Raw genomic sequence first — 142,968 nt, forward strand, 5'->3', positions numbered from 1 at the left:
ATCAATAGAGTGTAAGAAATGATGGATCCAGATGCATCACCAACATGACTGTTGAAGTTTTCCAGAATGATTATAATAGCTAGGGTGGAAAGAAATTGACAGTTGCCAAAGTCTTCACTGAAGATTATGTGGTTATAGGGGAAGGAGATCAGTCAAGGAAAAAGTAAGGATGGAAAGAGGGTGGAATGTATGTGCATCAGTGAAGGAATGTTTATTGAAAGAAGCCACAGTGGTGAGCAACAAAATCATGTTCAGCGCACCTCTAGCCACAACACAACAGAGGGAGAATGTGTAACCTGTACTTGGAACTGCTGAAAAGTAGTATCATTCAGGAAAAGTCTAGTTTCGGTTAAGGTGAGGAGGTAGTTACTTCAAAAATCCTACTGAAACTCTAACTTTGTAATTCATTGACCCAAAGCTATGGGTTCAATCAGAAAGGAGCAGTAGATTTTACCAATAAGCCAAAAGAACAAGAAGGAGGAGGAGGATCATGAGGAGGAGGAGGGAGAAAGAAAAGAGGAAGGAAGGAAGGGAGAAAGAAAACAACAAATGAAAGAAAAGAGAGAGAAAAAAGAAAGAGAGAGAAAGAAAGAACAAATGAATGAAAGACAAAAGAAAGAAAGAGAGACAGAGAGGAAGAAAGAACAAATGGAAGAAAGAAAAAGAAAGAAGAAAAGAGGAGAAAGGAGGAGGAGGAGAAGGAGGAGGAGGAAATAAAGGAAAGAAAGAAAAAGAAAGAAAGAGGAGGAGGAGAAGGAGAAGAAAGAAAGGAGGAGGGGGGAGGAGAAGAAGATGAGGAGGAGGAGGAAGAGAAGAAAGGGAGAAGAAAGGAGGGGAAGGAGGAGGAGAAGAGGGAGAAAGGAGAGAGAAGGAAGGAGGAAGGGGGAAGGGGAAAAAGGAAGGGGGAAGGGAGAAAAAAGAAGAAGAAAGAAGAAGGAAGAAGAGGAAAGAAAGAAGAAAGAAGGAGGAGAAGGGGAAGGAGGAGGAGGGGGAGGAGGAAGAGGAGAAGAAGAAAGAAGAAGAAAGAAAGAGAGGAAAGAGAGAGGGGAAAGAAAGAAGGAAGGAAAGAAAGAAGGGAGGAAGGAAAGAGAAAGAGAAAGAAAGAAAGAAAGAAAGAAAGAGAAAAGAAGCTCTCGCTCTCGCTCTCCCTCTCCCTCTCCCCACAGTCTCCCTCTCCCTCTCTTTCCACGGTCTCCCTCTGATGCCGAGCAGAAGCTGGACTGTACTGCTGCCATCTCGGCTCACTGCAACCTCCCTGCCGATTCTCCTGCCTCAGCCTGCCGAGTGCCTGCGATTGCAGGCGCGTGCCGCCACGCCTGACTGGTTTTCATATGTTTTTGGTGGAGACGGGGTTTCCCTGTGTTGGCCGGGCTGGTCTCCAGCTCCTAACCGCAAGTGATCCAGCAGCCTCAGCCTCCTGAGGTGCCGGGATTGCAGACGGAGTCTCGTTCACTCAGTGCTCAATGTTGCCCAGGCTGGAGTGCAGTGGCGTGATCTCGGCTAGCTACAACCTCCACCTCCCAGCCGCCTGCCTTGGCCTCCCAAAGTGCCAAGACTGTAGCCTCAGCCCGACCACCACCCCGTCTGGGAAGTGAGAAGCATCTCTGCCTGGCTGCCCATCGTCTGGGATGTGAGGAGCCCCTCTGCCCGGCTGCCATCCCGTCTAGGAAGTGAGGAGCGTCTCTGCCCAGCCGCCCATCGTCTGAGATGTGGGGAGCGCCTCTGCCCCGCCGCGACCCCGTCTGGGAGGTGAGGAGCGTCTCTGCCCAGCCACCCCGTCTGAGAAGTGAGGAGACCCTCCGTCTGGCAGCCGCCCCACCTGAGAAGTGAGGAGCCCCTCCGCCCGGCAGCCGCACCATCTGAGAAGCGAGGAGCCCCTCCGCCCGGCAGCCACCCCGTCTGGGAAGTGAGGAGCGTCTCCACCCGGCAGCCACCCCGTCTGAGAAGTGAGGAGCCCCTCCGCCCGGCAGCCACCCCGTCTGAGAAGTGAGGAGCCCCTCCACCCGGCAGCCGCCCCATCTGAGAAGTGAGGAGCCCCTCCGCCCGGCAGCCGCCCCGTCTGGGAAGTGAGGAGCATCTCCGCCCGGCAGCCACCCCGTCTGGGAGGGAGGTGGGGGTTCAGCCCTCGCCCAGCCAGCCGCCCCGTCCGGGAGGGAGGTGGGGGGTCAGCCCCCGCCCGGCCAGCCACCCCGTCCAGGAGGGAGGTGGGGGGTCAGCCCCCGCCTGGCCAGCCGCCCCGTCCGGGAGGGAGGTGGGGGTTCAGCCCCCGCCCGGCCAGCCGCCCCGTCCGGGAGGGAGGTGGCGGGTCAGCCCCCGCCCAGCCAGCCGCCCTGTCTGGGAGGGAGGTGGCGGTTCAGCCCCCGCCCGGCCAGCCGCCCCGTCCGGGAGGGAGGTGGGGGGTCAGCCCCCGCCCGGCCAGCCGCCCCGTCCGGGAGGGAGGTGGGGGTTCAGCCCCCGCCCGGCCAGCCGCCCCGTCCAAGAGGGAGGTGGGGGGCGCCTCTGCCCGGCCGCCCCTTCTGGGAAGTGAGGAGCCCCTCTGCCCGGCCACCACCCCGTCTGGGAGGTGTACCCAACAGCTCATTGAGAATGGGCCATGATGACGATGGCGGTTTTGTGGAATAGAAAAGTGGGAAAGGTGGGGAAAAGATAGAGAGATCAGATTGTTGCTGTGTCTGTGTAGAAAGAAGTGGACATGGGAGACTTCATTTTGTTCTGTACTGGGAGGGGTTCTTCTGCCTTGGGATGCTGTTGATCTGTGACCTTGCCCCCAGCCCTGTGCTTGCTGGGGCATGTGCGGTGTCCACTCAGGGTTAAATGGATTAAGGGCGGTGCAAGATGTGCTTTGTTAAACAGATGCTTGAAGGCAGCATGCTCATTAAGAGTCATCACCACTCCCTAATCTCAAGTACCCAGGGACACAAACACAGCGGAAGGCCGCAGGGTCCTCTGCCTAGGAAAACCAGAGACCTTTGTTCACTTGTTTATCTGCTGACCTTCCCTCCACTATTGTCCTATGACCCTGCCAAATCCCCCTCTGCGAGAAACACCCAAGAATGATCAATAAAAAAAAAAAAAAGAAATCTAAAGATCGATTTGGGCAGAATTGACATCTTCCCAATATTAATCCAATAATATAGTATATCTCTCTATTAAGTATTCTTTAATTTCTCTCTTCAGGGTTTTGTAATTTTCATTATACAAATCTTGCACAGATTCAGTTAGATTTATTTCTATGTATTTGATGGTTTTGGAAGCTATTGTAAATAGCATTTAAAAACTTTTAAACTTTCTGATTGTTCACTGTTAGTATGTAGAAGTATAATTGATTTTGGTATATTGAGCTTGTATCCTCAAATTATCCTAAACTCACTTATTATTTCTAGTAGCATTTTAAATAGTTTTTTTTATTTTGTATATAGGTGATTATAAATCTTCTAGCAAAGAGAGATTTATTTTTTCCTTTCCAAAAAAATAAAAAATAAAAAAATAAATAAAAATGGGCAAACACCTTGAACAGGCACTTCACAAAAAAGATATCCAAATGGATAAGAAGCATGTGAAATGTGGTCCATTTCACTTGTCAATTGAGAACAGGAAATTAACACCACGATAGTATACCAATACACATCCATTGAAATGGCTAAAATAAAAAAGACAAACATCATGAATGTAGATCAACTGGAACATTCATACACTGCTCTTGGGAACATAAACTGTTACCATCAATTTGGAAAAGTGTTTGACTCTATCTTTTAAACCTGAACATATACAATTGTTATATTGTATGATTGCCAATTTCATTCCAAATTAAATATTCAAAAGAGGAAAAAAAAAGAAAGAAAGAAAAGAAAAGAAAAGAAGAAAGGGGGGGTGGGGAGGGGAGAGGGGGATGCGGAGGGGTGAGGAGGGGGGATGGGGGAGGGCAGGGTAAGGAAAGGAAAAGAAAGGGAAAAGAGAAGAGAAGAGAAAAGAAAAGAATGACAGTGATGACTGGGGCCCTAATATATTGGACATGAAACTGCCAACTGCACCAAAGAGGAAGGAATGCTGAAGGACATTATCACAAAGCTAAGGGCCAATCAGTAAAATCTTGGAAAATCAAATTGGCTCAGAAAGAGTGAAATGACTTAAGGGAGTAGAAAAAGAAATTTCAGAATATTTTAAATGAAGAGATGGTTTTGGCTCTGGAAACAGGTCTGGGAAAGTATCAAGGAATAAATGTAAAGAGGGAACCACATAAAAGGAAACTTGAGGTTTAGAGTCCAAAATGGACCCATATTGAAGGGAAAACCCAATATATTGAGACCTAAAACCTCTTAAAGATAGAATTTGAAAAGTGACCTCTCTTAAAGATAGATCAGAATGGTGAAAAGGAAGACAAGCAAGAATCTAAGAAGGGAACAAGAATAATTGATAATTTCAGATGTCCTCTCATGCCATTTTAGGGCTAAGAGAAACTCAGGGGTCTGAATTTCTCCAACAAGCAAGGCCAAACATGTGAAACCAAGTTTTCCACTCCACAGCACTGAAGGGCCTCTCTACAGGGTTTGCAGTCATCTTGGTGACACTAAGAAAAGGAGACACGTGTCCTCTCAGCTCTGGGATTCCCATACGTACAGACAGGTTTGTGGTGTTCTTATTCACCACTCCTCACACTCAGTCTGGGGCAAGGGAAGAGCACGGGCCCAGCCCATACACTCCAACCTACTCTACTTTTTCTCCAAACTCCTCTCCACTCTTGTTTAGATGGTCTTTTTTCTATTCTGGATAGGGGTGGAGTAGAAGGAAAAAAATGTTCCCAGTAGCGTCTTCTTTCAAACTTTAATGTCTCATACCTGCACCTTGCCTTTTGAATTTAGAAGAGAAAAATATTGATCTCTTTGTCTGCAGATCCCCCAGTTTGGACTAAGGGACCCTCAGAATAAATCTGTGCAAAACCCAGAGGGGGACTAGGAAAGACCTCGTTCATACTTGACATATCTGGCCATGGTTGTTTTTGTAGCTCTAAAATATTTCATTTGCATGTATTTACGAATTCAGCAAAATAAAATTACTTTAAAGTATATAATAAATGACATCAAATCCACCTTTTCTCTGTTGATGGGGGTGAGGCAGTAAAAATACCAAGTGCCTGAAATGGTGGGGCACAGGAACACAGGGATGAAAAACGTTTTATGGTTAAACAGTCTGATAAAACCACCAAACCCTTCTGCCCCACCTCAACAAGACACACTCTTGAAATGAAATGTCCCATTGTGTTTACAGAGAGGGAGAAACAGACAGTGAGTAAGGAGAGGATGGGAAAGTAGAGGAAGAAGGCTTTTTCTGCCTTAATAACAATGTTCAAAGGTTTGCCTGGCTTCACACTTGATTGTCTTCTCCCTCAAAAAAGCAAAAACAAGGTAGCAACAGAGTTCTTTCAGTTTTCTGTGCAGATTCACATATAGATAACTAAGTAGTAATACTTCCTTAGTTGTGTCAAAGAATTTGTGTGCACATTCCACTGGAAATAATTCCATCTGGACCTGGTAACTCCCTTTGGGGTGACTATATCTCCTGCAGGAACTCAGTCCTCACTCAAAAAATCCCAAATTTCCTTCAATCCCATACCCTCAATCACACCTTGCAAAGGTCATCCCTCAGTGAAGTCTGGCCACCTGTTTCAGATCAGCAGCCCAAATGGCAATAGAGCCTATGTTGTTTCAATGGCCCACTAAATATTAACAGCTAATAATAGCTAATATAGCTAATAATAACATTTGATGAGCATTTACTATATGCTAGCTCTGCTCTAAGAACTTCCCACATATTAATCCTCACAATAACTCTGTAAGTATTATTCTTACCCATATATTATAGATGAGAAAACCGAGAAACAGAGAAGTTAAGCAGCTTTCCCAAGGGTACACTGCTAGTAAGTGGCTGAGCCAGAATTTGAGCCCAGGCAGCCTAACTCCAGGGACCATGTTCTTAACCATTACATGATTCTTCCCCTTGGAAGAGGACAGAACAGATAATATGATGGTTACATTTAGATACACACAATTTACAATTTGCCCATGGCCCTGGCTCCCAATAACTTCTCATTCCTTTAGCCTCACTGTTCATGTTTGATGTTTTCTGTCTTCATATTGAAAATGCAACACGTTGCATTGTGTTAACTTGGCATAATGGAGTAAAAAACAAGGCTTCAGTGGGAATACAATCCTCATGTAAAGTTTAAGAATGGTCAAGACCTATACCCATGTCTTCATCAAAATTGACTCCAAGTATCCAACTTAGCAGACCAAATGGATGGTGTTAGCACTAACAGAATTCAAGAATTCAGAAGGTAGAATAGATCAGGTTTAAAGAAATAAACTTAGCTCAGGGCATTCATTCATTCAACAAATATTTTTAAAGCATTGAATGTGTATCTGAAACTGTTGTACATTCTGGGCATTCAACAAGGAGGCAGAACAAGTCCTTGCCTCCTGGCAACATTCATTCTAGGGCACACTAGAAAAAACTGAAAAAGTAAATAAGTAAGGAACACAATGCTGTGAAAAAATAACCAAGGGAACCTCTTTCATATGGGGCATTCAGGGACAAAGCAAATTTGAGATGATCAAAGATAGGCAGGTAGATATACAGATCTTAGTGACACATTGTCATTGTGCCTTCATGCCAGCTTCCCAAGAACCATAAAATATTTAAAAATAATTTATGATGTTGTAATGCAAACTTCTCAAGCTGATGCTCCAGGCTCTGCTCCAATCCAGTCCTGCCTATCTATCCTCTTCCCACCACCACTCCCAAACACATCTTCTCCATTCCACTTAGGCTAATCTCCTTACTGGCTCACAACATAACAAGTTCACCCCCAACCCTGTTCTCTCCCCTACACCTGTTAGTTCTGCCCATCCCTCAAGACCAGGCTCGAGTTCCACCTTCCTCATTCTTACCCACTCAGGCTTACCGAACACCTTTCTCCTTTAAACAACTAGTTCCCAGGCAATTAATTACGTAAAAATAGTCTTCTGTCTTTCGCGGCTGTTTCACATATGCCATAACCCAGGACTTTTAACACAAGGCACCACAATATCCTCCCAGCAAGTGTAGGCATGAAGGGAAAGGGGTGTGGCACATGTCCAGAGTTCCCTGGGCCAGAGGTGAAGAGAACTGACTCAGGCTCAGAGAGGCAGCTCAAGGGGAGCAAGCACAGCGAACAAGGGGCACAACTCCCAAATAGGAGCAATGCAAAGTCTCCACTCAAGTGGAAAGATCAACAACTGAGACTACAAGAGACAAGGAGGCAGTTCTAGAGGGGAACTAAGGATCCAGATGGGATATCTAATTGAGGAGTGAAAAGCATAGCATAAGCTCAGTCTCATAGACAAGTTCAACACAGGATAAAGGGAGTAGAGACTTGGGGGATAACCAGAGGCACAACAACTGTCAGCAAAAGGAATCCAGTGAAATTCTGGAACCTACAAACCAAGAATGGGTGACCAAGTTTAAGGACCTGACCTAATTCTAAGCTGTAGGTACAGATTATCAGTGGGCTTGTCTTGGGGAAAATGGGGAAAGTAGATGAAAAAGAGATGAAGGCCAAAATGGTTATGTATAGATTATTTGTCCCTTACGGGCAGGAGACAGGCTTTATGCCTCATTTCTATCCTCCACACCAGTTAGCAAAATAAATATTTACTGATTATGTAAAAAAAGAAAGATCACAGAGAATTTGGTATTACCCAATGATGGGAAGTATGCCAAGATAACCTGAGTCATGATTTAAGCAAGTTATGTATTGTGAAGTCTCCATCACCCTAAAAACACCAAGTGGTAATGTGATCTGGTGAATGAACACGACTGGAAATGAGGACATGAAACCAGACCAGTTTTGTTAGAAACCTCTTATAAGACCCTAAACAAGTTACTTTACTTATCTGAACCTCAATTACCTCATCTTTAAAGGAGTAAATGTAATAACTCCAATTTTTTCATATCTAGAACACACTTCCCGCCAGATCTAATTTCCTCACACACTTCCCGCCAGATCTAATTTCCTCACATCTTTTGAATCTTTGCTCAATCTTGCCTTCCTAATGAAGCCTATTTAATACTAACCACTCTATTTCATACTGCAACCTGCCCATCCCACCAACCCGCCCATCCCACCAACCCTACCCACACACACAAACACTGGTCTACATTTTTTCTTTTTCATAACACTTCTAACATTTTACATAATTTATTATCTTTATTGTTGTGTGCTAGAATGTGATCTCTATGAAGGCAAAGATCTTTGTCTATTCTATTCATTGATATACTTCACATCTCTGAGTGGAAACTGGAACAGAGTAAACATCCAATAAATATTTGTTGAATGAATACATGAATGAATCTTTAAAAAGGCCAAAATCTTGTGAAAGACCAGAATAATAAATCATTTATATTCTCCCTGAGACCAGGGTCGGCCTCCCACACCCTCAGGCATCCCTATATCCCCTGGTACAGTGTACCATAGTGTGGAATAAGTGTTCAATACGTCCCTACTAAATTACTAATTAAACATGGGACCCAAAAAGACAAACACAACCGCGTGCTCTGGGGCCACCTGCTGGCAACTCTTAGTAGGTACCTAAGCAACCAAACTGACAAGAATTTTCAGTGATGAATGGAGTGGCAGGGATTATCTCCTTTCAGCCAGTGAGAACAATCAGGCAACAGACGGCAACAGGAGGAAGGAGGGTAGGCTGGAAATCAGACGTTTCCAAAATCTGCTGTGAAGGACCATACACCCACTGTTTCCCAGAACTCACTTTCTACTTAACAATAATAACGGTAAGTACCCTGTACTGTTTTAAGCACTTTCATGTATCATCTCATTTAATCCTCACATTAATCCGCTGTACCATCTTTACCACCATTTTATAAATGACCAACATTTCCTTTTGAAATAATTACTTTACTTACGTGAAGCAGTGAAGCGGTAAAACAGTGTAAACTATTATTAGTAAGAAAAATCAAGGCATGACTTTTGGGGAGTACCAAGGCACCATGTGCGGGCAGAATGTGACACGCCTGGAGAGGACCAACGATGCCCCAAGGGGGCTGACCTACCAGCCCGCCCCTCAAGCCAAGCACAACCTCAGTCCGGGGTTCTGGATCCCAAAGTCCGCTCCGTTACATTCGGATCACACCAGAACAAGGAGGCAGCCCGCGCCCCGGCTAGCGAGCTCTGCGCCAGGGGAACGCGTGCCGGGGCCCTTAAGCTCCCAGAGGCCCTTCTCGCCGGAGCCTCCGGGGGACGCGGGCCCCGGAAGTGCAGCCCCTCCGCCCGGAAGCAGCTTTTCCTACTTCCCTCGGCGCGACGGGAGCCTGTGTTCACCAGTGCTTCGGCTGAGGCCAGATTCCTGAGGCCGTTCCTTTCGCTGTTTCCGAACGCACAGCCCCGAGCGGCCGGAGGGGATACGAAAGACCTAGGCCGATGGCCCTTCCACACTGCCGCCCCTCGGCTCCCCACCTCTACCAAGGGAGGCCACTGATGTCAGATTCCTCTGTGTTCTGGGAGGATGTTCTGGCCGAGGTCCGCGACCGGGCTCAGCAGCTGCCTGGGGCAGTCCCCGTGATCCTAACAGAACGGGGCCTCGGCTCGCAGGATCCCGCTCTGGGCTCCAAGGGCTCCTCGTATTGTAGGAGCTTTCCGCAGCCCCTCTAGGCGCTGGGACCCTTTGGTGGGATAACGGCTGGGGTTCCCTACTCCGTCCGGTGCCAGCGCCCGGCCTCTGAAAGACTTTCCTCAGCCTCCACGTTATCCCGTAAATAAGGACTTCAGGTGACCTGCAAGTGCGCCCCCTGCTGGCCCGTCGGAGCCCCACCACCTTGGTTCGCCCCAACAGCCTTGGCTACATGGTTTCCCAAATGGAGTACCATGATAGTCTTAAGTGCTACATGCACTTTTTAAGAATGTTTGAGTATTTATTCTTATTTGTGTTAGAAAATACTAAAACCAGCCCAACAAACCGGTTATCTCAAATATTAGTGTAAGGCTAAATTCTTAAGTGAGTAGTTAACATTGGTTCAAAAATATTAGGCCGGGCATTGTGGCTCATGCCTCTAATCCCAGCACTTTGGGAGGCCGAGGTGGGCGGATCACATGAGGTCAGCAGTTCAAGACCAGCCTGGCCAACATGGTGAAACCCCGTCTCTACTAAAAATACAAAAATTAGCCGGGCATAGTGGCACGCGCCTGTAATCCCAGCTACTAAGGAGGCTGAGGCAGGAGAATCTCCTGAACCTTGGAGGCAGAGGTTGCAGTGAGCCGAGATCGCGCCACTGCACTCTAGCCTGGGCAACAGAGCGAGACTCTGTCTCTAAATAAATAAATAAGAATATTATTATTATATATACACAGATATTGCAAAAATCTTGAAGGTGGTACTCAGATGACTAAAGGAGAAAACTCAGTCTCACAGAGTCAATCAAGGGAAAAAACGGGTGTGGTAGTTAATTTTATGTGTGAATTTTGTAAACCAAAAATTATCTGAGACGGGTCTCAAATCAACTTAGAAGTTTATTTTGCCAAGGTTAAGGACCACTCCAGAAACAGGTCTGTGCTTTCCCCAATGATAATTTTTTAGGACTTCAATATTTAAAGGGTGAAAGCAGGGTGGAGAAGAAATAGGGAGGGTAGGGTCACATTACTAAATCCACATATTGCAAGATAAAAGGAGAAGAAGGTAAGGGAATAGTCAATTATGTTTCCGTCTCATGCTCAGTAAATCGGTGCTTTACACAAGGTAGGGCGAACATAGAGTGGAGATATTTAACCTTTTATCAGTAGCTATGGGCCTAGGAACAAAAGGAAAGGCCGTTGCTTGCATGACTTACCTTCTGCTTAATTTTTTTCTTTTGGCATAGTGAACTTCCCTTTCACATTTCAGAGGATATTTTTAGATGGGATTAACATTTAAATCAGTAAACTTTGGGTAAAGCAGATTGCCCTCCCTAATGTGGGTGGGCCTCATCCAATCAGTTCAAGGCCTGAATAGAACAAAAAGACTAGCATCCCTGAGCAAGAGAAAATTCTCCAGCAGACTGCCTTAGGATTGTGTATAATCAGCTCTCCCAAGTTTCTAGCCTGCTGGCCTACACTGCAGATTTTAGACTCTCCAGCTTCCATATTCACATCAGCCAATTCCTTGTAGTAAATCTCTTTCTATAAATACACATGCTGTTGGTTCTGTTTCTGAGAAATCCTACTAATATAGTGGGTGATCTTAAATAGTCTTCCCTCTCTGACACTGAGTGGAGCTTCAAGGAGGACAGCAAAAGAAAGAGGGCTTGACTCCAGTATCCAAAGTGCTGAGGGCTCACCCTAGGACCTATTCACTGGGCATATTGCTGTAGCTTTACTTCTTCACTCCCCCTTCCCACCAGGTCCCTTGGATGCCAGGTTCTAAAGTACTCCCACTGCTCACTCTTCCTGGAAAAGGGCATTGTGGTGGAATGTTGAAGGAGCTTGGCAGCCAAATCAGCATATCCAGTGTCGTGACTCAGCCCCTTCACAGCTCGCAACCTTAGTTTATCAAAGTCCCTTCCCTTCTCTGGAATTCCATTGTATCTGTATGATGAGAAGGCTTGATTAGGTGATGTCTAAGGTCTCTACTAGAGGTGAGCGCCTTTTCCCCACTCCTGGCCTCTTTTCACTCCTTTCTTCTCCTTGCCCCTGAGATGGTAGAAGGACTTAACTGGTTGGTAAATTTTGTAAGAATAATTGGCTTAGCTCTACTCTGCTTCTACTTGGGAACTGCAGAGATCCCTATGGCATAATAGGGACTTACTCTTAGGCAAGGATGCCCAGGCCTGTCATGATTAGGTGGGTAAGTTAGCCTAATTCTCAGGTCTAGTATGAGCAAACCCCAGCTAGCAGACCTAGCGCTACTATGTCTTACTTAATCACTATCAATAAAAAAGATGACATTTTGTGCACCACATTTTCTTTCTATTTTTCAGTACAGTTCAGAACAAGGGCAAAGAAATAAAACAGTTCCATTTACTGAGATCCCTTTGCAGAACACAGTAATTCCTTCTAGCCCTTTCTAGCACTTATTAAACAAGACAATATAAAACATCTAATGAATAAATTCACACTAAAGGGCTAATATAACCCTTCATAGGCTATTTATACTTTAAAAAGCACTATAAGAAACAGAAAAAGGGCAGTGCTTTATGGTAAACATTATATAACTATACTACCTCAGTGGAAAGTATATTTTGGAGTAAGACCTTTTTCAGGGCCTCTCAAATTACACCCGTCTGTTCATCCGTCAACAGTTGTTAAGAAAGTTAAAAGTAGAGATTATGGAGTTAAATTGTCTGGGTGCAAATCCTGCTGATGTCCCTGACTAGCTGTGTGGCCTTGGGTAGGTTGTTTAACCTCTCTGTGCCCTAATTTTTCCATCTACAAGATGGGGATAATAGTAAGAACTTGAAAGACACTTGGTAAGCACCATAAAACTTCTATTGTGTGTAAGACACTGTGTTACTCCTAAATCTCCCAGGACTTTGCCTCTAGAATAAAATCTATAGAACCAAGAAAGGAAATTGATTGCAGAGGCCGTGGGAATGGTAAAATTAAATCAAATGTAAACATTTGGGCCAGTAACAAGGACGAACTTCTGGACAAACATGACTTTAAAAACAGGACTCTTTTCCCAGGATGAGCTCCTCAAACTGATGTCAGATTGACTAGTTCAGCTTCCAAACCCAGGAAGCTCTTTTGGGCACTTGGGACACACCTGAACAGCATGCACAGGGATTTGCTCCCTAATGATACTGAACGTAATTCCTCCAAACTGCCACCAGGTGTCTACAGACACTCACACACCCTCTGGCTCCTAAGTCAACAAATGGGTACTTTAACTGAGAAAGAAGTTACCAGCCCAAGGGCACGCGGTTTGCTAACGATGAACTCTGTGGTAGAACCCAGGTTTGTGTGGCTGGTTATTATTCAGTCTCAACTCCAAAGTGCCTCAGGGATAGAAGAAGCAAATTTCAAAGAAAGAATCAGGCCCAGGAGGAACCTGACATACCATCATACCTCTGCCTCCTTGAAGGATAACACGAGCCATCCCAACCATAAAAGGATCCTCTACTCCACCAGAAAAGAGATTTAAATTGCCCCTCAGTCTCCCTGAAGCTCAAGCCCAGGGTCTGGCGTTTTTCACTGCTTAGAAGTTATTCTTGGCTCTGCCTTCAGATGTCAGCCCTGAAATTCTCAGCTTAGACCAGCAAGCCCAGATGTATTTCCTCCCTTTGCCTTTAATGGTCCTCTCCTGGTGAGCACAGTAGTTTGGGCAGCATTCAGTGCAGAGCAGGGATCCCAAATGCAAACATCCTCTCTTCCCTGTCTTAGATCTAGCTGTTAACAAACCTAGAGGTAACTATATGCATCTTTCTTCTTGGTAAACACTGAGTACTTATAGCATGGAGTCCATCATTAGCCACAAAGAATGTTCACACTTGCACTACACCTATGTATTTCTCTTGCTTACACAAGGGCACACCACCCCACCACCACTAAATCATAAGTTCCTTGAGGGAGGAACTCTGGCTTTCCTCCCAGCACTACACATGGCGGCTTACACAGTGAATGCTTGTTGAATTTGCCCCAGTGGTGACAAATTTGAGAGGCTTGTGTGGATTCTGTATGTGGGATTTTATGTTCATGTTAGATCATTGCCCCCTACCCTAAGGAGCTCCTACTTTGAAAAATGGCATATGTCTGTCTCCTCAGTGGCAATACTGGCTCTGGGTGTAGACACACATGGGTGGTATAATCCATGGCACAGGACCCTGGATCTTGGGATGAGGCTCAGGCTGAACAAAGCTAAGAAAGCAAAGGGAGACATGGGTACAGAAACCTCCATAGCCTGGACCTCCCCTGACTCTATAGCTGCCCTAGGGTGTCATCAGATCCCCTTCTCATCTCTTCTCTTCCCCTTGCTTTCCCTCCACCTTTCTCTCTCTCTCCCCATCTCTCTGCTCCCCTCTTTGCCCCTTTTGCTCTCTCCTCTTACTTCCCCTTTCCCTCCCATCTCCATCGTTCCCATGTTTCCTCTTTTTTTCCATCTCCCTGCATTGAATGAACAAAAACAGAGCTTCATACCTAAGACTCAGAGTCCTCCTAAAGGAGTTCCCGAGATGAGCTCAAGGACAGCTCAAAGGCAATGGCATCTGGAGTCATCTGTGCTAAAGGACTCTGCACCAGTGAGGACTCTTGGAGAAGATTCTTCCTGTACCTCTGTCTGGTCTTATTGGTGTACATCATTCAATAAGTCACTGGCCTCCCAGACGCTGGCTTCCATTGTCCTTTGCACCAAGCCACCCAGGACAGGACCAGTCCCATCTTGTTCCATAGGAGCCTGCCTCCCACCTTGCCACTTTCAGCCCAGTCCAGTCAAAAAGCCTAGGAGCCTACACTTCCTATAGAAGGCAGTCAGAACACCATCAGGCCCCAGGCCCACTTTAGAAGCCATTAAGTTCCTACTGCATACACAGTTCAATGACAGTACAGCAGCTTCACCACCACTGGGGGAGACACAAACATACAACCCTGAAGTAGGTTTATGCCCTGGGAGCACATGATCTTGCCAATTCTGCTGCCCTGGTCTCAGTTCAACACATCTTCACTGAGTAACAGCTCTGAGCAAGGTGCTGAACTGCCTTCTATGCCAGGTCACAACTAAAAAGCAACCAAACACAAATCCACCCAGTCTGCGGGTCCAATTACTCTGGTAATAGCTTCGCCAGCTATTTTGTCACCTTGTCTCTAACATAGGGGCTCTTCCCACTCACTTCCTTCATAGCTCAGGCCCTGATCTGAGAAATAAAAATCTCAGACACCTCTGCAAAGGGGTCTCTTTAGGAACTGGTGAGCAACTATACGTTTCTATTTACACTTTTGGTCATAATGGTAGGAGATGAAACTTGGCATAAAATGAAGACCACAGGGGAAGGACCTAGAGCAAAACACACTGGAAATGCCAAATTCCAGAGCAACTCCATGAGCCTGTGATTAGTATGGAGAAATGGGTAATCTCCTTTGACTCCCAAGGCACTGCCAAGACCATGCCCAAGGCACCTTAGTGCCAAGATTGTTAGACTTGAAAGGGAACGATGTCCTCTTTTTTTCTTCCCACCCCTAGCTGTTTTGTATTTGAGAAAACTAGAAAATATAGAGGTAAAGTGATCTGCCCAACAAAATATGGCTGATCAGTGAAAGGACTGGGATGTGAGCCCAGTTTTTCTGACGCTTATTACAACATTCCTCTTACAAGTACTCAGTGGTGCCTGATTCCTTAACACAATGCCAAATGTAACAGTGAACTTGTAGCAACTTGAAACTAGAGTTGGTTCACCCAGAAAGCTGCAAAGCTAGCATACAAACTAGCTGCCATTTCAGTGGAATAATCTGACCTGAGTTTATTCCACTGGTAAGCTGATTGCTGAGGAGCCAGCCCATGGGTTCACCCAGGGGGACTCAGGGCTCCAGGATGCTGACTCACACTAGCCACACTCAGCATCCCCTGGCAAGCCAGACACCAATATTCACATGTAATAGACACTGGGCCTCATCATCCTTCCAGGACACTGTGATGTGCCTGTCATAGTGCACAAGATCACGCAGATGTCTACACCATGTGTCAGAAGTTTACAGGGGAACAGAGGGTCAGGACAGAGAATTTTTCACTTTCAGAGATATTTTAAATTAAAGAACCAGAATGTCCTTTCCCTGAATACTGCTAAGGGAAATAAACATGTTTCACTCTCCTTTTTGAAAAACAGCATGGTGACTTTTTTGTTAGTCCTTGTTACCCCAACATCCCCCAACAACATGTTAACAAGTGCTTATCACATACTATAATTTCCAAGCCTACAGATGAATCTACACTGATTTCATTTCAGGGTGGTTGTTTCCAGGTGCTTCCTCAAGGACGCACTATAGACTCATTCAACTGTCCACAAAGCATAGCTGGAGAAATTACTTCTTGGAAGGTTTTCGGTAAAGCAAGCAGGGAAAACAAGTCACCTTCATAATGTGTGGCTTCAGATTAGCCTCAAAGAGGACTCCTATTCTTGTGTTCTCTTCCAGACTTTTTGCCTCTTTTTTTGTTGGCCCAGATCTCAAGTTCTTTGGGCCTTATATACTCCTTGCCTTTTAATAATGAGGGCACACTCCAAATCCTGGTCTTTAGTGCCTAGAGCAAAAGAGAATATTGGGAGTGGGCCCCTTCCTCCCTGGTCCACCACATGGATGGGGATTAAACTCCATTTAAGTCTATGATGGAGACCATTCAGCCTTATCATCCCAATGTGCCTCATTTTCTAGAAGGTCAGAACCCTGTCACTGGCTCTGGCTGTGTCACTCGAGGGGTCCTTAGTCTTCAGGACAATCCCTTGTTTGTTTCTTGTTTTTTAAAAGTGAACACAAGTTCTTTAGGAAAGTAAAGGAATAAAACGATGACTACTCCACAGGCAGAGCAATCAGGACAAGCCCTTTTATAATGCCTCTGACTATTTCTGACCTGGGTAAGCTATCAGGCTACTGGGTAAAATAAAACTCCTCTTATTAGTGATTAGAATAGTCAGTGTGCAGTAATGACAGCAATGATGTTAATAGAGAAACAAGAGTAGCAACAATAGCAGCTATTGAATGGTCTCTTGTCACTTATGAGACAAGGGAAGGAGGCTAGATTTCTACAGAGCAGGGCCTCACTTCACTGTGGTATGTGCCATCCAGCCTGTACCCAGGACAGTTGCTGCACCAGGGCCAGCAGGAAGAGCCACACTGACCTTTGCCATTCACCCAGCCAGAGGGGACATCCAGAGCTTGGAGGCATAGCCAGAAGGCCAGCCTGGGATGACTGAGCCAGCCTTTGCCCATCCTGGCAAAGGAAAGACATTAGAGGGGATGTAGCCCTGCCTCTGCTGAGAATCAGCACTTGATGTCTACAAAAACAAAGGCTTTCCGAAACATAGCATTCCCCAGAACTGGCTGAACCTAGGGAGCCATGGCTCAAAACTCTTCCAAAACCTTTCCCAAGACTTCTTGTGCAACTTTGGCCTGTCTCTCCCTGTGTCTTTCCCAACAGATAAGAAGAAAAGGAGGTGAGACAGAGAGACCACAGGTGAGAGAATGACTCTGGTATAATCCACCAGATCTGAAAATACCTGGAACTCCTCACTTTTTGGAAGTGAGTTGTCAAAAAGTGTGCTTAGGTCCCTCTTGAAAGCCCAGGACTTGCCATCCTAAATCTCCTCTAGGGCTTCTGCAGCTCTGGGTTCTGTCTCCATAGGCCAGAAGCACTAGGTTCTCCTTTAATGCTGACTTCTAATGTTAAGAAGCTCCCAAAAAAAATGTGCTGCATTTCTTCTTCACAGGATCTATCACAGTTTGTAATTATTTTTGCATGTGATGATTTGATTCTTAAATTAAGCACCACAGTCGGGAATTGAATCTGATCTTATCTAGAAATTGGCCCAGGGTTTGGGATGCAGTAAGCTCCATAAATATATGTTGAATAAATGAACATATGAACAAATGAGTACCAGTCAGTTCTGAGTACCATGTTTTATGAGAGGATTTGAGAAACTATAGCATATACAGAGATGGCAGCCAGGATTGGGAATGTTCTTGAGATCTTATGTGAGAAAGGATTGAAATGACAGAGGCTATAGAGACTGAGATGAGGATGTGTAAGAAAGAGACTGGCCTATTGTTTCCTGATGTCACACGGAGAAAGCATTCATGAGACTTGATTTACATTGTTCTAGAAGGCAGAATGGGAACCAAGAAGCAAAAGTCCCAGGCAGATTGTAGCTCCAAGCAGATGAATATACCCCATGGCTAGAATTGTCCCAGGGTGGGACAGTTTATTCAGTCTCCCATCAGACTGAATGGTCATGCAGAGGCCGGATGCCACCCTGCAGGAGCAGGACAAGGTGGGCCTGCATCTTGCAAGAGGTTCAGCCAGCAGACCGGTTACTGAGATTACCTGGAAGATTCCAAGTTCGTTTCTCCCATGCTCCAGGAGAACGAAAGGACAAGTTTTCATGTGATATAAGTCTTGCAAGACCCCAGGAAAAACTGTGAAAGAGGAAAAATCTGACAGCCAACCTTGTTAACCTTTTCAGAAGCCTTATTCTCTCTACTAGCAAAACTCCTAAAGTTCACATTCTTGTTCTGGGTGCAAGCAAGCAAAGAAAAGAACTCACTTTAAAAGTGTTAATGCCTTAATATGTCAATCCATATTTTGAAAGAGGGTGCCTCAACAAAGCAATGCGCAGATATAATGGTAGGGCTTTTGGCACAATAGCATTTGAGCAGTAAAGTCTTAGATGTCCTCCAATCAATCAACCAACAAGGGCTCAGAAGCTATCTATGTCCAGCATAGTGCTAGGCAGGGGGAATGGGCACCAGATTTGGAGGTAGAAGTTTTGGATTCAAGTCCTAGCTCTGCATTATACTGACTATGCAATCTTGATTAATTACTTAGCTTCTCTGAACTTCATCTATAAAACTCACATGTACCTCACAGGGTCAAATGAAATACTAAATATGAGAGTGTTTTGTAAAATGTAAAGTACTATGGATGTAGCATATTGTGATTATTATCTTTAGACATAAGTGGGAATACAAAGCAATGTAAGGTCAAGTCTCTGTCTTCAGATAGCTCACCATTTAGTCACACCATATGGCAGGCCTAAACTGAGCTACTCTTCTTTATTCTCCCCTTCCTGAACACAAACTTGCAAAAGAACATAGGAAGAGGAGGGAGTGGAATGCAGAGAGAGAGAGAGAGAGAGAGAGAGAGAGAGAGACTGGCAGCTCTGGCCCAGGAAGAGGACTGAGCCAAGTCCTGGCCATGCGTGATCCCTGCACAGAGCCCTGTCTTCCTTCCTGGCACTGGGAGGCTTCCCTCTTGTTCTCTTGACTCCATTGCTCCCAGTAGCTCAAGGGACTCTGAACTCACTACCATCCACAACCACTTCAAGCACAATGGATATCCTCAACCTCCACCCTTCCCATCCCTACTTTAGAGGAGATGGTTCCCATAAATCAAGAACCAGCTTGACCCATTCAGGAAACTAAATCTTTATTGCAAATAAAGGGTTTCATTATTTCATTATTATGTTACATAGAACTGACTCAGAGCAAATTAAAACTGATTTCCACAATGGCATAATGACCTTGCTTTTCACGGATGGCATGGCAGTACAAAAAGAAATCACTAAAACCACAAGACTAAGGATTTAACTGGGATTCAAGGATATATTTCCTGACAAGAAGTGAACTATAAAAAAATGGAATCTTTGAGTTATTGTCTGTCTGCTTGTTTGTTGTTCTGATAAATCAGAGCAGGCAAACTTTTTCTGTAAAGAGCCAGATAGTAAAGATTTTAAGTATTTGTGAACCAAAGATATTACAAAAGTACTTATATATGATGAGAGAAAACAAATTTCCACAATTTTTATTGGCAAAATCCAAAATATAATAATAATTGAATACAATGTTTTTGTAATACAGGTCTACCAATGAGAAAAATTGAATTCTGTTTTTGGGGGGGGTGGGAGGGTAACATATCATCTAATTGGGGTTCAAAGCCATTGTCCCTATTATCTTTTTTTTTTTTTTTTTTTTGAGACAGAGATTTGCTCTTGTTGCCCAGGCTGGAGTGCAGTGGCGCCATCTCAGCTCACTGCAGCCTAATTTTTTGTATTTTTAGTAGAGACAGGGTTTCACCACATTGTCCAGGCTGGTCTCAAACTCCTATTATCAAAATCTATTGCAAATGTTCATCTGCTAATGTTGATATGTAACGCATAGTCCATTTTTTTAAATGTCTTTTCACACAGATAGATACTGCCAAATACTGATATCCACAAACATTTGATTTTAGTTGAGCATATTTATCACTTTGAAGGTCTTTCTAGAACTCTACAAGATTCATCACTTGATATTTGCCTTACAACATGTCATTACACTAAAGACAAATCACTTCCAATTGAAGGTTGGGGGAAAGCTCTTTAATTACAATGCAATGAATTTTGAAATATGGAAATTTGCTTTGCATTTGCATTGATGTCCAAGAAACACTGCTGGAACTATAATTTGAGCTCAAAAAATATATTAGCTAAAATTTCTGTGGAATAAAAATTTCACTTTTTTTTTTTTTTTTTTTTTAGTAGAGACGGGGTTTCACCATGTTAGCCAGGATGGTCTCGATCTCCTGACCTTGTGATCCACCCACCTCGGCCTCCCAAAGTGCTGGGATTACAGGTGTGAGCCACCGCGCCTAGCCTTAAAGATTCTACTTTTTATTGTTAATTTTTTTATTGTTTTTTAATTTAATTTAATTTAATTTTTGAGATGGAGTCTCACTCTATCACCAGGCTGGAGTGCAGTGGCACAATCTCGGCTCACTGCAACCTCCACCTCCCAGGTTCAAGCGACTCTTCTGCCTCAGCCTCCCAAGTAGCTGAGACTACAGGCACGCGCTACCAGACCCAGCTAATTTTTGTATTTTTACTAGAGATGGGGTTTCACCATGTTGGCCAGGATGGTCTTGATCTCTTGACTTCAAGATCCACCCACCTCAGCCTCCCAAAGTGCTGGGATTACAGGCGTGAGCCACCGTGCCCGGCCCCACTTTTTATTTTAACTTTTGACAGCACAAGAAATATATAAAACACTCTAACATTGCTTGTTACTCAACCAATGTTAGTTGTCTTTGAAATAACTTTACCACTGTATAAGTTTCACATTTAAGCACTGTTCTGCCTTGCAATTTTAGATTGAATTTATTAAGAAATACTATTAAGTCTGCCACATAAGCTAACTTCCAAAGTGATTTAGTGTGCAAAAATAGTGAATGAATGTAGCCAAGAAACATATGAAAAAAAACTCAACATCACTATCATTAGAGAAATGTAAGTCAGAACCACAATGAGATACTATCTCATGCCAGTCAGAATGGCGATTATTAAAAAGTCCAGAAACAACAGATGCTGGTGAGGTTGCAGAAAAAAAGGAACACTTTTACACTGTTGGTGGAAGTGTAAATTAGTTCAAGCATTGTGGAAGACAGTGTGGCAATTCCTCAAAGATCTAGAGGCAGGAATACCATTTGACTCAGCAATCTCATTATTAGGTATATACCCAAAGGAATATAATCATTCTATTATAAAGATACTTGCACACATGTGTTCATCAGACACTATTCACAATAGCAAAGACATGTAATCAACCCAAATGCCCATCAGTGATAGATTGGATAAAGAAAATGTGGTGCATATATACCATGGAGTACTATGCAGCCAGAAAAAGGAATGACATCATGTCCTTTGCAGGGACATAGATAGGGCTGGAAGCTGTTATCCTTAGCAAACTAATGCAGGAACAGAAAACCAAACATCACATGTTCTCACTTATAAGTGGGAGCTGAACAATGAGAACACATGGACACATGGCAGGGAGCACCACACACACTGGCGCCTTGTGGGTGGGGGAAGGGAGAGCATAAAGAAGAATAGCTAATGGATGCTGGGCTTAATACCTAGGTGATGGGTTGATCTGTGCAGCAAACCACCATGGCACAGGTTTACCTGTGTCACAAACCTGCACATCCTACACATGTACCCCAGAACTTAAAATGAAAGTTTAAGAAAAAAAAAAAATGGTGAATGAGGGTGATTCTTCTCATTCAAAACAAAAAACAAATCCAATCTTAGCCTTGAGCTCAAAACATCACAGTAAAACTTTACAACTGCTAAGCTATCAAACTGCTGCACTGTACAACAAGTAAGGATATTCAGCTTCTAGATCTGATTAAGAAAATCACAAAACTGGCCATAGTTAAGTCACAAGAGTGAATGAAGTTCTCCATTGACACCACTGGTTCAATGCATATGAAAGATTCAACTATTTTCTGCAAAGTACCTGCTGAAGGATAGTACAATGAACAATCACAGGCTTTAAACACTGCATGTTCACAAGCTTTGAACATTTTCCAAAAGCCTTTTTCTTCTCCACATGTATTTTAGCATCAGTTGTAACATTTCTTAGATTTCACTTCAGGAAATTAGTATTTTCCGTACTTTGAAAACATCTCTGCACATAATTGTTCCACATGAACGTTTTATGGAAGCTAATTATTTAGTCATCTCAAACTCAGCATTAATTCCTAAAAAAAACAACTAAACAGTGTCAAAAACATCCTGTAAATTCATCAGGAACCAGGGAAAATCACTCAAAATCATGTGCCTTATTTTTTAATTGACTATTGATGTTGAGCCCAATGTCCTCCCTCACTCTTCACCCAAAAGCTGGTTGTCTTAAGCAAGTTTATTTTCTCTAGACACATTTCTTCAGCTGCTGCAATTGAACGTGATTTAATTAATGCACCATTGATTAACTTGTTTGGCTAACAAATGAGCCACTCAGAAACTTACTTTAGTTGCAGTCTCATTTTCATTTTTTTAATAAAGAAATTCTGCTATGATGACATATTTTATTTTAAATTTCCTAATTTTTCTAACTGTTGCTTCCTGTGAGTTGGAAATATTGTGATTAGTGCTTAGTCTGATCATTTCAACATATAGTCTATTAACACAGCTATAGTGTCATTGCATGATAAACATAATGCTTTGCCATCTAATTCATTACAAACAAAAGAATCCTGCCTTGAAAGTGTGACATTTGAAGTCCATTTCTGTCTTCTTTTTTTGTTTTGACATGATGGGCATGCACTAGTAATTAAAAAGTAAAATAAAACATTATGGTACAACTATAAAGTGGCACTCCCAATGGTGTCAAATTACAATAGCAGTACTGCAATTTTCAGCCCACCCAGAAACATTGAGCAGGTGTTGTCCCATGAAAGCAGCCATATACAATATTATGTAATGAATAAGCAAAGCTGTGTTTCAATACAACTTTATTTATAGACACTAAGATTTGAATTTCATATAATTTTTAGTGTCACAAAGTAGTATTCTTCTTTTGATTTTTTTCAATCAGTGAAAAATGTGAAACCATTCTTAGCTCATGGGCCTTACAAAAACAGGAGGCTTGATTGGTCCCATGGGCCATCATTTGCCAACCCCTGAATTAAATTATTGTGTTGCCTTAAATGGTTTATTTGTAGCTGTAGTTGGGGCTACTTGGAATCAGGGAAGTTCACCAGAAGACTTCTAACTTCTCCCTCAATTTGAGAATCTGTTGCACATGTCACAGACTATAGGTGCTATAATCCAATCAAGACCATCAGTTGGGTGAGCATCTACATCCAGCATACTGGGACAGGATAAAAGGGCAGAGGGTAAAAGAGAGATAGGAATAAAGAAGCTACCCTCAAGGAGCTTGCAGTCAAGTTGACAAGATTAGATTTCCACACAGGGACACTAGGAAGATGGGGCAATTTTAACATAAACTTTTAACACTGTTTAAGGTATTTTGAATATAGTCAGTATCTAGGAAATATTGGGTGAAGGAATCTGTGGGTAAATGATACAAAGTGTGGCTGTCTCTATACCAAATAGGAGCTCTGTATGGTTGCAACTGTTAGGCCCATAAGTTCTGGGATCTGACTGCCTGGATATAAATCTCACCACTGCTATTTTCTACCTCTATGACCTTGGACAAATAATTTAATCTCTTTTAGCCTTAATTTCCTCATGTATAAAATGAGAGTGATAATATTATCTATCTCATAAGCTTGTTGTAAGCATCAAATGAGATGATGGATGTAAAGTACATAGCATAGTTTAAAGAGCTCGATAAATATTTGGTAAAAGTGTGATTAATAGAGACACGAAGATAAATAGGAGCCTGAGGAATTACAGAAAGCTTCATGAAGGAGGTGGATCATAAAAGAACATGTATAGGCCAGGCATTGTAGCACATGCCTATAATCCCACTACTTTGGGAAGCCAAGGTGGGAGAGTCACCTGAGCCCAGGAGTTCAAGATCAGCCTGAGCAACATGGCAAAATCCCATGTCTACAAAAAATACAAAAATTAATTGGGTGTGGTGGAGCATGCCTGTAGTTCCAGCTACTCATGGGAGGCTGAAGTGGGAGGATCACTTGAGCTTGGAAGGTTGAGGCTTCAGTGAGCCGTGATGGCGCCACTGCACTCCAGCCTGGAGGAGAGAGCAAACCCTGTCTCAAAAAACTAAACTAAACTAAACTAAAAACATGTGTAGACAGAGTAGAAAGAGGAGTTCAGGCAAGGGAGCCAGACACAAGCTTGGACACTTTGTTTGTTAGGGAGTATTCCAGTTTCCTGGTGAAGCAGCTTTAAGGCCAGTGGTGAAAGGATGAGGAATAAAGGCAGAGTTGGTTCCTGTTGACCTTGCAGATAACTAAAAGCACAGTTAGGATCCCCATGAGGTTCCTTGCCTGAACTGAGGGCCCAGCCACTGCCATAAGCACATCAGTGGAAGGGCCAAAGCCAAGAAAGCCACCCAGGGTACTCTCAGGGGGCTTGCTAGATGTGTGTCACCCTTGTCATCACCATCAGCAGTGGCAGCTGATATTTGTTAAGCATCTATGAGCAAGGCATTGTGCCAAAGAACGAGGATATATAAGACATTTTATGATTTCAAGGAGATTCTAATTCACTCTAGATAGTACAACAGAGCACATCACAACTCCACTGATACTTTCTGTTAATAGGAAGCATAGGTCTTGGGATCCTGGGGTGCTGATTCCAGCACTGCCTAGCGATGTGCCATTGTGTACATGGGCCTCTATTTCCATGTTACAAACAAATCAAATTTGATATTATAGTTTTCAAACTCTTTGACTGCAGAATCCTTTCCTCAGGGAAAAGCTTCAGATGTTTTAAAGATAAAAGCAGTGAGTTGAATGGGGTTAAACAGCAGAATCCTGTCTGCTCAGCTCAGCCCCTGACAGGTGCCAAGGAACACAGTTTGAAAAATACTGGATTAGAGCTAAGCAGTGCTGGTCTGTTCCAGCTTGAGGACTCTATGGAGGTAGATGTTGATCTGAACCAAAGAAGCTCTATGAAAGATAAGATGTGATCCCCAAGTGCAGGTTGGAGAGAGATTAAAGGACTCGAGTGGTTTTGTTGGGAGTGGACATTGAAGGATGGGTAGATTTAAAGAGATTGAGGGGAGAATGAAACCTACTTCAGAGGACTTACCACCTAACTGGAGATGTGGAAATGCACCCAAGGCTAGGCAAAGAGATTATTTTAAGTAGAGCAAGGGAGTTTTGAAGGGGAGATGGAGTCAGAAATAGAAGACAGGACAGATTATGAAGACCCAGATAGAGAAAGGTGTCCTGCTTCTAAGGCCTCTGGTGCCCCCCCCCAGATCAGTGGGGTCTGTGACACAAGAACAAGAGAACTACTGAGGAGTCTGCATCAGTTCCCACTGTGGCTGTGGCTGACAATCATCAAGCTTCCCTGACACCTGTCACATCCCTTGTAAGTTCATCAAGTGCCACATTACTAAGCTCTCTTATCACAAAGTCCTATAAGGGAAAGAGGTGGGGTCCAAAGGACAAGGACTTAACACCCAAGACAATTGTGCCCAAATTTTCCAAACAGTAGCTAGTGTGAGCCTAAGGAGAAACAGAACTATTGCCACAGCGAAATCTGAGAGGCTTAGCAATGTCAGGTAGATCTCCTAATTTAGGAGGCGCTAAAAGCTTTTAAACTACCATCATGTCCTTAATCCTAAAATGCCATTAATCCCCTGTAACACTTCTGCATTCTTATGAGTATGTGGGTGGCAATAGCTATTATCTTCATTAAACTGGGAAGTAGAGGCCAAGGAAGAATCAGTCATGATGTCTAACACAACAAGAAATGTGAGATGGGACTTGAAATCTGAGGAAATATTCAGCAAAGAAAGGAGTGGACAGAAGACAAGGACAAAGGACTGGAAATGAAGAAAAGACAAACTCCAACTGAAGATTCCATCTCAGCTGGGAAGCCTTTCCTAATCCCCCTCTAGTAAGAACAATGCCCTGCTCTGAGCTGGAAATGTCCTAATGCAGCATCCCTCACACTGTTGGGTAATAACCATTTACCTATTTCCTTTTTTTGGACTGAAAGGTCCACAAAGTCATGGAGCCTCTCTGTCTTGTTCATGGTGTGTCCCCAGCACCTAATATTTACTGGGTAAAGGAAACTAGACAGCCTGGGCCAGGGAAGGAAATGAGACTCAGGAGCACACAGTTAAACATAAATAACCCAGCTGCCCAGGACCAAGGAGGCCTCTGGTTGAAGCCAGAGAGAAAACTTCACCTCCTTCAGGCCATTATCAAATGTCACCTTCTCAGAGGGGCCTTCGCTGGTCACCTGCCCAGTTACAAATCACAACCTGTCCCTGCCCCCCATTCCACCCACCATCCAGCACTTCCTGTCCCCTTCCCTGTTTCTTTCTCACCATAGCACTTGGCACTGACATACACACGTTACTTCTTTGTTTATTGTATGTATCCCCAGCCTAGAATGTAAAAGCTGTATGAGGGCAGGGTTTCACTGCTGCAACCTCCATCTCTAGAAGAGTGTCTGATACATAGTCGGTTATCAATAAACATTTGTTAAATGAAGAAACCATAGAATGCATGAACCTTTCTAACCCAAGGTCTATGGTAGTCCTCTAAACTTTTCAAATGTAAACACTTCTGCCAGGGTTTCTTCCCTGTGTCTCCCACTTGTGAAGACCCAGGGGAAATACCAATCCCTTATTCTCCACTCGGTCTCTTTCCAACCCTCCATCCCTCCTCTTTGCTCTTAACAACCTCTATTCTTTGCCCTCTCACTTCTCTCTCTCATTATGTTGGTTCATAGAAACATCCAAAATGGCCAATTTGACACCAGCCCCATGTGTCTTCAGACAAGAGCCTGCCTCTAACTGAGGCCCCAGGAGCAGAATGCAAGAAAGCTAACGAAACCCCCAAGGCTAAATGGCTAGAAAGGTACCCAGATGTTCCAGAAATCTATGAACAGATTCTTACTTTCCACAAGGCACCACTTCTTGGATCGAGGAATTCCCCTAAACTATGCCCTGTTGTGTAAAATAAAACTTCCTTCCCTTTGTCTTAATCTTACCTTTCTCAAGCCTTAAAAAGATGGGACTTCCTTATTCTAGTGTTTTAGGTAATTGTGATTATAACTATATTCATATAATACAGGCCTTTCTTGATCTTATAGTCTTCCACTTAACCTTTTCTCTGCTGTCATCCTCTCTAAATGAAGAGACTTACTTTTACCACTCAATCCTATCAACAAACATTTACCCACCATGCCAGGCACTCTCCTAGGCACTGAGGCTACAAGGTGCTTACTTTCTAGTGGGGGAGAGAGATAATAAATGAACAAATATGTACTAATTCAAGTGACGGTAATAAGTGCCAAGAAGAAAAATAAAGCAGAGTAGTAGAATGGAGAATTAGTGGGAAAAGTTTGCTATTTACAGGATGGCCAGAAATTTTTCTGATAAGGTGACACTTGAGTAAATACTTGAATTAAATTAGGAATTAAATCATGTGACTGAGGGAACAGTATTTCTGTGGAAACAGCAACTACAGAGGCCTTGAAGTAGGAGATTCTTTGTCATCACCTTCTAGTTAACTTTTTCTAACATTTCAAAATTACTTCTTACTTAAGGGTTTTGGAGGCCAAAACTGCACTCAGTATTTAAGAAGCCAGTCCACTAAAGACTTTTTATAATGATGATAATAAAAAATGATCATAGTTTACATTCACTGAGGGCTTACTATGTGCCAGTCACTGTATAAGCTCATCCAGCTCATAAGCACCAGAGCCAGCATTCAAACCCAGGCAGTCTGGCTCTACAGCCAAGTTAGCTAAGAGTATTTCTGTTTCATTTTCTGTACACAGTTCAGTGGCATCCATCATTTGGTTCTCCTTTTTAAGTTATTCACCCGAAGGCATTTCCCAGAGCATGCTGTACGTTAGGAGCTGAGCTGTGAGCTGGGCAAACAAAGATGAATAAACCATCAATGGAGCCCTTAGGAATGCCACAGCTCTGCATGGAGGACAGGCAAGCCAGGAGAGCAGCACAGAGGATGAGTGCTGCACAGGAGGTGGCAACACAGTGCCGGCAGACACAGCCAAGAGGTTAGCAGACAGATGGACACACTAAGGCACGTGCTCAACAGGCAATACAGTAATTCCTGGGCCCCCCTTTCCTGGGTCAGAGCCCACTGTTCCATATGGATAATTTGGGTGGGTTTCAGTAAAAATAATAATCATGCTAAGACATCTACGAACAGAAAAATAATATTGAAAGCAGCTAACCTGTCCTGAGTGCCTACTATGTGCCAGCAGAGTTCTCAGCCCCTTGTTTTCATGAAAACTCCATGCTGTGACAGAGATAAGAGGCCCTATAAAGGCCAGAGTCTTGTATGTTCACAATCTAAAGATGGACGCTTACTGAGTAATAGGAAGAGAAAAGGTGGATATCAGGTCTATTGAGATAAGCCTAGAACAAAAGTACTGGCCTAATATTATGGGCAAGAATTCCTACATTCTGGGAAGACTGAGGTAGAGAGACACTAACATGAGACCAAGATCCTATAATAAAATCAAGCAAAAGCTGGTTTTTCAAAGGAAGGACTCTGCATGAAGCTGAAGCTGCTGATCTAGTATCAGAGACTGGGCCACCCATACAAGGAGGCACAAGGACTACTTACTGGTGAAAATGTAAGAGTGTAACAAGTGAGCGACTGGATTACAGCTGGATCAGCATATACAGATTGCAGCGCAGGTTAACATCTACTTTAGTATACAGTGTTAAGTATGCAAGTGTTGCAGTGTCTGCAACACTTCTGTCAGCCTCCCTTCTCACTTTTTCTCCCCTATCCTCCCCTAAGCCCTGAAACGTGCCATCCTCCCCTTCCCTCTTCTCCTGGGACAGGAAAGTGCTGCTGATTCTGATGCTTCACAAAGGTAATGATTTATTCATTCTCTGCCTCAGAATGAGTCCTTCAAGTTTGATGGCAGTTTGCAGAACCAGGAATGGAAACCAGTTCTTCTGACCCCAGATTCAACTTCTCTTCCTGACAGTGCAGTTTCATGTGCTTCACACTACATTCCTCACTAAATATATTATTTCGCATTTGCCAACAATTACAATTCATATCATTTTCCTGCCCATTCTGGACTAAAGAGAGATGTTCACCCAAAATCACCACTGAACAAATAATGGAAATGATCTTCCCCTGCTTCCCTGTCTTTCTCCCACCCCATTCATAGTCATTCCCTTGTGGAAATTTCCCACCTCCTCTTCTGCAAGATGCATTGCTCGCCAAGAAGCATTTGATGAGAGCCTTACCCATGATGCTAGGTGGCCACGGGAATGTATTATGAAAGGCCAGGTTATGGCAAAGATGAGAGTGTAGCTTTAAACAAATTCTATAAAATGTTATACTCTCTGTAGTCCACATCCTCAAGACTTAAATTAACAGCACAAATCTTATTAGCCTCACAAAGTTCCTTCATTGTTTCTCAAATAGCATAGTTCAGGGAGCATCTCACCACTGTGGGTGGCCAATGCATTAAATCATAAGAGCAATTAATCTCTGTTCATAAAGTACTTGAGCTCCTGACACATCCTATAAATTTAGGCCTAAATAAACTCAGGAGTGTGCCCAAGGAGGTCAAGATCTCTGATGCTCAATGAGTTTCCAGAAAGGAGATAACAGCCAGGCTACCTTGGAAGGGAAGGAGAGCAACACACTGAATGCATAACCCCCCATGCCAGGTACTAGGCTAGGCACTCACATACTCGAGCTCATTTAATTTCTTCAACAATCCTGAGCAGAACTGCTACTCCCATGCAGATCTGCCTGACCTCAGAGTCATGTTCTCTCTGCCTTGGACTGGATCCATAAATGTGACAAGAGGAAAACATAGAACATAGAGTCCTGGGACAAGTATACATGTCATATGCTTGTGTTAGAAAGTTTGAATTCTGACTATAGTTTTGCTATTAATTTGTGTGACCCTGCCTGACCTTGCAAAAATCACACTGTCTCTCCTGAGACAATTTTTTGCTTTTCAAAGGCAGGAAAGCTCTGGATACTTGAAACAGTACTGTGGAGCCTGAGAGGTTTGAGATGACAGGGAACCTCCCTGCACTCACCTTCAGCAGCCCAACTCCTCGTGGCACAGAGATGGGGCATGAACACCCTGCAGAGGGGACTCCCAGCCTCTTCTCTTGCATACAGCAGGTGCAGCCCAGGTAACATGTCGCAACAAAATCCTTCCTGGGCCTCTCCCTTTGCTTCCACTTTTTCTCCCCTATCCTCCCCTAAGCCCTGAACCATGCCATCCTCCCGTCCCCTCTTCTCTTGGGACAGGAAGATGCTGCTAATTCTGATGCTGCAGAAAGCTGATGATTTCTTTTCTGCAGGGTGACTGGGGCCATGTGGAGCATTTGTGACCACAATAAAGAGATTGAAGATTAAAGGAGAATGATTAGGCAGAATTCCCATGGCAAAGTGGTGTGGTAATTTAGCCAAGTCATGGCTCAGGCATGCAGAAGGGTGTGAAGCCACTGTGGTGTAAGCATCAGGGGCAAGAGCAGCAGAAGAGAGAGCACTTGTCTGGGCTAGTCCCACTGTGTGAGAAGAATTGATGATGATGAAATTTTGTTCTTACTCCAAGGTGGCTGCAGCTCTGCCATAAGCTCTTCCCAGAATCCTTTTGACTGTTAACAGTTCTATCTTCCTCACTAAGCATTCGTCAAGAAGATAAATGAATAAGTGAATCAATGAACTAGGCAACCAGTGGAGAAAACTCTTACTTGATTTCCAACCCCTCGATCATATCTCCTTGTTTCTTGACTACACCAAGATTTTGCTAGGTGGACATGACAAGTAGGTGTATTATGCAAGCATCAACTGCCCCCACTTATGGGACCAGGCAATAAACCACAGAGGACTGGGGACACCACCCCTCCCCAGTCCCAGATAATCTCCACCAAAGCCCTTACACCATCCCCTAGTAGCCTCTACTACTCTTGCTGTGCTTTACTGGCAAAGACCTCAGAAGGATTACTTTCCTTACTCAATCCCTCATGAAAGCTCCCTGGCATTACCTGATTTTCTCTCCCTGCTCTCTCAGGACCCTGGATCTGGCATCCTACTATGCCTGACAGCTAAGGGAATAAGACACAGGCATGAGCTTCTTGGGGACAGTGGGCCATCTGCTCCTCTGGGGAGTCTTTGAATTGACACCTACAAAGAATGGACTGGGCACTGACCTACCTGGGTCAGAAGCAGGGCAAGATGATCTTTAGAAGCCCTGATGAATCTGCTTCTGACCAATCACTGCTTTCAACTTGCCTGCTGCTCCCGGTACACATGACCACATTCAGCTTCCCTGCTGGTGACAGCTGGGGCTCTTGGGCTGTGCCTCAAGTCCCACCTCTCAGTTTGGCCTGGAAACTTTAGCATCCAGATATTTCTGGAGAAACTAAAGCAGTTCCTCTGTTATTTCTGTATGTAAACTCTTCAAGATACCAGCAGCCATCTCCCAAACCTCCTGAAATTATCACAGCCCACCACTGGTTCATCTACCAACACCATCTTCCTGCCCCATACTCTGTAAGGCTCTAGAATTTTCACACATTATTCTTTTTTATTTCCAAGAGCCAACAAGTTGCAAATAAGTTCTAAATCCCGAAGGAATACTGCTAAGGGGGCACGGACTTGTGGAGGTGAAACATCATCCAGTTCAGTCACCTACTGGGGTCCCAGCACTATGGCAGGGCTCATGGGAGAATCAGAAGGAGAAATCAAGGACTCTTCCCTCAGAGAATTCGTCATCTAATTCAGAGGCAAGAATTATACATGGGCAACAACAGAGAGTGCTAAAGAGCCACAAGAAATAAAAGCCTAGTTATATGTTTTAGAATCTCAGTCTACCACAGGCATTGGAGCTAGAGAGAGCCAGTCAGTCTCACATTTAAAGAACACCTACCTTGAGGACGACAAAGAGAGCTTATAGGAGACAGAGAGAGAAAGGAGGAGAAATCTTTCCTTCATAGTGAGGAAGAAAAATGTGGTCTGGAGGCAGGGAACATAAGGCCGATTCCCACTTCAGCTATGAGAGGAAATATTCTCTCCATAGTGCATACACCAAGTAAATGACTTTGTAACTTTACTTCATCCTCTTCATTTACATAGGGTGTACCCCAAGTAGAGGTTATTAAACTCCCAAAAAATCTGTAACAGGGCCCTTGAGCCCCTATGTTCAGGCCCGCTCCCACACTATGGAGTGTTCTTTCATTTTCAATAAATCCCTTTGTTCCTTCCTTGCTTTGTTTGTGCATTTTGTCCAATTCTTTGTTCAAGATGACAAGAACCTGGGCACCCTCCACTGTTAACAATAGAGCTCAAGTCCAGTGAGATGGACAGGCAGAGACCCAGCCATCTATAAGAATACAAAATAGAGCATTATAAACACCATGAAATGACTGCAGAGGATGCAGGAAGAAAGAGGAGAGTCTGACTAGGAAGACTCAGAAGTGTTTTCATAGAAAAGGTAAGTATTTAGATGTGTTTACATGGCTAGAATTTAGATAGAAGATAGGGAGAGTAGGATCCAGGAAGAAGAAGCCAAGTGAATAAAAACAGAAACAGGAAGTGGAGGGTTGACTTAGAGAACATCAAGAAGTCCAGTGTGGTTGGAAAGAAGAATACATCACTGAAAAAAATCTGCTTGCCATGGAAGGCCTTGAACAGCATGTTAAAGTTTTGGGGCTTGATTCTTATGGAAAATTATAACCCTTTATTCTTAAAGGACACGATAACCCTTCTTGAGAAGAGAGAATTCCTCTGAGAATAGTGTGGAAAATAAATTAGAAAGGAAGATTAGAGGCAGGAAGATCTATTGATACTTACACAAAAGTCCAAGCAAATAGTAACCAGGACCTCTCCTGAGAGATGGCAGGAATAAAGATGACGAGGGGAGAGAGAAATGAAACAAGTTTTTACAGAATCTCAGAGCACGAGAGACCTCTGGAGACAAAGACTTTCAGAGGCGGAAGTCATCCAGTTCATCCAGCTGTCACTTCAAACCTCTTCCTCATTTTATAGATAAGGGGGGAAATAAAGTCACAATGTGGAAGTGTCTTTCCCAAGTTCACTTGAAAGTGAATTCAGGGCCCTGGAGAGAAGCCAGGGCTTCCAAGTCTCAATTCAAGGGATCTCTGGTGCACCAGGGTGAGGAAAGGCCAGGAAGGGCTACAAAGAAAATCAGGAGGAGACCTGAATGTTCTCGAAAGGGGAACAGGCAAATGCCTGAACATTGGCTTCCACATACCATCATCCCTAAATTCACCTCTTCCCTTCCTGATGGAATTGACCAGGGGAGGGGTGGCAGTGAGAGAACTGAAAACACTGATGGCACCCCAAAGGAATTGCTAAGAATCCCTAAAATACAATGGGAACATCACAGATTACAAAGCTATTTACCTATCTTCCCTACCCCATTTCCTCCACTCCCACTTTACCTCAAGACATATGCATTCCTTTAGTCAACAAACCTTTATCAGGTGCCTACTACTGTGGGTTTTCTGGCAGCTGCTGGATCATAAGGTTGTGCAAGACCTTTGGGAGATTCAGAGCCACAGTTCAACTCCACAGCCCTTGCCTCTGCCCAGCTGTGTCTTGGCCAGGCAGGTTTAGCTTGTTGGTATCCTCAAGTCAAGGCTTTTAAACCAACCACCCTGCTCCAGAAATTTCTTTTAAAAAAACTCAAAACAGTTTGGCAGTTCCTCAAAAAGTTAAACACAGAGTTACCATGTGACCCAACTCCACCCCTAGGTGCATGGCCTAGTTGCAGAGGACTAAAAACATACATCCGCACAAAAATTTGTCCATGAATGTTCACAGCAGCATTATTCAAATAGCCAAAAGGAGGAAACAGCCCAAATGGCCACCAATGGATGAATGGATAAGCAAAATGTGACACATTGTCTATTCATATAATGGACTATTATTCAGACTTAAAGGAAAAGAAGTGCTAAAACCTGCTTCAACATATATGAACCTTAAAAATATTATGTTATGTGAAATAAGCTAGTCCAAAAAAAGGCCACATATTATATGATTTCATTTGCATGAAATATCCAGAATAGGTAAATCCATAGAGACAGAAAACAGATTAGTGGCTGCCAGGGGCTGGAAGAGGGCAGAATGGCAGATTAGTGCTAATGGGGACAGAATTTCTTACAGGGGGATCTTGGCAATGGCTGAACAATACTAGATAACATTGAATCGTACACTTTAAATGGGTGAATTGCATGGTATGTGAATTATATCTCAATAAAGCTCTTTAACAAAAAGTAAAAGAAGAAACTCAGAAACCTGACCTGAATGATCCAAATTCTGCTATGGTCAGCCACTTTGAAGATCTCAGATTTGGTCTGTAGCCTTATTAACCATGTGCTAGGAATTACCTAAAATTCTATGGGCTGTGTTAGCAGTGATTTCTGACATTTTCTAGTTCATTTCATCGTGGGGAAGATAGGGCCTATGATGTTGGGGAGAGGAGCAATGCTGGCTCTTGTATCCAAAAACAAAAGCCTACAGTAGAAGAAAAGGCTGGGCTGCAAGCTGGGGAGGGGGAGCACAGCTCCACGCTGAAACCTGTGCACTCAATCCCCAGGAAACCTAGGCTTCCTCCCTTCAGCTCAGAACGCATTTTCTGACAGAGTAAAAATATCGCTGATATCAGCATCACCTTCAGAAACCACTGACTCCCACAGATGTTATTAAAAGCGAAATGGCCTATAATTAACAGGGCAGTAATTCACCTACAAGAAAAGATTTTTAAATGGGAACTTATTTGTGCAGTTGATAATAAATGACCTTTCAATATCAAGAGATCTCAAAGAGTTTTATGTCTATTAATTAGTTGTGCTCCTCTCCAGGGGAAGGTGTTCATTTGCCCCATCTGCAGTTTATCCACCTGCTTAATGCCAAAGGGCTAATCAAGAAAAAAGTGCCTGCCCCAGCGTTACACAGGGGTCTTCCCTTATAATAAAATAGCCATCCTCTGGATCCTGTAGGATTCATCTCAATAGAAACCCAACATCTCAAAAGAAGGAAAAAGGAAGTCTGAGAGTTCCATGATAATTATCCTTAATGATTTGGCCAAAATATGACAAGGAGACTCCCTGAAAACTCCATTAGCTCAAAATAGTACCTGTCACACCCACTAGGCACATCTGCATCCCAAGAGAAATGGACAGCAAAGGCTTACAGTAGGATCAAGAACTGCAGGGAATGTGCAACAAGTGGAACTTCTTCAGTCTCATGTCAAACCAGTGCCCAGAGCTGTCAATTGTAAAGAGAGAAGGGAATTTTTTTCCTCCGTGGGTTTTGTTTCTGTAAATAGAAGCATCTGTCTTATCTCCCCAAATAGATTACAAGGTCCTTTAGTGTTGAAATCATCTAAGTTCTGGAGAAGCATAAGAAAATAATAAATGTTTGACCGGTTAAGGGTCAGGAGATTCTCATTTCAAGGTCAGATTCCTTCACAGTATGTCATAAGGAAGTTACCCTGGTCTTACTCACTTCAGTCTATGTGGAAAGTTATTTCTCTCATTGGGGAGGGAGTAATCACCAGTCCTGTTCCAAAAGAGGCAACATAACATAGGGATTGCAAACAAGGACTTTGGAATCAGGAAGACATGGGTTCAAGCCTCAGCTCAGCCAGTTGCAAGTTGTGTGACCTTGAGCAAGTTACTTATCCTTTTCTGAGCCCCAGTATCCTTGTTTGAAAAATGAGGACAATATTCTCTGCCTCATGGAGTTTTTGTGGGAATTAAACAAGATAATAAGTTTATAGATTTGGAATATTAGACCTTTGTCAGGTGCATAAGATGCAGCTGGAGGCCATTATCCTAGCAAATCAGTGCAGGAGCAGAAAACCAAATACCACATATTCTCACATATAAGTGGGAGCTAAACATTGGGTACTCTGGAACATAATGATGACAACAATAGACACTGGGGACTACTAGAAGGGGGAAGAAGGGGAGAAACGATTGAAAAACTATTGGGTGCTATGCTCACTATCTGGGCAATGGGATTATTCATATCCCAAAGCTCAATGACAAGCAGTATACCCATGTAATAAACCTTCACATATACCCATGGAATATGAAATTAAAATTAAAATTATTTTTAAGGAGATAATATATATAAAATGCTTAATGCAGAGCCTAGCACACAATAAGATTTCAATAAATTGTAGCTTAAAAACATCTTGCCTTTGAGACCAAAGGTCACACTACAACATGACTGCATTTAAGCTGCAAAACACACTGAAAAATAATTTTTTAAAATAGTGTAGGTCCTCATGAAATTTATAAATGTTAATGAAGAAACAGGACACCCATAATTGACTTCTCCATTTTCCACAGAGAAAGACTGAGAAGCACAAATTCTGAGGCCTTTATCGAATATCTGAATAGAGCAATGTTTAAATATTACCTCTAAAGCCACTGTTAACCTTAAGATTGGCATGACAGAATCTCAGAATGCCAATACCAAAATAAAGTTCCAACCCTCTCCTTTTACAGATAAAGAAACAAAGGTCACATTTCATGATTCCTTCAAAGGTGTTTTATTTCAATCCCAGTGGCATTGAAAGTTCTTTAAGGACAAAGACTACATTTTATCTCAGTGCCCACAAAAGGGCGCCCTCTGTATGGTCACAAATACTAATTGATTAACTGATTGGCTGATCAACATAGTTCTCTGCCTATTCTATCGGAGTGTATTAAGTGTTAAATGAATGCACACATAGCGGATCCTACTCTTAAGAACATAATCTTTCTCTCACTGCAACATCAAACAAACAGAACTGCCCGTCTAACCAAAAGAAACAGTTGCTAGAGAGCCATGGAACACGCCAAGAGAAACGGGACACAGCATTGTTGTTCTGTTTCCTGATGGCTATTGTCTTCAACCCCTGCCCATCCCACCCCTACTCCTCTTATTTGCCTCTGGGGACAACCAAATCTTCTCTAGGTCTTTTATTCTAACAGGTGAGAAGAGACATAACTGAAGAGCACTAAGTAGAGATGCAAAAGTATAAGGAGAACCTTAATGTGACCCAGCCCTCAGAATTTATGAATAGACTTAAGAAAGTCCTGACTTGTGCTGGGAGACCCCAAACAGCCAAGGATGCAAGCTGGAGGGATGATAACAAGACTACAAAAGGCAGAGACCCTGGGAAATGCCAATAGAAGCACTAGATCTTAGACCCAGCAGTCCCCCTTCAGAAGTTACATTTCTTCAGTGTACCATAGTTCTACTAGTTATCTAGACTTAAAGACTTGGAATCTCACCTAATGTTCCCACTTTCCCTGCCCCTCTTCTAATCTGTCCCCAGACCTCATCCCTTTATTCCTGCTATTATCCATCTACCTTCCTATAGTTTTGAACTACGCATCCAGGTCGAAGTCCTTGTCACTTCTCACCCGTGCCATATAATAGACTCCTAACTGGTCTCACTGCCCAGTACTCCTCTTTCCAATTTATCTTGTACACCACAGTTTAGGGTGACCAACTCGGTCCAGATTGCCCAGAATTATCCCACTGAAAGTCTCATGTCCTGGGAAACTCCTTAGTGCCAGACAAACTGAGACATCTGACTATCTACAACAGAGCCATTCGATTCTTCCTCTAAACAATGCTTTGATTATGTCGCTTTTCCTAACCAAAACCCTACTTCTGCTTTCTCATTAAAATAAACCCTAAAGTAGGCCCCAAATCTGCCTCAGAGAATGTCTCAGAAAGCATATCGGTCTGGAGTGAGGAAACAAGTAAACCAGGCCTGGCTTTAGTCATAGCCCGTGAAACCCTTGGCAAATACAGTCAATCTAGCTGAACCTCAGTTTCCTCATCTGTAAAATTAAGAGGCTAGATTTCCCTTTCAGTTCCAAAATTTTCTAAGTCTACTCTTTTAAATCCCTCTGCTCTTTTAAATCCCTCTGCTCAACCCAGACTTACCAGCTCACTCGAATCCAAACTCTCACCTTAGTACCTTCGATTCTTCCCTTCTCCCCACTCAGAAGTTCTTTGCTTTCTTCTCTGCCCACCTGAATCCTTTCAGGAACAACATGAAGCTCACCTCCTAAGGGACGTCCAGGCCCAGCCATGAGGACTCCACATGCGCCTAGGTTTCTAATACTCAGCACTTAGCATGTCCTATCCCTGGAGTTCAAAATATTTTTCTATGTGAAGCTTCTTTATTCCAACTAAACTAAAATCTTTCTGCACTGTTGTGATTCTCTTGTAGAATCCTGAACACATAGTAAGTAATAGCTAGTGTTATTAATAATAATGGATTGGCTGATGGATACATAGGAAAAAGTCCAAACAGGGATCTAGATGTGAGACAAACGTAGAAATACAGGTGAGTCTACAGCTTTTTGCACCTTACATACGATTCTTCAATGCTTGCATAATCCAATAATTCCTTTACCCCAAAAATATTCACTAAGAATTTCCCATGCTCAAGACACTGTGCTGGCATCCAAGGGTACGGAGATGGGAAATGAACAGAAGCTGGGGTCTCTAGCAGCATTTCTCTCTCACAGATATCATAAACTTCCATGATGTCCCTCAACTCAAACTTTTTAGTAGTAAGTCTTAGAAGGCTTAAGTGGTAGAAGTTCCACCATTGGTGCCCCTCATCCCCAAAACTGACCATGTATCTACTTCTCCCAACTAGCCTGTGGAGCTGTTAAATGAAAAAATAATAGTAATTCAAAATAAGTTAATAGGTTAATATCCAAATATCTACCAGCACAAGAAAAAGGTTAGTCTAAAAGAAACCTCTTCCAGGAACTATATTCTGGCCAAATAAATAGAATCTCTAGTTCCAACTTTGACATATGTTTGTAAGTGACCACGTAGATAGCCTTCTTCAGTATGAGCTGACTGTTGCCCTCTATTAGTATTGGCAAGTGACATATATTAAGGATGAACTCAGCCAACACCTCTGTCTTTTGGGACCCTCACAGCACAAATACATACACATACACACACATTCTCTTAATTAAATGGGACTGGGACTTAAACAGTGTCACCTACTGTAGTGACAAACAGGTTCATGAGCAAGTGGGGGAAGTAAATAAACCAAACGGTTTGCAGAGGGAGAGGTCAAGCTGGGCTGAGCTGGGCTGGGACCAGAGTGATTCAGGCTTTGCCACAGAATGGGTGTCTCCTGGGATGGCCTGGTAGGATAATTAAAACCCCTATAAATAGGATGAGTTTTTAGGTCCCCAGTATCCTCTCTGACTCCTGAATCTTCTGCTCCTTCCTCCTCAAGCAGGTAAGACATGCATAGGGGAGCATTGGTAGTATCTACAAGGCTCTCAAGAGCCCTATAATGCACCAGGCTGGGGAGGTCTGAGACTTAATTCCTGTGGGTAATAGCCTTGGTTACCTTCTGCTTCCTTTTTCTGGCTCTATCTGAGAATATGACAATAGCTGGGGTGGACTACTTCTGTGTCTGTAAAATGCAAATGCCTTCACTTCAATGTGTCCTAGGCATCCCAAAACTTAGGGCTAGAACAATTGATGAATAGTTTAGTCTCCCATAGTGGAGCATTTACTTTTTGTGCAAGTTAAGAAAGACCGAATAGTTTAGGGCCAAGGCTCTGGACCATGGGCCCAGCAATGCTCAAGTCTCATTGCATTGAATTACAACAAGGGACTCAGCTTGTCCCATGTGATCCATTATTTGTCACTTATTTTCTTATAGACATCACTGTTTGTATGCTTTTGGCAATTCAACATGCTCTGCAGATAGGGCTTCAGTTTGGAGGCCTATAAACCCACTAACTGGAATTTTCATTCCACAAGAAAAAAATGTAATTGAGATTTAGATCCCAAAAGACCCAAGTCTCCCAGCATGGCCAATGTGGACCTAACTGATTATATATACCTCCTATAATCTGTGCCCTTAATTTGGCTATGTACCCACTTGCTATTTTTATCTGTAACAGCTTTTATATTCATTGATTTCATTTTATAAGCATGTCCCAAAACCATCCAGGCCAGAAGCATTTGCTGGAATTTAGCCTCCCAGAAAGCTTCCTTAGACCGTGAAGAGAGACTTTCAGCCTTCTTCCTTGCTTAAGAAAGGCTCGTTACAAGACTGAAACCTGTTCAGTGGGATCTATTTAGTGCCCCCTCCAGTTTGCTAGTTGTTAGTCGAAAATTATGCCCTACTATGCTGGCTTCTATTCCTGCCTCTATTGGGCTTCCTGGCCTCCCCTCCTTTTGTTCTAATATGAGATTTTCAATCAGGTGAATCCTGTCTGGAGTAGAGGATGGGATATGTAAAACACCTGCAATGCATTTTTTGTTTTTTAAGAAATTGTCTCTTTTTATAGCAAGGGAACCAAGTTTGCACCATCTCCCACTATAGCAATGAGATTTGGTCCCCGACTGTGAGTCAGGGCAAGGGAGGGGTACAGCTAAGAAGGGGCTCTCTCACTTCTTAAACTTTCTCCCAGATCCAGAGGGGTCACTTTCCCTCTGGAAATGCTGTCTCATGGTCATTATCCTAACGGCAGGAGAAATCTTGTTTCTTCTTTTAGGTTCACCTGTACTTGTCAAAATGGCTCAACTCCTGAATAGCATACTCAGTGTGATTGACATATTCCACAAATATGCCAAAGGGAATGGGGACTGTGCCTTACTATGCAAGGAAGAGTTGAAACAACTGCTCTTGGCTGAGTTTGGAGACATCCTCCAGGTAAGATACACAGACACACAGCCCCATGAGATCAAGTGTGAATGACTCTGACACCTGCACCAGGGTTGGATGCCTTGTTTTATTTGGGCTTGCTCTGCCTTGTAACAAAAGGAATTTCAGGCAGCTCCTTAGTAGTTCTCTCCCAGCATACACACACACACACACACACACACACACACACACACACACACACCTCCTTGTATCTGAATTTGACCAGGAGAGAGTATAACTTCAAGGTAACAGGGAATAATTTCTCAGAAGAAAACCTAAGATTCATACTTTGATTTCTATATTTAGTGCTATCCACACATCTTTTAATGTATTCATTTAGTGCTATCCACACATCTTTTCATGTATTCATTCATTCAACCAATAAAGAGTCACTGAGCACCTGCTCTATGCCCCTAGGCACAAGGGATACAAACATGAATAAAATCAGCTCCCCCTCCCTCTAGGATCTCACAGTGCAGTGAAAAACAAAAGGGGCTAAACAACTAGGTTATAGCCTGTGATGGAATGGGATAACTTTGAAATGAATCAAATTAATTACTAATGGAGCTGATTTTAAATAAATGTATCTACTCCCTATGGTCATGCTCCCATTGATCCAGCAAGGTTCTGAGAACCAGCTGATCAAAGACTAGTGCCAAGTCCACACCACTTCATATTAATGGTTTTTCAACCTAGGAAGGTCCATGCAGCACCAAATGGATTGGGGCATGAACACTGATACACATCTTAGTATGCACAGGACAGCATCTGATTTTGCTGTTTGTTTTATCTCCTAACAGAGACCAAATGACCCAGAGACTGTGGAAACCATCTTGAACCTCTTAGATCAAGACCGAGATGGACATATTGATTTTCATGAGTACCTCTTGTTGGTGTTCCAGTTGGTCCAAGCCTGCTATCATAAGCTAGACAATAAGTCACATGGAGGCAGGACCTCACAGCAAGAAAGGGGGCAGGAAGGAGCACAAGACCGTAAGTTCCCAGGAAACACAGGCAGACAACACAGACAGAGGCACGAGGAAGAAAGGCAGAACTCCCACCACAGTCAGCCTGAGAGACAAGACAGAGATTCCCACCATGGTCAGCCTGAGAGACAAGACAGAGATTCCCACCATGGTCAGTCTGAGAAACAAGACAGAGATTCCCACCACAGTCAGCCTGAGAGACAAGACAGAGATTCTCACCAAAATCAGTCTGAGAGACAAGACAAGGATTTCAGCTTTGATCAGTCAGAGAGACAAAGTCAAGACTCCAGCTCTGGTAAAAAAGTGAGTCACAAATCTACCAGTGGCCAGGCTAAATGGCAGGGACATATCTTTGCCTTAAATCGGTGTGAAAAACCAATTCAGGATTCTCATTATGGTCAGTCTGAAAGACTTACACAACAATCTGAAACACTTGGGCAAGCCTCTCACTTTAACCAGACAAATCAACAGAAATCAGGCTCTTATTGTGGACAGTCTGAGAGGCTAGGTCAGGAATTAGGCTGTGGTCAGACAGACAGACAAGGCCAGAGTTCCCACTACGGTCAGACGGACAGACAAGACCAGAGTTATCATTATGGTCAGACAGACAGACAAGGCCAGAGTTCCCACTACAGTCAGATGGACAGACAAGGCCAGAGTTCCCACTACAGTCAGCCAGACAGACAAGGTCAGAGTTCCCACTATGGTCAAATGGACAGAAAAGGCCAGTGTTATCATTATGATCAGACAAACAGACAAGGCCAGGGTTCCCACTACAGTCAACCAAACAGACAAGGTCAGAGTTCCCACTATGGTCAGCCAGACACACAAGGTCAGAGTTCTCACTATGGTCAGACAGACAGACAAGACCAAAGTTCTCACTATGGTCAGACAGAGAGACAAGGCCAGAGTTCCCACTACAGTCAGATGGACAGACAAGGCCAGGGTTCTCACTACGGTCAGACAGACAGACAAGGCCAGAGTTCCCACTATGGTCAGCCAGACAGACAAGGCCAGAATTCCCACTATGGTCAGACAGACAGACAAGGCCAGAGTTCCCACTATGGTCAGACAGACAGACAAGGCCAGAGTTCCCACTACAGTCAGCCAGACAGACAAGGCCAGAGTTCCCACTATGGTAAGATAGACAGACAAGACCAGAGTTATCATTATGGTCAGCCAGACGGACAAGGCCAAAGTTCCCACTATGGTCAGACAGACAGACAAGGCCAGAGTTTCCACTATGGTCAGCCAGACAGACAAGGCCAGAGTTCCCACTACGGTCAGATGGACAGACAAGGCCAGAGTTCCCACTATGGTCAGACAGACAGACAAGGCCAGAGTTCCCACTACGGTCAGACAGACAGACAAGGCCAGAGCTATCATTATGGTCAGACAGACAGACAAGGCCAGAGTTCCCACTATATTCAATCACAGACTGGGGAAATACAAGGGCAAAATAAGTACTTCCAAGGGACTGAAGGAACAAGAAAAGCCTCTTATGTTGAACAATCAGGAAGATCAGGGAGGCTAAGTCAACAGACTCCAGGACAGGAAGGGTACCAAAACCAGGGACAGAGATTCCAGTCTAGGGACTCACAGCAGAACGGCCACCAGGTATGGGAGCCTGAAGAGGATAGCCAACATCACCAACACAAACTCTTAGCACAAATCCAACAAGAAAGACCCCTTTGTCACAAAGGGAGAGACTGGCAATCATGCAGTAGTGAGCAGGGCCACAGACAGGCCCAGACCAGGCAGAGTCATGGTGAGGGGCTGAGCCACTGGGCAGAGGAAGAGCAGGGCCATCAAACTTGGGATAGACACAGCCATGAGAGTCAGGAAGGTCCATGTGGGACACAGGACAGGCGAACCCATGAAGATGAGCAGAACCATCAGAGACGAGACAGACAAACCCATGAACATGAGCAGAGCCATCAGAGACGAGACAGGCAAACCCATGAAGACAAGCAGAACCGTCAGAGACGAGACAGGCAAACCCATGAAAACGAGCAGAACTGTCAGAGACGAGACAGGCAAACCCATGAAGATGAGCAGAACCATCAGAGACGAGACAGGCAAACCCATGAAGACGAGCAGAACCGTCAGAGACGAGACAGGCAAACCCATGAAGACGAGCAGAACCATCAGAGACGAGACAGGCAAACCCATGAAGAGGATCAAAACCATCAGCAACAACATAATAGACAAAACTATGAGGAGAAAGAGAGGTATCAAGGATCTCAGAATCAAAAATCCCAAGTGACCCACAGAAGCTGTCCTAACAGAGAAAAATTCCACATGAAAGAGGATGACCAGAGCCAAGGCTCACAGAAAAGACACACTGAACCATCCTTCTATCCAACCCAGAGCAGTGGGAGGCCCCAAAGCAGAGAACAGCGTGGTCTCCCTGCTAAGGGAGCTACTGTTCCCAACCCCCTCTATGACTATGTGCAAGAGCAGAAATCCTACCCATACTAGGCTATGTGAGCACCAGAGGTAAAGCAACACAAAGCCAAAAAAGAAACCTATATGTCGAGTTCACCTTTAATTCGATTTAAGAGATTGAGAATGTATTTCTTCCCTCTATCCTCTGCTGTATCTCCCTGCAAGGATGTTTTTGAGTACTAGCATTCACGTAAGGGCTTTTGGTTCTTTGAGCAGCAATTCTAGGGTTTTCCGATTCAGTGAAATCTAGGTGGTAAATTGGGTGAAATAATCATATCTTAATGTTGATCAGTTTGGGTATTTAAATCATTTCCTGCTTTGCCCTCTGTGTAGATGAGACCTGGTTGAATCATTGAAAGGTAGAACACTTCTCCCTAAAGTTCAGAAACAGAAAAGATATTCTGAAGATTTACATTACATCCAAGGATTATACTACATCTCCACTGCTCAAGGAACCCTAGGTTTGGTGAGCTTTGGCTCCTGTGGATAAAACATCAGGAATTTCAAGCCTCATAGTCTAGACTAGAATGAAACTCAGTTCAAGGCTGCTACAAGAGCCGAGAACATAGAGTGCATCTCTGATGTTTACTACATCTCCCATGCCAGGCTCTTATTCCACACCGGAGGGACTGTCCATTAGTGCCTATCACTAGAGCTGAATGGACCCATTACAATTCAATACCTTTCTAGTTTCTGATTATATAAAATAGAGAGAAAGTATATGTCATATGTTTGCAAATTCCAGAGGATCAAGACTATTGATTCATAGCTCCTAAGACCTGAAAACTCTTCTCAAGAAAATCTATGTGCAGATTATGAATTGTATTAAAATATCTAATAAATAATTGATGAGCAATAACTTTCATGACTCCTTTCTTCACTGTGGGGTTGTACTATTTTCACTTTTGAGCCATTTTCCAAAAATAACACCTTATTTCTTGACTTCTAAAATGTCTTTGTTCCCTGAGTTCCTGGGCACTGAAAAAAAATAAGAATCAATACAAAACAAATAATAAAGAGTCTAAATGAAACTTATCTAAATATAATTTTCAGCTCCTCCTCCCTCTACTGAGTCATATTTTACCTTTACCACTCCCTCACCACCACATTCAAATTGTCATTGAGTCTTCCCAACTCTACATCCCCATAACTTTTGAATCTCTTCTCACGTCTCCATCTCCACTGCCTTAATGGCCCTTCTCCTCAGTGGCTCCCCAGTGACTTCAGAAAAAAATTTACATCCCTCAGTGTGGCACATAGGCCTCACTATCTGATCAGATGACCTACCCAGCCTACTCACATGACAGGCCCCTCCCAGGAGCATCCAATGCTCCAGCCACACCAAGGACTTGGCCTTTTCTTGGTACACTTGATCTTTCATGAATTCATACCTTTGAATATGCCATCCCATCAGCATGGAATACCTCCCCACTATTTTCTGCCTGACAAAAACCTAGGCATCCTCTGGATCCCAACTAAAACATCACCTCTTCTAAGCAGCCTTTCTGGACACTCCAAACTCTGCTTTCTCTAAGTTCACACTCACTTCTGTTATATCATTTGGCCCACACTCTATGGTAATTTTCTCTCCTGGAAAACTGGGAATAAGACCATATCTTACTCAACCTTGTACTGCTCAGCACTTAATACAGCCAGTGATGTCTAGTGGTACCCATTGTTTTTGAATAAGTGGACAGATGGAGGAAATAAGTCTGGCTTTGTAATAAATTCAACTGGACATTAATGGGACATCTACTGCATATAAACAAAAGGGACAAACAAGAGAGACTGAATTAACGCCTCATTTAGTTATGGCTCAAGGAATGAAACAGTAACATTTTTAGGTCTTTTAAACAATAAGGGCTTTACTGCCTAGAATAATAAGGGCTGAATTATTAGAAATTAGAAATCAACCCCTGGGACTATTGAGTTCAATACATCACCAGACTTGCAATCCAAAAATCAGAAACATGTGATTCAGAAGCCTCTGACATTGCTGCCAAAATTGTCTATCAACATGTCTCTATAACCTTATCTGCAAAAAAAAATAGCCAAAATCTTGGTATGATTGTCTCTAACTCACTTTCACCTTCCAAATATCATGCAAATATGCCTAATTTGAAAAACATTAATTCACATCTAGAACTCTAGCTGCAAAGAAGTCTAGGAAATATAGAAGGAGACAGGAATGAATGCTGAGGGCCATCAGATTGTATTTACCATAGGAAGAATATAATAACTCATAACAACAGCTGCTTTCCTGAAGGAAATAAAAATACAGTAAGACAAATATATACAGCAAACAACCATTATGCAAGGCACAATGTCATAAGTACAAAAAAATTACTGTTATGACACCAAGGGAGTAAGTAGCTATACCTAGAAGGACTGAGAAAGAGTCCTAAGAAGGACTTAGAAGAAAGGCATCTAAGCTAGGACTGTGATCCTGGGGGAGAGAGAAATGCAAAGGGCCATGGCTTGTCCTGGGCCTCAAGATCAACAGGAACGCCCATATGTTGGCTGCTGTTTATATGACATATGTGTTCATGTGTAAGATGAGTCTCCTTCACAAATATTCTCTATAATTTAAACTCTCTCCAGCAAACTAAATGAGAAGGTGGAGAATCAGGGTGAAAGAATTCAAAATCTGGAAGCTGCTCAACATTCAGTGCATCATCCACATGCCAAATCCTTTTTTTTTTCTATCTCAAAATACAAAACAGCCCAAATCCATGATTCTTTTCATCTCTACTCCTATCATCCCAGTCCAGGTCACCTCTCCTAGAACACAGCTTCCTGATGGGACTCCCCATCCCTTTCAAAAAGGTAGACCACATTGTGCCACTCCCTACTTGAAATTCCCAGTAGTTTCCCTCCACATTGAGAATAAAATCCAACTTTGTTCTCAGGACCTTCCTATAGGATGGGGCCCTGCAAAGCCTCATCTTTCACCATTGTCCTCTGCATCACTGTTTTCTAATCACTCTGGCCTTCTTTCCATGATTCTAGCAGGACAAGCTGATCCCCACCTGGAGACCTTTGAACCAGCTATTTCTTTTGATCAGAATAGTCTTCTTCTCGATCTTGGTGTGGCTCAATCCTTATTTCATTCAGGTCTCAGTTAAAAAGTCACCTCATGACAGAAGCTTTCTCTGGCATTTATTTTTAAAAAGTATCACCCCAATCAGCCTCTACCATATATTCCTCATTTGTGCTGCCAATGTTCTTAACACTTTTCATATTTGATACCTTGTTTTTATGCTACTCATTTATTATCTTTTTCTCCCTACTGGAATGTAAGGCCCATAAGAACAAGGATTTTGTTTGTCTTGTTTGCTGCTGTTCTCTTGCATTTCGGACAATAGCTTGTCATGATGTACATCCAATAAATAAGTGTTGGTTGAATGCTCATAGAAGCCCTCCATGATCTGGCTTCAGTGTACATTTCTAACTCAGTTTCCAACAATGCCCCTAGACTCCAACTTAACAGGACAACTTCCTAGCCTCCACGTCATTGCTTATACAATTTCTTCCACTTAAACGCTGTCCTGATCTTTGTCTGCCAAAATCCTACCCATTCTTGGGACTGGCACCACCTTCTGCACCTATCATCAGCATACAGCTTATCAGATTGCAATGAAGTAAATTTTAAACCCATCTGTTTCCCATCAAGCAGTAAGGTCCCAGAAGTCAGAAATTGCATCTTATTCACAGTTGTATATTTCACATCAAGCACAGTGACTGACCAATTACATACATGGAGCTGAGATTTAAAATTTTAAAAAGACTTATATTTAAAACCTGCCTTCACCACTTACCAATTTTATGATCTTAAAAAAAATTGTCTCTTTAAGTCTCAGTTTTTGCATCTGTAAAATGGGGTTTAAAAATCCAGTTTAAAAAACAAAAATTAACAAGTGGAACCTAATCAAACTAAAGAGCTTCTGCACAGCAAAAGAAGCCACCGACAGAGTAAATGGAAAACCTACAAAATGGGAGAAAATGTTTGCAAACTATTAATCCAACAAAGGTCCAATATTCAATATCTATAAGGAACTTAAATCAACAAGAGAAAAACAAATAACCCTATTAAAAAATGGGCAAAGGACTTGAGAAACACTTTTCAAAAGAAAACATACAAGCAGCCAGCCAACAAACATGAAAAAATGCTCATGATTAATCATCAGAGAAATGCAAATAAAACCCAAAATAAGATACAATCTCACACCAGTCAGAATGGCTATTATTAAAAAGTCAACAAATAACTGATGCTGGCAAGGCTGTGGAGAAAAGAGAATACTTATACACTGTTGTTGGAATATAAATTAATTCAACCACCATGGTAAGCAGTTTGAAGATTTCTCAAAGAACTTAAAACAGAGCTATATCCCATTACTGGGTACATACCCAAAAGAAAATAAAGACTTCTACCAAAAAGACACATGCACTTATATGTTTATTGCAGCATTATTCACAATAGCAACGACATGGAATCAACCTAGATTCCTATCAATGGTGGATTGGATAAAGAAAATATAGTACATATACACATGGAATACTACACAGCCATAAAAAACGAACAAAATCATGTCCTTTGCAGCAACATGGATGCAGCTACAGGCCATTATTCTAAGCAAATTAATGCAGAAACAGAAAACCAAATACCACATGTTCTCACTTAAAAGTGGGAGCTAAACACTGAGTACACATGGACATAAAGATGGGAACAATATACACTGGGGACCACTAGAGGGGGGAAGGAGGGAAAGGAGTGTACATTGAAAAACTTCCTATTGGGTACTAAGCTCAACACCTGGATGATGGGATTCATACCCCAAACCTCACTGTCACGCAATATGTCTATGTAACAAACTTACACATGTACCCTCTAAAGCTAAAAATAAAAGCTGAAGAAAAAATTCCAAAGTTTAAAAATTCCAGAGTTTCTTAGAGATAAATACAGATGATATATACAAAAGTGATTTATAATCTGATCTCTCCTTGTTCATTTACTTGGTATGCATTATCTTTTCTTCTCCTACATTATTTTAATAGAAGCTTAACAAATACATTTTGATATGATTTGGGTATGTGTCTCTTCCAAATCTCACATTAAAGTGTGATCCCCAATGTTGGAGGTGGGGCCTAGTGGGAGGTATTTGGGTCATAGGGGCAGATTCTTCATGAATGGCTTGGTGATGTCCTTGTGGTAATGAGTGAGTTCTCACTCCATGAGGTCATGTGAGATCTGGTTGTTTAAAAGAGCCTGGGACCTCTTCCTTCTCTCTTTTGCTCTCTCTCCTGCCATGTGACATGCCTGTTTGCCCTTCACTTTCCACCATGACTAAAACCTTCCTAATGCTTTCACCAGAAGTAGATGCTGGCATCACACTTCTTGTACAATCTGAAGAGCTATGATCCAAAATAAACCTCCTTTCTTTATAAATTACCCAGTCTTTTATTATTTCTTATAACAATGCAAAATGTACTAATACAGAAAATTGGTACTGAGAGTAGGGTGTTGCTATAAAGATACCTGAAGATGTGGAAACAGCTTTGGAACTGGGTAATGGGCAGATACTGGAAGAATTTGGAGGGCTCAGAAAAAGACAGGAAGATAAGGGAAAGTTTGGAACTTCTCCAAGACTTGCTAAGTGGTTGTGACCAAAATACTGATTGAAATATGAACAGTGAAGCCCAGGCTGATGAGGTCTCAGATGGAAATGAGAAACTTTTTGGGAACTGGAGCAAAGGTCACCCTTGTTACACTGTTACAAAGAGCTTGGCTGCTAGGGATCTAAGGAAGCATGAACTTAAGAGTGATGACATAGGGTATCTGGTAGAAGAAATTTCTAAGCAGCAAAGCATTCAAGATATGGTGTGGCTGCTTCTAACAGGCTATTATCAGATATGGGAGCAAAGAAGTGACTTAAAGTAGGAACTTATAATTAAAAGGAAATCAGAGCATAAAAAATCAGAAAATTTGCTAGCTGGCCCTGTAGTACAGAAGGAAAGAGGCTTTTCAGGAGAGGAATCCGAGCAGGCTGCAGAGCAACCACTTGCTAAACAGATTTGAATGCCTAAATGGAAATAAATTGCTAATAGTCAACACAATGAGAAAAAAAGTCCCAAAGGCATCTGAGAATTCTTCAGGACAGCTCCTCCCATCACAGGCCCAGAGGCCTAGGAGGAAAGAATGGTTTCAAAGGCCAGGCCCAGGACACTCCTGTGCCATGAAGCCTCAGGACACTGCTCCCTGTGTTCAGGCTGCTCTGGCTCCAACTGGGGCTCTAAGGGCCCCAGGTACAGCTTGGGCCCTGCTCCCGAGAGTGCAAGCCATAAGTCTTGGAGGTGTCCACATGGTGTTAAGCCTGCAGGTGCACAGAATGCAAGCATTAAGGAGGCTTGGCAGCTTCCACCTAGATTTCAGAGGATGTATGGGAAAGCCCAAGTGCCCAGGCAGAAGCTTGCCAGAGGTGCAGAGCCCCCACAGAGACACTCTACTAGAGAATTTCCAAGGAGAAATATTGGGCTGGAGATCCCCAACATAGAGTCTGCACTGGGGCACTGCCTAGTGGAGCTGTGGGAAATGGGGCCACTGTCCTCCAGACCTGAAAGTGGTGGAGCCACCAGAAGCTTCCATTCTGAGCCTGGAAAAGCCACAGGCACTCAATTCTAACCCACAAGAGCAGTCACAGGGGCTGCACCCTGCAAAGCCACAGGTGCAGAGCTGCCCCAGGCCTTGGGAGCCTACCCTTTGCATCAGTGTGCCCTGGATGTGGGGCATGGAGTTAAGGATTATTTTGAAGTTTTAGGGTTTAATGCCTGCCCTACTGGGTTTCAGACTTTTGTGGGACCTATTGCCCCTTTTTTGGGCCAATTTCTCCCTTTTGGAGTGGGAATTTTTATTTATTTATTTATTTATTTATTTATTTTGAGATGGAGTCTCACCCTGTCACCCAGGCCAGAGTGCGGTGGCATGATCTTGGCTCACTGCAACCTCCACCTCCTGGGTTCAAGCAATTCTCCTGCCTCAGCCTCCTGAATTGCTGGGATTAAAGGCAAGCGCTACCACATCCAACTAATTTTTTATATCTTTAGTAGAGACAGAGTTTCATCATGTTGGCCAGGCTGGTCTCAAACTCCTGACCTTGTGATCCGCCTGTCTTGGCCTCCCAAAGTGCTGGGATTACAGACATGAGCCACCACACCCAGCCAAGGAGTGGGAATGTTTACCCAATGCCTATACCACCATTATATCTTGGAAATAAATAACTTGTTTTGTATCTTACAAGCTCATAGGTGAAACGAACTTGTCTTGAGTCTCATGAGAGACTTTGGACTTTGGACTTGATATTGGAATGAGTTAAGACTTTCTGGGGCTGTTGGGAAGAGATGATTATATTTTTCAATGTGAGAAGAACACAAGATTTGGTGGGCTAGGGGTAAAATGGTATGATTTGGATGTCTGTCCCCTCCAAATTTCATGCTGAAATGTGATCCCCAATGTTGGAGGTGAAGCCTAGTGGGAGGTGTTTGGGTCACAGGAGCATATCCTTCATAAATGGCTTGGTGCCCTCCCAGGTAATGAATGAGTTCTCATTCTGTTACTTCATGTGAGAGCTGTTGTTTAAAGGAGACTGGCACCTCCTCCTCTTTCTCTTGCTCTCTCTCTTGCTATGTGGTGCACCTGTTCTCCCTTTGCCTTCTGCCATGATTGTAAGCTTCCTGAGGGTCTCACCAGAAAGAGAGTAGATGCTGGCACCATGCTGCTTGTACAGCCTGCAGAACCATGAGCCAAATAAACCTCTTTTTTAAAATGAATTACCCAGTCTCAGGCACTCCTTTACAGCAACACAAAACTAATACACGTTTCTTCAAGAAAAGGTTCATGCCTTATTCATTGTATCACCTAGAATACTTCAGGTAAATATTTGGTGGATGCTTGCCAAATCAAATTCAACTGAACAGACTCTCTCCATCACATCATGACTCTTTTCCTCCATGCCCGGCACCACCATTCTATGCCCATTGTCATATCCTACGGGTAATGTTGCTTTCATTCACCTCACTTTCTCCCAATACACAGTACCCAACATTTTTCTCTCTCAGATTTCCTGTGCACTGCATCCCAACAAGCCCCTAAACACCCCTAAATGGTAGCTAGGTTCCCCTCAGCACCACCAATGCCCTCCCTGAATTGTAGGATCCCAGGTTGTGACCATTCTATTTTCTCACTCCTTAGACACTTCCTTACTTCTTCTTCTCCCTTGGAGTTCAAACCCAACAATTCCTAACCATCAACTCCTTGAAAGGCCAATTCAAAACTTATCTTCTCTAATCATCCCTCAATGACAAACCCTTCTTTCTACTGTTGATTTTCATCAGTGTGAATCACTGGCTGAACTGTGTGCATTTTGCTTGCTGATGTCAGCATATACAAGTGTTCTTCTGTTGTTCCTGTTATGTATTTCATCGTTCCTTAAAAAAAGCTGTAAGGTCATTAAGAAGCTGACATGTCTCCTGATTTCTTTGAGAACCAAGCCGAAAACGAATTTACACCATTTTTATTAGGTAACTTATTACGAGACTTACTAAGGCAGTAGGAGCCTAACTTGAATTGAGCATTTACTGAGTACCTGCTGTTAAAATACAATATCTTGCTCTCGCTCTCCCTCTCCCTCTCCCTCTCCCTCTCATCTCCGTCTCCCTCGTCTCCCCACGGTCTCCCTCTCCCTCTCTCTCCACAGTCTCCCTCTCCCTCTCTCTCCACGGTCTCCCTCTGATGCCCAGCCGAAGCTGGACTGTACTGCCACCATCTCAGCTCACTGCAACCTCCCTGCCTGATTCTCCTGCCTCAGCCTGCCAAGTGCCTGGGATGGCAGGCGTGCGCCACCATGCCTGACTGGTTTTCGTATTTTTTTGGTGGAGACGGGGTTTCGCTGTGTTGGCCGGGCTGGTCTCCAGCTCCTAACCACGAGTGATCTACCAGCCTCGGCCTCCCAAGGTGCCGGGATTGCAGACGGAGTCTCGTTCATTCAGTGCTCAATGTTGCCCAGGCTGGAGTGCAGTGGCGTGATCTCGGCTCGCTACAACCCCCACCTCCCAGCCGCCTGCCTTGGCCTCCCAAAGTACCGAGATTGCAGCCTCTGCCCGGCCGCCACCCCGTCTGGGAAGTGAGGAGCGTCTCTACCTGGCTGCCCATCGTCTGGGATGTGAGGAGCCCCTCTGCCCGGCTGCCCAGTCTGGGAAGTAAGGAGCGCCTCTTCCCGGCCGCCATCCCGTCTAGGAAGTGAGGAGCGTCTCTGCCCAGCCACCCATCATCTGAGATGTGGGGAGCGCCTCTGCCCTGCTGCCCCGTCTGGGATGTGAGGAGTGCCTCTGCCCTGCCGCGACCCCATCTGGGAGGTGAGGAATGTCTCTGTCTGGCCACCCCGTCTGGGAAGTGAGGAGCCCCTCTGCCCAGCAGTCACCCCGTCTGGGAAGTGAGGAGCGTCTCTGTCCAGCAGCCGCCCCGTCCGGGAGGTGGGGGACAGCCCCCACCTGGCCAGCCGCCCCGTCCGGGAGGGAGGTGGGGGGCAGCCCCCGCCCGGCCAGCCGCCCCGTCCGGGAGGGAGGTGGGGGGCAGCCCCCACCCAGCCAGCCGCCCTGTCCTGGAGGGAGGTGGGGGGAAGCCCCCACCCGGCCAGCCGCCCCGTCCAGGAGGGAGGTGGGGGGCGCCTCCGCCCAGCCGCCCCATCCGGGAGGTGGGGGGCACCTCTGCCCAGCTGCCCCTTCTGGGAAGTGAGGAGCCCCTCTGCCCAGCCGCCACCCTGTCTGGGAGGTGTACCCAACAGCTCATTGAGAACGGGCCATGATGACGATGGCAGTTTTGTCGAATAGAAAAGAGGGAAATGTGGGGAAAAGATAGAGAAATCAGATTGTTGCTGTGTCTGTGTAGAAAGAAGTAGACATAGGAGACTCCATTTTGTTCTGTACTAAGAGAAATTCTTCTGCCTTGGGATGCTGTTAATCTATAACCTTACCCCCAACCCCCTGCTCTCTGAAACATGTGCTGTGTCCACTCAGGGTTAAATGGATTAAGGGCGGTGCAAGATGTGCTTTGTTAAACAGATGCTTGAAGGCAGCATGCTTGTTAAGAGTCATCACCACTCCCTAATCTCAAGTACCCAAGGACACAAACACTGCGGAAGGCCACAGGGTCCTCTGCCTAGGAAAACCAGAGACCCTTGTTCACTTGTTTATCTGCTGACCTTCCCTCCACTATTGTCCTATGACCCTGCCAAATCCCCCTCTGTGAGAAACACCCAAGAATGATCAATAAATACTAAAAAAAAAAAAAAAGACAAGAAAAAGAAAAAGAAAAAAAATACAATATCTTAAAAAGTAACTTGCATTCCTAAGAGGAAAAGGCACTAAAAGCAATGATTAAACAAATACCAAAACCCCTCTGTCACACCACTCACAAAAATTAACTTGAAACAGATAATAAACTTAAATGTAAGACTGAAACCATAGAACTTCTAGAAAAATGCAAATCAAAACTACAATGAGCTAGCACCTGTTAGGATGGCTACTGTCAAAGAAACAGGAGATAACAAGTGTTGGGGAGGATATGGACAAAAAGGAATCCTTGTACACTGTTGGTGGGAATGTAAACTAGTAAAGCCATTATGTAAAACAGTATGGAAGTTCCTCAAAAATTAAAAATAGAACTACCATAATGCAGCAATACCATTTCTGGGTGTATATCTCAAGGAAATGAAATCAGTATCTCCCAAGAGATGTCTGCCCTCTCATGTTCATTGCAGCCCTATTCACAATAGCCAAGAAATGGAAACAACCTAAGTGTAAGTCAATGTATGAATGGATAAAAAAAATTGTGAGGTGTGTGTGTGTGAGAGAGAGAGAGTATGTGTGTATGTGAGAGAGAGAGAGTGTGTGTGTGTGTTCTGTAATTGGCCATAAAAAAGGATATCTTGCCATTTGCAGCAACATGGATGAAGCTTGAGGGTATTATGCTAAGGGAAATAAGTCAGTTAGAGAAAGACGAATACTGTATGACTCACTTATATGTAAAATCTGAAAAAGTCAGACTCATAGAAACAGAGAGTAGAATGGTGGCTGCTGGGGGCTGGGGAGTGGAGAAATAGAGAGATATTGGTCAAAGAATACAAACTTTCAGTTCTAAGATTAATAAGTTCTGGAGATCTAAATGTAGAACATAGCAACTGTACTTAGCAATACTGTATTGTGTACTCGAAATGTGCTGATATTCTGATAAAAAAAGAAATTTGCTAAGAGAATAAATCTGAAATGTTCCCACCACAAAAGAAAAAGATAACTTTTAACAATTTTTATTTCTAATATTTATGGGTACGTAGTAGGCATATATATTTATGCGGTACATTAAATACTTTAGTACAGACATGCAACACTTAATAATCACATCATGGAAAATAGGGTATCCATCCCCTCAGGCATTTATTCTTTGTGTTACAAGCCATTTAATTATACTCTTTTAGTTATTTTTAAATGTACAATCAAATTATTTTGACTATAGTCATTTGGATGTATTATAAAATACTAGGTATTATTCATTCTTTAAAATATTTTTGTACCCATTAACCATCTCCACCTCCCCCCAACCCCCCCACTACCCTTCTCAGCCTCTAGTCACCATCCTTATACTCTTATACACATGGAGATGTGTTCAATCGTTTTGATTTTTATATCCCACAAATAAGAGAATATGCGATATGCCTGGCTTATTTCACTTAACATAGTGATCTCCAGTTCCATCCGTGTTGCTGCAAGTGACAGTGTCCAATTCTAAAAAAGGTAACTATGCTTTAATTAACTTGATAATGACAATCATTTCACAATACATATGTATATCAAGTCATCAGGTTGTACACCTTAAATTTATATAATTTTGTTTATCAATTATACTTCAGTGAAGGAGGAAAAATTAAATTTAAGATACAATTTAAAAGATTTTTTAAGTAGCATCATTCAAAGAGAGAGACAGAGCCCTGGACTGGGAGTAAGGAAACTTGAATTCTAGTTCTGGCACTGTTACCAATACCACATCCAATCTTGGGTCATGTGTGTCACCAGACTGTGCTCCAGTTTTCTCATCCTTAAAATGAAGAGCTGAAACAATGCAAACTATAATGTCTCCTTCAAGACTGTAATGCTATGATTTCATAACTAAATGTCTAGATCAATCAGCTAGCCTGGTTAAGTAAATATTCCAGAGGCTGAAAACACCCTGGATGCAAACTGGAGGAAACTATTCCATGCAGTTCTAGTGCCACCTGCTGGTCAATGGATTCCTTAAGACATTCCCTCCTTAAGAGATAGATATCTAAGCAAAGTGACAAATACTGTTGCAAAAACAACAGGTCACAATTTGGCACTCTCTGCCCAGTGAACAAGTAATACTTTTGTTGTATAGTCTGGTCACCAGTTTCTGCTGAAACAGTTAATTGGTGTGAAAAGGGACATGTGCTGGTGGCTGCCTGATTGGGTGTCCCTGGCAACTGTTTTTGTTTGTCTTTTTGGTTTTCTATATCACTACCCCAAGCCCAATTATTGTAGGGCTTTGCTCTAGTTTTGCTTGCCACTGAATGAGACACATTCAGTTCATTCAGTAAATTCAATCCCAAATAGCTATTGAGCATTTTACTAGATTCCCTAACTGTGCAAACAGATGTAGTGTGCTACGAAGTTACTAGCAGAGGTTTTGAGTCCAGTAGAAATAGATTCCAATCTTGGCCCACCTACTTAACATCCTGTGTGACTTGAGCTTTGGTTTCCTGACTTTAAATTTTCAATGATATCTTCTTTATCAATTGTCTGTAAGGATTTGTGGGGTGCCTGGCATGGAACCTGATGTGCTGTAGGCACTAGAGAACTGTGAAGACACAACTCATGCCCTGAAAGAGGTTGCAATTAGGCAGGGATAGAGGCAGGTGCTTAGCTATGCAATGTAACAATGATTCAATGTAACAATATTTGCTGATCACTTCATGTACACCCAGGGCTGTAACAGACGATGGTAAGACCCTAAGAAAGAAAATGCCATGGAGGTTCAAAAAAGGGGCAGATCACTTGAGGTGGGGCAAAACAAATGTCTTCATTGTAGAGAAGGCATCTGTCCAGGATTTTAATAAGTGATAAGAATTTAAATAGACAGATTAATATTGTCCTTGTCCTTAAAATCTCACTTCATACTTCATCTCCATAAAGTCATTCCCTACTCCTACCTTAGTCATCAACTTTTCCACTTCACCTTTCTGTTCCTATTATTCTCAATCCTCTATTGTGGAATTCTAATTCATTCTGTTCATTTTAAAGTTCATAATGCACTAAAAGCAACAATTAAACAAATATCAAAACCCCTCTCTCACACCACTCACAAAAATTAAATTGAAATGGATAATAGACTTAAATGTAAGACTGAAAGCATAGAACTCCTAGAAAAATGCAAATCAAAACTACCTAACATGTAAGCTAGCACCTACATGTCTCCTGTTTTCTTTGAGAACCAAGCAGAAAATGAATTTGCACCATTTTTATTAGCTAACTTATTACAAGACTTACTAAGGCAGTAGGAGCCTAACTTGAATTGAGCACTTACTGAGTACTAGCGTTAAAATACAATCTCTTAAAAAGTAACTTGCAGTGTGCCTTTCATACTGGATCATAATCTCCCTAAAGCCAAGGAAAGCATTGGTCTTATTCATTTTTAAGGCTCAGCAACGCAATGCCTGCTAATAACAGCAACATCTTACGTATGTACCTTCGGGCTGCAGTTCAAAAGCCTTAGATTCATGCATTCATTCAACAAACGCTGATGACAACAATTTTCTGGACACTGTGCTGGGCACTAGGGGTACAGATGCCGGATGTCTTCTATCAAGGATTCACAATCTATGAGCAGGAAGACAATCACAATTCCATGTGATTAATCCAAAAGAATAAAACAATTATTTACAAATAGGAGTAAAAAAAATAACCACTACTAGCTTTCCCTGAGCACCGAAGTGTGTGGCAGGCACAATACTGAGTGCCACGTGTATCCTTATTCCATATAATCCTCTCATGAACTCTAGTAAGTTAGGTGCTTCTTGTCATGTCCATTTAACAGATGAGAAAGCTGAGGCTTACAGAGATTAATAACTTACCCAAAGTCAAATATCTTCTAAGTGGAGAGAAAAATCATTCAAATCCATGTCTGACTTCAGGAGTCTATGCTTCTAAATCCCTTCTTTGCCTCCCAAACCAATGAAAAGAGCCTACATGATGGGTCCTGCAATCCGTGGAGTAGAGTCTTGTATGTAACTAAATCAAGCCAAGTCTTTGATAGAACAGCCACACATAAGACATGATGCACAAACATGAATCATGCCATCCCTGCCCTCAGAGTTCACAGCCCACTAAGAGATGTAGTATATTTAAATCACACATTTAATTCAAAGAATACTGTGCTAGGCTTATAATCAAGCACAAGGGCCAGGGGAGCACAGGTAAAGAGAAAATTACATCTGGTTGGGGAATACTAGTGGGACGCTTGCTGGAAGAAGAATTTGACCTGAGCCTTTGAGAATGAATAGGCTTTAGAGAAGCAAATATGAGTGAGGAGGAAAAATGAAGGTCATCAGCTTTAACAACAATAGGTATGAGAGATTTGGCTGGGGCTTTCATTGATTCTAATCATAATAGGAAGACAGCAAACTATAATTGCAATGCCATTCAGGACATAGGCATGGGCAAGGACTTCATGTCTAAAACACCAAAAGCAACGGCAACAAAAGCCAAAATTGACAAACGGGATCTAATTAAACTAAAGAGCTTCTGCACAGCAAAAGAAACAACCATCAGAGTGAATAGGCAACCTACAGAATGGGAGAAAATTTTTGCAATCTATTCATCTGACAAAGAGCTAATATCCAGAATCTACAAAGAACTCAAACAAATTTACAAGAAAAAAACAAACAACCCCATCAAAAAGTGGGTGAAGGATATGAACAGACACTTCTCAAAAGAAGACATTTATGCAGCCAACAGACACATGAAAAAAATGCTCATCATCACTGGCCATCAGAGAAATGCAAATCAAAACCACAATGAGATACCATCTCATGCCAGTTAGAATGGGGATCATTAAAAAGTCAGGAAACAACAGGTGCTGGAGAGGATGTGGAGAAATAGAAACACTTTTACACTGTTGGTGGGACTGTAAACTAGTTCAACCATTGTGGAAGACAGTGTGGCGATTCCTCAAGGATCTAGAACTAGAAATACTATTTGACCCAGCCATCCCATTACTGGGTGTATACCCAAAGGATTATAAATCATGCTGCTATAAAGACACATGCACACGTATGTTTATTGTGGCACTATTCACAATAGCAAAGACTTGGAACCAACCCAAATGTCCATCAATGATAGACTGGATTAAGAAAATGTGGCATATATACACCATGGAATACTATGCAGCCATAAAAAGTGATGAGTTCATGTCCTTTGTAGGGACATGGATGAAGCTGGAAACTATCATTCTCAGCAAACTATCTCAAGGACAAAAAACCAAACACCGCATATTCTCACTCATAGGTGGGAACTGAACAATGAGAACACTTGGACACAGGAAGGGGAACATCACACACCGGGGCCCGTCATGAGGTGGGGGAATAGGGGAGGATAGCATTAGCAGATATACCTAATGTAAATGACGAGTTAATGGGTGCAGCACACCAGCATGTATACATATGTAACAAAACTGCACGTTGTGCACATGAGTTAGATGATTTCTAAGTTAAACTAGATGATCCAACTCCATGATTCAATGATTTAAAGGGGTCATCTAGTGCAACCTCCCACATAACCAGGAAATCTCTGCCTTGACTTCATTGCCAAATGGTCTGCCAGCTTCTGCCAGAACGTAGTTTTAAAATAATAAAGCTATGGGATATTTTCACTATGTATCTTACTCCCACTTATGGTATAGCCAGATGAGTTTGTGGTGAGTAGTTGAGAAATAGAAGCAGTCACACTTGATACCTAATCCCTCTACGTGTCTGAGCAGAGCACTGAGGGGCTTGTAAATCACACCACGGATGCTGTCCTAGTAGGTCCAATGGTCTATGCAGCCACTGCCCATATGCTTGCTCTGAAAAAATTCAGCCAAGCTCTTTTGGGAAACATCTATACTTCCAATGCTGCCAACCTCTTCAAAGAGTTATTTCCCCACATTTACAAGCTAAAATGGTCTAATTCTTCTCCCTTCATTTGTCTTTGAAGTTCAAAGAAAGGGTCCTCTATTTTTATAAAATTTGCTCCCAAGAAAGATAGGAATTTCCAGAAGACTAGGAGTCACATTCAGCAGCTTGAAATAAGATTCAGTGAACTACTAAACACTCCTCTTCTTTATAGTTTGTTTCCTTTGAGAGGAAAAAAAAAAGCCAGAAAGCTGAAGAGCCATCTCTCCATGGAAATTAAGAAGACTTTTCACCACAATTTGATTAAATAAAACTCTATAAAGAAACCAACAGGAAACTAGTATAAGGAAAGGAGTCAGACTCCTCGACAACCTACTGGGTCTTTACCAGCTTGAAATATCCTGGCCATTGATAAGTATACTTTATTCAGCATTTATTTGTTAAGTTATTCATTCAATAAATATTGAGTGCCTACTATGTTCCAAGAACCATGGCACCAGGGATACAACAATTTTTAAAAACAGACAAAAAACATGGTCCATATAGAGTTTACATCCTAATGAAGAGAGAGAAGGAAATAAATAAGTAAAATACATATTATGTCAGATAATGATAAATGCTACAGAAAAAATAATAAAGCAATGAAGGAAAATAAGGACTGTTGAGGGTCACAACTTTAAGATGGCCAGTGAAGGTCTTCTGAGAAAGTAACATTGGAGCAAAGATCTGAAGAAGGTAAGAGAAAGAACCAAATGAATATCTGGCAGAACATTCCAGGGAGAAGGGAGAGCAGCTGCAAAGGCCCCAAGGCAGTAGCATGCCAGATGTGTTCAGAGAACAGCAAAGAGGCAAGTGAATATAAAGGGAGTGAGGGTGTAGTCATAGGACATGAGGTAAGAAAAGTAACTCTGCAGGCCCACTAATTGTTCAGGGTCTGGTTGGCTTAAGAGCTTCAGATTTTCCTCAAAGCAAGGGGAAAAGTCATCAGGTGGTTTTGCCTCAAACCTTTTCCATTTCCTGCACCTAGGATTTTCCCTTATGTGTTTGAAGCCTACAGATCTGGACTAGTTGATACTGACTCAAGTGACATCTCATGCCTCTGCAGGCTGTCATCTGACCCTTGGTTCTGCTCAAAGGTCCAGAGGTCCCATCACCTAGGAGCAACATCATCAGGGATGCAGCACTTGGTTAACCAGCATGAGCCAGTCAATGTTATGTGGCTACCTAAGAATCACAAGAGACCACTAACCTAAACAGGGTCAGAAAAGAAACAAAATATAATTTCTGTCTTCAAGGAGTTTATAATCCAATTGGAAAAATCAAACAAATACACACATACAAACACACACACACACACACACACACACACACTTTGGAATGCTTGCAAACAACCAATTACAGGTGTAAAATTTAATAACATGACTCAACAGAATATCACATGTACAACATGATGTTTTGTTGTATGTATATTTTGTTAAATGGTCACCACCCATCAAGCTAATTAATAGATCCATCACTTCACATAGTTACCTTTTTTGTAGTGAGAACATTTAAGACCTACTCTCTTAGCAAATTTTAAATATACAATACAGTGTTATTAACTATGTTCGAACCATGCTGTACATTAGATTTTCAGAACTTATTCATCCTGCATAACTGAAACTTTGTACCTTTTGACAAATACCTCCTCATTTCCCATAGTTCATTGTTAGTATACAGAGATGCAACTGATTTTTGTATGTTGATTTTGTATCCTGCAACTTTACTGAATTCATTTATTAGTTCTCACAGTTTGTTTTTTTTTTTGGTGGAATCTTTTGGGTTTTCTATACATAAAATTATATCATCTGCAGAGACAATTTTACTTCATCCTTTCCAATTTGGATTACTTTTATTTCCTTTTTCTTGCCTAATGGATCTAGATAGGACCCCAATACCATGTTCAATAGAAGTAGCGAGAGTAAGCACATTTGTCTTGTTCCTGATCAGAGAGAAAACGCTTTCAACTTTTCACCATTAAGTATGATATTAGCTGAATGCTTGTCTTATACGGTCCTTATTGTGTTGAGGTACATTTCTTCTATACCTAGTTTTGTTGAGAGTTTTTACCATGAAAGGATGTTGAATTTTTTTCAAATGCTTTTTCTGCAGCTATTGAGATGATTGTGTGATTTTTTTCCTTCACTCTGTTAATCTGGTGTATCACATTCATTGATTTGCATATATTGAATCATCCTTACATCCAAGGAAAAATCTCACTTAATCATGGTGTATCATCCTTTTAATGTGTTAGCAAATTTGGGTTTTTAGTATTTTCTTGAGGATTTTTACCTCTATGTTCATCAGAAATTTTGGCATGTAATTTTGTTTTCTTGCAGTGTCCTTATCCGGTTTGGTATTAAGATAATACTGGTCTCATAAAAGATGTTGGAAGTGTTCCCTTTCCTTCAATTTTTGGGAAGAGTTTGAGAAGGATTGCATTAATTCTTCTTTAAATGTTTGTTATAATTCACCAGTGAGGCAATCAGGTCCTTGGCTTTTCTCTATGCTAGGTTTTTTAAATTACTGATTCAATCTCCTCACTTCTTGACCAGTTCAGATTTTCTATTTCTTGGTGTGTGTTTTCAGAAATGTATCCATTTCTTCAAGGTATCTAATTTGCTAGCTTATAATTGTTCATAGTAGTCTCTTCTAATCCGATGTATTTCTGTGGCACCAGTTGTAATGTCTCCTCTTTCATTTTCAATTTTATTTATCTGAGTCTTCTCTCTTTTTTTCTTAGCCTAGCTAAAGGTTTGTCAGTTTTGTTTATCTTTTCAAAAAAAAACCATCTCTTGTTTTTGCTAATCTTTTCTACTATTTTTCTAGTCTTGAGTTTATTTATTTCTGCTCTGGTCTTTGTTTTTTCCTTCTTTTTTCTAACATTTTCTTCTTTTCCCACTTCTTTGAGGTGCAAAGTGAAGTTTTTTGAGATCTTTCTTTATTGTTAATGAAGAAGTGTATCACTATAAACTTCCCTCTTAGAATGGCTTTTGTTGTATGCAATAAGTTTTGGTATGTTGTGTTTTTATTTGTCATTTGTCTCAAGATTTTAAAAATTTTCTCTTTGATTTCTTATTTGACCCATTAATTGTTTAGGAGTATGCTGTTTAATTTTCACATATTTGTGAATTTTTCAGTTTTTGCCCTGTTATTGATTTCTGGTTTCATTCCACCGTGGCCTGAAAAGATACTTGATATTATTTTAGTCTTCTTAAATTTGTTAGACTTGTTTTGTGGCCTGACATATGAGCTTTATTGGAGAATGCTCCATTTGCTGCTGTTAGATGAATGTTTTATATGATGTTTGTTAGGTCCATTTTGCTCCATTGCGCTGTTTAAGTCCACTGTTTTCTTACTGATTTTCTGTCTGGATGATCTTCCCATTGTTGAAAGTGGGGGATTGAGGTTTCCTCCTTTGATTGTATTGTTATCTATTTCTCCCTTCAGTTATGTTAATATTTGCTCACTCTCTCTCTCTCTGATATTGGATATATATAAATTATTATATCCTCTTTATTAATTGACCCATTTATTATTATATAATGACCTTTGTTTCTTGTGACAATTTTTGACTGAAATTCTATTTTATCTGATATAAGTATAGTCACTTCTGTTCTCTTCTGGCTACAATTTGCATGGAATAGCTTTTTTCATCCCTTTGCTTTCACCCTATGCATATCCTTAAAACTAAAATGAGTTTCTGGTAGGCAGCATATAGTTGGACCTTGTTTTAAAAAAAAAATTCTTTCAGCCAGTCTACATATATTAATTGGAGAATTTAAAGTAAGTGTTGACAGGTAATGACTTACTCTTACCACTTGTTCATTGTTTTCTGTCTGTTTTGTAGTTATCTTATTTCTCCCTTCTCTCTTCTTGTCTTCTTTTGTGATTTGATAGTGTTTTATAGTAGTATGATTGATTCCTTTATTTTTACCATTTGTGTATCTACTGTATGTTTTCTGTAATTATCATGAAGCTTACATAAAATATCTTATAGTCATAACATTCTATTTTAAGTTACAACAGCAACTTTGACCATATACAACAACACTTTAACTTCTTTTCCCTCAAAATTGTATGTTATTGATATCACAATTAACACATTTTTCATATTGTGTATCCATTAAAAATTATTGTATAGTTATTTTTAATACTTCTGTCTTTTACTTTTTATACTAGAGTTAAAAGTGATTTATGCACCACCAATACTGTATTAAAGTATTCTGAATTTCACTATATTCTTACCTTTATAATAAGTTTTACACTTTCATATGTTTTCCTATTGTTAGTTAGTGTCCTTTAATTTCAACTTGAAGAACTCCCTTAAACTTTTTTGTAAGGTAAGTCTAGTGGTAATAAAGTTCCTCAAATTTGTTTGTCTGAGAAAGTATTTTTTGCTTCTTCCTTTCTGAAGGACAGCTTTTTTGGGCATGATATTCTTGGTTAGTAATTTTTTTTCTTTCTTCACATTGAATATATCATCATATTCTCTCATGGTCAATAAGATTTCTGCTGAGAAATGTACTGATAGTCTTAAGGAAGTTCCTTTGTAAGTTGCTTTCTCTTGCTGCTTTCAAAAGTCTATTTGCCTAACTTTTGAGGATTTTATTACAATGTGTTTTAGTGAAGATCTGTTTATGTTTAATCTGTTTGGAGTTGTTTGGGCTTCATATATGTGAATAGTCATTTCCCTACCCAGATTTGGGAAGTTTTCTGTTGTTATTTCTTTTTTTTTTTTTTTTTTTTTTTGAGATGAGGTCTCACTCTGTCACCCAGGTTGGAGTACAGTGCTGTGATCCTGGCTCACTGCAGCCTCCACCTCTCAGGCTGAAGTGATCTTCCCACCTCAGCCTCCCAAGTAGCTGGGACTACAGGTCCATGCCACCACACCCAGCTAATTTTTTGTATGTTTGATAGAGACTGGGTTTCACCACATTTCCCAGGCTGGTCTCAAACTCCTGAGCTCAGGCAATCCCCCTACCTTGGCCTCCCAAAATGCTGGGATTACAGGCATCAGCCACTGTGCCTGGCCTGTTGTTATTTCTTTAAATAGGCTTTCTTCTCCCATTCTCTTTATCTGCTCCTTCTGGGAATCCTATGATGGATAAATTGCCTCACTTGATAGTGTCCTATAAGTTGCACAGGATTTCTTCACCATTTTTTATTAATTTTTCTTTTTGTTCCTCTGATTATGTAATTTCAAATAACTTGTCTTCAGGCTTGCTAATTCTTCTGCTTGATTGACTCTACTTTTGAAATTTCCTATTGAATTTTTTAGCTCAATCATTGTGTTCCTTAGCTCCAGAATTTCTGTTTGGGTCTTATACATGGTTTCTATCTCTTTGCTAAAATTTTCACTTTGTTAATGTGTTACTTTTCTAATTTCATTTAGTTGTCCATCTGTGTTCTTTTGTAGCTCACTGAGCTTCTTTAAGATAGTCATTTTTTAATTCTCATGGTTATTTTTAAATCTATGAACTGTCTGGCAGTTAATAGATTTCCATTTCTTTGGGATTATTTGTTAGTGCCTTATTTTGTTCCTGTTGTTGTGTCATGTTTCCCCAATTATTCATGATCTCTGTGGACTTTGCGTCAATGTCCGCACATTTGAAGAATTAGGCACCTTTTTCAGTCTTTGCAGACTGGATTTTGCAGAGAAAGCTCTTCATCAGTCAGCCCATCTAGAAATTTGGGGTGACCCATCTGGCAGGGTCCTTGGGTAGGCTTAATGCTGGAGTCCTCTGGTGGGCTACGCTGGTGTGTGGGTCAGTGGGCATGTGGGTCCTGGTGCCTGCGTCCACTAGGGCATGACTAGAGTTTGGATACACATGGGCAAGTCTGGCACCTATGTTTGCAGAAGCCAGCCTGGAACCTGGATCCTCTGCGTCTGACTTGGTGCCAGCATAGGTCTTCGACCTGAGTCCACAGGGATAGGAATGAAGCCTGGGTTCCTGGGGACCAGCCTGGAACCTGACTCTGTAGGTGCTTAGCCGAGAGTCTGGGACCATGAGGGCTGGCCTGGCACTGGGGTGCATCTGGTGCCTGGGTATAAAGGAGCATGTCTGGAGCCTGGTTCCATAAGCAGTGACCTGGCACTGGGCAGGCCTGGAGCTTGGGTTTGCAAGAGCCAGCCTGGAGTTTATGTCTGCAGGGGCTAAACTTCTCCTTGGGCCCATGGAGGTTGCCCTGGTACTGAGGTCCATGGCAAAGTCAATTCCTCCTTTCATTCTCCTTCCCTCATACGAAGGGTATCTCTCCATACAGTGCTGCACAGGCTTGGGTAAGGGATGACATGATCAATGTGAAACTGTCCCTTCTACCCTCTCCAATGTGTCTTTTCTTATTTCTGCACTGCACCCAAGTGTTATAATCTCTAATTTGGATTCCTTAGCTTTTAAGAAGTTATCTTCATGTGTGGATGATTGTTCAATGGGTGTCTGTGAGAAGATGAGTGCTGGAAGCTCTTATTCTTCCATCTTGCTGATGTCATTCTCCCACATATGTAGCTTTTTACATTCTCAAAACTCATATCAATCCTTAAAAGTTGTTATTGCTATGAACATCTTATAGATACAGAAACTAATGCACTTTAGTGACTTCCTCAAGATGTTCCAGCTTATTAACATGTAGCAGAACCAGGACTTGAACTCAAATCTTCAGAGTCTAAGTCCAGGACTCTTGGCACTGTCTCACAGCTGGGCCATTTTTGACATAGAACTAAATGCATAAGGGAGTATCTAAAGGAGAGTAATTAGAATTGGGTAAAATTGATCAGATATTTCTTAGAGGAGGAGATTTTGAGCCAAACCTTAAGTATGGGCTAAATGTGGATTGACATCCTCAAGAAGGGCAGGAATCCTAAGCATCAGGAGTAGTTTGAGCAGAGACACAGATGAGCATCTACCAAGTTAAAGGCAGGGAAAAGCAAACAGAATAGGTGGCTACAGGAAAGAGCCATGTTAAGGAGTAACTGAAGATTGATTAGAAGAGCACTGCTCATTGCTTTCTTCTTGACTTCTCACACCCTTAGTGTCAGTAATGCTACCTTCTCTCTAGGCTCTCCTATCCCTCTGGAAATGTCTTATGCTTCTCCCTCATTTAGTCACCTTTAATGAGGCATTTCCTGCTCCTTTCAATCGAGTGCTTCTCAACTCTCACTGCCACTTTACCATCTGGAGAGTTCTGAAACACTGGTGCTTGGGTTCTATTCCTAGAAATTCTAATTTTATAGGTCGGTGGTGTGACCTTGGAAATCTGGATTTTTAGAAGTTCCCCAGGTGGTTCTAACACACAGCTAAAGGTGAGAACCACTGACCTACACACTTCCTCTGGTCAATCTCATCTTCTTATCACATTCCTCCTAATGGCTTCCAAATCTATATCTCCAGCCCAGATTTCTCTCCTTAGTTTCAGATCTAGATATCCTACTACCTCCTGGATCCCTTTACCGAAGTGTCTCACAAGCATCTTAAACTCAATATGCACAAAATTGAACACCTCCTTCTATATCCTTCTACCTGTATACAATCCTACTGTCTTCCCAGCTGCTCGAGCCAAAACCCCAGACTTCCCCAATTATTTCCTCTTCGTTACCTTCTATATCCAATATGTCAGCAATCCCTGTGGGTTTCTATTTCTTAAAGATTTCCAATTCAAATGCTTTTTTCTCAGCCCAACTGCAAATATCTTAGTTCAACCCTCCATTTCTCACCTATTTTACTACAAAGGATTCCTAAGTGACTTCACTGTACCCTACCTTGCCCTCCATCAACCCATTCTCAATGCTACTGCTACAAAGACCTTTCTAAAATGCAAATCTGATTATGTCATCATCTCCTGCCTAATATCCTATAATTGTTCTCCATAGCCTGTGGGATAAAATCTACCTTCTTTACCTTTGCTCATAAAGTCCTTCATGATCTCCCCTCCTTAGTTCTCCCAACTTCAGCTCTCATCCCATTCTACCTCACACCATATACCCAACTTGTCCAACAGGATTTGTCACAAGCACCACCTTCTCTAAGCTACCTTCCTTAAGCCCAATATATGGGTGAGGTGTCCCTTCAGTGAGCTCCCATAATGCCCTCTATCATAGCCTTTATTATCCTGGGTTAAAATAATGCGTTGACCTGGATGACTCCCTGACCACACTGTAATCTCTCAAAAGGTTAGGATCACATATTATTCCTCTTTATATATCTGATTCTTTGCACATTACAAGTGCTTAATTAAGGCTTGTTGAACAAATGAGTGATTGAGTAATGGCTGAGGATGGCCAGCTGTTAAGGAAAGTTTACAACTGACTGACAATTGTACATTTAGCAATAGAAGGTCACTGTAAGCTTTTTTATCAGAAGAATGACATAAATGAAAATAATTAAGGAAGAATGATTTGATAATAGAGAATATGGTACAAATTTGTCACCACATGAGGGACACTGTATAAATCACTAAACTTCATGAGCGTCAGTAGAATGGAGGGCTCATTTAAAAGAGTTGGAATATCATTATCTGTGGTGCCTACTTCATACAGTGTTGCAAACATAAAATAAAATAAAATTTTTGAAAATGTTCTGAATCCATAAATCACTACACAAGTGTAAGAAATTATAATTATGCAAATAAGAGATGTAGCCACCAAACAGTTTTTAGTAAAACCCAAAACAGCACGGCATAGTGAAAAAGAGCATGGGTCAAATAACAGCTCACCCCTTCATTATCATGTAACTTTCAGCAGATCATTTGGCCTTTCTATGCCTCAGTGTCTTCATCTACAAAATATGAATACTACACTCATAGGTTTATTACATTATTTTTGTATCTTGTGTATAGCATGACAAATGGAAGGCATTCAATAAATTATAGTTTTCCTTACATCTTTTTTTCCTTTTTTTTTCTTTTTTTTCTTTTATTATTATTATACTTTAAGTTTTAGGGTACATGTGCACAATGTGCAGGTTAGTTACATATGTATACATGTGCCATGCTGGTGTTCTGCACCCATTACTCGTCATTTAGCATTAGGTATACCTCCTAATGCTATCCCTCCCCCTCCCCCCACCCCACAACAGTCCCCAGAGTGTGATGTTCCCCTTTCTGTGTCCATGTGTTCTCATTGTTCAATTCCCATCTATGAGTGAGAACATGCGGTGTTTGGTTTTTTGTCCTTGCGATAGTTTACTGAGAATGATGATTTCCAATTTCATCCATGTCCCTGCAAAGGACATGAACTCATCATTTTTTATGACTGAGCAACCACTCTACACTTGTTCTTATGAGATATTATCCCAAGCCTCTGACACAGGGACCAGAGCCCAGAGAAATTGGGGTAGGTAAAAGAGTTGCACCTACTGAAACTCGTATTAGTACTTAAGTAGGAAGAGAAGTGGGAAACTCTTGGCAACTAAGTGAGAACTACAAGGAAATAATGGGGTAAATGGTGCTTTAGATAAATGAATTACATCAAAGATTAACAATGGTTGGGAGAAGGTAACAAAACAACCTTGGAAACTGATTTCCAAGCAGGTAGGTCCATGGGAAGGAATTGACAAAAGGCGTGGGGTCTGGGAGTGAGGTCAGGTGGGAAGAATCTCTCACTCACATCCCTCTTTCTCTCTTGTGCTTATGGGTCACCCTGTGGCCTCAGGCAAGTCCTTCCAATCTCTGCCTCCATCTTATGCTCTGAAAATGGGCATTGTGATAGCCAAGCACAGTAGAAAACTAAATGGCTTGTCTTCCTGACAGCACAAAGCTGCTGAGATGTCAGATCCTGATGGTCTGAGATAAAGAATATCCTAAGGTGCCAGTCCTGGAGTTCCTGGGCACATGGTAAGAAAAGGCCAATGGAAAAACAAATCTCCAGCAATATTTCTGAATTTCAGCAAGTGGGTATTTACTAAAGTTTAATGAAGAGACATTATCCCAAATCCTAACACTTAGTAGGAAAAAGATTTAATGCAAAAAATGTAAAATAATCAGACCGAATACCTCAGAGTCACAGAAACTGATTATCAATTGACAGACAATGGAAAGAGAACACAAAATTCACAGCATTCACAGTGGTTTCAAGGAAGGAAATGTTCCACATGAAGACTTGTGAAAGTAAAAAGGCTCTACCAATTACACACATAGGAATCTCTTCTTGACCTCACCTCTCTCTTCATGGATCTGTTCCCAGGATTCTGCATTTAGAGACTAGAGAAAGAAAAAGAACATGAAGAAACTTAACATTTCTCCTCTTGCATTTTTCCTATAAATTCAAAAGTACCTTAGTTCAGCCCTCTATCAGTTTATGATCTCATTCCTTCTAGCACACCCCACTCTCCACCCCAGAGAGGAAGCCAGAGTCATTATTGTAATTTTATAGACAGACATCTGGGGCCCAAAGGGTTTAAGTGACTCACGTAAGGTCACAGAGAATAGCAATTTCTCAGCCAGACCCGTATCCAAGACCCCTGGGCTCTCAATTTACCACATGGCCAGCTAGAATATATTTAAAAATTAACAATTGCTGAAAAACAAATTTTTACATCCTGATGCCATCTTGTACAAAAAAAGTACACAAAGACCATTCTTGTTATTTTGAATTATTGATAAAAATGATTTCAAGACATTGTCCATAATATAGTACAATATATATCACTTGATATATGCTCCTAAGGTCTCCATGGTAACATATGTCCTAACACATACCCTATAGTCAAAACTCACTTATTACGTCACAGTTGGTGTAATGGGACAGGGCCAAAAAGAAAAGTTCAGTTCAGAAGACATCTAGTGTATTTTCTGGGTTTGCTTACAAATTCATATCTAAATAGTTTATGCAGTAAGGAAAATATTTCACCTGTGCTTCCTATGAGAATTTTGGAGACAGCATTTTCTCCTGTTCTATGACTCCAAGGAACAGAACGAAGCCCAGGAAGGAGCCACAGAAACAAGGAAGTGTACTGCATGCTGCCTGTCTGAAAAAGGCATGCTCAGTTGCATTTTCTCAGGGTGTTCTACAGAATGTCACTATCAGAAGATAGGTCGGGGATGGGGAGGGGAGAGACAGTCAGTGGTCCACGAGTTTCAGAAATGCTTTATCTATAGACCCCCTTTGGAAACTCACCACATACATCCTATACATGCACAATAAACAAATAAATAAATAAATAACTTGTTTCAATTTGCTTAATCCCGAGTTCCCAAATTTAGATAAAACTAGAGCCTGAAGTACCTGAATACCTAGGAAGATCCCATGAAACTAGTGTCTTAACCAGAAACCTATGAAGTATAAGACGTTATTATGATACCACCTCCAAGCAAAATAGAGTTATCTTGAGCTCCTCCAATGGCCTCTAATGAGTATTATCAGAACCACCCACCACCTGTGCCCTTCTCTAATTCTGGAGAAGGGAACTTGGAATCACTTGTTCAGGACCAATTCCTTCTTTTGGAAAGTAGAGGAAAAGAGGGTATGTAAAAAAGGGAGAACCAAGAAGAGAGAGAGGAATGACAGAACCCGTCTACTTTTGATTCACTGAATTCTTGACAGCAAAAACAAAATTCATATTGGAAGACAAAACACAAATTTCAAACCACAAAATCTACTACCTTCCATATCTGTAAGGTACCATTTCATTAGCTCTAAATCTCCATGGCTCCTATATCAACTAATTGATTGGCCTAAAGGAGCAGATCTCATCTGTCCAATCCAGCAAGTTAGAACCAAAGCTCAGCCGCTGGGTGACCTCTGACAGGCAACTTAACCTCAGAGTGGCCCCATTTCCACACCTGAAAGCAGAGGAAGTAGCCCTTCTGTCAGACTGGGCTGGATAGGGAACAACTAATAAAAAAGAGGTTCGTAAAACCCTTTGAAATACAATCAGTGTCCTGTAAAAACTTAATAATTATAATTAAGCTGTAGCTAGAAGTCTGCGAGGTCCACACATGACAGTCAGCAGTCATTGTGCTGGTATCTGATAAGAGGACACCCTCTGCTCCGGTGCCATCAGCTGCACAAACTGGTCTTGGCTGTGTCTGATTTCTTCACACAAAGTTGTCAGAGGAAAAATATTGCTGCAGTCAAGTTGTCTTGATCTAATCATCACCATGTTTCATTAGAGATAAAATCCTGCCAGCCTCCTAAAGATCATGAACCTCCGTTCCCTGTGGCTGGGGGGACCTCCTTCATGAAACTAGCACCTGCTGCAGAAGCCACCCCACTGTAGAGCATAGGTTTGTTCTAATCACATCAGAAGGGGCAAAAGCACTCACCAAACTACAGTGGGGGTGGTAAAGACAATATCTTCTAACTGGTACTTTCCATAGCAAATTATTATTATCTCCATGCAGGCAACAAGGAATTAAAGTAGTAGTATTGAATAATGGTAGAGTGTGGGTTTTAGAGGCTGACAGATCTGGATTCAAATTCCAGCTCTGCAACTTGCCAACTTAATTGGCCTTAGGTAAGTTACTTAGCATCACAAAGACTCAGTTTCTCCATCTACAAAATGAGACTATTCATGCTTACTATACAGGATTGGTGTAAGAATTAAATAACAGAGACAATAGTTACTTTTGTTTCTGGCTTATAGTGATTGATGAAGATAATAATGATCACAACAAAAAATAGAGTCCCCATCACCACGTCTCATAGGCCAAAACTTCCCTCACTAAACTGGAGATGCAAGGCAGAGGTATATTTGGCCATATTTGAGTTCTCAGAACCTGAACCAATGTCCATTAAATTTGATTAGACTGAATTGATCATATAATGCTCAGTGCAGAAGATCAGGATGAAATATGTCAGATGCTTGGATTAGAAAGGTGAGGTCTCCAACCCAGTTAACACGGTGAAACCCCATCTCTACTAAAAATACAAAAAGTTAGCCTGGTGTGGTGGCACACACCTGCAGTCCCGGCTACTCAGGAGGCTGAGGCAGAAGAATCGCTTGAACCTGGGAGGCGGAGGTTGCAGTGAACCGAGATCATGCCACTGCACTCCAGCCTGGGTGACAGAGCAAGACTCTGTCTCAAAGAAAAAAAAAAAAGAAAGAAAGAAAGATGAGGTCTCTTTGCTCCTCACCCCCACCCAGACGGAAAGGCAGCACCATGGGAGCACCCCCACCCCCCACCGCAGCCCATCACCCACCTCATCTTTGACATGGATGGCCTTCTTCTGGATACTGAATGGCTATATTCAGTGCTGTTTCAAGAAATATGTGATTTCTATGAAAAGAAATACAGCTGGGTTGTAAAGTCCCTGGTAATGGGTAAGTAGGCATTAGAGGCAGCACAGATTATAATAGACATCTTGCAGCTCCTGATGTCCAAGGAGGAACTGGTGGAAGAAAGCCAAACGAAGTTAAAGGAAGTGTTCCTTACAGCTGTGCTCATGCCAGGGGCTGAGAATCTCATCGTCCACCTGCAGAAACATAGCATTCCCTTTGCCATGGCCACCAGCTCAGGGTCTGCCTCATTGGAGATGAAGGTGAGCTGACACAAGGAGTTCTTCAGCTTGTTTTCTCACATTATGCAGGGAGATGACCCCGAAGTACAGCACAGCAAGCCAGACCCCAACATCCTCCCAGCTTGTGCCAACAGGTTCTCTCCCTGTCCTCCTATGGAGAAGTGCCTTGTTTGAAGATGCTCTCAATGAGGTGGAGGCAACCCTGGCAACCGGGATGCAAGTGGTCTTCATTCTAGACAGAACCTTGAACTGAGACTTGAGGAGAAAGGCCACCCCGGTGCTGAATTCCCTGCAGGACTTCCAGCCTGAGCTGTTTGGTTTGCTCCTCTATGAGTGAGAGGGAGGGCCGCCCCCAGCCCACTCTCATGGTCCACACTGCTGGGGGAAAGGGAAAGGAAATCAACAACTCCCAAATCCCAGACTGCACAGTAATTTTAGCTTCCTAAGGTTTGCCTTTCCATCCTGTGTTGGCTTGCCCCACTCTAAAGTGTTGATGAAATGTGGCTTGACAGTTGAGAGAAACTTAGTAGAGACGAAAACAAAGCCCGGAACAAAAATCGAACTGGAATTACCATCTCAAAAACCAAGCTGATGGAGTATGTGATAAAGTGAATGTACATGCATATATATATATACACATATAGATACATATACATATATATATCTCAGTATGTTCATATGCATATAGGCATTACATGTATATGTATGTAGATATATGCATATCTGTATATGTAAGATGTATACTTTTCCAAGACAAAATGGAACATGATTTCTCTTTTGTTCTAGTTTTTCTGAAACCCCAGCTGGAAAAATGTAAACTATGTATGCATATAAGTATATGCTTCATGTGTACATACATATGTATTATATATATATTTATATTGATCATCTGCATCACTCTCCTCAGTGTTGATGTCAACATGCAATGGCAACTGACAAAGTGAGATGGTAGTTCTGGCTGGTCTGCAATCTGAGTGGGAAAGCCATGTTTCTGGTGAGCACTAAGAAATAATTATCCTTATTAGTTAACATTAAAATTCTTTTTGTGACCTCAGAATATCTCTGGATTTTCACTCATCGACTGACTCCGAGCCACATCATCTATAATTTGTTGTTAGTGTGAACACAACTGTAGCATTTATCTGGTATCTACATTGTTATCCACATTGGAGAATGTTTTCTACCTCATAATAACCATTTGCCTCATTTAAGAACACTGATTGCCTACACTTTTTGTAAAGAAATAGAATTTGATTTCAGAATGTATACTTAGTGAGACTGAGTGCCCAGGAACACTTTTGGAATCATTGATCAGACATTGCACTTCTGTGATTATTCACTTTTATAGATTTACTCAGTCTTTAGAATTTGTCTATGATTTGTCAGAGAAAAATGGTGATAGCCATGGAAATGGGGAGTGAAGAAGTGCTGCTCAGTTGTGGCTCAGCCATTCCCTGTGGCCTCTGCCCTTTGACGTCCTTGAGCAACTCTTCAGCTCTGGAAGTTGTGGACAAACCATAGGAATGCATGTGTGTGTCTGGTGGAGTGACTGTGGATGACAGGCCCTGGCTATTGATTGATTGTGCATCAATTTAGCAAATTCGATTTCTCATTCCTTTTTTTTTTTTTTTTTTCTGAGATGGAGTCTCGCTCTGTCACCCATGCTGGAGTGCAGTGGCATGATCTCGGCTCACTGCAACCTCCGTCTCCTGGGTTCAAGCAATTCTCCTGCCTCAGCGTAGCTGGGACTACAGGCATGCGCTACCACACCTGGCTAATTTTTGTATTTTTGGTAGAGACGGGGTTTCACCACCTTGGCCAGGCTAATCTCGAACTCCTGACCTCAAGTGATCCACCCTCCTGGGTCTCCCAGGAGTGCTGAGATTACAGGCATGAGCAACTGTACCCAGCCCATTTCCTCATTCCTGATGGCCTGTATACATGTCTGCACTTTGAATTCTCCTTCAAACCAGTTGTAATGTCTCACAGTTTCCCTCACAAATTGAATTAGTTTAATAACATTTTTAAACACATGTTTAAAAAAAAAAGAAGAAGAAGAAGAAGAAAAGATGAGTTTTCTTTCATAAGCCATTGAATACATGTGGGCAAAACCAGTTCACTTACCCTCTCCTAGGCTGATGCCCCAGGCAGTTTCCTCACTGAAGCAAATTCTGCTTATTCAAATCCTTATTTGAATAATAGTAGCAGAGGAAGTTCAGGCTGGCTCAGATGATACTCTTGGAATTGCTTTTAAGATACAGATACGAAACCAATCCCACGGCAAAAATCATTTCTCCAACCTCTATTTTTAATCTCTAAAAAACCGCACTGATCAGGCCAGTGTAGGAAGAAGTAGGATATTAATTTTAATATCAATATCCTACCAAATATTAATAGATTGCTCTTGCCTTCCTCATCCTCACTCCCACCTGTTTTGTCCCAACAATCTAGCCAATCATTCAGTACTTTCAGAAAGATTTTTAAAAATAAAATTGTACCCTCTCTCCATCTTATGGCTTATTGCTACTTCTCTCAAGTGTTCCTTTTCTACTCCATCTCTTCTTCCCAATCCTGCTATCAAAAACTGACTTCTTCTGAACTCTTACAGGGCTACTTTCTAGTCATGGCATTTGCATATAGTCTTGTATATGATAAATAAATGCAATTCATTCGTTCTTTCAATTAACAAATATTTGCTGAGGGCCTGTTCTCTGCCACTGGGAACACAACAACAAACAAAACAGAAGTGGAACCTGCTTTCGTGGAACCTGCTTTCATGGAACCTGCATCTTACTGTATTCAATTCCTTTCTTCCTGAATGGATGGATGGTTGAAATCAACTTTCTCTTCTGCAAGGTCAACCCTTGAAAGGATCAAGGCAACATGGCCCTTTGCGAAAGAGTGATAAAGTCTCCACTATAGTCTGATGGTTCAACTATCGTTTTCTCAAAATATGCTTTGCCCATTCATACTCCCCATCTTTCCTCACACTGCCTGGAATGCCTCCATTTCACTTGGCCTGCCTGAAATCCACTCACCCTATCAAGAACAACTCCCATCTCCTCCCTGAAGACTTCCTACACCACTTCACCAAGGAGTAGTCTCTTTCTCCTTGTAGAGCACTTGCGAATTATAACTGAACGTCACAACTACATCATACCTTCTGAATGCCTTGAATGGGTCTTTTCCAATGCTCTATACTCTTTCACCTTCCATTTATCAGGTTCTTAATGAAAGTTTTTAATTAGCTAAGTAGCAAGGCAGTGTGAACATTCATGGAACAGATGAGGATAAACTACCTAGAATGATGAACTCAGTATCTAGGGCTTGTATTCAGAGACTTTCAAAGAGTTTTGCACCTTGAAAAACACAACAAAAGAGACTTTAAAGACTAATTTTGAAATGTTGGCCCTGAAAGTATGGATTACATTTATATTAGAATAACTGAATTTTGACTTTGAGAAGTTGTAATTATTCCCCATTTGTCATATCTATAGGATGTGGTTCACTTCAAAGATCAAATTTGTGCTGCCAAAAGCATGTTTTTTATAATTTAGGAAATACTCTCAAAGAGCTGGTTGTAGATGAGCTATTAGTGGTTCACCCTCTGCCCAGAGCTAACAGTGAGCCCACCGAGAGCCCAGAGCCAGGCTGGGCTTAGACACCCAGAGAAGAAGTACCCACAGCACTCTTCATCTGCAGATAAGCAAGAGCCTCAGAAAAAATCTGTAAAGTTCTAATCATACATCTGACAAAATAGCCAAAAGACTAACACTTATTGTACAACCACTTTAGTGACTGTTAAGGTTTTTTAAGGGTCATTTAACTTTATCGCACTTAAAAAATTTTATTAAAAGTGTATTAAGTGCCAAGTATCCTGCCAGGTACAATATAAGCTGAGTAAATAAAATACATTATTGTCTTCTCTTTATTTCATCTCCTTTCTCTTGGAATCAAACTTTTATTTTAAATGATTCTATGTATTTAATTTGTAATAGGTAACATATTCACATGGTTTAAATATTAAAAAGTATAAGAAAGTATACAGTAAAAAGGCACTTCCCCACCCCTCTCCCTACAGGTAACCACTGTTGTTAGGTTTGTTTGTTTGTCTAATTCTTACAAAATATTATAGCATGTACAAGGAAATACCAATATACAGTCTTATTTTTGGAATTAAACCTTTCTTACCATAACATATCCCACTTCAAATCATTGGGAGGTAGGGTGGGGTGCCTCCTGCTACCATGAACAATGCCTACAGTAGAACAGAGGGCTCAGTAAATGCTTATGGACCAAGACAGACTCACTGAGAGAAGAACCAAGAAGGACACAGCCTATTTTCTGCTTCTTTACCAATACTACTATGAACTCAATCAGATCCTCACTTGAGGGAAAGGGACACAGACCTTGACTGGTTCCCCTTGAGGTCTCTTCATCCCTGTCCTATTTCCCTACCTAAGATTAAATGGTTTTGAGAGTGGGATGGGAAAAGAGAAATTTAAAAAGAGAAGAGAAGAGAAGAGGAAATAAGGAAAGGAAAGAAACTGAAAAAAAGATGCTAAGGGAGATGGGGAAGGCAGAGCTCCAGAGAAGCATGCACCACTCTGAGAGGAAAGATCAGAAGGAGGGAGACTCAACACTGCCATCCACCCTACTGCCTTGTTCCACTGCCATCCTTACTTCAGGGACAGAGTAGGATTCATGGTGCTGAAACACCCAAGATTAGGACTGAATAATTATATCATGACATGAAGCAGTTATAGGATGCCTGGACCTGAAGAAAACATTTCAAGCTAGATTGGACAGGCCTGCCTGTGCTCTTTTCCATATTTGGGAGGCCATGGCCTTTATTCCCACACCCAAAGTATGTATTATGTGTGAAGCCTCAGTTCCAACCTTTTTATGGTATGCCTTTTTGTCAGAAGTAAAATCTCTTCGAAAACATTTTTTTTCCGTTCTTCACACAAATCCTCTTATCCCAAAGAGTAACTTACAATTCTATTAGAGCCACATCTAAGTCCAAGAAAAATCTGGAATGTCACACAGCACCTCTACACTTGAGGAGCTATGGCCCTTCTTTCATATTGCAGTTGAAAACCTCTTTATAATAGACACCATAAAGCCTCTATGGCCCAGTGAAAGATACCTGCTTCCTTAATTCACAGTATTAGACAAATGATAAAAATTCATTTGTACCATTTAGTGTGTCTCCGTGAAACTGAGGAGCTGCTGGTTAGGATAAAGACACTGTTATAGAACAAAGGATACAAATCACTTGAAATCTATAACCAGTTTAACAACAAAGACAGCCAGAAGCCCTCTGCTACTCTGGGTGAGAGCAGGACCAGGCAGATGGTAGAAATGCCCTCCCTGGCACCCATGCCCAGTCACCCTGCATGGCATGATGTAAGATGAAAGCATCTGCTGACTCTCAGAGGTATAATTACCACCAGGGTGGGGGTGTAATTAAAGTAAAGGTAATTTACCTTAAAGAAGATAAAAATTAAGGATTATTAATGATCATAATAATTAGCTCTTTTATATCTAAGAATCACAAAATGCTGTAAAAGCCACAATTATCACAGCTCCCCTCTGAGGAAGAGATTCGTATCTTACAGTTCCTCATTTAACAGTGGGATGAAGCAATGGGCATCAGGGAAGGCAGAGGGAGGTGGAGTACTGCCTCCTCTGTCATCTGTCCTGTAAGTGGTGAAATTAGAAAGAGGCCCCAGAAGGGCTGACTCTTATTAAGGTGAGTACCCTCATCCCAAGCCATCACGCAAACAGATAGTCCATCCCAGAACAAGTGATTCATCTCATTCTGGCCTGTTGGCCATTTAAACTGCCACAGTGCAATAAAATTATATATCAGCAAGCATTTTTTAAAACATCTAGTAGAAATAAAAGATATAGCACCACCTTCAAGGAACTTAAAACCTAATTGAGAAGACAAAACAAGCTCCCATTAAACTAGAGAAGAATATGAAAATTACACATTAACAAGTACTAGATTGTATGATGCTGACTATGTATGCTGTGAGGGAAAAATTTTAATTGAAAGATCATTGCATGTAAAGGTCAAAGAAGGTTTTGGAGAGGAGATGGAACTTCTCTGGGGCCTAAAAGAAATTAGGTTTTAGACTGACAGAGGTGAGGTCCAGGAGGTGGGTCAATGAATAAAAATAAACAATAGGAAAACTTGAAAGATTTAACACATAATTTTTTAAAGAAGTCTTTGATGGTGAGGTGTTTGAAGTACCTTACATTTTTTCAAAGCCATGTAGAATCACCCTACTTTGAACATTTTCCCAGAGTGTCAACATCGTAGTTCACGTTGGGTTCTGGAGAAGTCCATTAGGCTAAAGATGACAATAGAACCTTCTCTGCTTTCTCTAAATTTTCATTCTGGAAGTTATCCAGTTGAGCTGAGTCAGGGCCTGGGCCAGGTAAATGCCACAGGATGTCAAATCTATTCTCTTCTTTTCCTGGGTTCTAACAGGAAAAAATAGGAAATGAGCCCTTGAATGAGATAAAGACCAGGAAAATCTAATACTCTTAGTCCTTTATGTGTTTGTTTGTTAATCCAGCAAAGCCCCACCCCTAAAGATTTCAAAAGTGACAAGCCTTCATATTGATATAATATTAAAGCATCTAAGTGATATAAATTTTATTTTCTTTTTTCAATTCTTCTGTAATAAAGAACTCAAGTCTCAACGTCTAGTGCCAGGATAATACTATAGCTATGCTCTGGACTGATAAAGAAGGGCATTCTTGTAGAAATGGAGCAGGGGCACCTGGGTCATTCCTGGGCCAGTCAGTAGTATTCTCTGACCTTTCAGTGTCTCAGTCTCCAGTCTTAAAAAACAGTGATATTGGAGCTTTTCTAATGGAGCTATTTCAGATTATAATAATATTTTTATTTTTTAATGGTCCACAGTAAAGGAACACTACTACATTACAAGAATTCCCAGTTGGTCTTAACTAAAAATAGACTGAACCAATTTGTTAGGATTTGATATAATTTTCTACATTCTTTAGCATTTACCAACATTTTGAAACACTAGAAAGCCATGGAAACTATTTCCCTGTCCAAACCTTATGTCACAGACTCCTTTTAAAATGATATTCTCAAATAATGACAGTGTGTAAAACAAAAGAACATTATGTAGCAATGAAGCTACTTCACCAGGAGAATTTCAAACTTGATTTTGGATTTAGCATATGAATCTACTTTACAATCTTTCTGATGATGGACCAAGAGCAGGAAGGGAGGCCAATTCTCTTAGGTTTATGCAGGTTTTTAAATATTTTCCCTTATACTGAACTGACTTTAAATAAAAGTGGGTAGGAGAACCACCACTGAATTTAAGATCTAGCTTCATTCAGAGAGGAGAAAGGGTTTTTCTATTATAATAAATGCAATTTGGGGTATTTTTTCAAGGCTGTTCAAAAGCATGGTGATGGGGGGAATTGCCATTCTAACTACAATTTTAGAATGGTTAATGCTACTTTTCCCTTTATTTTCATGGAACCTAAAAATTTCCAGTTCCCTTTTGGGTTTATTCACTATAGGAAAGTAATGGAGTCATGTAAATGCATCCCATCACCTGAGCTGAGGTTTCCCAATAGATCACACACAGGAGGATACAAACAAAAGCAGACATAAGGCAGTCCTTGCCCAGGTTATTCCTTGAAGAACACTCATACAAAAGGCTAGTGCCCTCTGTGAGAGAGTGAGCTTCCATGATCACATGATTGCAGTGTGGTCAGTGCTTATGATGGTCCTATCTCAGAATCCAAAGAGTAAGAGAGCTGCATAAAACCCTAAAAAGAAGGGGAAAAATGAGAAGTCTTCACCCTTCACCAAGGAATTGCCACATCAAGTTTGTTAATTGAGCCCAAGAAATAGTGACAGTTCTGACAGTCCTAGGAAAACCACTAAATTGTAGACTTCAGTGTTGAAGTCCTTAAGAGGCATAAATTAGCATTGCTTATAATTGTCTTCCCATTCCCTGTCACTTCTACCTTCCTCTGTACCCCACATCTAGGATGGCAGCAAGTGAGGGGGCAAATAGAGTTCAACTCCATTATCATTTAGACCAATCTGCACATAAAGAAATAGCCATCAAGATTTAGATTCCAAATTTTCACTCATACCATTGAAGGACGTTCAGTTGCCTCAAAATTCAGAAAACCAATACTTGCCTCTGTTGGACAAAGAAGGAGACAAAAGTGCAGAGAAGCCATTGAATCATTTAATAGTCTTCATAAATTATGAACCAAAGTTTCATATAGTCTGAAATGTAAGGAAGGAAGTCACTGACAACCATGGATAAAATCCAATTCCTTACAATAAAACAGCACTGTAATTTGCAAATGATCAACCAGATTGAGAAAGCCCTGATGGATATAATGGGCTAGAATGACCAATTACCTCAATGTACTTCCAGGAGAAGCAGACTCAAGTGTTTAGGTGTCATAACCATTAGTAACTTAGGCTGAGCAGGATGATTATATCTACAATAATACATTACACCAGCTCTTTTTCCCCAGGGGCATCAATATGCTAATGAGAAAACTAATGAACAAACTTCATTTAGGTTTAATGTCTCTAAGAATGAAATTTCACAGATTTCAAGTTTTCTTATGAACGGTTTAATAAAAATATATTTCCAAGGTACCTTTCCAAACTTTACTGAGGAGGCAGTCCCCAATCTGTAGGAAAACCATCATAAGACCCGGGAGACAAATGTAAAAATTTTTCCCACCTGCATTTTTAGAGAAGAAACTAACCAATTCTTTACAGCTCTCTCATTGCCCTAGAATTGAAGCAACTGCTTCTGGCAGGGCTTATGAGCAGCTCACCATGGACTGTCACATCCCATGGAGAAATTAATTGGTTTTCATCACTTTATTTCAAAGTTTCTGCTTAATCCCAAACTAGAGATTGTATCTTTTATAAAGCAAATGGCTTAGAGTTTACTCCTTTGTAATGAAGTAATAATCAATTAAGATTGTGAACATTTAATACCTTTGTTTTATTATTTAACTTACTTTTAACAATTAAAGAAAATTGGAGATTCTGCCAAATATTCTACCCTCCCATGTAAGGTGGGGCTGGTACCCTGACTGTCAGGAGGCAAAGTCTGTGAACCTCGTGCCAAATAGCTACGTGAGCAAATAGTGAGATAAACAAGCCATTTGTGGAGACAGAGGTGGAGCTGGGCTTGGTTAGGAATGAATCAGGCCATCCCACAGAGTGGGTGTCTCCTTCCCAAGTTGCTTTCCAGGGCACAATTAAAACCCCTATAAAAGGCCCAGCTCCCAGTTACCCAGTACACTTGCCTGTGGTGTCAGCAAGCACTGTCGACTTCTTCCTCTGGTGAAGTGGGTAAGTCCCATTCTGTGGGATCGTGGTCTTCTTTATGATTCTCCATTTTTACAGCTATTTCAGATGTTGGGATATGGGGGGAGGTTCCATGTGCCAGAAGGTATCAGTATTTTGCAGGGATAAATAAACTATCACTAACTCTATCCCATCTTCTTATGGTTGGAGCCATCACTTGAACTGAAGCATGACCCTTCTCCTTGGGCTCTGAACTCTATGCTTCTGCACATCAAGGATGATCATGTGTGGCTCTGATAGGGTTCATCTTCCTAAAAACTGCTATCTCAAAAGTTTGCCAGCCCTCTGTTCTCTTTTACATTGGTTCTACCTAATATGGGCCATCTTCATACAGTCACAGCATTTAAGGTACTGGAGTTGAGAAGTACATAAAGAAGTCAGCTAGATGAACGACTACACTTATCCCACCAGCAAAGCCATCCCATGTATTCTTATAACATTGATCTACTGCTGGCTAATGTTTTATAAAAAGCCAAGATTCCAATGATGAATTTGGGTTTAACAAAACCAATATCATTCACAGTTTTCTGGATTCAGTTTGGTTTAGAAAGGACCTCTCAGAAGCTTTCAATACTTCAATATCCGAATATCTGTACTATATCTGAGTTGAGGCAGGTAATATACAGTCTCTGTTTTCTGCATTTGTGTATCTGAATGTTACAATGCCATCTTTTGACTAGGAAGAAGTACTATTTAATCCTAGAATTGCTGACTTACAAATTATATTCTATAAGAGTTCCTAAATCCTTTATGGACTGTAATGTTGAGGAATCATTCATATTCCCTTTTCATTGTTCTATTTTCTACCAACTGTTTTGCTGACATGGCCTCTATCCACTTTAAGATACTCTCAAGTCTTCCTTCACCTTTTGGCTTTTACCTGTCCTCTTTGCTCAACTTTAAAGGAAGGTGTGTAGACATATATAAAATTTTAATTTCTGCACTCCTCTCTTAATTTTCTACTCTGAAATACGGTGGAGAGCTGGAAGAAAGACAGAAGAAAAGGGCATAGATAATCCACATTGGGTGGACAATCAAAAGCTGACAGCAGGATAGTCTGAAGATGATTCCCTGGCTTGGAATTTCTCAGGATCGCTCTTTCTCTTTCTGATACAATATTCAAATATTAAAATGCTCTGAAAGTCCAGGTTGAAAATACTGCTATAAATTCAAATTATTTAGGGATCTGCCTGAAATAGTGTGAATGAAGCCTTCCCAAAAGCAGAAACGGGATTTTGATTCTGGATCTTATTTTATTGTTCTAGGTTTACTTGAACTTGAAGGAAAGAAAAAAAAATGTCTCCACTTCTGAGAAGCATCTGTGACATCACTGAAATTTTCAATCAGTATGTCTCTCATGATTGTGATGGAGCAGCATTAACTAAGAAAGACCTGAAGAACCTCCTTGAAAGGGAATTTGGAGCTGTGCTTCGGGTAAGAACTAACAAGAAAATGAGATCTATTGACTTGAGGCTATGAGATTTACTCTCAGAGGAGACCAGAGCAAGGAATGGTGGTTTTATATTCATTTTACACCACAACAGGTCTACACTACATCCCCCATTCATTTCTGAGTCAAAAGGTACTTACTTGACATTGTAGTCTGAATAATAAAGTATTTCATGTACTTGATGGCATGGCCATGTGAATGAGCTCTTCATGGGACATTACCACAAAAGATGTCAAATCACACTAGACTTGGAGGAACTTAAATTTGTTTCCAAATTTCAAAACTGAGATCAGCCTGATCTCTACTAAAATGGTGCTACCCGTAAATGTTTTGTTCGGTTTTCTAATATGGAATAGAAACCAAATCAAGAATACTGGCTGCTTCAGACAGAAATGGCTACTGCAAATCCTCATAAATTTCTATTGTATCTCTCTCAAGGATGAGTTCATTCTTTCTCAATTAAAGCGAACTTGTGTTATTCTTTCTTGATGTTGAGTAGCTTTGTTAATTTTACACACAAGTTCACGATGCTGTTTTGAATCTTCACCTCAGGCTCTGCCTCTAAGGTGCGTAGGCTTACCTGCTATTCTACTTTGTGTCTCTCTTCCTGCATCCTTAGGTTTGATCAGCACTAAATTACGAGATGTAAAAATTTCAAACGAATATATGCTTTAAAGTGAGGGTTCACATTTTACATGGGGACAAAACTTGATACACACTGGACATTTTTCTAATTGCTCTGAATGTCTCTTGAATGTCAGCATAGCATAAAATATATCATGTGTGAATATAATTTTACCACCTGTAAATAGTGCATTGTAAAATTTTTGTTTTCACCATTTTTATAGAGACCACATGACCCTAAGACGGTAGATCTGATCCTGGAACTTCTGGATCGTGACAGTAATGGGCGTGTCGATTTCAACGAATTCCTCCTATTTGTTTTCAAAGTGGCTCAAGCTTGTTACTATGCTCTCGGCCAGGCCACGGGACTGGATGAGGAGAAGCGAGCCCGGTGTGACGGAAAGGAGAGCCTGTTACAAGATCGCAGGCAAGAAGAAGACCAAAGGAGATTCGAGCCCCGGGACAGACAACTGGAAGAAGAACCTGGGCAACGACGCAGGCAGAAGAGGCAGGAACAGGAGAGGGAGCTAGCTGAGGGAGAGGAGCAAAGTGAGAAACAAGAGCGACTTGAACAGCGCGACAGGCAGCGCCGCGACGAGGAGCTGTGGCGGCAAAGGCAAGAATGGCAAGAACGGGAAGAGCGCCGTGCAGAGGAAGAGCAGCTGCAGAGTTGCAAAGGTCACGAAACTGAGGAGTTTCCAGACGAAGAGCAACTGCGAAGGCGGGAGCTGCTGGAGCTGAGGAGGAAGGGCCGCGAGGAGAAACAGCAGCAAAGGCGAGAGCGGCAAGACAGAGTGTTCCAGGAGGAAGAAGAGAAAGAGTGGAGGAAGCGCGAGAGAGTGCTCCGGCAGGAAGAAGAGAAGTTGCAGGAAGAGGAGCCGCAGCGGCAAAGAGAGCTCCAGGAGGAAGAAGAGGAGCTATGGAAGCTGGAGCGGCAAGAGCTGAAGAGGGAGCGCCAGGAGGAAGAGCAGCAGCAGCAAAGGCTGAGGCGCGAGCAGCAACTAAGGCGCAAGCAGGAGGAGGAGAGGCGCGAGCAGCAGGAGGAGAGGCGCGAGCAGCAGGAGGAGAGGCGCGAGCAGCAGCTGAGGCGCGAGCAGGAGGAGAGGCGCGAGCAGCAGCTGAGGCGCGAGCAGGAGGAGAGGCGCGAGCAGCAGGAGGAGAGGCGCGAGCAGGAGGAGGAGAGGCGCGAGCAGGAGGAGGAGAGGCGCGAGCAGGAGGAGGAGAGGCGCGAGCAGCAGCTGAGGCGCGAGCAGGAGGAGGAGAGGCGCCAGCAGCAGCTGAGGCGCGAGCAGGAGGAGGAGAGGCACGAGCAGGAGAGGCGCGAGCAGCGGCTGAAGCGCAAGCAGGAGGAGAGGCGCGATTGGCTGAAGCGCGAGGAGGAGACGGAGAGGCACGAGCAGGAGAGGCACGAGCAGGAGAGGCACGAGCAGGAGAGGCACGAGCAGGAGAGGCACGAGCAGGAGAGGCACGAGCAGGAGAGGCACGAGCAGGAGAGGCGCGAGCAGCGGCTGAAGCGCGAGCAGGAGGAGAGGCGCGATTGGCTGAAGCGCGAGGAGGAGACGGAGAGGCACGAGCAGGAGAGGCGCAAGCAGCAGCTGAAGCGCGACCAGGAGGAGAGGCGCGAACGTTGGCTGAAGCTCGAGGAGGAGGAGAGGCGCGAGCAGCAACTAAGGCGGGAGCAGGAGGAGAGGCGCGAGCAGCGGCTGAAGCGCCAGGAGGAGGAAGAGAGGCTCCAGCAGCGGTTGAGGAGCGAGCAACAACTAAGACGCGAGCAGGAGGAGAGGCGCGAGCAGCTGCTGAAGCGCGAGGAGGAGAAGAGGCTCGAGCAGGAGAGGCGAGAGCAGCGGCTGAAGCGCGAGCAGGAGGAGAGGCGCGATCAGCTGCTGAAGCGCGAGGAGGAGAGGCGCCAGCAGCGGCTGAAGCGCGAGCAGGAAGAGAGGCTCGAGCAGCGACTGAAGCGCGAGGAGGTGGAGAGACTCGAGCAGGAGGAGAGGCGCGAGCAGCGGCTGAAGCGCGAGGAGCCGGAGGAAGAGAGGCGCCAGCAGCTGCTGAAGAGCGAGGAGCAGGAGGAGAGGCGCCAGCAGCAACTAAGGCGCGAGCAGCAGGAAAGGCGCGAGCAGCGGCTGAAGCGCGAGGAGGAGGAAGAGAGGCTCGAGCAGCGGCTGAAGCGCGAGCGTGAGGAAGAGAGGCGCGAGCAGCGGCTGAGGCGCGAGCAGGAGCTAGCTGAGGAGGAGCAGGAACAGGCCCGGGAGCGGATTAAGAGCCGCATCCCGAAGTGGCAGTGGCAGCTAGAAAGCGAGGCCGACGCACGGCAAAGCAAAGTCTACTCGAGGCCCCGCAAGCAGGAAGGGCAGAGGCGCCGCCAAGAGCAGGAAGAAAAGAGGCGGCGCCGGGAGAGTGAGCTGCAATGGCAGGAGGAGGAAGAGGAGCAGCGCCGGGACTTCACATGGCAGTGGCAGGCGGAGGAAAAGAGCGAGAGGGGCCGTCAGAGGCTGTCGGTCAGGCCCCCATTGCGGGAGCAGCGGGAGAGGCAGCTGAGGGCCGAGGAGCGCCAGCAGCGGGAACAACGGTTTCTCCCGGAGGAGGAGGAGAAGGAGCAGCGGCGCCGCCAGCGACGCGAGAGGGAGAAAGAGCTGCAGTTCCTGGAGGAAGAGGAGCAGCTCCAGCGGCGGGAGCGTGCCCAACAGCTCCAGGAGGAGGACGGCCTCCAGGAGGATCAGGAGAGGAGGCGAAGCCAGGAGCAGCGCCGCGACCAAAAATGGAGGTGGCAACTAGAAGAAGAAAGGAAGAGACGCCGCCACACGCTGTACGCCAAGCCAGCCCTACGAGAGCAGCTGAGGAAGGAACAGCAGCTGCTGCAGGAGGAGGAGGAGGAGCTGCAGAGAGAGGAGCGCGAGAAGAGAAGGCGCCAGGAACAGGAGAGACAATACCGCGAGGAAGAGCAGCTGCAGCAGGAGGAAGAGCAGCTGCTGAGAGAGGAACGGGAGAAAAGAAGACGCCAGGAGCGGGAAAGGCAATATCGGGAGGATAAGAAGCTGCAGCAGGAGGAAGAGCAGCTGCTGGGAGAGGAACCGGAGAAGAGAAGGCGCCAGGAGCGGGAGAAAAAATACCGCGAGGAAGAGGAGTTGCAGCAGGAGGAAGAGCAGCTGCTGAGAGAGGAACGGGAGAAGAGAAGGCGCCAGGAGTGGGAGAGGCGGTACCGCAAAAAAGACGAGCTGCAGCAGGAGGAAGAGCATCTGCTGAGAGAGGAACGGGAGAAGAGAAGGCGCCAGGAGTGGGAGAGGCAGTACCGCAAAAAAGACGAGCTGCAGCAGGAAGAAGAGCAGCTGCTGAGAGAGGAACGGGAGAAAAGAAGACGCCAGGAGCGGGAGAGGCAATATTGGGAGGAAGAGGAGCTGCAGCAGGAGGAAGAGCAGCTGCTGGGAGAGGAACGGGAGAAGAGAAGGCGCCAGGAGCTGGAGAGGCAATATCGGAAGGAAGAGGAGCTGCAGCAGGAGGAAGAGCAGCTGCTGAGAGAGGAACGGGAGAAGAGAAGGCGCCAGGAGCTGGAGAGGCAATATCGGGAGGAAGAGGAGCTGCAGCAGGAGGAAGAGCAGCTGCTGAGAGAGGAACAGGAGAAAACAAGGCGCCAGGAGCGGGAGAGGCAGTATCGGGAGGAGGAAGAGCTTCAGCGCCAGGAAAGGAAGCAGCGATACCGGGATGAGGATCAGCGCAGTGATCTGAAATGGCAGTGGGAACCAGAAAAAGAAAATGCAGTTCGTGATAACAAGGTTTACTGCAAAGGTAGAGAGAATGAACAGTTCCGGCAGTTGGAAGATTCCCAGGTGCGCGACAGACAATCCCAGCAAGATCTGCAGCACCTGCTGGATGAACAGCAAGAACGAGATCGTGAGCAAGAGAGGAGGCGCTGGCAGCAGCGCGACAGGCATTTCCCAGAGGAAGAACAGCTGGAGCGAGAAGAGCAAAAGGAAGCCAAAAGGCGCGACAGGAAGTCCCAAGAGGAAAAGCAGTTGCTGAGAGAGGAAAGAGAAGAGAAGAGACGCCGTCAAGAGACAGACAGAAAATTCCGCGAGGAGGAACAGCTGCTCCAGGAAAGGGAGGAACAGCAGCTGCGCCGCCAAGAGCGTGACAGAAAATTCCGCGAAGAGGAACTGCGCCGTCAGGAACAAGGGAGAAAATTCCTCGAGGAGGAACAGCGGCTGCGCCGCCAGGAACGGGAGAGAAAATTCCTTAAGGAGGAACAGCAGCTGCGCCGCCAGGAGCGCGAGCAACAGCTGCGTCAGGACCGCGACAGAAAATTCCGCGAGGAGGAACAGCAGCTGAGCCGCCAAGAGCGTGACAGAAAATTCCGTGAAGAGGAACAGCAGGTGCGCCGCCAGGAACGAGAGAGAAAATTCCTGGAGGAGGAACAGCAGCTGCGCCAGGAGCGCGACAGAAAATTCCGCGAAGAGGAACAGCTGCTCCAGGAAAGGGAAGAACAGCAGCTGCGCCGCCAAGAGCGTGACAGAAAATTCCTGGAGGAGGAACAACAGCTGCGCCGCCAAGAGCGTGACAGAAAATTCCGCGAAGAGGAACTGCGCAGTCAGGAACCAGAGAGAAAATTCCTCGAGGAGGAACAGCAGCTGCACCGCCAGCGACGGCAGAGAAAATTCCTCCAGGAGGAACAGCAGCTGCGCCGCCAGGAGCGCGAGCAACAGCCGCGTCAGGACCGCGACAGAAAATTCCGCGAGGAGGAACAGCTGCGCCAGGAGAGGGAGGAACAGCAGCTGAGCCGCCAAGAGCGTGACAGAAAATTCCGTTTAGAGGAACAGAAAGTGCGCCGCCAAGAACAAGAGAGAAAATTCATGGAGGACGAACAGCAGCTGCGCCTCCAGGAGGGCCAACAACAGCTGCGCCAGGAGCGCGACAGAAAATTCCGCGAAGAGGAACAGCTGCTCCAGGAAAGGGAAGAACAGCAGCTGCACCGCCAAGAGCGTGACAGAAAATTCCTCGAGGAGAAACCGCAGCTGCGCCGCCAGGAGCGCGAACAACAGCTCCGCCACGACCGCGACAGAAAATTCCGTGAAGAGGAACAGCTGCTCCAGGAAGGGGAGGAACAGCAGCTGCGCCGCCAAGAGCGTGACAGAAAATTTCGCGAAGAGGAACAGCAGCTCCGCCGTCAGGAACGAGAGAGAAAATTTCTCCAGGAGGAACAGCAGCTGCGCCGCCAGGAACTGGAGAGAAAATTCCGTGAGGAGGAACAGCTGCGCCAAGAAACGGAGCAAGAGCAGCTGCGCCGCCAAGAACGCTACAGAAAATTCCTAGAGGAAGAGCAGCTCCCTCAGGAAAGGGAAGAACAGCAGCTGCGCCGCCAGGAGCGCGACAGAAAATTCCGCGAGGAGGAACAGCTCCGCCAGGAGAGGGAGGAACAGCAGCTGCGCAGCCAAGAGTCTGACAGAAAATTCCGCGAGGAGGAACAGCTACGCCAGGAGAGGGAAGAACAGCAGCTGCGCCCCCAACAGCGTGACGGAAAGTATCGCTGGGAAGAAGAGCAGCTCCAACTTGAGGAACAAGAGCAGAGGCTGCGGCAGGAGCGAGACCGGCAGTACCGGGCGGAGGAGCAGTTTGCCACGCAGGAGAAGAGTCGTCGTGAGGAACAAGAACTATGGCAAGAAGAGGAGCAGAAACGTCGCCAGGAACGGGAAAGGAAATTACGGGAAGAACACATCCGCCGCCAGCAGAAGGAGGAACAGAGGCGCCGCCAAGTCGAGGAGATACAATCCCAAGAAGGGAAGGGCCATGGGCGGCTTCTGGAGCCCGGCACTCATCAGTTTGCCAGTGTCCCAGTGCGCTCCAGCCCTCTCTATGAGTACATCCAAGAGCAGAGATCTCAATACCGCCCTTAAGTGATGTTGCCAATATCTTGACACCTGCCAAAGCTTCGAGCACGGGAAAATGAGAAACACTGGGTACCAAGTGATAACTCAGATGTTTCTGGTTGTGGGAAAACTCTCTGATATTAGAATGTCTTTTCTTCCAAAATCTTAAACTACGCTCATTTTATGCACTTTGTACTTCTGCTTTTTATTCTTCCTCAAGTAGTTCTTTACTGCAAGATGTCTTTCTTTTGCTCTTTGATGCAGATGTGGTGTGCATTTAAAAAAACATATAAATCATTTAATTTAAGAAATTTTGTTTGAGGAACATATTCATTTATTGCTTTCAGAAGTAACAAGAGTAATAGGATGATTTGAGATTCTAAACAATGGGTCGGTTTGTTTAATGACTGACCCATCTTGTGGAAAGTGCAGATACTTTTAATGTTCAAGTTGCTATTTCTTCTTGAACCTAAATTGATCATTGCCTCCAAACAGCATTTCATCTTTTGTGACATAATTAGCACAAATTCCAGGTAACTAAATTTTTATAACCCTTGAAAAGTGCAGGGGGAGTGACCTCTGCATAAAAACTTCCTGTAAAATCAGCCCATTACTGGAAGAAATATCTGTTAAGAATAGGTTTAGCTTTGAAGATTTAGAATTTAAATTAGATTTTTTTTAAACTCAACTCCACTTAAACACATAATCTCATGAAGAAATAATGAGGTGTTTCTCAAACAACTTCAGAGTTCAAATTTTAAAACTATGTCTGTTGTAGTCTATAGTGTTCATTCTACTTCCCCAAGTTTTGATGAGTTTCAGAATATTATGAACCTTTGTTAATTTTAGCTTGTTAGAAGGAAGCTGCTCAGAATCCCATAAACATCTGTCTTACTCTAGGGCCAATAAGAGATCACATAGAGCATGTTGGGGGTGTAAAAGGGAAAAATGTGTGAACATAGGGGCAAATTTCTAGAGGCCCTTTGACAAGACCCATTTGCCCACAATCATTTGAGGCCTATTGATAATACCTTAGATATATTCTTGTTGAAATAATTGGACTGTGAAAAATTAATAATAAATGTTTGGCAAGTAACTACTTTTGTCTGTTTTAACTCTGTGTCAATCATAACAAGATCTCATTGTCTGGAAACTAACACAAGTTCCCAATCACATAAGGGCATTTTGTTACTTATCTATGTCCAAATACGAAAAAAGAGGGGAGAGAATTCTTTGTTTTGCCCCAACCTTTTTTTTTTTTTTTTTTTTTTTTTTTTTTTTGCAGTTGGGCTGAACTCTATTTCCATCCCCACACTGAGATTGCCTTCCAGAGTGTTTTTGTTCTTGACCCCACAGCTTTCTATGCCATTTCTTGCAGCGACTCACTGGTCATGACAAATACTGGTGCTCCCAATATTTGTTAATATTTCCTTTAGAGAATGCAGCAGCTTCTTAGTCTCTGATGTCTGATGAGCCAATGATAGAAAATGGCCTGAAACTTCAGATCAGCACTATAAAAACTGTAGATGTCCTGTTAATTTAAGCAACATAATCCATGAGGTGACTGAGTCAGAAGGTACTTAATAGTAATCAGGCTGAAGTATCAAATTATTATCTTGTTAGATAATAATTTATTAGATAATAATAAACACGCCTGTGCTGCCTGCTGGATTCTTATTTTTAGTATTCACAGTTTACTAACTAGAAATAAGCCCAAGAAGGCCCTGATCAAAACAACGTCATTTCTAAGATCATGATGAGAAGATGCCCTAAAGTTATAGTCACTCAACATTTTGATCAGTGGTGGAGACAAGCTAAGCTTATGGCTCCTGAGTATCATTCTGATAGAGTAAGATGGCATTTTCTTCAAGAAGCACAGCTTCTCTCTCTCTCACTTTAACAAATGGCAGATGCCCACCAAAGACATAACCTGGGAATCCCCTGACATTGTCTTGGAATTTCATCTCTTTCAAATGATTTCTAACTGCAAAACTATTTTTCCCCTAAAGTATACTCTTTTTCTTACTTAAGGACCTTCAAAGAAATTCTGGAAGAGCTTCACTGACTTTCCTCAGGACCCTCTATGGGTGCTCATTCAAGAGCCTCCTTATAAATGCCCAACCTCAGGATACCACTGAAATATACACTTCATCAGCTAAGCTACAGTTTAACAATGATAATTATGGTAAAAATAAGCAAAGCCCTGGGGACTTGTAGCACCTTACAAGAAGGTAAAGCCAATTTCCAAAGAAGAAAGTATTGTTTCATCACAATTATAATAACATGTAGTTTAAAAAAAAAAACGTGTCAGCCAGCCCATGCCCTCTAGCTGTTATTTTAGCATGCTGGCAGGAGAACATGCAGGCCAAGCCTCCTGCTCCACCTGAATAATACACATGCATTTTCAGAACCTGGAGGCTGTTGGGCAATTGCCTACTTAATTATAAACTGGGAACTCTATTAGCATCACTTAGGCTGCTGCTGGGAAACGCGATCAAGAGTTTAATATGCAGTGATAGAAAAGCTGCTCTCTATGTGTTGTGACCTCCCAACCCCCACAGAGGTTCACGTGTTGAAGTCTTAACCCTCAGTACCTCAGAATGTAATCATATTTGAAGATATGGTATTTATAGAGGTAATTAAATTAAAATGAGGTTATTAGTTTGGGCCCTAATCCAATATGACTGATGCCCTTATAAGAAGATGAAATTTGGACACAAACATGGACAGAGAGAAGATGATGTTAAGATACAGGGAGAAGATGGGCATCGACAAGCTAAGGATATAATCCTAGAACAGGTCCTTCCCTCATGGCCCTCTCAAGAAACCAGCTCAGGCAACACCTTGATCTTGGACTTCTAGATCCCAGAATTGTGAGAAAATAAATTTCTGTTGTTCAAGCCACCTAGTCTATGGTACCTTGCTATGACAGCCCTAGCAAACTAATACAACATGTATCAGTAAGATAGCATTATGTTGCTAGGTAAGCCTATCTGTATCATGATGATCATTATCCTTTGACATTTTGCAAGCAGGTTCTGGTTGCTCAAATATAAATCGTTTTCCCATTAAATCTGCCATAATTTATATGGTAGAGTAGAAAGAATGCTACAAGGAATCAAAAGCCTTGGGTTTATTCATTTATTCACTCAATAAGTATTTATTGAGCTCCTGCTATGTGCCAGGCATTGTTCCAGGCAGTATACATACAGTGGCTTGTTTCTTCACTTTACTATCTGTATGTCCTTGTCCAAGCCACTTAAGGTTTCTGGGCCTTCATTATTTTGTATTTAAAACTATGAGGCTGGAATAGCTATCACCGAGGTTATTCTCAGGACTGAAAATAAAATTATTTTAATACCAGCATTCAGCTTGTTCAATAGAAACTCTCAAAGAAACTCAAATAATGCCTAACATCAACTTCTACCTTTAGCTAACACACACAAAAAAAGGAAAAAATAAATGACTGATGAAAGTGATTATCAGAGCCTAGTTCCAGCTTCAAAGATCTTCCCTTCCTGCCCAATCACCTCTGAACTTCCCTCCATTTGTCTCCCAAACCCCTTCCCAGAGCCCCCTCCTATCATCCCACATTTATTCACTGAGGGAAAATACCCTAAACCTACCCCATTTTCTTTGACCCTGGTACTACTAAAGATCATTGTCCCTCTATTTATGAACTTGACATATACATTTAATTATTCTCTTTCTTTTCTGAAGAGAAAACTAAACTGAGTTCTAGAATTGGGTCCCACTCAAACTAAAATTCAGTAGTCAGTACTTAAGTACTGTAAGTACCCACCTCTGCTCCATCTTCTGCACTAATTGCACATTGCCAATATTTGCATTGTCATGGTAATTATAAGTTTTTTCAGCAAGTATACTCTGTCAAATATTATAATCTATGCAATATGTAATAAGCACTTTTCCCTTGTTAGTAAAGAGCTGACAGTCACATGCCATGATCTGAAACTAACCCAAAAGATAGATTTTTGAGCAGGTTATCATTTTCTGAACCCTTAAAACATCCATGACAAGAATTCAAATAACAAAAGATTTTAAAAATCTGATTTGTCACCACTCTTCTTTTAAAAAAAATTGTGTGGCAATTTCTGCAAGAAAAAATCCAAGATTTTCAGTTTGGAATTTAAGGCCCTCCACCATTTAGTGTCAATCCACCTTTTAAACCCTGGCTCCCATGATAACTTCTGCAGCCAAGAATGTGCTCAAACCAGACTAGTCTATTTGTTGTCATTATGATGCCTTATGATTGTCTTTACTTCAAGGACATATTGGCATACTTTTATCTATTTGAAGTGCTTCTCTCCTTCCTGGGTATCTGGACAATTTCTATGCAGTTTATAAGACCTAGGCTGAGTCCCACCTCCTCCCTAAAAGCTTTCCCTAATCACTCTGACACACAATGATCTCTCTCTTCATTGAGATTCTAAGACAAACATCTATTATCTTCACTACTCATTAATTGGTTACAATATTTTGCCTTAGTTGGCTTTATACTTTTTTTTATTTCAATAAGTTTTTGGGAAACAGTTGGTGTTACTAGTTGGAGTTTTGTTCTTGCTGCCCAGGCTGGAGTGCAACGGCATGGTCTGCGTTCACTGCAACCTCCGCCTCCCAGGTTCAAGCGATTCTCCTGTCTCAGCCTCTCGAGTAGCTGAGATTATAGGAGCCCACCATGCCCAGCTAATTTTTGTATTTTTAGTAGAGATGGGGTTTCATCATATTGATCAGGCTGGTCTGAAACACCTGACCTCAGGTGATCCGCCTGCCTCAGCCTCCCAATGTGCTGGGATTACAGGCGTGAGCCACCATGCCTGGCTGAAGCTTTCCTAACTTCATGCTAAAATATGACTCAAGGACTCATGAGAATTAGATGCACAATGCAGACACTCAATAGATACATATTAAATGAGTGAACTAATATATCCTTTATAGCTCTTTTCTGTTGAGGGCCTCTATTGCCTATCTGTGAAATATGCAGCCCTCCCTTCTGAATATTGAATCCCTAAGTCCTTTCTTGTATCTTGAAAATTCCTCAACCTTGGGCATTACTGAGGCATTATTTCTTCTCCATCTATTTAAGTTCTACCTGGGAATTACAGTGAGTGCTGGTCTTAGCATCTGTCCGTGCCCCTTAGTGGGATGACAATGCAGGCATAGGTGGAGGGAAAGATGAGTTCTTGTCCCATGTATTGTTGGGGTGTGGGTGCAGTGAGAAACAGAAGTGAGATTTTAACTCCAGGTTGTGGCTGGTTTTCTCATGCACTTGAGTTCAAATGCAATTCATTACTATGAGGATTATTTTCCTTATGAAAGCCTCCTTTTCTGGTATATATATGTCAATTTTATTCCTCCTATTAACATTACTTTGAGCCTATTTCTTATGAAATAATAACCTTGGTCTTATGCTAAGAGTACACTTGCCTCCCTTTTTCCCTGGAGCACCTTACAAAATGTCTTCACATTTGCTTTTTTTTTTTTTTCTTTTACAGGGTCTCGCTTTGTCACCCAGGCTGGAGTGCAGTGGCATGATCTCGGCTCACTGCAAACTCCGCCTCCCGGGTTCAACAGATTCTTGTGCCTCAGCTTCCCGAGTAGCTGGGATTACACCTGGCTAATTTTTGTATTTTTAGTAGAGACAGATTTTGCCATGTTAGCCAGGCTGGTCTCGAACTCCTGGCCTCAAGTGATATGCCCACCTCGGCCTCCCAAAGTGTTGGGATTACAGGCATGAGCCACTGCACCTGGCCACATTAGCTTTAACATGTGGACAATGACCAAGTCAATCCCCAGGTTTCATCCCTGACTATATGTAAAGAGGAGATGAGTAGAAGTAGGCTAGTGAGATAAATTTCACACCATCTTGCTACGAATGCAATGGTCAGAGAAGCTCAGAGTTAATAACAACAGAAATATCTAACTCAGTTTAGCGGGGTCAACAAAGGCTTCCCTAAGGTAACGTGTTAAAGCTGAAACCTGAGGATAGGGAGGAAGTTACCCTGGTGAACAGGAAAAGAAAGAGTGAAATTAAGTCCGGAGGCAAGAGAAAGCACATTGGGTTCAAGGAAGTAAGCATTAAATCTGACTAGAACCTAGAATACCAAGAGATAGATGGAAAACATGAAGTTAGCAAGGTTTATGAGGGCCTTGCAAACCATATTAAGTTTATCTTGAGGGCAACAAAAAATCATTGTCATTTTAAGCAGCGAAGTGATTAACCAGATTGACAGTTTATGAGGATCACTCAGGCTGCAGTGTGGAGAATGGGTTGGAGAGGGTCACAACGGAAACAAGGAAAACATTAGAAGGCTATTACAGTAGTTCCATAAGAGACAATGATGGCCCAGCTAGGATAGTGGGGGTGGGGAAAGAGAGCAATGAGTATATTCGAGAATTAAAATCAGTAGAAGTTGGTAATATATTGAAGAGATGATGGAGAGAAGGAGATAAAAGATATTAGATTTATAGTTGGGGAAACTGAGTGGATAATGGTGTCATTACTGAGATGAAAGCACAAAGGAGGCTCACTGTAGTGAGAGGAGATGACAAATTCAGTTTTACCTACACTGAGTTGGAGATGCCTTTGAGGCTTCAAAAACTGATATCTTTTTGGCAATTGGTTTCATGGGTCTGGAGTTCAGGTGATAGGTTCAGATTTTATATGTAAATGGAAAATATCAACATATCAATAGTAATCAAAGCCATAGAGTAGATGAGATTATTCTTCAGGACATACGGGAAGAAGAAGATGGAAAACTGGCCGAGTGCAGTGGCTCATGCCTGTAATCCTAGCACTTTGGGAGGCCAAGGTGGGCAGATTACCTGAGGTCAGGAGACCGAGACCAGCCTGGCCAACATGGTGAAACCCCGTCTCTACAAAAAATACAAAAACAATTAGCCGGGCCTGGTGGCGTGTGCCTGTAGTCCTGGCTACTGAGGAGGCTGAGGCAGGAGAATCACTTGAACTCAGGAGGCGGAGGTTGCAGTGAGCCGAGATCACACCACTGCACTTCAGCCTGGGCGACAGAAAGAGACTCCGTATCAGAAAAAAAAAAAGATGGAGAACTAGTCTAGGACAGACCCTGAGGAACAGCAACATTTTTTAAAATGGCAAAAGTTAAAAAAAAAAAAACTAACTAAAAAGGAGAATCGAAAGAAGCAGTCAGAGAGGTAGATCGAAAACCAGGTATGTATGGTGTCACAAAAGCTAGGAAAGAACATGCTGCAAGAAAGAGGAGGTAATTATCGTCAAGTATTTCTGAGAAGCCCAGTAAGATAAGTGCTGAAAAGCACCTGATGATTTGGTAACATGGTGGTCAGTGACGGTCAATGAAATGGGTTGAGGAATACAAGGAAAATAAGTAGAAACATAAAAAGATAAATTTTTCAAGAATACTAACTATGGCCGGGAATGATGGCTCATGCCTGTAATCTCCACACTTTGGGAGGCCGAGGCGGGCAGATCACCTGACAATAAGGATGCTACCTGACAACAATAATGTCCTCCTGCTAAGAAGAATGTCAGCAGTTTGAGACCAGCCTGGCCAACATGGTAAAACCCCATCTTTACTAAAAATACCAAAAAAAATTACCTGGGCATGGGAGCAGGTGCCTGTAATCCCAGCTACTTGGGAGGCTGAGGCAGGAGCATCACTTGAACCCAGGAGGCAGAGGTTGCAGTGAGCCAAGACCATGCCACTGCACTCCAGCCTGGGTGACAGAAAGAGACTCCATCTCAAAAAAAAAAAGAATAGTAACTATGAAGGGGAGCAGAAATGTCAAGTGGGGTTGTGTGCACAAGGCAGGATTTAGCAAAATGAGCAAGACTTGAGTATGTGTAAATGTTAACAGGAAAGAACCAATAAAGAAAGACTGAAGTATAGAAAAGTGAGGGAATGATCAACATAGCAAGTTTCCCAAGAAGGCAGGAGAAGATAACATCCAGGGAGACAGATTATGCTTAGATGAACACTTTTCTATGTAACAGAAAGAAAACATGAATGCAAATAAATGCCAGCAAGTTTGTGATTCCATGAAAGTTTAGGAATTTTGACTTGTTGATTTTTCTTTTCTTTGTTAATTTTTTATGTCAATAGCTTTAGGGATACAAGTGGTTTTTTGTTACAGGGATGAATTACATAGTGCTAAAGTCTAGAATTTTAATGCACCAGCCACCTGAGTAGTATATGTTATACCAAGTAGGTAGTTTTTCATTCCTCACCCTCCTTACTTCCTCCCTGCTTCTGAGTTTTCAGTGTCCATTATACTACTCTGTATGCTTTTGTGTACCCATAGATTAGCTCCCACTCATGAGTGGGAACATGCGGCATTTGGTTTTCAATTCCTGAGTTAACTCACCCAGAATAATGTCCTCCAGTTCCATCCAAGTTGCTGCAAAAGACATTATTTCATTCTTATTTATGGCTGAGTAGTATTCCATGGTATGATTTTTATTTTCTTTATAAAATAAAGAGACAAGACCACGTTTTAAGAGTGAGAAGGGAAAGGAAGGGGTCAAATAATTAAAGAGAGTGGAGATGGTTTAAAATAACTGTTGTAGAACACAGAAAACTAACCATAGAAGCTCTATAATCACCAAAAAGTGAGTTTCCATTTGAAGTTAGAAATTATGAATTTGTCATGGCACCAACGTATTCAGCTGTGGGACTTTTCTCCAGCCATGCTCAGTAGCACAGATGCAAAAAACAGAGTGAGACCCAACCACGGCTGAGATTTTTTCCTGGCAGGTGTGACTGAAAGATAAACAGGGAAAGGGAACTGAGGATACCAGCAAGAAATGGGTTTGTTGAAGTAATGGACCATGAAATCTGTATCAGTCAGGGTTCTCTAGAGAAACAGAATCGCTTTCATATAAACAGTGTGTACATTTATTTTAAGGAATTTGTTTACCCAATAAAAAAGGCTGGCAAGTCCAAAATCTGCAGGGTGGGCTGGCAAACTTAAGACCGAGGGAAGAGCCAATACTGCAGTTCAAGCCCAATAGTCATCTGGTCGCAAAATTTCCTCCTACTAACAAGGATGTCAGTCTTTTATTGTTTTTTCTATTCAAGCCTTAAACTGACTATATAAGGCCTACCCACATTATGGAGGCAATCCTCATTATTCAAAGTCCAGATATTTAAATGTTAATATCATCCAAAAACACCCCCACAGAAACATCCAGAATAATGTTTGACCACATATCTGGGCACTGTGGCCCAGCCAAATTGACATATAAAATTGACCATTACAGAATCTAAGCATGGAAAAAAAAGTGAATACAGTCAGAGACTGAAAGATAAATGTGTGGACTATGGGTTCCAAAGAGACAGAAAGTGCAATGTATTGAGAATCAGCAAATGGGAGAGCTTTAAGGAGAGGAGGCAGTGGAAAACAATTGTGAAAACTAAAGGTATTATTCCAGTCACTAGATGGTCTGCTCAGCATCTCTGGAGAGCTGACAGTGAAAGGCTTTCCCAGACAAAGCCAGTCTCCAAAGACTGGAATAGTACTCACTTCTTCAAATGCATAGACCACCACATAGACACAAGGATCAAGAACATTCAAGGAAACATGACATCACCAAAGGGAGAAAATAAAGCACCAGTCACTGATCCTAAAGAAATGGAGATGTATGAACTACCTGACAAAGAATTCAAAATCATTTTTAAGGAGGCTTGGTGAACTTCAAGAAAATACAGTGAAACAATTAAATGTAATGAGAAAAGCAATAAGTGACCAAAACAAGAAATCTAACAGACAGATTGGCATTATAATCTTATTATTACAGAGGTGGGGGGATTCCAAGTAATGATAAGTTCCAGGGTAACATATAACAAAATAATACTTCTTTACAAAATGGTTAGACCAATATTTTTCCCTGTCATTTTTTCCAGACATTTAAAATACTGATTGGCCCACTAAATATATTTGTAACCAGTGTAGAGTAAAACAGATTCATGAGCTTTTAGAGCTTGGAGGGGACTTGTTATTAACTGAATGCTTGTATCCCTTCAAAACTCATCCCTAACCCCCAGTGTGAAAGTATTAGGCACTGTGGCCTTTGGGGGGTGATTAAGTTATGAGTGTGGAGCCCTCACGAATAGAATTTATGCAGTCATAATAAGGATCCCAGAGAGCTCTTCCACCATGTGAGGGTACAGGGAGAAGATGGTCATCTATGAACCAGGAAGCATACCAGGTTCATAGGTGGACATCTACGAACCAGAATTTAACCATGCTGGCACCCTGATCTCAGATTTCCAGTTGCCAGAACTGTGAGAAATAAATTTCTGTTATTTGTAAGCCACCCAGTCTTTGGTACTTTGTTATAGCAGCCTGGGCTGACTAAGCGAGGATTCTGGTTATTAACAGGGAGGTAACAGTATAACAGGAAGAATTCAGTTGTTGGAGTCATGAAAACCCAGTCAGTTTACATAATATCTTTAAGCTGCAATTTCCTTATAATAATCCATAATTATCAGGATTATGAAGAGTAGAAATAATGTATGCAAAATATAAGGTAAGTAGTCAATAAATGAGATTACTATTATCTAGCCCATCCACTTCAGTTTTCATGAGGATACTACATCTACAGAAGTAAAGACTCAAATTTATAGAACTAGAAATAGGAATAAGTCTAGTTCTTTTAATTCTGGTATCTTTCATTTTAGTACACTTCTCTCAAACTTTTTTCACTAAACAAATATTTACTGAGCACTTCATGTTTCAGGCACCGGGCTGGTGATATAACTGTGATCAAGGTAGACATAGTCCCAGCCTTCCCATGGTTGTTAATTCAGCAGAATGCACTACAAACCAAACATTTTTGCTAAATGTCTTTACAGATGTTACTTCATGTAATTAACATTACAATTCTGGAATTCTGGACAATGTTATCCCCCTTCCCCATTTCTGAATAAGGAAATCAAACTCAGAATAGTTAGAAACTTGTGTAAGATTAGATAATTACTGAAGTTCAGAGGTAGATCCATATGGACTTCCTCATTTGTTCATTCAACAGTTATTTCTTGGTCATCTAACAGGCATTGAAAGAATTCCTGCAATATGGACATAAATACACTGTACATGTTGATTATACAAGGGCCTCAATACGCTATTAAGTGCTTGCACAACTCTTGAAAACATTTTTTCTACTTACACACAAAATGATATGGTAGCTATAATAAACATCAGCCATTTCATTTTCAAAACTGTGCTTGTTAAAAAGGGCCTTTTAAGAAGGGATAATTTGGAGGAGACTATGGCTCTTTAAAAGTTTGATTACAGTGTGCACAAAGATTTAACTACAAGATATTCATCATACCATGACTCATAATAGTGAAAAACTGGAAACAAGATATCAAAAAAAGGATGGTTACATATTCTGTAGTATAGTCATAGAATGAACTGCTATGTACATATCAAAACATGTAGAAAGATACTTAATGTACTAAAAATCTGTTCATCTTATAAAACAAAGAAAATTACAAAATGGTATGAACAGAATGATTTCAGTTTTGTAATAGCAATTTGAGAGAAAATGAGAAAAAATATATACACAAAATGTAAACACTGGTGATATATGGATGATAAGTGGTAGAGGTGGGTTTTGAAACAAGATTGTCTAATTCTAACTCAAGTGGTTTTTTTTATTATATTTATTCTAGAAAAGCTAATTACCACAAATAATCTATAATTCAGTCTCTCCCTCCAGGTATTTAAAATGCAGTTGGGAAGATAAGGTTTGCACACATAAAATGCTTATTAAGTAAGGATAGTTGATAAATGTTAATTTCTCCTCTGTATATTCTGTAATAGGTATTCATAAAATCAAAAAATTATTATATTAAACTAATTCAGAATATAAATGATAACATATCAAATAGTATAGAAAAGCTTACCATAAAAATGAATAAATAAATAAGTGTCCTGCTCCACATTTCTTCAACCCCAGTCCCATTCCCCAGAGGAAAAGCTCTCTTTAAATGTTTTATGTTTATTCTTCTGGCAGCAACCTCTGAGAGTAAAAATTACCAATTTTAAGTGATATCTCCAGTATGGCAGGCAAGGATTTAAATCACTTGTACACTACCTCGCTTCTCTTTATCTCAAGGTTTGATGTTTTTATTTTTTCAATTTTGTTACTTATCTAATTCTAAATAATATACTATTTTGCTTTTTCCCTCAACTTTTGACAGTATCATTTACATTTTTACATTTCTAATACAAGCAAATATGCCATATTTTTTCCATGGACAGATGCTAATATTTGATGATATGGTTTGGTTGTGTCCCCACCCAAATCTCATCTTGAATTGTAGCTCCCATAATCCCCATGTATAGTGGGAGGGACCTGGTGAGAGGCAATTGAATCATGGGGGTGGGTTTTCATATGCTGTTCTTGTGATAGTGAATAAGTCTTATGAGATCTGATGGTTTTATAAAGGGCAGCTGCCTTGCACATGTGCTCTTGCCTGCCTCCATGTAAAATGTGCCTTTGCTCCTCCTTTGCCTTCCGCCATGATTGTGAGGTCTCCCTAGCCATGTGGAACTGTGAGTCCATTAAATCTCTTTTTTTTTTCATAAATTACCCAGTCTTGGGTATTTCTTCATAGCAGTATGAAAACGGACTAATACACTAGGTAACCAATAAATATCTATATTGTGATATTGAGCATATAGGCATAGAAGTAAGACTGCCTGAGAGCAAAAACTGGGTTTACCACTTAATAAATTTATAGCCTTGAGCAAGATAATTGACTGTTCTTTTCCTCATTCTTGGTGTTCTAAAATGTCCAAGGATAAATCTAGTGAACACTTTGTGGAAGTCTCTAAGAAATATTCACCAATTCTTTGATAAATGTATTTCCTTTTTTCCCATGTTATCTTTCCAAGTTTCTTATTACTTGAAAGTGGGATCTCTTAAGTTGATTATATATGTTTCTTCTTTTCTCCCACCTCTTACATTTCTTTCTCTTTTTGTTGTACATTCTAAACTATATTGTCCAATAAGGTAGTCACTAGCCACATGTGGCTGCTTACATTTAAATTTTAATTAATAAATATTAACTAATATTAAAAATTTGGTTCCTCAGTCACACTAGTCCCATTTCAAGTGCTTAGTAGCCATATATAGCTAGTGGCTACCATACTGGACAGTGCAAATATATAAAGTTCTATTGGATAACACCATTGCAAAAGATTTTGTCAACTTTTTTTTTTTATTTTAGAAGTTATTTTGAATCTAAAAATACTTTTTTGTTCTCCAGTTGCCTCTTTTGCCTTTTGGTCTTGTCTCATTTAAACTCTTTGGAATACATTAATTAGAATTGTTTTTATTTATTTTTAAATTGATAAACCAAAGTTGCACAAAAAAGTATTGTACTTGGAGGATGGACACCCTAAATACCCTAACTTGACCACTATATGAATTTTGTTATATACATGTAACAAAATTTCACATGTACCCCATAAATTTGTACAAATATTTTACAAAGAAGACCTATTTAAATGAAAATAATAAGAAAAGTTTCATATATTTATGATGTACAATGTGATGTTTTGATACATGTATAGATTGTGAAATGATTACATCAAGCTAATTAACACACCCATCACCTCACATGCTTATCTCATTTAAAATCTACTGTGTATGCAATATTCAAGTATACAATACATTATTATTAACTATAGTCATCATACTGTAAAAGAGATCTCCAGACATAATTCTCCTGTCTAACAGAAATTTTGTATCTTTTGGCCAACATCTCCTCATTTGCCCTTTCCACACAGTCCCTGGTCACCACCATTTTACTCTCTGCATCTATGAGTTCAACTTATGAGATATGCAGTATTTATCTTTCTGTGCATGGCTTATTTCACTTAGCATAATGTCCTTTAAGTTCATCAATGTTGTCATAAATGATAGCATTTCCTTTCTTTTAAAGGCTGAATAGTATTCTAGTGTGTGTGTGTGTGTGTGTGTGTGTGTGTGTGTATATATCACATATATATATCACATTTTCTTTATCTATTCATCCATTGATGGACACTTAGGTTGTGTCCATATCTTGGCTATTGTGAATAGTGTGCTGCAGTGAACATGAGAATGCAGATATCTCTTTGACATACTGATTACATTTCCATAGGATACATAGCCAGAAGTAGAATGCTAGGGGTTAATATACAAAATATATAAGGAACTCAAATAACTCAATAGCAAGTAAACAATCCAATTTAAAAATGGGCAAAGGACCTGAATAGACATCTCTCAAAAGAAGATATACAAATAGCTAACATGTTATTTGAAAAATGCTCAGCATCACCAATCATCAGGTAAATGCAAATTAAAACCACAATAAGATATCACCTCACACCTTTTTAAATGGCTAGTATCAAAAAGACAAAAGACAACAAGTTTTGGCAACGGAGTGAAGAAAAGGGAACCCTCGTACACACTGGTAAATATGTAAAGTGGTACCATCATTATGGAAAACAGTATGGAAGCTCCTCAAAAAATTAAAAATATTAATTAGAATTTTTAACTTTTCTTCTGTTATCTGAATTATTTCTATTTCCTCTAGGGTCAGTTTTTTTAAGTGCAATATTGTTCTTTCTCTTTCCAGCTGTTGACTTATTCATATGCTTAAATAGTCTTAGTTGCCCATTTATATCAATAAAAAGATCTGGTTTTTCCTGATTTGCATAAATAGGGCCATTTTTACACTAAGTAGGAATTTTATGGCAGGTTTGGGGAAAAGGTCTTTCAATTTGCAAGTAAATGGCTATCAGGCTACAAATTTCCCCTACCTCTAAATGCTATCATAAAGCAGGTTTTCCTGTAGCAACAATATTAATACTAGATGTCTTTCAGACAGTCTATTAGTTGGTCAACAAATACTGACAGAGCACCTACTACAGTCCAGGTACTCTCCTAACTTCTGAAGATAAAGTGGAAAATAAAGCACACAGAGTCCTGCCCTCAAGGAACTTACATTTAGTATTTGTAAGAAGTTTGTCCAATTTCTTTAGGAAACAGTCATGTGGAATTTTGCTGGAGAGATTAGAAAGTAGATGCCCATATGTCTATGTTCCATACTGTAAAGTGGAGGAGAGAGATGGGAATGACCACGGAGAGAGAGTCCCTTATACAAAGCTTCAACTACTGTGCCTGTTTACAGCCCCACTTCTCATTCATACTTCCATCATACCTGCTAATTCTGAGTGCAGTGCTTTTCTAGGTTCAGATTTGCCTTCACCTCTGCCATGCCCTCATAATACATTCTGGGCTGAGGCCTTTCTCCAATTATTTCAGTCATGAACATTCTACCATCCACTTTCCATTTTCCATAAATTTATTGAAATCTCTTACTCAGTTATGGTTCTCCTTTATTTCTGTTTATAATTCCAGTTTATTTTTTTCTTTTTGTATATTGATCCTTTTAGAAGTTTAGGGACTTTAGAATATACATTTTTTTAGTCCATCATCATCTTGAACAAACTCCTGTTACTTCTGTAAGTAAAAAAGATACTGAAAATATAAATATAAGCTGAATTTTTTTTTGCCAAATTTTCCAGTATTACAATCATTAAAAATTGTTTTATTAGCCATTTCTTTTCAAAGTAGCCATCACAGGTTTTATCTAAAGTCCTCACTCAAGATTTCAGTTGTGACCTTTGAAGAGAAATTGGCTCTTAAAGATAGTTCTATATTAATCAATATATTTTCGTTGTGTTCTTCTCCCTCAGCCTCCAACTCCACCTCGCCTCTTCCTTTCTATACTATCCCCATATAAAATTAGACAGGGCTGTTAGAGGGATTTGTTTTGAAGGAGAAGAAAGGGCAAACAAGATCTTCTCTTTGGTAATGGTTGATTTGTTTGTGGCTTTTTGTACAGCAATCCAAATACTTTTTTTTAGCACTGGACAGAGAACAATCTCTTTCCTCCTGTGGCCATCCCTCTTAGTCACCACCCACCCAGAGTATGGGTATTAATTAAATGGTCTTGAGTAAGCACTAAAAAAGCAGGAATGCCTATAAAAGAGTTACAGAGCCACTGTTTAGAGACAAGGCAAGATCCAACTCTAACTTTCTAAATAGAAACAATAACATAAAACTATAGACATTTAAAGTTGAAAGAGTTCTGTACCATTCACTGTAAGCCACTCCTCTCTTACGTCTTCCCATGGCAAGACTTCTCCCAAAACCTAGCCAACAGATCATGATTCAGCCTGTATAGGAACAGTTCATTGCTCTAGTAGTGGCCCAAGTCATTGTCAGACAACTCTGCTCCTTAGAAAGTTCTTAAGAGCTGGAGTCTGCTTTTTAGAAAGTTTTAAGCATTGATTCCAGCTGTATTACCGGGCATTACACAAATAAGAAACTCAAGGTAATGAAAACACTATGACTTCAGAGACATACTTTCTTTTTTTTTTTTTTTTTGAGACAGAGTCTTGCTCTGTCACCCAGGCTGGAGTGCAGTGGCATGATCTCGGCTCACTGCAACCTCTGCCTCCCGGGTTCAAGCAATTCTCCTGCCTCAGCCTCCCGAGTAGCTGGGATTACAGGTATGTGACACCATGCCCAGCTAATTTTTGTATTTTTAGTAGAGATGGGGTTTCACCATGTTAGCCAGGCTGGTCTAGAACTCCTGACCTAAGGTGATCCACCCGCCTCAGCCTCGCAAAGTGCTGGGATTACAGGCGTGAGCCACCACGCCTGGCCCAGAGACATACTTTCTTGAAACCTTTCATTTCTGAATCCTGGCTCTGCCATTACCTAGTAAAGGTACATATCTGTAGGCAAATTGCTTAACAGCCTTAACTTCCTTATCTGTTAAAAGAGGATAATAACTACCTAAAAGGGCTGTGAGGATTAAGATAGCCCATGTAAAGCTCCTGACATGTCATAAGTTTTCAATAAACATTAATTCTTTTCTCTTCCACACCCATAAAAATCCTTCAAGTATTTGAAGACAGTTATTATGTCTCCCATAAGTGTTTCTTTCCAATCCAGCCTTGAATATACCCAGTTCTTCATGAGACTGGCCCATGAGCTCCAGGGCAGGAAGATATAACTTACTCAACTCTAAACACTCCAGTTCCTGGCATAGTGTTGAGAAATAGCTGGTACTCTGGGGATATTAACTAATCAGAACTAAGATGACCTTCACATGCCAATTTCAATTTCCAGAAGTCTTCTCCCTTTGGGAGGATGCTGAGAAATTGTTTGTAGGTGTAAAGTATCAGTATGAATGTTTTTCCCCAAAATTTAGTTCCCTTGTATGTTCCTCAATAATAAGGAAATTCAGAATAAGGTTTTTGCTCAATAGCAATGCATCCCTTAGCTTCAGCTTTCTCATATAATTACCCCCATTCCCACCCCATCTTTAACTTGGTCTGTGTCTTTTATATTTGTTTGCATTGATCTGTCTATTTCTTTCATCCTTTGACAAGGAGTGTTTTAAAACATACTCTATTTTTTAAAAATATCTAAGAAAACCATTGAATCTAATTCTTATTTTATTAAATATTCTCTACTAAGAAGGACCCAGATCTAGGAGACAATTAAAATGTTTGCCAGTTCAGCATCTCAGGCTCACTTCTGTTCTCAGCTTGATGATTTCAACATCTCCCTTTCCCCTTTACAGGGAGAACACAGTAATATAGATTATTGGTTTCAAACTCCTTGTATAGTAAAAATGTCTTTAGAAAGCAAATATCAATCACGTTTTTAAAATAGCACAACATAGGTAAGCAAGGTTTTGCACACCAAGCAAGAATTTTTTTTTTTTCTAACTCTGCCTCTGGGCAAGGAGAGCAAAGCATTGAAACATCTGAATCAACTGGTATCTCCACTTTTGTCACATGGCTAAATGGGGGCCTTTATTTTTAAACACATGATTGACACCCATCTCTCAGGTTTGGGTCAAATACGGGCCATCTTGTGGGCAGACAGAGGAATCAGATGACTTATGAGGTCCCTGCCAGCACTATGATTTGTCAGACAGAAATGTAATTATGTCCTTAGGTTAAAAAATGGGGGAGGGAAGCCAACACTACCTTGAAGAGCCTTCAAAACTATAATCTGCAAAAGTCAGTAAATGAATCAAGAAACCCCCTCCCCTTTCTTTTGATGCATCTGAAGCTAAGATTTAATTGAAACTGCCTAAAGAAGGAAATAAAATTAAGACAACTGACAACAGAGCAGGGGAGACTGGATTTGGTGGTGATGTCAGGTCATTAGACCCAGAGGGTGTCTCCTTCTTAACTGTGCAATTAGGACCTCAATAAAAGGTTCCAGCTCCTGCTGTCAGCTCACAGCCCGCTGCCCCACGTTCTACCTGCTCTCGCTTGTGAACTAGGTAAGTCCATCTGCTTGAGCATACTTGGGATTTCAGCTGCTGTTTTGCTTATATGTGAGATTGCAAGAGGATTTCAAAGGAAACACACTTTAAGTCTATGTCAACCCCTATTAATAATAATAAACTGGGAGCGCCAACCACCCAAATGCATTCCTTGATTATGGAACTTCTTTGATCATTTTCTTTTTTAAAAAAACATAAATTGTTTAGACGTCATAGGCATGAATATTATTCAACAAGGCACAGGATCAGATCTCTATTGCAATGAAAATGTAGAAGCATTTAAAGGATGGGAAATGAATGAATAAGGGGTCGGGACATGGAATCGTGTCTTCTTGGTTAAAGCATGTTGTTACCACCTGCAAACATAGGGGTTAATTTTCTTGGTGTGACTTATCTTTCCACTAGAAGCTTTGCTAACTTTAAAGGTTATGTCCTCCTAACCGCAGGAGGCTAGACTGAGCCGAAGGGAGAGGAGAGCAGATAGACACTCTTGGATGAGGCTGGAAGAATGGGTCCAACTCTATTGGCTTCATTTATGCATTTCAATCCTTATGCTTGAGTTCTCTTATCACCTTCCTTTTGCAATGAAGCTTTCTCTGAGCACATGAATGTTGCTGTTTACTGAAGGGTGGGGTGAATTGTCTCTTCTTATACTTACCTATGCTGGGTCTGATTTCACCACAATGTCTGGTACAAAACTAAATCACCCCTGGAGTTCAGATATAATATTTTAAGATACAGAATAGAGCAGGGGTTGCAGTGGAGATGGGGGAGGAACAAAAAGGATAATCTTGGTATCTCCTCCCTGAAGGACCCATCCTGGAAAATGAGCTTTGTTTATTCTTTCTCACAGCCTCTCCTGAGTTTGTAAAGATGCCTCAGCTCCTGAGAAATGTCCTCTGTGTAATTGAGACATTCCACAAATATGCCAGTGAGGACAGTAACGGGGCAACACTGACTGGCAGAGAGCTGAAACAACTCATCCAGGGTGAGTTTGGGGACTTTTTTCAGGTGAGCTTCTCACAGAGCTGTGTAAATTCTTTCCAACTCACCCTTTCTTTATAATCCAAGCAAGATGAGCATATGTGATCCCCATCCATTTTACACCTAGCTAACAGTTCTCAGTACTCACTGTCTCTTGAACAACTATTTTCAGTCTCAGTTCCATACTCTGTGCAATTACTTAGAGAAAAAGAGGTTTTCGTCACTGGGATTATTGCTTCTGCAAAGCCGACTTCTGAAAGGAGTCATAAACCATTATGCATCAAAATGCAACTCACAAGTGTTGTAAATGCTCTTTCTCAGGCATAGCTCTCTGATGAAAAATGGCTTGCAGAACCAATAAGTTCTTGCTGTTCTGGGAAAGTTAACCAGTTACTGAGGAATGAGGTCAGAAAAATAGGATTCTTGGGAGACACTTAGGACACTGGACCACATATAAATAAGCTGATTTCTCACTGTGTTTTCATGCAGCCATGTGTCCTTCATGCTGTGGAAAAAAATTCGAATCTTCTGAATATTGACAGTAATGGCATCATCAGTTTTGATGAATTTGTTCTTGCAATCTTCAACTTGTTGAACCTCTGTTATCTTGACATAAAATCATTACTAAGTTCTGAACTAAGACAGGTGACTAAACCAGAGAAGGAGAAGCTAGATGATGTGGATGTTCAGGCAACCACCGGAGATGGTCAGTGGACAGTGGGAACTTCACCAACTCAAGAAGAGAGGATGCTTCCTTCAGGAATGGCATCATCATCTCAGCTCATCCCTGAAGAAAGTGGAGCAGTTGGAAATAACAGAGTGGACCCATGGAGAGAAGCCAAGACTCACAACTTTCCAGGAGAAGCATCTGAACACAATGATCCTAAGAACAAACACCTGGAAGGAGATGAACAAAGTCAGGAAGTGGCCCAAGATATACAAACAACAGAAGACAATGAAGGCCAACTTAAGACAAATAAGCCAATGGCAGGATCAAAAAAGACCAGCAGTCCCACAGAGAGGAAGGGACAAGATAAGGAGATCTCTCAGGAAGGAGGTGAACCAGCCAGAGAGCAAAGTGTTTCCAAGATAAGAGACCAGTTTGGAGAACAGGAAGGAAACTTGGCAACCCAAAGTTCACCACCAAAAGAAGCAACACAAAGACCATCTGAAGATCAGGAAGTTAGAACAGAAAAGGAAAAACACTCTAATATACAAGAATCACCCCTACAAAGAGAAGATGAGCCCAGTTCACAGCATGCTGACCTGCCAGAACAAGCTGCTGCCAGGACACCATCTCAGACACAGAAATCAACTGATTCCAAGGATGTCTGTAGAATGTTTGACACTCAAGAACCAGGAAAGGATGCTGACCAGACACCAGCTAAAACAAAGAATTTGGGTGAACCTGAGGATTATGGCAGAACATCTGAGACCCAAGAAAAAGAATGTGAAACAAAGGACCTGCCAGTCCAATATGGTAGCAGAAATGGTTCAGAAACATCTGACATGAGAGATGAAAGGAAAGAGAGGAGAGGTCCTGAGGCCCATGGAACAGCAGGGCAGAAAGAACGTGACAGAAAAACTCAGCCACTAGTCCTGGAAACCCAAACACAGGATGGGAAGTATCAGGAACTCCAAGGATTATCAAAATCAAAAGATGCTGAAAAAGGTTCTGAGACACAATATCTAAGCTCAGAAGGAGGAGATCAGACTCACCCTGAACTTGAAGGAACAGCAGTCTCAGGAGAAGAGGCAGAACACACCAAAGAAGGCACAGCAGAAGCACTTGTGAACAGCAAAAACGCACCTGCAGCAGAAAGGACACTGGGGGCAAGAGAAAGAACACAAGATTTAGCACCACTTAAGAAGCAGTCTGTAGGAGAAAATACTAGGGTCACCAAGACTCATGACAAACCAGTTGAGGAGGAGGATGGTTACCAGGGGGAGGACCCTGAGTCACCATTCACACAGAGTGATGAGGGGTCTTCTGAAACTCCCAACAGCCTGGCTTCAGAGGAAGGCAATAGCAGCTCAGAGACAGGTGAACTGCCTGTGCAAGGGGACTCCCAGAGTCAAGGGGACCAACATGGAGAGTCTGTGCAAGGAGGTCACAATAATAACCCAGATACCCAGAGGCAGGGAACACCTGGTGAGAAAAACAGAGCTCTGGAGGCAGTGGTACCAGCAGTCAGAGGAGAGGATGTACAGCTCACAGAGGACCAGGAACAGCCTGCCAGAGGAGAACACAAGAATCAAGGCCCAGGGACCAAAGGCCCAGGTGCAGCTGTGGAGCCCAATGGACACCCAGAAGCACAGGAATCCACAGCAGGAGATGAAAATAGAAAGTCCCTGGAAATAGAGATCACAGGTGCCCTGGATGAAGACTTCACTGACCAGCTTTCCCTAATGCAGCTCCCTGGAAAGGGAGATAGCAGAAATGAATTAAAGGTCCAAGGCCCAAGTAGCAAAGAAGAGAAAGGAAGAGCAACAGAGGCCCAGAATACTCTGTTAGAAAGTCTAGATGAGGACAATTCTGCCTCCCTCAAGATACAACTTGAAACAAAGGAACCTGTAACATCGGAGGAGGAAGATGAAAGTCCCCAAGAGCTGGCAGGAGAAGGTGGTGACCAAAAAACTCCAGCCAAGAAAGAGCACAATTCTTCAGTCCCCTGGCCAAGTCTTGAAAAGCAGATGCAGAGAGACCAAGAGCCCTGTTCTGTGGAGAGGGGTGCAGTCCATTCCAGTCCACTATACCAGTACCTACAGGAGAAGATACTGCAGCAAACAAATGTAACCCAAGAGGAGCATCAAAAGCAAGTTCAGATAGCCCAGGCATCAGGCCCAGAGCTTTGCAGTGTATCCCTCACCAGTGAGATCTCAGATTGTTCTGTCTTTTTCAACTACAGCCAAGCATCACAACCATATACCAGGGGACTTCCACTTGATGAGAGTCCTGCTGGTGCACAGGAAACACCAGCTTCCCAGGCCTTGGAAGATAAGCAAGGACACCCTCAGAGAGAGAGGCTGGTACCACAAAGGGAGGCAAGCACCACAAAGCAATGAATCATTATCATCTCAACATGCCCCCGATTTCTCTCCCAATCACCCTCAATACTCACGTGTACACATTCAGATGCAGATTAACAATCTTTTAAATTTTCTTCCTAAATTTCTACAAAAACAAATAATAAAATATTCAGCAGTGGGGGACACCACTAAAGAAACATCTGAGCAAACAAATACAGTCAGTAAAACTCCTACCAAACAATGCTACTTCCAAATGCCAAAATGGGCTTTGTCATGAGACAGTTTATCTCAATGTACCTGTCATTAAAAATGGAAAAATTCCTTCCATATCTTTAGCAGGTGCCAGTTTTTCCAGCTGATTCATTGAATTTAAAATAGAGCAGTAGGAAATTATAAGACTCTGCAATAATATCTCATAATCATAAAATATTAATTCATATATATAGATTACTCTGCTTCATGATATTTCCTAGAAGTATTTCAAGTTCATCCTAAAATTTTATCCTTCAAAATAATTTTAGACAATGCCATAACTTAATTATGATTTTCTAACACTTGATTAAAGTAAATTTATGACTCTGCTCATGTTCAGGTGCAGCTGAATCTATCGCCATGGATTCATTCTTTCAATTACTCATCCAACAAATTTTTATTAAATCCCACTCCTTACACAAACTTTTCATAGCTTTTGGCTCAAATAAACAATCAGAATAATTATGAGAGAAAACACAAATCTAAAGTATGTTTGATTTTATAAGAAGCTCTTGTAACCAACCATCCAGTGAGTCTACTAAGTGTTTACCTATATGGTTTGATGAGGGTATTAAATTAAAATTGATAATTAAACAACCTGATGATCAATCTCTTTTGTTGGGTCATTTTTTCCCCTCATTCTCCGTCTTGCCTTGGAGACACTGATCAAAAATGAAAACAATCTTAGTTATTTGTGTTTTTTCAAAAGACTATAATTAAAGTATCATGCTCTTCAAGCTTAGTCATGACCCAGGAAAGGAATAAAATTGTTATCATACAATGTTTCCTGAAGCCAAAAAGCAGTCCAATACTCCATCTCCCATTGCATTCTGCCTTCGAGGTTCAGTATTCTTCCACTTCAACCTTCACATTTTCCAGAGCCTAAAATCCAAGTATATAACCTCCCCCTCCAATATTTTCAGCTCTTTTCATTCTACACTCAAATATGAATTATATCCCTATCTGAAAAAAATATTACTTTAAATGAGCAAGAAACATGAGACAATTCATAAAAAAGAAAAATATATATATTTCTTTTAGTTTGTCTATGCTCTAATATACATACACATACACAAACATACATATGTACTACACTAGAGCATAGACTTACTAAAGGAAAAAATTATATACATAATTTTTAGTTTATAAAATTATATACATAATTTTTAGTTTATAAAATTATATACATAATTTTTAGTTTATAAAATTATATACATAATTTTTAGTTTATAAAATTATATACATAATTTTTAGTTTATAAAATTATATACATAATTTTTAGTTTATAAAATTATATACATAATTTTTAGTTTATAAAATATGCATAATTTTTAGTTTATAAAATTATATCTAATTTTTATTTATATATAATTATAGATAATTTTAGTATAAATAAATATATACATACTAGAGCATAAACTTGTCATCCCTTTTGGCAAGCAATGTGGCAATAAGTATCTGAGCCCATAAAAATGAAAAACTTCATTATTAATAAATTCACAAAAGAAGCTATACAGATGGCCAATAAACATTCGAAACCCTCACTAGAATTGAAGAAAATGTGAATGACAAAACAGCTCCAGTGGCAGTGGTGCTGGCAGTCATAGAAAAGGATGCACAACTCACAGAGGAACAAGAACAGCCAAAAAGCAGAAACGTTTACCTATACGGTTTGCTGACGGCATTAAATAAATGGGCAGTGGCTCATGCCTGTAATCCCAGCACTTTGGGAAGCCAAGGCAGGAGGATCACTTGAGCTCAGGAGTTTGAGACAAGCCTGGACAACATAGTGAGACCTAATCTCTACTAAAATAGAAAAAGAAATCAAAATTTTCTGTACTAAGCATATTTTATTTTCTTAACTGAAAAAATTAAAAACTTAATAGCAACAATTTTTAAACACTCTCTTAGCATTCCAGCAATCAGCACTAATAGAATGGTGGGCAGAAAGAAGAAAAGTTTGCTGAATATATATATATATATATATGTTTTTGCCATCATCCTTCAAGAAGTATTCCTTTGAAGGTGATGTTGCCCTCCATCCAACAAGCCTAAAGACCTCCAGCTTCCACAGTTTTGGACATCGGGCATTGATGACTGTCTTTCATGAAATACTCCCTTCAGTGGTCTTTCCCCATCTCCCTAGTTAATTCCTCTCATCCAGTTCCCCAGACTGTGCCCCCTTTCCAAGGACTCTTCTTTTTATGAACTTTCTCCTCGTGAGAACCCATGCTTGGTCCAACTTACTATTATCTCTTTCACACTGATGAGTCTCAATTCACCTTGTTCAAACCTGACTGTGCACTTCAATCCAGTCTCTACAAATGCTCACATATATGACGCCTTCTATTGTCAACCACTTCCAGACAAACTGGTTTGTCTTCTCAATTTCCTTCCTACTGTCATTCTCTCAATCTTCATTCTATCATGCTTCAAAGGCACAAACTTTGGAATCATCATTTGCCTTGTCTTATTCTTCATATCTAATCCACTTTGTTATCTCAATAGTTTTTCTTTTTTTTAACTTCTTGCCTTTTAATAATATCTTTGAATATAGATGGTTTCAATTCTCCAATAACAAGATGTAGAGTGGTCAAATGGTTTTTCATACATGTTTTCCTAGTCCAGACACCCAAAAGTATGTCCCTCTCTTGGGCATAAGAAAACCTAGAGTTATATTTAGGGCATCATGTGTGGTGAATAGTTGACCGAGCTGGCATGCTCACAATGACCAAATTATGTTTGTCATATTTTAATCCAATACATTGATCTACTATGAACTTGTAAATAATGTATTTGCTTTCTAGACACATTCCAGGAAGACCAGAGAAACTGACTTTTATCCATATGGAATAATCCACTGGCAAATTTCTTTTAGGACAGACCAAAGCTGATCTAGAACATAATCTTTACATACTTGGATCCTTCCCATCAAACAAGAAAGAACATCTGGGGTGAAAGGCTCCATTAGAAGAGCAATGTGGGATGGTGCTGTGCTGACAACTGGTAGTTCCTGCCCTACATCTTTGTAGAGGACTGGAGCCCAGAGCATGCCATGGTCAACTTGTATGTTGAAGTGAAGAACTCCTTCGAGGTGTGCATGTGCTTATTACAGATATGCCATGGTGCCAAGTACCCCAGGACTACAGGAAAAAATAAGAATAGATGCTGTATCCATGATCATGAGGCACACAGGCCAGAGCGCCAGCTGTGGAATCACACAGCCCAGGTTCAAAGCCTGGCTGGGCCATGACCACCTGAATGACCTGAGGAATGGTCTCAGGCAAATTTGCAAAAAGTGGAGACACTGTCTGCCAGGGAGGCATGTGGTAAGAGGCGCATCCAGTCAGGTCAGGGCACCGCGTCCTCTCTTTGGAAACCTGCGGAGCGAGGCTGGTGGCCCTTGAAGCCACAGCAGCCATGGAGAAGGCGGGCCTGGCTCCAGGCGGCACAGAGGCACTGGAGAGGACCCGGGGGAGCCTAGCGGGATCTGGCTGGTCCTGCGCTCTGCTTCCAGGTTCTGGCCCTGTAACCCGGGAGACAGGGCTGGCCAAGACAGGGCCACTGGGTGCCAGCCAGCACCTGGGCCGGGCGCCAGGCGGAAGGGCTCTGGCGAATCAGCCCCGCACCCCCAACAGCCCCACAGGGGGGCCCATCCAGGGCCACACACCTGCCCCCAGGAGCAGGACGTCCCTGAGGCTAGAGCCCAGCTGGACCGGCGGAAGGGTCTCACCCTTTGCCCTTTTACTCCTCTTGTAGGCACCCTCGCTGGGCTCCTAAGCACTCCTCCACAACCCTGGCTCTGTCACCAGCCCCATGGTGATGTCATAAACTCCCAGATGCCCAGTGTGCACCCGGCCACAGAGAAGTGGGTGACTTAGGAGTATCCTCTCTGCTTCTGACCCTTAGTTTCGTCTGTGCACAACTCGCTCAAAATGGGCAACTCACTAAGCTTATTTTGTTCCTGGTTCCGCCGCAGGTCCTGGCCATGCCATCGGCAACCTGCTTGTCTTGTCCGTGAGGCCTTCCCAGCTGGCCGGGCTCACCCAGCGGCTCCTGCACCTGTGCCTGCCCGGGGAATCGTGGGCCGTTTCCCACTCCTCTTCAACCGTCAGCGACATCTTGGGCCTTCTTTTCCAGTCAGGTGGGATGGCGCCCCTATGAGACTGTGTCTTATCCCTCAGAACATGGGCACCCCACAGAGGGTCCTGCCTCCTGTGGTCTGGAGCCCCCCTTCAAGGAAGAAACCCATGCTGTCTGCTTGCAACTCCATGATGTTTGGACACCTCAGCCCCGTGAGGATCCCTCATCTCAGAGGCAAGTTTAACCTTCAACTTCCTTCATTAGATGAGCAGGTGATCCCAGCCAGGCTCCCCAAGATGGAGGTGAGGGCAGAAGAGCCCAAAGAAGCAACGGAGGTGAAAGACCAGGTAGAGACCCAGGGGCAGGAGGACAATAAAAGGGGCCCCTGTAGCAATGGGGAAGCAGCCTCCACCTCTAGGCCCCTGGAGACTCAGGGAAACCTCACTTCCTCCTGGTACAATCCCAGGCCCTTGGAGGGAAATGTCCACCTCAAGAGCTTGATAGAAAAGAACCAGACTGACAAGGCCCAGGTGCATGCAGTGAGTTTCTACTCCAAGGGCCATGGAGTCGCCAGTTCACACAGCCCTGCTGGAGGCATCCTTTCTTTTGGGAAGCCTGACCCACTTCCAACAGTGCTCCCTGCCCCAGTTCCGGGCTGCTCCCTGTGGCCAGAGAAGGCGGCCTTGAAGGTGCTGGGTAAAGACCACCTGCCCAGCTGTCCAGGCTTGCTGATGGTGGGGGAGGACATGCAGCCCAAGGATCCTGCAGCTCTTGGATCAAGTAGGTCTTCTCCATCCAGAGCTGCCAGCCACAGTTCCCGCAAAAGAAAACTGTCGGAGCCACTGCTGCAGCTGCAACCGACCCCTCCCCTGCAACTGAGGTGGGATAGAGACGAGGGGCCCCCACCGGCTAAGTTTCCATGTCTATCTCCTGAGGCCCTGTTGGTGGGTCAGGCTTCCCAAAGAGAAGGACCCCTCCAGCAGGGCAACATGTGTAAGAACATGAGGGTGTTAAGTAGAACATCAAAATTCAGGAGACTAAGAGAGCTGCTTAGGAGGAGAAAGAAGAGACGGCAGGGCAGGTGTGGTGGCTCACACCTGTAATCCAGCACTTCGGGAGGCCCAGGCAGGTGGATCAGGAGGTCAAGAGATTGAGACCTGAGGAGCATCTCTGCCTGCACCATCTGGGAAGTGAGGAGCGCCTCTGTCCAGCCGCCGCCCTGTCTGGGAAGTAAGGAGCGCCTCTGCCTCGCTGCCGTCCTGTCTGCAAAGCAACGAGTGCCTCTGCCCGGCCTCCTCACCGTCTGGGAAATGAGGAGCACCTCTGCCTCGCCGCAGTCCTGTCTGCGAAGTGAGGAGTGCCTCTGCCCTGCCTCCTCACCATCTGGGAAATGAGGAGTGCCTCTGCCTGGCCACCATCCCATCTGGGAAGTGAGGAGTGCTTCTGCCCAGCCGCGGCCCTGTCTGGAAAGTGAGGAGCACCTCTGCCCGGCCCCCTCACCGTTTGTAAGGGAGGAGCACCTCTGCCCAGCCCCTGCACCGTCTGGGAAGTGAGGAGCTCCTCTGCCCGGCCCCCTCACCATCTGGGAAGTGAGGAGCGTCTCTGCCCGGCTGCTGTGCAACCTTCCAAGTGTGAAGTGACAGCCTTGTGTGTGATCTTTCTGCCCTCCCCAAGTTTGCATTTTCGACATTAAAGTTTACTTTTTAATTAAAAAAAAGGAGATCGAGATCATTCTGGCCAACATGGTGAAACTCCATCTCTACTGAAAATACAAAAATTAGGTGGGCATGGTGGCTTGTGCCTGTAGTCCCGGCTACTCAGGAGGCTGAGGCAGGAGAATGGCTTGAACCCGGGAGGTGGAGGTTGCAGTGAGCCGAGATCGCACCATTGCACTCCAGCCCGGTGACAGAGCAAGACTCCGTCCTGAAACGATGTTGTAGTTGAGAGCAGGATGGTCTTTTGGGACAGGAGGAACAAGAGGTTCTGGTTGCCACTCTTCAATTAGTTCTTCTTTTTCCTTGACTGTTAAGATCAGATCGTTCTTGTAATTTGTAAGTCTTAGAGAAAAGAAGTCTGATTATCCAGAGAATCAGAATCCCTTCCAAAATAAAATGGTAAGCAGGAGCCTCGTAAAGCGCCTGTACCATCTCCACCAGAACCCACTGCTCAGTGGCAGTCGCCATAGTTAGCCGCTTCCTCTATAGTTTTTCTTAAGTCTATATTCTAGATCCATCTTTCATTCTCCATTCCCTGTAGGACTTCATGTACCCTTCACCTAAAATGATATCTTTCCCTGCAACTTTTCCTGAATGACCAATCCCGTTTGTCTTATGGGATCTGATGCCAATGACACTTTATTCATTCATTCCAAATTTTCTTTAAAAAAAAAAATCCATGTTAGTGCCAGATATTAGGTGAAGCATTAGGGATACAGCAGTGTCCAAAACAAGTTAGCTCGTCATCTTGGAGCTTGTATTCTACTGAAGGAAGGGAGAGACAAACAATAACAAATAAACCAGACAATTCCAGGTAATAATGGAAGATAATGTGATAGAGAGGAGGCAGGGGAGCAGGGAGGCAGAGGCAGGCAGGACGCAGCTCCAGAGTACTACTTGAACCTTTCCTGATGCCCTGGCCAGAGGAGATCTTATCCTCCTCTGAACTCCATAATCTTTATTTGCGCTATTTTAAAAAATCATTCTGTATTGAGTTATAATTATTTGTGTGCTTGTCTAAGCTCTCCTTTTAGACTATAAACTCCTTGATGGCAAGGCTCACAACTTACGCATCTTGCTATTCTTCAGTAGCATGAAGTTTAGCGCCAGATTTTTTTTTTTTTTTTTTTTGGAGATGGAGTTTCGCTCTTTTTCCCCAGGCTGGAGTGCAATGGCACGATCTCAGCTCACTACAACCTCCGCCTGCCGGGTTCAAGCGATTCTCCTGCCTCAGCCTCCCAAGTAGCTGGGATTACAGGTGCCTGCCACCATGCCCAGCTAATTTTTTGTATTTTTAGTAGAGACGGAGTTTCACCATGTTAGCCAGGATGGTCTTGATCTCTTGACCTCGTGATCCACCCGCCTCAGCCTCCAAAAGTGCTGGGATTACAGGCGTGAGCCACCACACCCGGCCGCGCCAGATGTATTCTATGGTTTCAATAAATGTTTGTTGAATACATAAGTGAGTGCCTATATCATTGCAACAGCCTCTTCTTAGCTGTCCCCCCATTCCTGTCCAGTCCCCATTCAATCACTCATGAATTTTGCAAAACACTGTTTGCACCTTTTCACCTCCCTCTGTTCAAGACCTCTCAGTGACACTTTATGCTTTCCTACATGCCACATCAAGTTTAAACTGATCAGACTCTCTATAATCTATCTCTCTAATTACAATTTACCACTAGTTTCTGTAGAAATCTTTCAGAAGCCATAGATTGGTCATCTAATTGTCTTTTAACTTTCAACCCTCACCTTAATCATTTAAATTCTATCCTATTAGGTTTACAAGTACATTGTTGGGATTGAATTCGCTCATTCATTCATTTTATTTGAACATATTTGTTAAGCATTGGTCATGTGCCAGGCACCATGGTGTACACTGGACATGCCTGAGTGAATGGAACAGTCATGGTCCCTGCACTCATGTCCCTGCATAAGAGAGGTGGTCTTAAGACAAAAAGTTCTGCAAAGAGCTATTCAAAGGCAAGTTGTTAGTAGTAGTATTACTTCCAGCTCCATGCCTCTGCTCTTGTGGTCACCCTCGCTGAAATGTTTTTTTAATTTCCTCTCTACTTCCTCAATTATACCTATCCTTCAAGTCCTAGACTAAATCTGACCTCCACTAGAAAGCTCACACTGATCTTTTAACTGTTATATCATTCATAGCCTGCACCATCCAGATTAGTACTTTAATATTTATTAGCTAATATTACTCACTAATTGTTCTCAGCATTATTTCCCCAGACAAGTAGATTACAAGCCACTGAAGAGAAGGGATAATTTTTATACCCTAATACCCCAAGTGTCCTTGAGTAAATTACTTAACTTCTGTGACCTCAGTATCTGCCTGTATAAAATGTTATTATAACTCACAGTTATTGTGAAGAATTAAAAAGAAAAAGCTAGTATGCAGAAGATACAAAGTATGCCTATAAGTCAATGAGTAAAAGGCAATCTCTTTCCTTAAAAAAAAAAAAGGAAAAGACACAAAAGGAGATTTTTTAAAGCCAATAAAAAAGATACTGGCTCAACCTCATCAGATATCAGATAATTGCAAATTAAATCATGTTGAGAACCACTCATACCTATCAAATGTCTGAAATTTACAAGCAATAATGTCAAGTGTGTGCAAAGATGTAGAGCAATTAGAACTCTCACACTAGTAGTAGAAAAATAAATTGATACAATAATCATTTAGGAGAACTGTAGGGCAATATCTCTAAAGCTAAACATATGCAAACTCCATAACTAAGTAACTCCAGCCCAGGCAGATAACCCAACAGAAATGCACCAAAAGACATGTTGAAAAGTATTCATTGCAGCACGGTTTGTTACACCCCAAAGGAGAAGACAATCCAAAGATCTATTAACTGAAAATGGACAACAACAAATTGTGCTATATTCATCAATGCACTATTATACAGCAATGAGACTGAAAGAATTAAAGCCGTATGCCACAACATAGAAGAACTTCACAAGCATAATGTTGACAAAATTAAGCCAGACACAAAAGCCTTCATACTGAGTGGCTGCATTTACATAAAGTTCAAAACCAACAACCAAAAGAAAACCCTAATCTATGGCATTAGAAGTCAGGATAATGGTACCACTAGGGAGGAGGGAAGGGGAAGAACATGGGGACTTTCAGAGTCCTGATTAATGTTCTATTTCTTGATTTGGGCAGTGGTTACATGGAAGTGTTTACTTTGTAATAATTCATTGTTGTACACTTATGATCTGAATATTCTTCAATAAGAAAATGTGTTTAAAGAGAATAAGTGGAACAATACATATGAAAGTGCCCAGCAAACCACCTGGAATTAGTAGATGCTTAATATGTATCTGTTTACTATTTAACATTGAACCTGGAATAGTACCAAATATGAGAGACACTTTATTCATCTATTAACTTAACAATTGACCACCTATTAAACTATGTATACAGGGTATATGGTGATTAACAAAATAGACAATTCATAATAGCTTTCACCGAGTTACATATTGAAGTCAGATCCTTAATTTTTTTATGCCCATTGAATAAAACCTCCTCATTCATATGCTCAATTTTTGCGAAAACTATAAGAAATACACATGTGAAACTCACCACTTCTTTGGCTGTCAAAATGCTGTTGAGAACTTTGTCCATTTTATCATGCAGTACTCACCTTTATAAAGTCCCCATGAGATATTCTTTTTAGAATTCAGTCCTGAGAAATGCTCTCTTTTGCCACAAAAAGCGTACATAGTTATCTTACTTTCTGATTGTGAAGGCCATAAAACTGATGGTGTTTTCCTTTGGGAATTGCTGTCAGAAATCCCTGAGCCAAGAATGAAGAGTAATAACAGCAATTGTGTTGACCCTCATGGTTGACAAATTTGAATTTTCCTTTTTCCTAGTTCTAATTTTCTACCTTTTTTATTTAACCACTTTACTGTATATGATAAGCTGCTTCAAATCTATATGAAGAGGCTGTAAATGAATAACACTAAAAAGGGAAAATTAAGTCTCTCTCAAAGACTATAAGTAGTGAATAAAGACATACTTTGGTTTATATACAGTGATATATGTTTCTAGTTTTACAACCACTCTTAATGCCAGGAATATATTTGTCAGAATCTAGGTTAGGAAGGTGGAAGAAAGAGCCACGGACATTCAGACACCAGTCAGAGATATCACACCCTGCAAGGAGAACCCAGAATTTTACATAAGGACCCAAATGCAGCTTCCAACAGCCACATCCACTCTGTCCTTAGAGTCAATCTGACCTCATCAGGATTTGCCATCCCTAATCAATCAGTCAATAAGCAGTTAATGACCACACACTGTGACTCCCCCATTGGCAACCTTTAATTCTTTTTTGGAACAATAAACAAATAATCACTAATGGAACCCAGACCCATTTCAAGTGTTAAGCAGTTCAGAAGAAGAACAAAATTTGATTTCTACCCCCAAGTAGCTCACAATATAATTAAGACAAGACCTGCTCATGAAACAACTGGAGAGCGCACAACTCAGGGCATGTATAAAGCTTCATCATCCAACTCCTGCCAAATGCCTCAGTGCAGGCCTGGCTGGGCATGGCACCCATAATCAGTGTAGAAACTTTTTTTTCAGGGGGGCAAAATATGGTAGTTAGAGTTGTTGATTTGTTTTTCAACAAATATTTACTACATGACTACCACCTGGTAAGCAATTTCTAGGTGTTGGGAATAAAGCGGTGAACAAAGCAGACCAAGTTCCCGCCCTCATGTTTCTACATTCTAATGGGGAAAATAGAAAATAAACAGATAGACAAACAATTGTATACTAACTCATGTGGGATAAATGTTAGGGAGAGTAAAAAGCAGAGTAGGAGGGTAGGGAGGGAGTCAGGGGAAGTGAGAGTGTTGCTGTTTAAGAGAGGAAGGTCAGATGACCTTCAGAAGGTGACCTGCAGAAGGTGAGGAAGGAAACCATGCACTTCAGAAAAGAGCACTTCAACAGAGGAAACAGCAAGTACTAAGGCCTGGAGATGGGAATGCCTAGCACATTCAAGGAACAACAAGGAGGATAGTATGGTAGGAATGTCGTAAGCAATGATGGTGACAGTGGGAAAAGAGGAGGTCTGCGAAGTGTGGACCCAACCAAGTCACCAGGGAAGGCTCCCAGGAGAAGATGGAGCTTGGCCAGCAGGGATGGGCCTGGTTCCTCTCAGGCCGAAAGGACCAGCATTAACAAAGGCATGGAGGCAGGCAAGAGGGTGTGGTGCTCAGAGAGCCAGGAGTACAGTCAATCCTATTCCAGATATGGGCAAACAGGAGAGAAGCCTGGATGGTGAGGAGGGCCTGTGATGGAGTCTCCTAAAAACAGCCATAAACCTTATTTCTTGAGGGCTTGTCAAAGCACTGAGATAGGAGTTGCAACCCCAGCACTGTCCTTTCCACAAGGACCCATCCTAGGCACCATTTTAAGGAAAGAAAGTAAAAATAGAAAAAGAGAATTTGAAGAAAAGATGGAATTCTTCCATCACTATCGATATATGTCTGGGTGTGTATGTTGCCTAAAGGGGCCAGCAGGCTTCATGACAACATTAGGATTGTCCAGAACCTCCAGAAAATATCACATGCATTTCTTCCTGACCTCCACAAACCACTGAAGGAGAAACCAGGGAATGTTTCAGAGCCAACTCTGAGGGTGGCTGATGACACACAACTACCCCTGAAGGGACCCCCAAGAAGATGGACAGGAGTTTCTTTGAGGTCCATGTCTGGGCAAGTGGAGCATGAGGATGAGGCTACCTGGAGGCTGAGACAGGGAGCTTGAGGCAGACAGGAAGCCTCTCAGGAGCAATGCTTCTTTGCTGAGCCCTTTAGATCAAGCTTAAAACTCAGGCGTTTTCGTAAAGCCATGAGAATATTCTGGTTTCCACTGGGTGGGTTGAGGTGGTTTTGAAACACAGAATCTGAAACTCACCCAGCCGAGTTACTAGCTCTATTTGAGTAAACTGCAGGACAATAATTTTTCTCAAACAAGCGTTTAGTTAACTGTTCCTCACCATTCCCCTCACTTCTCCATGATTCTATTCCAGGCCTGGGAGTGGTGTGGAATCAGATCAAGGAGTTCATGTGGTTTCTGGTCTCAAGAAGCATATGATCTGGCCCAGGAGATGAGGCTAAACCACAGGAGAAAACCATGTGGAGACTTGTATACCATGTCCACCTTGGTTTTCTCTACTTCTAAAGATGGAAAAGCTCAGAAAGAAAAACACCAAACTGATAATGGTCATTGCCTCTGAGAAAAGTAAAAGGGAATCAGGAGAGACAGTAGTAGTCAAAGAAGTCTTAGATGTCATCAAGTAATGTTTCAATTTTTTCAAGGATCAGGAACGTATATATTATTTGTGTATAAATAAAAATTACTTTGAGATCTATAATTACTTCCATATGTTTTAATCACAAACAAGAAAATCATACCCCATACTGATTTGGGTCTTACTTAAAACCCTTAACAATCATAGTTTCAGAAAAAAGTCCTGATACATAAGGAAAATCAGTTAAATGTTAACATTCTTTGGCCACTGAGTTTATTATCTTCTTCTAAGAAAGACACAAGGGATGAGAATTTTCTGCTTTTTTCCATTTTCTGATCAAGAAAAGCTTGACTGAGCTGACCAAGAACATGTCAAGGATCTGAGAGTCCCCCGCCATGCCCCAGTTCATTCAGTTACATCCCTTCCTAATTGGGAACATGTTTAGGGGAGCCTACATTTCTGTAATTACTGGCCCCAGTGTATTTTTAAAAGCCTCATTCAGTTGGAACAAATTCTTTGCATTTAATCATGCTGAACCTCATAATAAACATAATAACTGGGATTTGCACGGTGCTTTTCTTCAGATGAGCTTAAAACACATTATAATCCAGTGCTTCCCTGAGCCACACCGTATCCTTATGACACATCCAAGAAATGGTGACCACTAGATCCCACTGCTGAGGCTCAGAGGGATTTGGTAAGATGCCTGAGGTCGCAGAGCAGGCAAAGTCCAAATGTGCACTCAGGATAGCCACCCCCAGCAGCGACTCCTCCAGTCACCAAGCTTCTCCTACAGACAACTTGATGCCTTCAAATGACTCTGGCAGTCTCCTCTTATCTGTAATCATGGCTGTGGACACTTTCCAGGAAACTCCTTCCAGGCAGTGTCAAGACAAACCTCGACGCTGAGGGGCAAAGACCACGTCATCAGAAGAGTGTCACCACAGAAGTCATTCTGTCACCATTGCACATGGACTCTGGGTCAGAAAATGTCCTGTTCGTACAGGCAGTGTGGGTGGTAAAGCATGGGCCCTGGCACCAAGCAGGCCTCCCTACTGTGTGACTATGGCAGGCTATCGCCTGGTGTGGACACACAGTAAGCGTCTCTTTCCCTTCTCATAGCAAGAACTGGAGGCATTCATTTTCAATCTACTTGGCTTTTATTTTCCCTGATAGAAACTAATAAATTTTTAGGTAAAAGAACGAAAGGGAAGATCAAACTGAATGGAGACTTCAGGTCTGAAACAAATGGGGTGGGAATAGAGAGGTAGAAGAGACAGAGGTAAGAAAAGGCACACAAAGAAAGGGACAATGAGAAACAGAAAGAGATTGAAATGTTGAAAGGGGGGAAGACAAAAGGAAGACGGAAAAGAGAACAGAGAGAGACCATCAGAAAATGAGAAAGAGTGGAGAAAAGCAAGAAGGCCCAGGAATCAGATGAGCCAAACTCAGGAGAGACGGGCAGCAGACCAGGTGTGTCAGCAACGGCAGCCCGGAGACCACAGGCAAACCCAGAAGCTACAGGTCTGGCTGCCAAAGACGATTTGCCAAGAGGGTGGGGAGACATTTGCACAAGGATAATTCCTCTCAAAAGCAAGGCTTTTCAAAGCAAGAATTATAATTATCTCTGTTACTCTTATTAATCACTCTAACGGCAACTAATGACCACACGGAGCCCGTTCATCAGGCTCCTGCCCTTTAGACACACAGGGAGAAAGACCTGCCTCCTCCTCCTTCAGTAGTCACCCATGCCTGGGGCTGTCTGAATACGGGCATGAAAGAGTTTCCTACACAAATTCAAAAATAATGAAATATTATTGAGTCAAGTATCTGGAATATTTCCTCACAGAAACTATTTTGTTTTGTTTTGAATAAATAATACACTTTAGACATTCTAGAAAAATAAACTCCCCAGGGCCATGGGGATGTTCAGGAGAGAAACTGAAGAGAAGACATTTTATATTTTTATTACAGACATCAGGAAAAGCTCAAAATGTCTTTATTACATACAATTTTAGAAGTCATGTGGGAGACTTAAAAACAAACAAACCAAATTAGATGTAAAAAAGATTTAGGATCCAGGCTTGTGTTGCTTTGGGAAATAGCAGTAGCCTATGGCCCCAGTATCCCCACACAGGAAAGGTGTCTCCTTGTGAAGCTATTCTCAAAATCAGGGTGAGCAGCAAAAAAAAAAAAAGAGCTACCATGCTCCTCAGGAAATACATTTGCCTGTATTCACTTATCTGATTTTATAGCTCTTCAAACTCTTTGTCATATCCACAGGCTATTAAAGATTTCTCCAGTACTGCTCACCTCATAGCCATTAACAAGATGATAGAACCAGCTATCTCTAAGAGAATCCTACAGAATGTCTGCAGTAAAGGTGGGTGGAGGGGGAGCTGTGGGAGGGAGAGCATCAGGAAGAGTAGCTAATGGGTGCTGAGCTTAATATCTCGGTGATGGGTTGATCTGTGCAGCCAACCACCATGGCACACGTTTACCTATGTAACAAACCTGCACATCCTGCACATGTACCCCAGAACTTAAAATAAAAATTGATAAATTTTTCAAAGGTGAGTGGGAATTATTTTTAGTATCATAAAGGATTATGTTAGAGTACATCCACCTATACATAATTTCTTCAGAAACAAAGAAACTATTTATAAGCTGGTGAAATTGAAAATGGTTTTTAACTTTCAAGCAGTGACGTTTCAACAGACCGCCAACTCTGCAGCCCACAGATCCTCTCCTGTGTCCAACATTTTGCTGCTATCACCATCAAATACGAAAAGTTGTTGTCTCTCACACAGGGCAAACAACTTATGCTTTGACAGCAGATAGACACAGGGAGATGGGTCGTGAGGCACAGAACCACCCGCCGAAGGAATAGGCCAGGTGGGGATTAAGACAGACTCACGTTTGTGTTTTACATCACAGTATAGCAAGCATCTAATGCAACTGGGCACTTCAGCCTCAACATATCCAAATAAAATGTGCAATTACAGACAGTGAAAGAGATCTTGTTCATGACTAAAATGGCTCAGGTTAAGAACTCATTTTACTTGCAGGAGATGAGGCCACTATTGGTTCACAAGGTTTTTCTTGAGAGTACTTCAGCACACTGTCAAGACATCCTGGTGGCACTATGGCCCCACAGGGATGTGAGAAGTAGCTGTCCCTCAGGAGCCAGGCTGCAGACACAGAACAAATGCAAAATAGGGGTGGCATTCAAGGAAATGCTGAGTTTAAAAGCCCCGCTTAGAGGAGAAACAGGTGGAATGGGGTTTGGTTGGCAATGATTCAGTCCATTATACACCAAGGGTGTTGTCTGCAAAAGATGTCAGGTTAAAGGGTGTAATTAAAACCCCTATATAAGCACCAGGATCCCCAAGCCCAGTATTCCATGAGCTCTCAGGCCTGAGTCCTCCATTTCTCTTGGCAATTTAAGTAAGTTCTTTAAAAAAATTCTATTTCTGTTTTTGTAAATGTTTTCCTTCCTTAGTATTCTTACATAGACAATTAGACTGCGCAGATATAGCTTTGGCTTTCTGGAAAATTCTATGAAAGTTCTAACACTGACAAGTTGTAATTAGAATGACAGGAGCAATACCCTAGTGGACTTTGCCCATGTTTTAAAAGTACTGCTCTATCATCTTCAAGAATGGCATCATCTAAGAAGAGCTCCTGTCTTAGTCCCCAGCCACTGCTACGTGTAAATTATGAGACTGTACTGAGATAACTGCATCTCCTCCTCCAAGCTTTGAATTCCTTGAGGAAAGGAGCTATTTCTTATTCATCTCCCATTCCCAGAACACAACACAGCATTGGCACAAAGGAAATTAAGAAATGCTTGCTAAGTCAGTTAATTCATTATTATTGCCATTGCAAAACTTTCTAGCTGCAAAGGATCTCAGAGGTCAGGTGGCCAGTAGTTCTTGTGGCTGCAAAGGAATCAGTGGGGAGCTTTTTAAATGCAGAGTCTAGGACTCTACCCCAGACCTATTGAGCCACTCTCTCTGGAGGTGGGGCCTGGAGTCTTTATTTCTTTAAAGCTCCCCCTGGTGACTCTATAGTACAGCAAAGTTTGGGAACCACAGACCTATTCCAACATATCACTCAAATCAGGGTTCACTCATTTGTTTCTGCACCCATTCATCAGGCATTTATTGAACTTCTACTATATTTGAGGCACTAGGATAAATAAAAAATAGATAAGACATGGTCCTGGCCCTCAAAGAAAAATCTCTAAAGGAGTCAGATAAACAATCAAATAAGTCAGATCTTTACACTGTAATTTACCTCCAAGAGATGAAGAAAGAAGGGATGATAGAGATTCAGAAAAATTAAACAAGTTGGGTATTCCTTGGTGGATTCCAGGTGCACTCCAGTTGGCAAAACAAGATGCTTCCCTATCTTCTGAGGAGCAGCATCAGTATCATCGACATTTTCCACAAGCACGCAGAGAGTGATGGAGACTGGCAGAGGCTGAACAAGACAAAACTCAAGACACTTCTCAGACAAGAGTTTGGAATGGCCTTGGAGGTAAGAAGGACAGGGGCTCACTCCTTGCACATTTACTGTGCTACTTGGAACTGTCTTCTTGGCTCCAGTGACACTACCCTCTCCTAGGTTTCCTCTTATGTCTCCAGCTGTTTCCTCTCAGAGTCATTTCAAGTTCCTCTTCCTCTGCTCATCACTTAAGGGTTGATATGCTCTGAAATTCTCTTCTCACTTTGTGCATGTCTCCTGGGGATTTCATAGACTCTGCTTGCCTCAACCACTGTATGCTGAAACCACTCTCTGTATGCTGAAACTTTCAGTCAACTTATCAACCAGATCACTTTCCTGAGCTTCAGACCCATGGAGCATCTCCATTAGGTATGGCACAAGCATTTCAAATTCAACCTGTACAAACCTCATCTTCCTTTTACATCCTATATTCAAACAAATACAGCAGCACTAGCCATTCATTTGTCCAAGCCAATAACTTGGGTGCTAGCCTTGACACCTCCATCTATTTTACTTCTCACATCTAATCACATCACCAAGCCCTCCTGATTCTGACTTCTAAATAAATATCTCTCAGACCTGGCCACTTCTCTCCTCAACCACTGCCCCTGAAGTGTTCTAGGCCACCAGTATCTCTGACTTGAATTGTTGCAATAACCTCCTAATTGGTCTCTTCCCCTCTATTCTTGTCCCTCCCTATCAATACTATCCACAATCTATTACCTACATGCAGCCAAAGTGACCATATTTAGCTGTTTGTCATATAGGCTCCCATTTCACCCCTGTGGCACTTATTACAGTGTGTTATAATTGCCTGTTTACTTGTCTATGAAGGCAGAGACCATGTCCTTTTGTGCTTTTATTTGTTTCTCTAGCCTGGGATCATTCCTGTTATATATCTATTAATTCATTTATGCAACTGATATTTACTTAGCATCACATATGTTCCAGGTATCTCTGTAGGCTCTGGGAAGAGTAGCCAGCAAAATAGACATGGTTCCTGCCTTCAAAAAACTTATAGACAATAAACCAAATAAACATAACAATATATAGTTAAAAACAATATGGCCGGGCATGGTGGCTCATGCCTGTAATCCTAGCACTTTGGGAGGCCAAAGCGGGTGGATCACTTGAGGTCAGGATTTGGAGACCAGCCTGGCCAACATGGTGAAACCCCATCTCTACTAAAAATACAAAAATCTTAGCGAGGCATGGTGGTGGACGCCTGTAGTCCCAGCTACTCGGGAGGCTGAGGCAGGAGAATGGCATGAACCCAGGAGGCGGAGCTTGCAATGAGCCGAGATCATGCCACTGCACTCCAGCCTGGGTGACAGAGCGAGACTCCATCTCAAAAAAAAAAAAAAAAAATCAGCCAGGAGTGGTGACACGTACCTATAGTCCCAGTTACTCTGGAGGCCAACGTAGGAGAATCGCTTGAACCCGGGAGATGGAGGTTGCAGTGAGCAAGATCACGTCACTGCATTCCAGCCTGGGCAACAGAGCGAGACTCCATCTGAAAAAAATAAAAACAAAAAAAACAAACAAAACCAATAATAAGAGTTATGTTCTGCTAGGAAGTCAGAGGAGATTCTTTAAGGAAATTACATTTAAGTCAAGACTTGAAGGACGTGTAGGAGTTGACTAGATGAAGAATAGGAAGTGTTCCAGGAAAAAAAAAAAAGGAGTACTAATAAACTCCTTGAGTAAGGAAATAGCTTTTGTGCTCAAGGAACTGGAAGTTCGGTGTGGCTGGGCAGAAAGAATGGCAGGAGATGAAAGTGGAGAGCCAGGCAGGGACTAAATCATGTGGAGCTTTTTCAACCATGTTAAGTAATTTAGATATGTAATAGGAAGGCATTAAAGAGTTCTGAGCAGAGGAATAATTAAATCTAAATCACAAATTTTTAAATTCACTTGGTGTTTGGATGGGCAAAAGAAGAAGCAAAGAAACCACTTAGAACACTACACACTACTGCAGAGCCAGGCATGGTGGCTTGCACCTGTAATTCCAGCTACTTGGGAAGTTGGGGCAGAAGGATCGCTTGAGCCCAGGAGTTTGAGGCTATAGTGAGCTATGATCATGCCACTGCACTCCAGTCTGGGTGACAGAGTAAGACCCTGACTCAAAAAAAAAAAAAAAAAAAAAAAAAGGGCTACTGCAACAGTATTGGCAAAAGATGATGGTAGCTTGGATTGAGGAAGTCCAAACAATGGAGAAGGAAAGAAGTGGATGGATTGACAGTACATTTTGGAGGTAGAAACAAAAGGCTTTATTATGGACTGGACTGTAGGGGTAAATGAGAGGAAAGAATCAAATACAGCTACCACGCTTCTGGCTTGAGAAACTGGAAGGACGGTGGTGCCATTTACTGAGATGGAGTGGACTTGATGAGAAATAGACATAAGAAGAAAATCAAGAGTTGGACATGTTGAATTTCTTCTACCTGTGATATATCACAGAAAAGATGTCACCGAAGCAGTTAGACATACATGTCTGGAACTCAGAAGAGAGATCTGGCTTGCACAAAGACAAAAATCTGATTATCATCGGCTAATTGATGGTATGAAGCTATGGGAATAGATGAGAATGTAAAAACATAGGATAGGAAGAGTGTCCTATACTAAATCCTGAGTAACTCCAACATTTAGAGGCTAAGTAGAAAAGGAGAAACGAGGATAGAAAATGAAAACATGGGGCCAAAGATATAGAATGAAAACCAGGAGAGTGGGATGTCATGAAATACAAGATAAGAAAATGTTTCAAAAGGAAGGATTAGTCAGTTGTGTCAACTGAGGTCCAGTAAAGAAAAGATTGTGTCCACTGTATTTGGTACCAAGGAAACCACTTGGTGTGGTGGTGAATATGGATGCCAGAATGACACATATTAAGGGAGAATGAAGAGTAAGGAAGCGGAGACATTTACAGATAACTCTTTCAAGAAGCTTGGCAATAAATGGTGAGAAGAGATATTGGCTGGTAGAAAGAAAGAGATGTGAGATGTGAGAATGTGGTGCACAGGTCTTTTTTTTTTTTTTTTTTTTTTTTTTTGAGATGGAGTCTTGCTCTGTCACCCAGGCTGGAGTGTAGTGGCATGATCTCCGTTCACTGCAACTTCTGCCTCCCGGGTTCAAGAGATTCTCCTGCATCAGCCTGCTGAGTAGCTGGGATTACAGGCACCTGCCACCACGCCTGGCTAATTTTTTAATTTTTAGGAGATATGAGGTTTCACCATGTTGGCCAGGCTGGTCTCGAACTCCTGACCTCAGGTGATCCGCCCGCCTCCTCAGCCTCCCAAAGTGCTAGGATTACAGGCATGAACCACTGTGCCCAGACCACAGGAAATTTTTTAAAGTATGAAAGCTAATAAAGCACACTGTTTCTCTGTCTGGAATGATCCAGTAGAGACTAAAGCATCAAAAAGTCAAGAGAAAGAGAAATTATCAGAAGTAACTCAGTATTTTATAAAGTAAAGGGCATGAACTCGAGGGCACAAACAGACGGATTTGCTTTGGATAGAAAGAGAAAAACTTCCTCTACTGTCTCAGGAAAGAGTACACATTAAAGAAAGTTTGTTCCTTTGCTTGGATAAATGAGAGAGTTCCAGTTTGGTGACTTGGATTTCATTATAAAGCAGAGTCATCATTGAGAGTTGGGGGAAAACAGGGTGTGTTAGTGGTTAATAAATATGTAATAAAATAATGCTATATTTTATTAATACTAGGAATATACATTTCAGTTACTGTGATCTCAAAATATAAAAATATACATAATACTGCCATAGAAAATAATATGCAGTGAAATAGCTATAAATAGAACTAGAAAACAGACCTCTTAAATGTCCCCTAAGGAATTTTCTTGGTAACAGAACATAAGAGAAGGAAAAAAATAACAAATGATTAATAAACTACTTTCTTGATTTTTTTCTCATAGAAAACAAATAATTCTGAGACAATAGAAAAAATCCTCCAACAGCTGGATCAAGATGGTCACAAAACAGTTGATTTCAGTGAATTCATTTTGCTGGTGCTTACAGTGACAAAAGCCTATCATGCATGCATAAAACCTCTTCTCTGTCCTGAATTAAAGGAAATGGAGAGAAGATCCGAAATGCAAGGACAACAAGTAAAAGGACTCAAAGGCAGGCAACCAGACAAAGAAAAAACGTCAACAGACAGATCAGAGCCGAGAGTCCCAGGATATTTGGAGACATAAAGTGAGAGACCAAATCCCAACACCCAGTGATGATGAGAGTCATGGAGTTAAAGCTCATAACCAAGAATCACAGCATATTAGAAGACACCAAGTGAAAGACTTGAGCCCTGAACCACAAAATATTGGAAGACACCAGGTGACAGGCCAAGCCCAAATACCAAGCAATGATGGGGGGGCCAAGGGAGAAACCTGAGCCTAAGATACCAGGATGCTGGGAGACACCAAATGAGAGACCAGATGCCAACATCAAGGCATGACAGAAGGCATCAAATGAGAGACTAGAACCCAGCATCCCAGGATGTTCAAAGACACCACATAAGAAACCAGATCCCAACACTAAGGGATAATGGGACTCATGGAATGAGAAATCAGACCTTAGAATCTCAGAATGTTGGAAGACACCAAGTCAGAGAGAAGATTACAGCACTGGGACCTGAGGGAACTCATCGAGTAAGAGACCATAGGCAAGAGTTGCAGGATGTTCCACAATGTAAGGCAAAACACCTGGGCCCTGAAACCCAGGATAGTGAAAGGCTCCAAAGGAGAGACTTGGTCCCAATACTAAGGCATGACAGAAGGCATCAAGTGAGAGACCAGAGTGTAGAACCCCAGAATGCTGACAGACTTCAAATAAGAGACATAAGCCCTAAACCTCAGGATTTGGGGCAACACCAAGTGAGAGACCTAAATTCTAAGATCTGTGATGTGAGAAGAAATCAAGTAAAAAACCAGGTCCCACCACTACGGAATGATGGCAGTCTTCAAGTGAGAGATCAGAGGCAAGATTCCCAGGATGTACAGAGACACCAAGTGAGAAACCAAATCCCAAAGCAAATAGTGATGGGCAATGACAAGTGAGGGACCGAAGCCTAGAATCCCAGGACTCTGTAAGATACCAAGAGAGAGGTCATTTGTCAACACAAAGTGATTACAGAAGTGTTCAAGTGAGAGACAGGAGGCTAGAACTCCAAGGTTATCTAAGACAATCTGGTAGGGAGCAGATCTTAGAACCAAGAGTTGATGAGCATCACCAAGTAAGAATCCAGAACCCAACACCAAGGGATACTGGGAGGCATCAAGTGAGAGAAGACAAGATTCTTGTATCTCAGGATGTTGGCAGCAAACAAGTGAGAACCAGGATCCAGCTCCAAGCAATTATGGAAAACATCCAGTACAAGACCACAGGCCAGAACCACAAGATCAGTCAGGTCAACAAGAGTGAGAGACAACAGATGAGTGCTCAGACCTCAGCACCAATGGATGAAGAGAGACATCTAGTGAGAGAACTGAGCTCATATACTCAAAATAGTGGAAGACAGCAAATTAGAGAGCAGAGACTATCTCCAAGAGAAGATGAAAGACTGGGAGTCAGTGATCAGACACCAATGCTACAGGAAAATGGGAAACACAAGATAAAGATTCAGACCATAGGGACAAAGAATAATAAGAAATGCCAAGTGAGAGACCTGAGCCCAGAGCCCAGGAAGTATGAGAGACATCAAGTTAGGAAGCAGACACCAGAACCCAGAAATGATGGGAGACAACAAGTCAGAGATATGAGCCCAGAACCCAGAAATGATGGGACATGTCAATTTAGGGAGCAGAGATCAGTTCCAAGACAACATGACAGACTCCAAGATAGTAACCGGGCCCCAATGCCAAGGGATGATGGAAGACATCAAGTGAGAGACCTGAGCCCACAACCCAGGAATGATGGGAGACACCAAGTTAGAAAATAGACATCAGCTCCAACAGAAAGTGAGAGACACCAAGTGAGATATGAAAACCCAGCATCATGGGATGATGAGAGATATCCAGTGAGTGACCTGAGCCTACAAACCATGAATGATGTGAGATGCCAAGGGAGAGATGGAAGCCTGGCATCCAGAGATAACAGGAGATGTCCAGTGAGAGACTTGAGCCCAAAACCCAGGAATGATAGGAGATACCAAGTTAGGGATCAGAGATCAGCTCTAACAAAAAATAAGAGACACAAAGTGAGAGATGAAAGCCCAACATCAAGAGATGATGGGAGATATCCAGTGAGAGACCTGGGCCCACAGACCAGAAGTGATGGGAGATGCCAAGTTAGGGATCAGAGATCAGCTCCAACAGAAGATGAAAGACACCAAGTAAGAGATAAAAGCCCAGCACCAAGAGATAATGGGAGATATCCAGTAAGAGGTAAGAGACATGAGCCCGCAACCCAGGAATGATGGGTGACACCAAGTTAGAGATCGGAGATCAGCTCCAACAGAAGATGAGAGACACCAACAAGAGATGAAAGCCCAACATCAAGAGATGATGGGAGATATCCAGCGAGAGACCTGAGCCCACAACCGAGGAATGAAGGGACGCACCAAGCAAGAGATGGAAGCTCAACATCAAGGGATGATGAGAGACATTAAGTGAGAGACCTGAGCCCACAGACCAGGAATAAAGGGAGACACCAAGCAAGACATGAACAACAAGCATCTAGAGATGATGAGAAATATCCGGTGAGAGACCTGAGCCCTCAACCCAGGAATGAAGGGAGATTTTATTTTAGCCAACAGAGATTAGCTCTAACTGAAAGTGAGAGACATCAAGTGACTGATGAAAGCCTAGAATCAAGGGATAATGAGAAAAGTCAAGTTAGAGAGCAGAGACCAGTTCCAAGGCCATATGAAAGATTCCAACATAGAGACCAGATCTCCAGATCAAGGGATGAAAGAAGACAAGTGAGAGACCTGAGCCCTGAGCCCAGAAATAATGGGGAACATCAAATTAGAGAGGAGAGACCAGAACCCAGGTATGATAGGAGGAGTCAAGGTAGAAAGCAGAGACCAGATCCAAGATGTGATGAGAGAAGTCAAGTTAGAGAGCAGAGATCAGCTCCAAGGCAATATGAAAGGTTCCACCATAGAGACAAGATCTCCACACAAAAGGGTGATGAGAGAAGACAAGAGGGAGACCTAAGCCCTGAACCTGAGAACCATGGGAGATGTCATGTGAGAGACCTGGGCCAAGAACTCAATAATGATGGGAAACGCTAGGTTCAACAGAAACAAGGTCTAACACAAAATCAGAGACACCAAGTGAGAGACAGAACCCCAGCACCAAGGAATGATGGATAAGTCAGATGAGAGACCTGAGCCCAGGAATGATGGAAACAGACACCAGGTTAGGGAACAGAGACCAGCTGAAGGAGAATATCGAGGATTCCAGCATACAGACCAGATCCCCTCAACAAGGGAAAGGGAGAGATGCCAAATGAGAGACCTAAGTCCTAATACCAGGAACGATGTGAGATACCAACTGAGAGACATGAGACCAGAACCCAGAAGTGATGACAAAAGTCCTGTTAGGGAGCAGAGACCAGCTGCAAGACAATATGAGAGATCCCAACATAGGGTCCAGAAGCTCACACCAAGGGGTGATGAGAGAAGCCAAGTGAGAGACCCGAATCCTGATCCCAGCAATTATGGGGAACACCAAATTAAAGAGCAGAAACCAAATCCCAGGTATGATGGGAGAAGTCGGGTTAGAGAACAGAGACCAGCTCCAAGGTAAATTGAAAAATTCCAACATAGAGACCAGATCTCCACACCAAGGGATGATAGAAGAAGCCAAGTGAGAGACCTGAGTCCTGAACCTGAGATTGATAGGAGATGCCATATGACAGACCTGAGCCTAGAACTCGATAATGATGGGGAACACCACATTCAAAATCAAATACCAGCTCCAACAGAAAATCGGGGTGCCAAGTGAGATCTCAAATCCCAGCACCAAAGGAATGATGGGAGAAAACAAGTGAGAGACCTGAGCCCTGGACTCAGGAATGATGGAGGACACCAAATTAGAGAGCAGAGAACCACTACAAGAGAATATGAAGGATTCCAACATAGAGACCAGATCTTTGCACTAAGAGATGTTGAGAGAAGACAAGTGGGAGATCTGAGCCTTGAGTCCAGGAATGATAGGAGATATCAAGTGAGAGACATGAGACCAGAACCCAGGCATGATGAAAGAAACCAAGAGAGATCTGAGGCCAGACTCTAGGAATTATGGAAGACACCAGGTAACAGGCATGAGACCAGAACCAAGGTATGATGAAAGACAAGAGGTTAGAGAGCAAAAACCGCCTTCTAAAAAGGATGAGGGTCATCTTAGGGGCAAGAATGAGAGAAACTCTGGAAAAGGCATATCTGTGAGAGAATTTGACCATGAAACAAAAGAGCAGCTGTGGAGAGAAAAAGATCAAAAGTATTTCCCCAAGAAGGAGGAAGCTGAGCTTAGAGATTTAGATCCTTAGGAATTAGCATCCACCAGAAAAATTGGGCCAATAACTTGTGAGGTATACTTTTTCCCCAAGAAGAAAGGTAACTGGTTATGCTATTGTCTTCATGACCCATCTGAAACAACAAATACAGAAAATAGGCTCAATTATACAGGTTTGGAGATGTGTAAGAATCACAAGAATGGGCAAGTTATTGCTGCTACCTAATTTGGGATCCAGAAGAAGACTATGTATACCAGGATGAGGAAGGAAGATAGGAAGATTATGCTCACGACCAGCAGGATGATGTCTATCATATTTGGAAATCTAACAAGCACACTAGATCCTCTGAGGATGAGTTCTAAAGTGATATCCAGATGCTACAAAAAATTTTCACCTCCCCAGTTGGCTGAGCTGTTTGTCTTAGGCATTCTTGGCTTTTTCTTCCTCCATAAACCTCAGACTCTATCTATCATAGGTCCAATTCTTCAACTTTTGGTTTCTGGGACTCTAACAGTTTTTAGGAATGGCTTATGGTGAAAAGAAAAATTAAATGTTGTATAATATCCTTCAGTAACCTGTGATTTTAATATCAATAAACTATAACTCTCTCTAGGCTCTTCTGAAAGACATTTCAAATTGTAAAGCCAAATTATAAACCTTATAAAAAGTACAAGAAATAGTTACTAAGCATTAATTTCCCCTTGGTCTTCTTCTAGTCTCAGAATGAAAACTGAGATAAAGCATCATTGTCATGGCCTCTAGAATGAGGCTTATCTTTCACTCATAAAACACATATTTTTATCCATCCATTCAATAATATTCATATTCACATTTACCTATTGGAGCCCACAAAAAGCAAAAACAAGTCCTGGTTTGTGCTTCTGTGAAAGATACCTCTAAAACAAAATCTCTCCAGTTAAACGTCAAAGGAGGGACAAAATAGATTGCACAAATGCAAGCAAACAAATACAGCAGAGGTTGCAATATTAAGATCTAACCAATAGAATTCAACATAAAAGCAATAAGTGAATCCATTCTTATTATCAAACAGTACAATCCACCAGAAAGATAAAACTTAAAACTGTCATTCAATCATTCTACAGCTATTTATTGAGCAACTATTATGTGTCAGGCACTATCCTAGGTGTTGAGGATAAGCTACAAACAGGACAAAGCCTTCCCACCATGGAGTTTACAGTTAGGGGGACAGTAATGTGTCAAACATGCCCAACAATCTGGGATCCAAATGAAAAGAAAACCAAGCTAGAAATACAAGGAGAGACTCACAGAAAAACAATAGAAGAGGGGACATATGTCTCCATCTTTAGCAGGAACATAAAATAAGTTCATAGAAAATTTGTTTAAAATTGTCATGAAGAAAATGGGCTTTGTGGGCAAACCAACCCAGCTTGGATTTGTGGCTCCATGACACTCCTTTTATGAGGCTGGGCACGAAATCATTTTAAATACTAGTTTCCTCATCTATAAATGGAAGTGATAAAAATAATATTACCTACTGAGATAATGCATTAAATGCTTCATACAATGCCTACCATACAGAAAGATAACTCTAAATATATGTTAGCTAATATCTTTTTAAATATTTTTATGTAATATATATGAACTCTATTCACTTTAGAAAACACACATATTTTTAAGTAGCATGAAAGATTCTAAAAACTGATCATGACACAATTAAAACTTCAATAAATTCCAAAAAGCATGCCGGGCATGGTGGCACACGCCTGTAATCCCAGCAGTTTGGGAGGCTGAGGTGGGCAGATCACTTGAGGCCAGGAGTTTGAGACCAGCCTGACCAACATAGTAAAACCCCGTCCCTATTAAAAATACAAAAATTAGCCAAGATCACACCACTGAACTCCAGCCTAAGTAGTGGAGCAAGACTTCATCTCAAAAACAAACAACAACAATTTTTTTAATTCCAAAAGCATACATAATGCAAGTAACATGTTTGATAATAATGCAATAAAACTAGAAATTAATAATAGATGAATATATCAAAAATACTTGAAATTTTTAAAACACTCCTAAATAACTCAAGTTAAAAAAGAAAGCAAAACTGCAAAAAAGACTGCATTTTTTAAATAACAATTAAAAGTCACTAAATATTAAAGTCTAGAGTTGCAGCCTTAAACACTTTATTTACTAAACAAGAGGGAGTAAATAAGGAATAAACTAAGTATTCAATTCAATAAGTTAGAAAACTAAGACACAAAACAGACCTAAGAAAAGCAGGAAAATGGAGTATTAGTTAGCTTTTGGAAAGAAGGAAATCTGGCTGGGCTCAGTGGCTCACACCTGTAATCCCAGCAATTTGGGAGGCTGAGGCAGGAGGATCACTTGAGGCCAAGAATCTGAGACCAGCCTGGGCAACATAGGAAGACCCTGTCTCTATACAAATAAATAAGAAAAGAAGGAAATCCTGCCATTTGCAACAACATGGATAAAGCTAGAGAACATTACAAATACTGTGTGATTCCACCTATCTGAAGTATCTAAAATAATCAAACTCACAGAGGCAGAGAATAGAATGACGGTTGCCAGGGGCTGGGAAGAGGAAAAAATGAGGAATTATTATCAATGGGTATAAAGTCTCTGTTATGCAAGATAAGTAAGTTCTACAGATCTAGGTACAATATAGTACTTATAGTGAACAATATGGTATTGTACACTTTAAAATACATTAAAAGAACATTTCTCATGTTAAGTGTTCTTACCAAAAATAAAACACAAAAGAAAGCAAGGAAATTTTTGGAGGTGATGGATATGTTCAGTGTGGTTGTGGTGATGGTAATCACGGTGTATGCATATGTCCAAACTCATCAAGATGTACACATTAAATATGTGTGTTTTTAATATGCCAATTATACTTCAATAAAATTTGTTTAAAAGAAAAGCAGGAAAAAGAAGATTTTTTCTAAGTAGAAATTCAAGAACTAGAAAACAAGATATTGTGGCCAAGTCGTTAAGGCAATGGACTAAAACACAGAATAGCCATGGAATCGATGAACAACCCAAAGAACTCAAGACATTTAATAAACAATTGAAATAATTAACAAAGAGGAAAAGACTAGCTAGTTAGATAGATAAGTAGGTAGATATAGATGATAGATAGACAGATAGATAGATAGATACATAGATACATAGATAGATACATAGATACATAGATAGATGTCTATATATCTACAGATAGACACATAGATACCAAAAACATTTAGCTATAGGTACAGAAGAATAGACTTGTAAAAATTATTCTTAGAAAGATAGAACACAAGGAAAGAAAAAGTCTGGGGGGAAATGGATGATTTTTTTAGAAAAATTAATTCAAAAGAAGTATAATCATAACCAATTTTAAAAAGTTGTCAAATAACTACCTTCTTACCCCTTAGGCAAGGCAGTTTCACAGGTGAATGTTTTCAAACATCCACGGAACAAATCATTCCTACACTATTTAAACCACATCAAAGAATACAAATGTCAAGAAAGATTTACAGTTTTTTCCAAAGGTAGCACAGCCCTAACATCAAAATTCCAAAGCTCCCCAAAACTATAGATCAGTCCTACATATAAAGATAGATGAAAACCCCTGAACAAAATACCCAAGAGCAGTTTTTCTTTTCACTTGGATTCCATGAGCAAACACTCCATGCTACCACATATGGTTCATTTCAGAAAACCCCAGTTCTCTAAAAGAAACCCATTCATGCAACTCATTCTGAACTTAGCAGAGGAGAAAGCCTGTGCAATTATCTCTATGGAGACATGGAATTTTAAAAACACGTTATATGTTTTAATTTAAAATTATGAAAGCACCAGGTGTGGCAGCTCACACCTCTAATCCTAACACTTTGCGAGGTCAAAGCAAGCAGATGGCTTGAGCCCAGGAGTTTGA

The 142,968-nt window shown here is 42.1% G+C and overlaps 3 protein-coding genes and 2 pseudogenes across 4 annotated transcripts; all 5 read left to right on the forward strand.

The window, feature by feature from the left end:
• The first annotated feature begins 8,651 nt into the window (after positions 1–8,651).
• RPTN (repetin) lies at positions 8,652–45,118 on the forward strand. The gene is made up of 3 exons (XM_055113832.2): positions 8,652–8,826; positions 40,682–40,839; positions 41,631–45,118. The coding sequence occupies exons 2-3, from the start codon at positions 40,702–40,704 to the stop codon at positions 44,295–44,297; spliced, it is 2,805 nt and encodes a 934-aa protein (XP_054969807.2). The 5' UTR covers positions 8,652–8,826; positions 40,682–40,701; the 3' UTR covers positions 44,298–45,118.
• Positions 45,119–73,185: 28,067 nt separating this feature from the next.
• Positions 73,186–74,454, forward strand: LOC103785892 (pseudouridine-5'-phosphatase-like; annotated as a pseudogene).
• A 10,239-nt stretch (positions 74,455–84,693) lies between these two features.
• TCHH (trichohyalin) lies at positions 84,694–96,185 on the forward strand. The gene is made up of 2 exons (XM_055110218.2): positions 84,694–84,831; positions 85,696–96,185. The coding sequence occupies exons 1-2, from the start codon at positions 84,694–84,696 to the stop codon at positions 91,354–91,356; spliced, it is 5,799 nt and encodes a 1,932-aa protein (XP_054966193.1). The 3' UTR covers positions 91,357–96,185.
• A 13,485-nt stretch (positions 96,186–109,670) lies between these two features.
• On the forward strand, positions 109,671–114,593 carry TCHHL1 (trichohyalin like 1). Its single transcript, XM_003817221.5, has 3 exons — positions 109,671–109,715; positions 110,572–110,729; positions 111,192–114,593. The coding sequence occupies exons 2-3, from the start codon at positions 110,592–110,594 to the stop codon at positions 113,766–113,768; spliced, it is 2,715 nt and encodes a 904-aa protein (XP_003817269.3). The 5' UTR covers positions 109,671–109,715; positions 110,572–110,591; the 3' UTR covers positions 113,769–114,593.
• Positions 114,594–117,855: 3,262 nt separating this feature from the next.
• Positions 117,856–119,770, forward strand: LOC100995410 (putative UPF0607 protein ENSP00000383783; annotated as a pseudogene). Its single transcript, XR_008625659.1, has one exon. The product of XR_008625659.1 is annotated as a putative UPF0607 protein ENSP00000383783 (transcript).
• The last annotated feature ends 23,198 nt before the right edge of the window (positions 119,771–142,968 follow it).

Source organism: Pan paniscus, chromosome 1 (assembly GCF_029289425.2).
Source record: "Pan paniscus chromosome 1, NHGRI_mPanPan1-v2.0_pri, whole genome shotgun sequence".
Taxonomy (NCBI): domain Eukaryota; kingdom Metazoa; phylum Chordata; class Mammalia; order Primates; family Hominidae; genus Pan; species Pan paniscus.

What these genes read in the sequence shown, in the direction of transcription:
- TCHHL1 (XM_003817221.5), top strand. Translation starts at nt 110,592, where the DNA reads ATGCCTCAGCTCCTGAGAAATGTCCTCTGTGTAATTGAGACATTCCAC. An exon ending in AGTTTGGGGACTTTTTTCAG is followed by an intron (nt 110,730 to 111,191) that starts GTGAGCTTCTCA and finishes GTTTTCATGCAG; the next exon opens with CCATGTGTCCTTCATGCTGT.
- TCHH (XM_055110218.2), top strand. Translation starts at nt 84,694, where the DNA reads ATGTCTCCACTTCTGAGAAGCATCTGTGACATCACTGAAATTTTCAAT. An exon ending in AATTTGGAGCTGTGCTTCGG is followed by an intron (nt 84,832 to 85,695) that starts GTAAGAACTAAC and finishes CCATTTTTATAG; the next exon opens with AGACCACATGACCCTAAGAC.
- RPTN (XM_055113832.2), top strand. Translation starts at nt 40,702, where the DNA reads ATGGCTCAACTCCTGAATAGCATACTCAGTGTGATTGACATATTCCAC. An exon ending in AGTTTGGAGACATCCTCCAG is followed by an intron (nt 40,840 to 41,630) that starts GTAAGATACACA and finishes ATCTCCTAACAG; the next exon opens with AGACCAAATGACCCAGAGAC.